Genomic DNA, 102,884 nt, shown 5'->3' with positions numbered 1-102,884 from the left:
CTAGGGTTGCCCCCTTTCCCTCCTTATTCTACCTCCTTTGGGTCCAGAGCAGAGATGTCACTTAGGGGACAGGAGAATGACAACACAAGGCGGGCAAATTGGCTGATGGGGTGGAGAAATGGGCATCTTGGGAAGGGGAAAAAAAGCCTAGCCTGTTCAGAGGGAATGGAGATACTTATAACTAAAACAAATTTACCGGCCTGTGCATTATCAGTACGTTTGTAATGGCCGGCCCTAGCTGGTAAATTCCTGGCTGGGTGGCAACCCTATGTGTACCATAGGGCTAAGGGTAATAATATACCAGGAGATTATAAACTTCCACTTTGGCCATGTACACACAAAATAAAAGTGTTCGCTGCTTTATTCACAGTCTGACATGCCCCATTGATCTTCAATAAGTTTCTATAAACAGAAATTTAGAATGTGATTATATGTTGGTCAACTGATTGTTGACTTAAAGCGCATTGTGCTAGCATTTACAGTGACTCGGAATGCTTTGAGTCACTTACAGTGACTGCACACTGTCACAGTTAAATGGAGGGACTACTGCAGATGCTTAGTGATTTGTTCTTGAGTCTCTCATGACCGTATCTGGGGTTCACAGTCGCAGCATTCCTTTTAAACACCCATGTGAATAATACCCAATATGTATTGCTTTTATTTATCTTTATGCCCTCTATTGTGCAAATTCCATTCTGACAGCTTTGAAAATTTAATCTGCTGATATACCATGTTGACAGATACCAGATCAATATATGGCAGGCTTTTTTTTTTTTATGGCCCAGTTCAAGCCTTTGATTTTCCTTTGCTCGTCAGACCTGAGCTCCCCACTAACTCTTAAATACATCTGAAGAGACCCTATTAATAACCCTGCTTTGATATTTATGTGTGTGATGCAGACCGATTGCTCCTGTTGGTTCTGAACATAAATGTGCTGTTGGACAATATGATCAACGTCACACAGAGTTATGATTGTACCCACGAACTTTATTCACAGACCATATAAACTGTTTTTTTTTTTTTACAATATTCAAACACTGTATGTAGCAGCTAATCCAGAATAAAGATTGTAATTTGCCTGAGATCATGTGACTCAATGATATGGTGTTGCTAGGACTGTAACCACTGCTAGTGTAGCTTTGCCAGTAGAATAGTTTGTGGCCAGAAAAAAATAATGGCAGCAGCAGTGTTTCTATTTTGTATCTATAGGTACATCTTTATCTGGCATTGTGTATAAGCTACTTGTATTTTAATGAAAACCATTGTTAATCAATGTAACGTTTAATTTGTATTAACATCACATGTAGTTATTCCATGTTCTTTATCATTTAAAGGGATACTGTCATGGGAAAACATGTTTTTTTCAAAACGCATCAGTTAATAGTGCTGCTCCAGCAGACTTCTGGACTGAAATCCAATTCTCAAAAGAGTAAACAGATTTTTTTTTATATTCAATTTTGAAATCTGACATGGGGCTAGACATTTTGTCAATTTCCCAGCTGCCCCATGTCATGTGACTTGTGCCTGCACTTTAGGAGATAAATGCTTTCTGGCAGGTTGCTGTTTTTCCTTCTCAATGTAACTGAATGTGTCTCAGTGGGACATGGGTTTTTACTATTGAGTGCTGTTATTAGATCTACCAGGCAGCTGTTATCTTGTGTTAGGGAGCTGTAATCTGGTTACCTTCCCATTGTTCTTTTATTTGGCTGCTGGGGGGAAAAAGGGAGGGGGGTGATATCACTCCAACTTGCAGTACAGCAGTAAAGAGTGATTGAAGTTTATCAGAGCACAAGTCACATGACTTGGGGCAGCTGGGAAATTGACAATATGTCTAGCCACATGTCAGATTTCAAAATTGAATATAAAAAAATCTGTTTGCTCTTTTGAGAAATGGATTCAGTGTAGAATTCTGCTGGAGCAGCACTATTAACTGATTCATTTTGAATTTTTTTTTTTTTCCCATGACAGTATCCCTTTAAGGATCAAGCTCTTCTATTTTTAATTAGAAATACGTGGTTATTTTGAATATTGTTCTGCCACACACACTGACACATCCTACTTCACTAACTACAGTCAGGTCAGTAGAGCCTATACAATTCTGCTAAGGGCTGGCTGACTATTGTTCTTATATATAAACTAGACTCTGTTCATTTGGATGCCTTTTAAAAGATACCTGTAGTTCTGTTTAGTATTTGGCTCAAAATATCTGACTTTTTCAGGCCACTAGCGGGCCACTGAGTCAAGGCTTAAGTGAGTTTATTGTCATTTCATCCAAATACGTTTGTGCAGTACACAGTGGAATGAAACTACGTTCCTCTAGGACCATGGTGCTACACACAACATAGATGTACAACAGACAAAAAGTGCAAGTGCAAACTCCTGCAAGACAGGACAATAGATGTAATATGTTACATAAATAATGCTAAACGTCAGACATGATGGGTGTATCATTGTGATATGATAGTAGTAAGAACTTGGCAAAGAACATGATAAAGTGCAGATGTGTTCATAGAGAACAATTGTATCCAATGGCTATTTATTTATACAATAAGGTCAGAGTGAGTGTGTGAGAGATCTGTCTGGTCCCGGAGTATTCAGGAGCCTTATGGCTTGGGGGAAGAAACTTATACAGTCTGGTAGTGAGGGCCCTAATGCTTCAGTACCTTTTTCCAGATGGCAGGAGTGTGAACAGTGAGTGTGAGGAGTGTGTTTGATCAGCCACAATGCTGGTGGCTTTACGGATGCAGTGGGTGGTGTAAATGTCCGTGATAGAAGGTAGAGAGACACTTATGATCTTCTCTGCTGTCTTTAGGCCCTCTGCTGTCTTTACTATCCTCTGTAGGGTCTTGCGCTCCATGACAGTGCAGTTCCCAGCCCAGACAGTGATACAGCTGCTCAGGATGCTCTGGATAGTCCCTCTGTAGAAGGTTTTGAGTATCGATGGTGGTAGATGGGATTTCCTCAGCTTGTGCAGGAAGTAGAGGCGCTGTTGGGCTTTCTTTCTCTGATTTGTGTGGTGTGTGGTCACAGTCATGTGTCAGAGTGAACAGTGGAGGACTAAGCACACAGCCTTGAGGGGCTCCGGTGCTCAGGGTGGTGGTTCTGGAGATGATGTTTCCAATCCTGACTGACTGAAGTCTGTCGGTCAGGAAGTCCAGAAACCAACTGCAGAGGGAGGTGTTCAGTCCAAGCAGGCTCAGCTTTTCTATCAGATGCTGAGAAATAATAGTGTTGAATGCTGAACTGAAGTCTATGAACCGCATTCGAATGTAGCAAAAATTCAAGAAAGCAGACGGCACTTCTGGAACTGGGGTTTATTGGAGTACCTGCTGGTAACACCTGACGCGTTTCGGGAGTTATCCCTTAATCATAGGTAAGCAATACATTTGTTACAGCTGGGTTATTTATACACAGGGTATTAGTGCCCTCTAATGGGCTTGCATAAAAATTGCATCTTTATTTAGATCATTTAAAATTTAAACAGATGAAGCATAAAGACATTAAAACAACACTTTTTTTGATTACTAAAAAAACATTAATAGTTAGTTAAAAACCAAACAAACCAACTGTCAACTCAGTTATTGAAGCGGAGGTAGTGTTATTGGCCTGCATTTTTGACAAATGGGGGGACTGGAGAGCAATTGTGCTAAAATGTGACCAATTTAAGCCCACATGGTCAGGTGGGCTGTCTTAATTCGGTGGGGACCCCCTTGTTTCGCTCACTAGTACAGATAACTGATATCATGTCTATAGTTTAGGCCATTCGGGATCCTTGTGTCTAGTTTGAGGATCCAGAATGCCTCTCTGAGGTTTAGACGGTGAACAATATCACCACCTCTAATCGGCACCTGCACTTTCTCAATGACCTTTACTTTTAGGTCTTTTTGACCATTGGGTGAGCACATTTTGAAGTGCCGGCCCACTGGGGTATTCTCTTCCCTATTGGTAATACTTCTGTGTTCTCTTACCCTGTCCTTCAGCATACGGGATGTGCGACTCACATATTGCTTATTACAATGGCCACACTCCAGTAGGTATACCACGTTCCTTGTATTATAATTGTAGAACCCACTATTTCTAAAGGATTGCCCTGATACATTAGATTTGAAATCTGGGCCCGTGGAGATCACTTGACATGTTTTGCATACATTGGCCCCGCATTTGTATGTAACCTTCACTTTCAACCAATTATCTGTTGTTTTTAGTGGGACAGATGAAACCAAACTTGGGGCCAAAATACTGCCTAAAGTGGATGCCTTTCTTGAAACGTACTTTACCTCAGTTTCGGCCAATATTTCCGACATCTTTGTATCACTATTAAGTATAGGTAGATACTTTTTGATGATCTTGCAGATGTGGCCATATTCTTCACTGAATTCAGTAACGAAGAACATTTTGTGTTTATTTTTATCTGATCTGGTTTGATCAACATTGCCCTGGGTTGGTCGTCTTGTATCTTTTCTGTCCTCACGCATAACGGAAGCTGTTTTTGCTTTCCCATATGCTTTTTTTATGAGATGGCTGGGATATCCTCTTTCATGCAATCTTTGGCCTAAATGTTGCGATTGAAGATCAAATGTGGCTACCTGGCTACAGTTTCTACGGTATCTCACAAACTGGCTGTAAGGAATACTGTTCAAAGTGTGTTTAGGATGACAACTATTATATTTTAGAATTGTGTTACCCGCCGTGGGTTTCCTAAAAATATTTGTATCTATAAGTTTAGTGATCGTGTTCCCTGTTAAAGTTAAATCTAAGAAGGTGATGGAGTTCTTGTGATGTTCCAGTGATAATTGAAAAGTTTCATCAATACCTTAACAAGAACCAATATAATTTACACCTAAGTGTAAGGGACCATCCCATATGAATAGCAAATCGTCGATATACCTACCGTACCACACCACGTGTTCACGAAAGGGGTTAGCACATCCATAGACGTGGCACTGCTCCCACTGGCCCATGTACAGGTTAGCATAAGAGGGGGCGAAGGAGGCCCCCATAGCAGTGCCCCGTCTCTGGAGGTAGTAACCCCCGTCGAAGTGAAAAAAGTTATGTGTTAATAAAAACTCAAGAACCAGTAAATTGAAATGAATAAAATCTGGTGTATAAGTGTGTGATTCCGTCAAAGTGTCCGAAATAGCTTGTAAACCCCTATCATGAGGGATTATGGAGTATAAGGATTTCACATCCATGGAAATCCAATGATAAGTATCCAACCAAGTAAGGGTGGATAATTTTTCGATAAGATGACCCGTGTCTCTTATATACGAACCCAAAAGAGGGACTAGAGGTTTTAGGTTAGAATCAAGCCAGTCTGAGAGCCCCTCATTTGCTGATCCAATACTCGCAACAATCGGCCTGCCCTCTGGTTCATGAATGGACTTATGTATCTTTGGGAGATGGTGGAAAATAGGAACAATGGCTGTGCTTTTGACCAAATAGTCCTTGTCTCGTGTATCCACCACTCCCAAAGATATGCCATACGAAACCAATTCTTCAATGGCCTTCATAAATTTTTCCTGTGGGTTGAAGGAGAGGGTAGCGTAAGTTTCAGAATCATTTAGTTGACGCTTGGCCTCCGCTATGTAATCAACTGTATTCATAACGACCACACTCCCTCCTTTATCCGCCTGTCTTATGGTAATATTTGTGGCAGATTTGAGGGACATAAGGGCCTTCCGTTCCTCAAGGGAGATGTTCCGTTTGTTTCTATGTGAAACATTGGTATTCAATTTCTTAAGGTCCTGTTCGACCAAATCCTGGAACATGTCCATTGAGGGACACCTGGACTGTAAAGGGTAAAAGTTAGAATTGCTCTTTTTATTAATAAGGGACGTCTTGCCAATTAAGGGTTCATCTGAAACATGTTCCCTGATACTCTCATTCTCTATCGTGCTCAAGTCAGAAAGGCAACAAAGCTCCTTAAATGTGTCGAAGTGGGCTCCCTGTCTGGATGCCCCCTTCTCCCTCAGATCAATGCTGTAATCTCTATGTAGAGGGACTCGATCAACCCCTTCACCACCAGGCCCAAAGTGTCTTCTAAGTGTAAGTTTACGAACGAATCTATTCACATCTAGTAGTGTATTGAACAGACTGAAGTGGTGTGTTGGGGCGAAGGATAACCCTTTGCTAAGTACAGATGTCTGTGCAGAGGATAGGGAAATGGAGGATAAGTTAACAACATTCAATAGGTTCGATCCTTCTTCTTGGGGTTGGTTCTTAATTTGTAAGGTTTTTCTCTGGAACCGTTGCCCCCCTCTTCTTGTCTTCTTCCTGGCTTGTCGTTTTTCCTGTTCCAGTCCATTCTTTCCTGTTTCTTCCGATTGGTGTATTGATCTTGGCCATGGTAGTTTTTTGGCTTCCTAGTGTCCTCTTTTGGTTCCCTTTCATCTAGATCGGCCACTGTAGGTACACGCCTATTTTGGCGTAAAGATGTCAAATCATCGGTGCAGAACGAATGTAGGTGTCTTTTTTTTGTCCAGATGAGAGAGGGCCAGATGGAGGGTGGTGGCTATTGCATCGTCTGTTGGGCGATTTTGATGGTATGTGAACTGTAGGGGGTCCAGTGCTGGTGGCAGCAGGGTTTTGATGTGTTTCTTGATAAGCTTCTCAAAACACTTCACGATGATGGGGGTGAGTGCGACAGGACGGTAGTCGTTGAGGCAGGACACTGATGATTTCTTTGGCACAGGGACAATGGTGGTTGTTTTGAAGCACTTCGGGACAGTGGAGGTGTTCAGGGATTTGTTAAAGATGTCAGTGAAAACATCTGCCAGCTGATCTGCACATTCTCTTAGCACTCTGCCAGGGATATTGTCTGGTCCTGCAGCCTTCCGTGAGTTTACTCTGACTCCACAGTCGGCCACCGTCAGACGCAGTGCCTGGTCACTAGGCAGAGTGATGGTCTTCCTCATTCCTGTGTTGTTCTGTGCTTCAAACCGTGTATAGAAGTTGTTCATTGCATCTGCAATGGAGGCGTCACTGTCACAGGCAGATGGTCTTGACCTGTAGTTTGTGATCACCTAGATGTCCTGCCACATACGCTGTGTGTCGCAATTCCCCTGGAAGAAGCTGTGTATTATCTGAGTGTATGCGTGCTTAGCTACTCTGATGGCACGGAAAGTTTTGCTCTCGCTGTTCTCAGGGCGACATCATCACCTTCCCTGAAAACAGAGTCTCGTGCCCTCAGTAACACACGTATCTCTCCAGTGAACCACAGCTTCTGGTTGAGGCGTGTAGTGATGCACTTGGAGACAGTGACATCATCAATGCACTTTGTGATGTAGCTGATTACAGATGACGTATACTCATCCAAGTTGATGTAGTCGCTGTAGGTTGCAGCTTCCCAAAACATGTTCCAGTCAGTGCACTCAAAGTCCTGAAGAGCAGTCATGGCTCCTGCTAGCCATGTTTTCACCTGCTTCAGAACCGGTTTAGAGTGCCTGACGAGTGGTCTGTATGCTGGAATTAGCATAACAGAGATCTCACGGGGTAAATAAAAGGGTCTGCACTTCACAACAACAAACTCCACCAGCGGTGAGCAGTGGCTGGACACAAGCACAGAGTTCCTGCACCATTTCATGTTGATGTAAACACACAGACCACCACGATTCTTACCGCTCAGAGCAGCGACTCTGTCAGCTCGAACCACGACTAGCCCATCCAGCTGAATGGTGGCATCCGGAACTCTTTTGCTGAGCCACGTCTCCGTAAATACGAACATGCAGCAGTCTCTAAATTCACGCTGGGTAGTTTGCTGGAGTCGAATGTTGTCCATTTTATTTTCTATGGAGCAGACGTTAGATAGTAGTATGGACTGGAGAGCGGGTCGGTTGGGGTTAGTTCTTAGCCTAGCACGGAATCCTATTCGCTGTCCGATTGCTTCTCCTCCCGCCATTGACCCCAGACGTGACCAAGGTCAGAAGACCCGGCTCCCCAAATAGCCCGAGATCCCGTAGTGTGTGCAATAAGCCATCCTTTATCGTAAGATATGCATGATTGCTGTACCAAAGGAGTGTCTGGCGATTATAGACCTGGACCTTAGTTGTTCCGACGTCCATAGCTTCACAAAAAACAAAGTAAAAAAGCACAAAAACCACAAAAAAAAAGAAAGCACCTTGTGATCCGGAGAAGCCACTGCAATCTACTGTCGCGCCGCCATCTTGTCCGCCACTAGGCCCACAGTCTCCCCCGAGGTGCCCCAAGCTGCACCAGGCCAGCAGTCTGCCCTGCAGTTCAGGCCCCAGCTCGGTCCTGGGTACCTCTACTACTCGAGTCCCTGGCTTCTGTCAAGGAGGTAGGCCCCTGTTTTGTTCTCCATTTTGTCTTTGTTCACTGAGGTTATAAAAGCGGTGTACTTGTTGGTCAGGATCCAGTTTGAAGAAGTTTCAGTTATGTCACCTGTTATCCAGAATGCTCTGGGGTTTTCTGGATAATGGATTTTTCTGTATTTTGGGTCTTTATACCTTAAGTCTACTAGAAAATCATGTAAACATAAAACAACTCCAATAGGCTGGTTTTGCTTCCAGTAAGGATTAATTATATTTGGATAAAATGGAGTCTATGGGAGGCCTTTACGTAATTTGGAGGTTTCTGGTTTGGGTTTCTGGATCCCATACCTGTATTATGAAGGTGGCAGTTGTTGGGGCCGGGCCAAGGGGTAGGCAGAGTAGGCACGTGCCTAGGCCGCAAAGCTGGGGGGGCGCCAGGCACGTACCTCCTCTGTTGCCTACCCCCAGTCCGTTCCCATCTCTGCCCGACTCTCGCTGGCCTTTTCTTCTTTCTGCGCATGCACGAATTGGCGCTCGCGTGCGGTCCCCTGTCTGCCAGATCGTTTCTGCCCTCTTCTTCTTTCTGCGCATGCGCGAACACAAGTTTGCACGCATGCGCAGTAGCGCAGAAAAGGTCGGGCAGAGAGGGGACCGCTCGCAAGCGCCAATTCGCGCATGCGCACTTGCACTGAACCGGCGCTGCATCGGCCCGGCTAGCCTTGGGCGCCCATGCGGCATGGCCCGGCCCGGCCCTGGCGGTTGTAGAGATATGTCTTCATCAATACATGTTTGTGTATTGACTGTATACAACTTTCTTACTGGGATTCTCTAATGCCTTGCCCCCACTTTAATCTGCTCTGACACTGAACTTTTGCAGGTGTCCTAACCACTTTTTTTTCCCCCTTTCCATTTCATTACCAGCTAGAAAGTCCAAATCAAATGATAGTTATAAATATACATAGTGGTGTCTTCATGCACTATTTAGACATTAAAGGCTACACACAATGTTTTAGCATATTTCTTTCATCAAGAGAATTCAGTTTGACATTTTTACAGTGTTGGGGAGGGACATTTCATCCAAGCAATTTGCTTTTTTTTTCTTTTTTGCAATGGTTACCAATATCTGGTACCCTAGCAAGTCAGTCCAACCCTGGAATTGTCTTTATTGGGCCAGAAAGGCTAACTGGAGATGGAGAATCAAGACCGAAGGTCAGATAGAATGGGATTTGAGTCTGAGTTTTTAGCTATTTTTGAAACTAAAAGTCGTGCATATTATTACAACCTTATTTTGAGCTAAGGGAGGCCAGGCTAGGCCTATATTTCCGGCATGGGCTTAGGGTGTCATGTTTGTTGGGGTGGAAGGCTATTCAAATTGTGATTGGGGGTTGTTGGTGCAAGCTGATAAAGCACCTGAAAATGCTAGGATGGAATACCCATCATTACTTCATTGGCTTTATGGGAAACTGAGACCAGTAACAGGCTGTCTGCAAGTTTGGATATATGGCTCTGAACCATTAGGACAGAGACACGTGATAAATTGCCTCTTCTTCAGGGTGACTAATCTCCCTGAACTGCCAACGATTTACATTCTAGCCGGCAGGAGGCAGTTTAGGGCAATTTACATTCTAGCCGGAAGGAGGCAGTTCAGGGAGATTAGTCACATGTGCGTCACTCAGAGCGAAGCACTGGTGGGAGGCAGTTTGGGGAGATTAGTCGCCCTGAAGAGGAGATTTGTCGCTGGGTGACTAATCTCCCAGAATATGACATGTGTCTCTGCCCTTAGGCTGTATCTGTGCTATAAAACCAGTGGTTCTGGATGCATAGTTTGCCAAAGGGACACAAAGGAGTGATTTGCATGTCTCAGCCCATGATGTCTTATGGGAGAATTAAAACTCATTTTTGGTTTCTAGGCAGTGCTGTGTATATGGCATGAGACAAGTAAATACCTTCTGATTTCAGAAGGCATCACTTTGCATCCATTAGCTTTAGACAGTCATCCCATTTCCTCCTGGAAAGATATTCACTGTGACACAATGCCCCTTAGTCTAATATCAGTGGGGTGAATGCTGAAAGTGACAGCCCCCTCCATAACGTGTGCTTCCTGCACTTGTTAGGAATTAGTGGGTGACAAGAGCTTAAATTTAGATTAAAGGAGCCAGGGGAAGAATGCGCCTCCTGCCACAATCTGAAGAAAATATATATAAATATAATCTAAAACTGAGACCTCCAGTGATTGAGGGCCCCATTGCTACTGCATTGTGGCCAATTCTGCAGCGAACAAACAGGACACAGCATTTACTAAACATATCTCACAAGGCTGTCTTATTGGTCCTTTGTCCACCAGGTGATGATCTGACTTCTTTATTGGTCCTTTGCCCTGGCTCCGCCTCCCAACTGATTTATTTGACCTCCCTCGTCACATGTGCTATGTAATAAATGACGGAAGGGGAGGCAGCAGCAAGGGCACAACTATTAAACCCACATGAATAATATCTATATCACACGTTCTCTGATAAAAGCGACACCAGCAGCAATGTCCTCTCTGCCCTTTAAGCCGCCCTAAAGTTGCCCCCGCCCGCTTATTTCTACTTGACTTAACAGCGAGCACAGTGACGTCATTGTCTGAGACATTCACCTTCCCTCTTACTTTTGTCGCAGTCATTTTTATTAAAAAGCACATTAGTAGGACTACACGATGATATATAGAACCGAAGCTCCCTCCTGAGTGTGTGCGGCAACGAGTTTAAAAGCAGAGGCTTGGGGAGCGGGTTGGTCAGCCGGGACATCCAATAGGCTCGCCTCATATCTGCTGATAGACTGGCGGCCGCTGGCCCCGCCCATATAACTGAGAGGCGTGTCAGGCGTGAATGTGCTGCCGCCACAGAGGTGTAAGGGCAGAGACAATGTAGTGCCGGGGGAGAAGCAGCAAATTGTTATATAGAGTTTGCTATTATATTCCCCATGTGATTTTATTTAACCGCAGCCAGTTGTTTAATGTTCACGCATAAGGCATTTGTCAGACTTGCTGTATCACGCTGGTACAATACAGGTTTGAGCCAATGCGCCAGGCACTTGTGACATTTTATTAATGATTTCTACACACTTACTGCTGTACTGCCAGTTCTCTGCCTATTCCTTCAGCGGGAGCGGGCATGAACAAGGCCATGAACTACAACTCCCATGCTCCTTTACGAGCTGAAGCGTAAATACAATAACAATCAAAGGTTGCGGCGTCAAGCCCACGTCTACGCGACACTCACTTCCAGCGCGTGTTATTTGTCCCTAGTGGCCCCTCCCATCAAGGCGGGGCGGACTCGGGCTACCCCCGGACTGGGCGCGGCTCAGGGTGGGAAATAGAGTTAGCTCTGCCCCCTCTCCACGGATCCCGGACACAGTGGCTGCCGGAACCGACGGAACCCGAGCTGCTCCCGGTCTACACGTTCCAGAGGCAGCAGTTCCACGTCACTGTGTCCGGGTAGCGGCGTCCCTGTCAGTAATCATGGGCTCCACGTCCGGCTCCTCTTGCCTCCCACAGGCTCGATCACCTCTCTTTGCCCTCATGGGATCGCCCGTGCCAGTCGGGGCTCGATCTCTGGCTGCCGCCGCTCCTGCAGGAGGTTCCAAACTTACTCACCCGGGGAAAGCCATCCTGGCAGGTGAGTGGCACTGACGCAACACTTGTGTGTGTGTGTATATATGTATGTGTATATATATATATGTGTGTGTGTGTCAGAGATGCTGCGCTCAAGTCTGTACCTGGGAGAGTCTGTCCCAGAGCAACAGTTGCACTGCGGACGACACACTCGTACTTCTCTCCTACCTCTTTGTATTGCCATTGTACTTCATTGGCCGCACTCCCACTTTCACCCCTGCTCTGAAAGAACTATACTGATAGTGACCTGTGTCCATTGTTTCCTAGTGAAGGGTTACTGTATAGTCACAGCAGCCTGTAGTTCCCCTCCTGAGACCCCATAGGAACAGTGCAGCTATCCATCCATGAAGTGACTGACCCTGCTGTACAGCTCCAGCTCCGGTGATGCTGTGTGTGTATGACTTCATCCTGCTGTCAGGGAGCTGTCTGCTAATGCAATGTTACTGATCGTGCAACTGGAAAGCACTAACCTCATGGATATGGCCTTTGCTTGCACTAGCAGAGCAAGTATTCTACATTAGCCTTGTTCATGTGTACGTGGGAGCTTAGTGGCTTAGAGGGGTGGTTCAATTTTTAAGGTAACTTTTATTATGTTATAGAACCGCCAATTCTAAGCAACTTTTCATTTGGTTTTCTTTCTTTTTTTTTTTTATAGTTTTATAGTTCTTTGCCTTTTTCTTCTGACTCTTTGCAGCTTTCAAATGGGCGTCACTGACTCCTTTCTAAAAAACAAATGCTCTGTAAGGCTACAAATATATTGTTATTGTTACTTTTTATTAATGATCCTTCTATTCAGGCACCCTTCTAGTTATATTCCAGTCTCTTTTTAAAATCAATGGATGTTTGCTAGGGTAATTTGGACCATAGTTATCAGATTTCTTAAAATTCAACCTGTGGGTAAAAAAACCCGTACCCCCCAGCCCAGGTAGACCCCTCCTCACCCCAGACTTATTCCCCATGCCCCATACTCACCCCTTGGCGCAGATTCTTCCAGCGAAGTTCCACACATCCATCTTCTGCGTCCTATGTAAAGGTGGCCATACACGGAGAGATCCTCTCGTTTGGCAATGTCGACAAACAAGCGGATCTCTCCCCGATATGCCCACCTTGAGCCCTAGGGCCCATGATTGGATCCTAACGATGGCTGATCGGCGGTCGGATCACGGGACCGCATCAACGAACAGATGCGCCCGCGATCCGACGGAATTTTTAGTCCCGTCCGATTGACATCTGGCCGACTTTCAATAACTCGGTCTGTTGGCAGCTTTTATCGGGCCGTGTATGGCCACCTTAAACTGACTGGGAGATCGGCAATTTCCGTGTAATTCCGCACATGTGCAGTTGTCGCAAACCTGCTCCAACTGCGCATGTGCAGAAATACCGATCTTTTTAACTAGATAGATCTGGGCCCACAGCAAATTATTTTTCAGGCCCCAAAATGCTTACAGGTTGACTTGTTTTACCAATATTTATTGAAACTATTTATGAATTAGGGCCTCATGGGGCGCCTATACCTCCTGGGCCCCCCCTGCACCCGCAGGGTCTGCTTCCTCTGTAGTTACGCCCCTGCATGGGAGGCACTGTTTCATTAAAGTCTGTGGGTATGTTAAAGTGGTGGTTCACCTTTGTTATTTTTCATAGTTTTTGAGTTATTTGCCTTCTTCATCTGACTCTTTCCAGCTTTCAAATGGGGGTCAATGACCCCATCTAAAAATCAAATGCTCTGTAAGGCTACAAATGTATTATTATTGCTACTTTTTCATTACTCCTCTTACTATTCAGGCCCATCCTATTCATATTCCAGTTTCTTATTCAAATCGGTGCAGGGTTGCTAGGGTAATTTGGACCCTAGCAACCAGATGGCTGAAATTGCAAACTGGAAAGCTGATAATTAAAAAGCTAAATAACTCAAAAACCACAAATAATAAAAAAGGAAAACCAGTTGCAAATTGTCTCGAATATCACTCTTTACATCATACTATAAATCAACTCAAAGGTGAACAACCCCTTTAAATGTCTGGGGATGAGATTTCCTCTTCACCGCAATCATTCCAGTTTCATACAATGGGTCAGTTTCAATGTGATGAAACTGTCTCCTATCTCAGTTTCCCCATAGTTTTCTATTACAAGTCTTCATAAGAGATGTTTTTCTCATCAAACTGAATCTGGGCCAGTATGTTAGATCTTGGAACATAACAATAAACCCATACATCTGCCAATGTAGCACCCCGCTCAGAAGATAAGGCTACAGATTTATGCTTTACAATACAGATTCGTTGATCAAGGGCTGTTTGCTTCCTTCAAGCTCTGGCACAATAGCCCTGTACATTTGTTTTTGAATTAGGTGTGGAAGTAAGAGCAGCCCCTCTCTTTTAGTATTAGGAATGTATCATATGAAGTTAACCGACCATACAGAATTACAGTATCTCCTTTTAATTCCCCAAACCAAGCACGGGTGTGGGATTCCTTTATAGAAAGACCCTCGTTACGAGTGAATAGAATCCCATAGAATTAATTTTAAGCAAATGATTCTCATTTGTAATTTTTTATTTCCCTTTTGTCTAACTAAATTGCATGAATCCATTTTTTTTAAGATTTGTGTTTTTCTTTTGTTTTTGTTTTTTTTTATTCTAGAAAACCCAAAGGTCTCCTGCATTAATTAATATTAAATCTGTATATTGGACAAGCTCATTAGGTAGAACCCCCAGCAGCACAACCCTGGGTGGTATGTAGTACATTACTAAAGTTAAAAATCAGATTCTGTCCTGTTTTTCTGACACTGTAGCAACCAAGCCTGTTCCTTTGTGAGATATTCATCCCCCTCCTTCCATTACTCACAGTATGATTGGCATATCGGAATAAATTCATCGATCCATTCCCAATCTTTCTAGTGTCTTTGAAAGGAAGGAGGGGATAAATACACAGACACATCAGATGATTTATACAGTTGATTCTAATAACAAATATACAGTATATGCAGTAACCATCCAATGCAGCACAAGGAATCAAATCCATATTTCAGAAAAGCTTTGATTATGGCACCTCATAATTTAAAAGTCGTTTAATATCCCTACCCTATATTTATATGAGCGTAGTAATAATGCTCAGTGCTGCAGGGACTATTTCATCTTGCATCTGTATGTGACCCTCTCCTTGGGAATTCAGGGAGGTCACCATAATGCAACCTTGACCCGGCCTTGCGCTGCATGCTCTTATATTATTAGGAGGAGTGGATTGTATTCCCGGTGCCCCATAGATTTATTTAGTCTGATTATCTTCAAATGGTGTCTCCAGATTTATTGAACTATAAATCCCAGGATCCTGATAAGATAGCATTCATGCATTGTTGTCTTATTTACCTACTTTATCTGCTTTGCAACTTCATTACAAATATTAGGATAGGATAACAATTAGCAGTGATTTCACAAAAGATTTGGCCAAAGACTGACCAAATCCAGACAGTAATTTGCATATTCAAAAGGAGTGTACTTGTTCTACATAGTAAACAATGCAGCTTTAGCATAATCTATATCTTCAGTTGTCTAGGGCAAGTAAGATAACTGCTCAGATAATGACTTCTTAGGGCCTTGGCAAATTTTATGTCACCAAATGGTGTCACTGTCGGGCTGTGGCCCCCTCTCCATTAACAACATTCAATTAATTAATAGAGGCTTTGAAATAACCCCTTTGATTATTGTTTGCTACATTTTCATATGATAAATGTAGGTGTAGGGTATATTCAGTGCTTTTTATTGGCTACAGGAAGCAGCGATTGTAAGTGATTTTTGATTGCTCCACCTTGTAGTAGTGATCTAACTTTTGAAACATTCCCTGCATATACTTTTACTTCTCAACAGGCTAGTTTGCCTTTCTTTTTAAAGGGATGTGTTGCCATATTGTAGTTCATTCCAACAATATGTATACAGGTATGGGATCTGTAGTCCGGAAACCTGTTATCCATAAAGCTCCGAATTACAGAAAGGCCATTCCCATAGACTCCATTTTATCCAAGTAATCCACATTTTAAAAACGATTTCCTTTTTCTCTGTAATAATAAAACTGTAACTTGTACTTGATCCAAACAAAGATATAATTAATCCTTATTGGAAGCAGAACCAGCTTACTGGGTTTATTTAATTTTTACATGATTTTCCAGTAGACTTAAGGTATGAAGATCCAAATTACAAGTATTCTGGATAACAGGTCCCATATCTGTGTGTATGTATGTATATATGTATGTGTATATATATATATATATATATATATATATATATATATATATATATAATATATATATATATATATATATATATATATATATATATATATATACATACATACACACATACACTTCTGGATAACAGGTCCCATATCTGTGTGTGTGTGTGTATGTATGTATGTGTATATATATATATATATATGTATGTATGTATGTATATATATGTATATATATATGTATATATATATATATATATATATATATATATATATATATATATATATATATATATATACACTTCTGCGCCTCTGCTTTCCAGTGAGCAGATTTTCTCAGTGGGACTTTCAACTTTGTCCTCAGAATAAAATGTAAGCGAAAAACGAAAAGAAACAGGAACAACAGGTATAGGGTCAAAGAGCACAGGGCACAAGTGGGGGAAGGTTCACTAATCACATTAAAGTGCTTGGAAGTGAGATAAGTGAGAGAGTCTTAGGATGAAACCATATACTGAGGGAGGCCACACTCCGTTATGAATATATTTATCCTGTATTTAAAGGGGAACTTTGCCCAAAACAACCCACTCAAATTGTTTTTGCATAAGGAAAGAAAATGTAATCTTTCCAATATACATTAATAAAATATTTCAAATGATTTAACTGTTACGTATAAATGCAATTTGTCTCTGCTAAAACAATCAAATCATGTAGTCGACCTCGCACTGCTGTTCGCCAGTGGCGGGTGCAGGTTGAGCTGAAGGAGGGTGGGTTAGGGTCGGGAAAACCCCGACCCGCACATCACTACCTTGCACTGCATTGTGAAGTGCAGGAACATGTGGCCAAAGATGGGGGCAGGGTGCAAAAAAAAAAAAAAAAACATGGTGATATGCGCTTGTACTCTTTGCACCCAACCCTGTCATCAGTAAATGCCCCTCATGTTGTTATTCTCGCATATACGATAAATACAGTACAGTCACCTAGAGGGTCATTAAACCATTTTTTTTCTTACAAGCCAGTTACTATTAAATGTATTCGGACTGCACTTTAAGAATAGTAACCTGAAAATCAATAAAATAGCAAAATACAGTAATATACAGAAGGACTGCAATTTATTTTTAAAGAGCTACTGACATTAGATAATTAATCTTCTTTTGCAACTATCATCAGGCTGGTGCTTTATAATTTCCTTTAAAAGTATTTGCCCAATGCTTGTGCATTACCTATTTGATCTCCCTCCTTCCTCTATGGAGGGGCTGCCATATTTGTGCTACAGTAGTATGTTGTAGGAGATATTCTAAGGGACAGGTTGAGAAGTGATAGTCAGGTTGGCAAAACAGTCAGATATAGGAACTTTGAGTAACAAGATGGCCATACATGAGCAGATAAGAGAAGTTTATCCAGCTGTGTATGTGCTTTGTCAAATTTTAATAGGAAATAGCTACTCAAATCTGTGTCTTTCTGTTCCTTGCTAATCTTCACACATCTGTTTCTGACTACTGAAGTAGTATAGCAGAAGATAAGCCCCTGAAGAAGCATGCAAGGAACAGTAGGACTTGAAGTCTTGGGGGTAAATTTATCAGAGTGAATTTCCGCCACTAGAGTGAAATTCCACAGTTCTCAATTCATTTCTATTTGATTTTGAAAGGCGTATTTATCAATGGGTGAAAGTTCACCCTTTGATAAATACGCCTTTAAAAATCCTATAGAAATGAATGGGGAGTGGCGGCATTTCACTCTAATGGCGGAACTTCACTATTAACTTCACTCTTTGATAAATATACCCCTTGGTAGGAGGCGAGCTAACCTTTGCTACATTGTTTCAATAGTCGGAGCCAACAGTGAGAGCAGAGTATAGGAGCAGCCCAAAAGATCCTACCTGAGGGTGATTGGACATTTGTGTGAAATATGTACCAGAAAGTTGCTTAAAATTATATTTTCTTTCCTTTAGGTTCCTTTAGGTTTACCTCCCCTTTAATAGAAAAATATAATTTGTACAAAATGCTGCTGCGCTTCAGCATTATAGACTGCAGATTGACAGCAGTCACATTTTGACACTAGTTGCAACTCATTTTTTGTAGCTGCTAGCAGAGGAACAATCCAAAGCGGACAGGTAATTATTTTCAGGAGTGGCAGCATTGCTTTAGCAAGAATAATATCCAACATGTATATTGTGCACTTTAAGCACAGTCAACATATCCGTCATGTCCAGAATGCCTAAAATGTTATATTGCTCAGACAAGACTGCCATAAATTATCAAACTGATTTCTGTTTCCATGAGACAGGCACCAATCTTTCATGTCCCTGGAGTCTGACAATTTTCCTTTGACAGTGACAGTTCATCGCAGGAGAAATAATAAGCTGTAAATTTATGCTGGAATTGACTGGACAAAAATCCTCTGTAATGCACACATTCTATTCTTCGTACAGGTGATAAAAATCAGCAGCAGTGGGTATCCGGTATGTTTAGTCCTTTAAATCAGTGTTTGGGCTGTTCACTATTGGTGTCCCTGTACCCCAAAGTTGTAACCAACAACACATCACAGGCTTTTAATCTGTTATCCACCCTGTCCCACCCAACTTGGCAACCAGTTGCATGTGCACTACAAGCTGACCCACTGTCCTGGACAGTACACATGCTTCTGTTTGCCAAATCACTGCTGTGGCATCTGGGAACAGAAGTTACACAGCCAAATATATTATCTGACAACCCTGTTGTGCAGCTTTGTAGTTCAGGTGCAGGTATGAGGGATTAGTTTACTTAGTTTACAGTGGGGGTATGTCACGATCGCCGCCCGGAGCAGGTCCTGGAGCTCCGGGCGGCGCGTCCTCCCCTGCAGGCGTCGCTTCCAAAATGGCGGCGCCCATGGCCGCCACGTGGGTAGCGGCGCCGGCGCAATGACGTCAGCACGCCGACGTCGGCGCAAGGACGCCAATGACGTCACTATGGCGCCAAATTTGAAAATAAAAACGCTACCTAGACGCCAGAATGGCGCCCAAGTATAGGAATCATTTCCTGTGAGTATCCTGGGTTCCCTGTGAGCTTCTATTGCTAATTTTGTTCCTGATTGTTACTCTGACCCCTAGCCTGGACTTTGGACTTTGTTGTTATCTGCCTGCCCGTGAACTCTTGCCTGGATCCTGACTACCCCTTTGATTAACCCTTTGGACACCGCGACCTTGCACCCTCAAGAGGGCTTCCTCCTTGATCCTGACTACCTCCCTGGAGGGAGCTCCCGGCTCCCTGACAGGGTAAAGCCATTGGGGAGGAGGCAGAAAATTGCAGACTGGTGATAACAGTTAAAACTACATGGGGCTTAATTTCCCCTTTAAATCCTCTCTTTTCTCTGCTGGAAAAACACAAACATGACCCTCTACCACCACATGTGCACTAACTTGGATAAATGGCATCTGCCTGTCACTGTAAATATGAATGGATATTTGCCAGAAAATGCTCAAGTGTTTGTTTTCTAGCCAACATTACTGCCCACTGGATGTAACGGCTCTCAAATATCAACAGAGAAAACAGATCATATGCCATTAACCTAATCTAGTGCTGGGATTCATGGCAAGATGTGTGGGCACTTTACCCAATTAAAGGGGCAGACATTTGTCAAGTCATTAGACAGACAGGCACGTGAAACCTTCTACCTTATCTGTTACACTAATCAGCTGCTTTGATTCTATGTAATTTGTGTAACATCTGTATCTGTTAGGGTAATGGCATATATACTAGAAACCCAATATATATATATATATATCTATATCCCCCCTAATCCTGAGGGAAACACAGGTGGGTGCAACTATATGTCACTAAGTGAGGGGGGGCCCCCAACAATCCCGAAATCGCTTTCTCTCCCATTTATTCCCTGCTTGCTATAACTGCAGTAAAGCACTGCGCATCTTGACAGCGCTATATAAATAAATGATGATGATGATGAAGATACAGATACAGGTAGGATTCTATTGTTTCAATCTGTATATCTTGACTATTCAGCTCTAACATGTCTGTACTGAAAACGAACGATCATTGGTTGCAGTAAAGATCATAATTGTAACATCTATGGCCACCTTAAAGGAGAAACAAACCCCTTGTTAAAAAAATACCTACCCCACATAGACCCCCCCCCTCTTCCCCCCCCCCAGCCTAGCTGCTCCCCAGGGCAAATGCCCTTAAATATTTACTTACCCCTCGGTGCAGATTCAGGGATCGGAGTTCACAGCAGCCTTCTTCCGGGTCTTCGGTAATCTGTGAACGAGACTGGCGTGGCGGCGCATGCGCAGTTGGAGCAATTTCCTGGTTTGCGACAACTGCGCTTGCGTCAAAATTGACGGAAATTGCCAAAGCAATGGAAGAAGACACAAAGATCCGGAAGATGGCTGCTGTGAACTCAGATTCCTGATTCTGCACCGAGGGGTAAGGAAAAAGTTACAGGCATTGACCGGAGAAGCAGCTAGGCTGGGGGAGGAGGGAGAGGGGGGTCTATGTGGGGTGGGGGGGGAGATTTTTTTTAATAAGGGGTTTGTTTCTCCTTTAAGGACAACAATAACACATGGCTATCTGTGCCCTGTGATAACACCTTCATTATCTGGTATTTTTCCCCTTCATTTACAATAATTTTTTGGCTGTGGCACCATTTGCATTGAAAATATGCAGTATATGATACATGCTTGCAGCCATTTGTCTTTTTACGTGTGTGCTGCTCATAAAGTGCTTACCTTCTCCCCTAGTTACCTTTCACCTGGTAAGGAGCAGGATTGAATGTGTAGTAATTGCTTTGTGTGCGGGTGCAGAAGAGCTAAAGGTTGTCACTGCTTCTTCAACTACTTTCCTGTATCACCACATGCCCAGTGTTCTTGATTCCCCCCATAAGAACTTATAAATATGTACTGTTGAATTAATTCTCAGTAAAGATAAGGTAAAGGTGGGGCGGCTGGGAGAAAAGTATAAAAATAAATATTTTTTCCATCAGTTGAGTGGTGTATGGTACAAATAGTAATTACTTTTGCACTAATAGAAAAAACACCCAAAGCTATTCCCATGTACTGAGTGCTGCAAACCATTGCAACATATTATACCTGCGTTCAAGAGGAGAATATGGGGCTTTTTTTCATTAGCTAATGTTTTCTGTTGGGAAATTGGCTGTTAAATAAATAAGAATTGTGATATTTCCTTCAAAGCACTTACACAGCAGTATTTAGTAAATGCACTTTGTATGGGGCTTTTCTGAAGGCTGGCCCAGTCAGCCTGAGAGTGTAAAATGCTGTTGAACAATGACTAAATTGGTGTGTTAATACATAGGCCTGCAGTATGAGCCAATTGTTGCCTGGGGATAGAGCATTGGATCAGATGATTAAGCCACATGGGTAGCCAAATGGGGTCAAGATCTTCTTATTTGGTGATGTAGCCTAATAAATGGATCCCCCCAGCCCAGCCCCACTGCCACAGTCCAACCCTGTTTCCATGTAGCCCAGCCTATACATTGTATAATTACTTAGTGTTGATGTACCAGTGGGTTCCCTATATATACCTGTGACACCCTAAGCTGCTATTGCTTGATAAATCTAAGGACAGGGGCACACGGATATTTGTGGCATGTGGTTAAATCTGTGGAGCCAATATTTCCTTGTGCCAGCACCATAACAGTCACAATGATATGAGTCATACTGAGTCTGTCTGATTGTTATTAGTGAAATTGCTGGGATTTCTAATAATAATTTGTAGAAACTATAATATAACAATGACACTGTCCTTTCTCCTGACTAGCCCCTTTGTCTTGCATCTCTGGTTAGGCATGTAAACTTCATTCTGGTTGCTAGTCTCTATAACCCTAGTAACCAAGAATCTTTGAGTGTTTCCTGGCGAGACAGATAAGCATAAGAAGTAATAAAAATGCAATACTAGCAGTGTAATCTGCCGACTTCTGGCAGCACTGGAAGGGATATTGCAGAATAACAGAATGACACTGCAAAAAAGGTCACTGATCATTTCTGTGGAGGAGAAAGCGTGTGTTGTTTCTTTGTGATTCTATGTACATTGTTACATTCTTTACATTTTATTTCAACTTTCTCCTTTCATACCCATACTCTGTTCAACTCCCCCTCCAGCCCCAGGACTTGCTCTGGCCCAGCTGTTCTTTCTGGAATGTGGTCTATTCATGTGCTTGTTCTTTTAGTGTATTTACATGTACAGTCGTGGTCTCTAGTCTGGGCCTCAGGCCCATAAAGCACTTACAGAGAGAGCGACTGGTTTTCTGTCTGTAGGAAATGATTGCGAGAGGCTGAGGTATAACCCAATTATTCGCCCATTCACTAAGGCCCGATAAATCATTTGCATAATTAGCTAATCTGTTCTAAGCAACAACCACTCCTGTTCAATCCTGTTTGCTGCTCTTACCCCAGTGTGGAACTGCTTGTTAATAGCAAAATCATCATTTTCAGTGCAGTATTGCACTTATCCTGTTAGACTTTGCCCCAAGCCTTGTTGTCTTGGTGCCCCAGAATCCCTTGAGAAACCGGATTAGACAGTTACGAATAGATTGGTGATGAAAGTGTAGGGAGAGGGAGGCACTCGCTGGGCTGGTTTGATTTCATGCATATCTTGCAGACATCTGAGAGCATGAACCAATCATTGGCTTTTGAATAGAACACACACACACACACTATCTCGTCCTTGTGGTTACTGAGTAGTTATGGGGGATGTGTCTTGTATGACCAATCAGAGAGAGGCTTCCTGGTGGCACGTTGACTCATGCTTATCATACTGTATAAAGGAAGGCCAGGCACAATTACATGCACACTAATGGGGAGGTAACACCAGCAAATGAAAATGCTTCATAAACCTTTGCACACGTCCACATTTAAAAAAAAAAAAGTTGCATCACTTCTAGAGAACACACAAAAAAATAATGCAATTATTTATTCCTTGTTTTTATGCTTTCTGGCCTGTGTACATATCATCTAAATGTAAGCACTGTGCTCAAGTGCCGTGAGACTAAATGGGTAGGATTATTCTTTACAAATAATAAATGCCTGCAGATGCCAGACCTGAAAGCAGCAGCATTGCAATAAACATCAGGGAAAATGGTTATAAACTCTAGGTACAAATAGCTGGTATGTCCGTTCAGATTCATCTTTTGTTATTGCTGGTGTTTTTTATAGTCCATTGACTGGAAATCTACAGTTCTCCAGATGTTGCTAATCTACAACTCCAAGCACCCCACCAACAACCTTCAGTCATTAAACTGGTAGCTATTTAAGATGATTAGTGGGGGAACATGCTACAGCCTAGGCCTCACTGGGCAAATTCTTACTGTCTGGACCTGGGGTTTTCTGGATAATGGATCTTTCTGTAATTTGTATCTTCATATATTTAAATTATTTTTGAAAATGTTGGATTATTTCGATAAAATCGAGTCTATGGAAAGGCCAAAATTCAGAGCTTTCTGGATAACTAGTTTCCGGATAACAGATCCCATGATTGTATAGCATTTTTGGGCTGAAAAGTACCAGTATCTCCTCTGCTATGTCCCATTCAGATATATAAGAGGTGTAAGCACAGGCCCAATTAGACAATAGACACAAGCACCATCAGTAGAATTGTATGATGGGATTGAACTTCATAAACTTTTCTCTTTTTTTTTTTATAGCATTTATAGCAAAGTTTACTAATTTTAACTCCTAGCAAGCTACATCAATAATTATTAAAATACAGCTCCTTGCATCTTGTGTCAACAGAATTTGTAACAGTTTTAATATAAAAGTATATACAATTATTTTGTAATATTTTCACTCTTGGGTAATAGAGTATATTCAGCGCACTACATAGAAAAGATAGCACAGCAATGTTCTAGACATATTGGACTGCCATATTGTTTATTGCAGTGATCTGTAACCACTCTGGAGAAAATATACTTGTGTAATTAAAAATATATAGATGAGACCATAACTCCTAGTGGTTTTAGTGTTTTTCAGCCACACTGGGATTGGAAACTGATTTTCATATTGTTTTACTGATTTTACTCATTGTCTTTGCTCCAACAGGTGGCCTTGCTGGCGGGATAGAAATCTGCATTACATTCCCTACAGAATATGTCAAGACACAGCTACAGCTTGACGAGAAGGCAAATCCCCCGCGGTATCGAGGCATATGTGAGTAATAGGGGGTGGTAAGCAAATACCATGAGCTAGAAACATTTTGGGGAGTATTATTTTTCTCATAGCTATTTTAGCAGGAGTTGTGAAAGGGCAGGCGGTTTCCTATAAAAAAAAAAAAAAACACAAAAACAGTTCAGTTTATTAAATACAAAAAAATACAGAACTGTACAGATATGTGAAACCTAGTAAACCTAGTTAATCTTAGAAATAACTGTGATACAAATTCACTAATTTAAGCCGGCCGTGCATCTTCAAACCTATTTGTCTAACCAACTCACAAATTAATTACTTTATGGCTGAGGATCTGATCATACATTGATTATAAAAGGAGTCATTTAAAGGAATGTTTGTGGCCCCCAGATTGCCAGTAGCTTTAAATTACATGCCTTTTATTTGATTATAAATTGGACAGCATTTGCTTAACTATGTTGACTGGCCACTTTTGGTTACTGTAGTAGAAGCAAAATTGTACATCTATCTGCTCCAGGGCCTTTAACTAGTTTCCCAGGCCATAAATTCCTTTCTTTTGGGGCATCCCTGTATTTACTCAGGCACTTGTTTGATTTGAAAGTCCAGCTTGGAGGCTGACCTTCTGCCTTCTCACAACCTGTTATCAGTCATGTCTGTGCTGGCCTCTGGCAGATCCTCTGTCATAGCCTTGCCTTCATAAATAAGTATGCAAGCCACAGGACCTGCTCTTCTGCCTTTAAAATGTCACACAGGGGCATTAACAGCCTAGGAAAGAACTGAACTGGGGCCGATAGCAGTGCAACTACTTTAAACTACTATTTAGAGAGCTTCATGCAGGCTTAATGACATATCTTCCAGACAAAATAGATCTATAAGAAGGATGTAGGAACCTATTCATCACACCCATACTCATGCCAAGCTGTAACATTGCTGTTTATATATGATGTATTTTTTTTTAAAAAAAGGAGGGGGGAATGAGTTTGATCGAACAAGACCCATGTCAATTTTTTCTTCCCATTCAAAGCACGTATACTGCTCTCCCTGCTTGAAGATATTTCCATAGAAAGCATTAACATCTGTTGGTGGAAGCTAGCTCCTTATGCATGCATGGGTACACATGTCTGTCACAAAAAGGAACAGGGAAAACAACTCATAGATGAAGACTGAGTACAAACCCGTTTTTCTAAAATTGTATTTTATAGGTCTCAATATATTAATGCTAAAAATATCTTATAAATTCTGGTGCTACGTATGGTGGCCCCTTGAGAATTAAATGAAGTGGAGATCAGAAGTGAGCTACTAGCTTCCATACTTAGTCTTTCTCTCACATGATTCTATCCTTTAGGGGACTGTGTGAAACAAACAGTGGATGGCCATGGAGTCAAAGGGCTATATCGAGGTCTTAGTTCCTTGCTGTATGGATCCATCCCTAAAGCTGCTGTTAGGTAAGAGAACAAACTTTCTCCTATAGTACTGCTGCTAGTACCTTAGCATACATGGTAACTATATAATCTGCTCACGGGTTTCATAACACTTTCTCCTCTTCTGCAATGACAATATGGATTGTGCAAATGCAGGTTCACATTCAGAGAAAGTGAATGTACTCTGTCTTTTCACAAGTAACTCTGCTTTGTGTCTCTCTGTGGTGTATTAGTCTGTTCCCTGTGCTAAATCAGCCCTTATTGTCTGTATTTTTCCTTAGCCCCGCTTACCTGTTTTCTTGTCCCATATTTCCCTTTCTTTACCTCTAGGTTTGGAATGTTTGAGTTTTTAAGCAATCGGATGCGGGATGCTGATGGAAAGCTGGACAGTAAGCGCAGTTTGCTGTGTGGTCTGGGGGCAGGTGTGGCCGAAGCTGTAGTTGTGGTCTGTCCCATGGAGACCATTAAGGTGGGAACCTTTTTTTATACCTGTTTGTGTACACGTGCTTATACATTTTCTGATCAGTACAGCAAAACAAAGGAAATGGATCATCTGACAAGCAGAAATCTATATTCACTGGTACATCCTTGTTCTGGATATTTTTGGCCAAGTATGAGAAGAATGTTTCTCTTCTCTCTATGCTAAATATGGCCCATAGTGTGTTTAGTTACTCGCTGTCCCAGCACCCTGCAGCAGGCAGCTGTGGGGCTATGTTCATAGAATGAATAGCACAGGTTTATGTTCCGGTGGTACATGGATGAACGGCATTTTGAATTGCAAGCTAGAAGATTAGGGAAATTAAAATAACACCAGTTGAAACATTTCTATCAGTAGGACAATCTTAACACAATAAAAGTAAAATGAAGGTGTACCACCCATTCAAGAGGTGAGGGGTATTATTTTGTATCCCTACCACATTGAACTCTACACGGCAGTCATAGCCTCTCTGGCCTAAATCAAAACATCTAGTGACCCTCAGATCTGTATAAGGTAGGAAATGTTATTATCTGTGCTTTAGGTATAAGTAGATATGATGGAAACCTACATTTTTCACAGTAGTTCTAAATACTTGTATTTTTATTAAAATTGTGAAATTATAGGACATATTAACCATGCAATGATGAGCAGAGCAGTACCATTCGGCAGTGCAATGTCATGCAGAACAGCAGGAGGCAGCAGTGTAATAATGTGCACATCAATAAACCAGACCTCTACCACCATTTGGTAAAGAACAAATGGCAGATGTCTGGGTATGTCCATGTGGAATGCATTTGATTAGCAGAGAAGGAAGTCTTGGTAGCCCCTAGGTACTCTGAAATGAGGCAGCAGCTGCATAGGATATCCAGGCCCTGTAACCTACTGGGCCTCTTTCCAGTATCATCCCTGGCACCCTGGTTGTTATGACATAGAAAAAGCAATTGCCAGAGTAAAATGTACCCTGCTCTGTTCAAGGTCAGATACTCCTAGTCTGTATACATAGACTAAACCAATGACGACTAAGCTGCCGTAACCTGTTAGTTGCTGATTAGTACCTCTAGCTACTATCAACACACAGACTAGATTTCAGGCCAGAAACACATTTTCAGGCTGAAATTCCATTTTCTATTTTCCCTAGCATATTATATCCTGGTCCTGCCTCCTCTTGTAGCTACACTGGCTGCTGAAGTGATGTCAAGCAGAATCCAGGGGCTTCGGTACAGTGTGTAGCTATTTTGCTGCATAGTTAGAGGCTGCTTATGTCTGCCCCTGCCCACAACCCTCCTAATTGTGGCATTAATACTGTTCCCCTGTGACTGTGTGGGTGTGGTTTTTTTAAATACATTGACAAAATTGTATTGCTAAATGCTTTGTTCCTATGGGCATCCTGCACCAATTAAATGCAGAGATACTGGTAATTCCAGTTCCTATCTTCACCCCATGGTAACATATACACACCCTATGTCTTTGCTGAGAAAATTATTTGGTCCTAGATTTACTGCTTTGCTTTCCTCCAATATTCCAAGAGCACTGGGCAGGTTAACTGGCTGCTGATAACCGGATGAGAGGTGTCCTAGCTATTCAATCATTGCTGGAATATTTAAAAAATCCATCAATTTGGCCTATCTTATCACAGACCCAAAGAACAAGAGGTCCGAGGTGCTATTCCTGTTGATTTGATCAACATAGATGAATATGAACAAAAGATGTTTTTTCCCTAGGGGATCAGTTTATATTAGCTTGATTCAATTAATCTAATTTGATCTTATTTTTAAATAGTATACTGCATCCCCATACTGGTTTGGTATTGATAGACATTGTCTAAACCATAGCCATCTTAAGTGAATATGGCCCTTGGAGTATGAACTAACCATGCTTGCTGCACGCAGACTGATTCTTATGTCTCTAATTTCTGTCAAGTAAAAATGAATAGCATTGAAGTGTTGTTTCACATCTCCATCTAGTGTTCATTCCTTGTAATTACAGTTTTAGAACATCTATTCGAGCAGATTTGTATTATTTGCATTAACAGCCCTTATAGTACAGGTCATAATATCCCTAATGGCGATATTAAAAGCTGACCATATGCAATTTGCTGTTTGCTTGATTTCTGCAGAAATTCTGTGGAGGTATTATTGGTTCAGTTTTTAAACTCATGTCACATGAGAAATACTAACCAAGGTATAGAGGGGGCCTTTAACTCTAAAAGCAAAAATACAGGTTTCTTTTTCCCCACGACAAAAATGTGAATGGCTAGATTAAAATAAAATAAAAATAGTTTCTAATATTTGTATTCCTTACTTGTTTCTATAGGTGAAATTTATACATGATCAGTGCTCCCCCAACCCAAAATACAGAGGTTTCTTCCATGGTGTACGAGAGATTATAAGAGTCGAAGGTAATTGCCTGTCTGTCTGTTATTTCTTGTCTGTATTTTCATCAATGACTTGGAATGCTTATGTGTAAATCCCATTTTCTTTAATGTAGGTATAAAGGGGACGTATCAGGGTTTGACGGCCACTGTGCTCAAGCAGGGATCCAACCAAGCTATTCGCTTTTTTGTCATGACATCTTTAAGGAATTGGTACAGAGGTTAGTACAGCTTCCACTCTACTTTCAATCACTACTCTCCCATTTGATGCATAGGTAAAAAACGTAATATGGCAGATACAACATAGTATTACAAATGCAAATATAACAGAAGGAATTTTCTATATAATAAGTTCTGTATAATAAGGTCTGTCCTTTTACTTTGTTGTCTTTTTAAGGAATACAATTGGCAACAAACTTTTTCAGACACTCATCACATATATGAAGAGCCTTCAGCTTAGGGGAGCGGATATCCCTGTATTGTTTGTAGAGCAATTTGTATCTAAAAAGTAGATGTTTATTGAAGTGCAAACATAAATTACAGCCTTGCGTGTTTCATGTTCTCACAACACTTAATCATAGGCTACAGTTACAGAATACCTTAATAATAAGGTACATTGTTACTTTACATTAATAATCATACCAGGGGAGGGTTATAATAATTCTATTGCTACATTTTCTCCAGATGTACCTTTTTCTTTTTTTTAGGGGATGACCCTAATAGACCAATGAACCCATTAGTGACTGGTGCCTTTGGAGCCATTGCAGGTGCTGCTAGTGTGTTTGGCAACACTCCATTAGATGTGGTAAAGACCAGGATGCAGGTATGTGTTTCTAGCTAAGTAGATTATTATGGCAGATAAAATGTTAAAACATAACCTTTAGTGAGACGTTAACTAAAAAGAGGAGCGCTCATGAATACATACTCACTGCTGTAACCCATCGGGCCGCAGTGCTGGATCAATGTCCTTAAAAAACAAACAATTAAAAAATAGCATATGGTGGTTATGTTTTAACATTTTGTCACTTTACACATGCATCACACTGAACTGGTTTGCTTGAACGGTGTGTTCTAGGACCAATAGCTACTTGTATCAATTTCACTTGTGGTTAGTAGTTTAATCTACTCAAACTTGCAGTGTGTATGCATGTGTGGCATTCAGTTTAGAGCTCCCCTTTTTTGTTTTTGAGAATGTCTTAGAATATCAATGTCTATATCATACTAAAGGTTAATTTAAAGAGATACTGACACTAGAAATTAAACTCTTTATCTATCATAATATTGCCTTTGAAAGCTATTTATAACTTTTCTATAAAGTATTTGCACAATGCTTTTACATTACCTGCCTGATACCCCATGTTCCTGTATGGGGGGGGGCTGACATATTTATGCAGCAGGAGTCCGTTAGCATTAGAAACTTTAACTGACAGGCTGAGATGGGACAGTCAGGTTGGCAAAACTGTCAGGTTTAGAAACTTTAAGTAACAATTACTTACAAAAACAAACCTCTCTGTAAAAAATTATCAACATGACCTATAGGTAACTTTTAATTTACATTCATATCTAAAAAAAGTAGTTTTTTAATGTCAGTGTCACTTTAAAGGTGACCAACCCCCTTAAGGCATAATTTTTATATCTTTTATGTTGTCTTTTATACAGGGTCTGGAAGCCCACAAATACAAAAGCACTTGGGACTGTGCTTATAAAATCCTTAAATATGAAGGACCCAAAGCGTAAGTTTGAATTTGTGATTCTGCCTTCCTTGCGTTCTGTACATTTATTTTCCCAGGATTTGACTATTTTATGCTATTTTATGACTAAAATTCTTGACAGAAGTATGTTGCTATCTACTGTACAGGCTTCATCCCAGCTCTTACTTACTATACTCCTTTTATTTTATAGGTTCTATAAGGGTACAGTACCCCGCCTTGGACGTGTCTGTCTAGATGTTGCCATAGTCTTCATCATTTATGATGAGGTAGTCAAAGTCCTAAACAAGGTGTGGAAGACAGACTGAGATGTAACATTGCTAAATCTCTAAACAGGCTTGGACAAGTGGGAGCTGCTCCAGGCTCTCTTGGGTGCCAAAGGTTCCAGTTAACCATTGCTATGAACCCCTTATACTTCCGGTACCTAACTGGTTCAGTCCCTCCCAACTCTGAGGAACTGATCTACCATATCCATATTTATTCATATGTTCTCACTGCTTGTCACACAGCCAAGCAAATGCAAAATAGTATGTCATGATTCAGTGTGGGAGATTACTGGTAATCAAACGTCTGGTGCACTGTCCTTGCACCTTGTGCTTTCATTTTAAATTCCCTTTGGTTTTTATGGATTTAAATTTTTTAATTTTTTTAATGTTTATAACTTCAGAGCATTTTAATTTCCCCCATGTAAATAATCTTTAAAATCTTTACTAAGCATCTTTCCAATATATGTTCCTAATACTTGAAATATAAAGAAATTGGGTTACTTGGTGACAAACTGCAATATTGGCTTAGCCAGCCTCTTGTGCTCTTTTTCAGGGTGTGTTTGCAGCTAAAGAAATCCCCCTTCTGGGGGTGCAAAGGTTCTAAGTGTTTCTCGGGTAAATGTGAAAGTAATTGGGTTGGTAATGTTACAATGTCTCAATGAAAGGAACATGCTCTGCTTTCAACTCCTCTATATTGACAATTTTAGACTTTATTTCTGATGTACAACTCCCTGGTGTTTTTTTCCGTGCCAAATATTGCTTCATTGCCGAGAGTCCATATCTGTGCCAAAATATCAGCCCAAAGGCCACCTTTGCTATCAGAGCCTTGTGTACCTCTGAATTTCCTGCATGAGGCACAACTGGGTATCTGTTTATGAAGACCAAAATACCTTCTGCATTGTTCTCTTTAAATTTTACCCTGCTGGTGTTTTTTGGCCCTCAATTCATGTAGACTTTACTGTCACCCCACCAACTGAAATAAAACGCTCTAAGGGCTCTTACAGACGAGAGTTTGAAGCTGCGCTCCCCTGCGTTCTGTTTTTATGCGTTCGGCCGCAAGGAAGCGCAGGAGTAGACGCATTCATTTTTTTTCAATGGGTCTGTACTCACACAGGCGCATGTAGGCACCGAACGCAGGTTGAGATGCAACATACTGCATTTTTCCTGCGTTTGGTGCCTACATGCGCCTGTGTGAGTACAGCCCCATTGAAAAAAACTGAATGCGTCTACTCCTGCGCACCCCTGCGACTGGACACATAAAAACGGAACGCAGTGGAGCGCAGCTTCAAACGCTCGTCTGTAAGAGTCCTAAGTCTTACGTATTCCTTTGCTGATGACCATATCAGTTGGTGACCTGTTTAAGTAGAGAAACCTGTGGCTGCGTCAGACACCATAAAGAATACTTACATTGGTGGAGAAAAAAGCAATTATATCATATGGGTTGGTAATTTAATTTGATATACTGCTTTAACACACACCTAGCATAAAGCGAGTCTTGTCTGCAGCCCTACAGCTGTTGTGGAATTGCAAATAACTCTCTTAGAGCTGCTGTTTCTTTTAAATGGTTCTTTGCATCCTGGACGAATACTGAAAATCATAAAGCATAAAAATGTGTTCCTTCACAAAAGAAAGGCCTGGGGAAAGGAGTTCTACCAAGTAAACTGACTGCACAGCTTTATTATCTGGAGAGCACCTTTCTTGATTATACGGCTATGGCCTTCTGATTTAATAGAGGCAGAAATATGGTATTATAACACATTTACACTGACAAATCACTTCAAACATGTTAATTTCTGACAGGGGATTACGAACATATTGCTATTAACGTGGGGTTGTTAGGGGTTATTACCTCACATAGATACACATCCAATAATGTGGTTGTTTTATTACACAGATTGGGGAAAAAGATGAAGGTTGAAATAGATTATGCTGCTGTCTGTATACCTTGCAAATTTAATCTGAAATACCAGCTGGAAGAACAAGAAGCATGTATATTTGAAATCCTTGTACACTGAACAGTATACAACTGGAATTAGACAATCAAGCTCCAAAATGATGTGATGCAGCATAACTTTCCCTGCCCTTGTTCCCATCTCGTGTTTGATCAAGTTCACCTTTACGGCATGGGGGAATATTACTGGTGTAATATTGTAGTAGTTTGTAGTAGTCTTGTTAGATTATATTGTTTTCTGTAGGGGCAGCAGGTCCCAACTGGATTTGTGGGTTCTTGCAAATGGCAGAGGTGCTGCTGTAAGATGCCATAGACAGTCACTATTTATTGGGGCTGTTTGGGCCTCTATGTACTTGAAATACCACTTTTTAATCCCAGTCTGGTGTGTTTACAATTTACAGTTCATGTAGTTTTGTCCCCTTAGAAAAAAATCAAATCTATTCCAAGTTGTTACGGTCTACATTCATCACCTTTTATTGATGACTGACAGATATGAATTGCTCTGTCCGCACAAGGTCATATTTATATATAAGCACCTGAGGGCCCATACCTATGGCAGCAGCTTTACAGGGGCTGGCCCTTGGATGGCTATATAGTAGAATACATCTTTTGTAAGTAAGATAAAAAAAAATCTCCCCAGCCATTGCGGTGACTTGCTGTATAAATCCGGCAGTGGAGCTGGGGGGGGGGCGGGGGATTAGGCACACTGTATCATGGGTTGGAAGTGATGATACGCACAGTAATATGTCTCTACTGCAGCTGGGGGTGCACTTAGGTCCGGTGCCTAGGGTGGTACTGCACCTAAATACAGCACTGCAGACACAGATACAAATTACAAAAGCCAACCCTTACCTTTAATACAGCTCAGCTAAGAATAAAAATTTCAAGGTTCTAGGTACTACATCTTGTACAATGGATTCTATATATGCTATTGGTGTAAGAAACTGTCATCCTTTTATTAGGATACCCTTTAGCCTTCAGTTAATTGTGTTTTTTCAGATCAGTTTGGCTGATAGGAAAACCGCTAAGGATATTTAGTTGTCATGTTTTACCATTCTCCACTTCATGCCCAGTAGTTCCTGATCTAGTTCATCTACTTCATACCTTAAGGAAAGACTAATACTGAACGGTTAAAAATAGAAATTCAGACTATAGGGCACACATGACCTCAAATGCAGTAGTGTTTGTGCAGATTTCCCTGCAGTCAGTTGCATGTAAAACCCCACTTGTTAAAAGTTTTTGTGTCAAAAAGGTGCTCCTTGCACTTGTGTATAATTGAGTTTGTAGGCATTGCCTGTTGACAATCACGTACTACTGTCACAGAAGTACCCTGGAGCTACCTCTACCTCTGGGCAAGGTGGTAGCTCCAGGGTTCCCTACATACATAAACGCCAATTTGTGCAGCGCATTTGCATCTAAAGAATAGGGTGCATGCGTCACCTATACACCATGCACCAGAAATGACTCTAACCGGACTTTGAAAATATTCTGCTACTTCTGAAGCATCGCAATTGCATCAGCAACTCCCCCTTGCAACTGCAACAACACTGAAATCTGGGAAAACACTGAAATCTGGGAAAACACTGCATTAAAAAAAATCTCAGTTGCACTTTACTTACTACACTTGTGCATGTAAATGAGCCCATACGTACTGAACCACATGGATGAATAGGACCAATTACTACATGCAATGATATGTGGTGATGTAGAAATTCATATACCTCTATATTGTTTTGTGTAAGTATCTATGGTCAAATTACCACTTACCAAGGTGATAACAATATATCTTTATTGTGTGGAATAATTACAAATTATATGCAAAATACAAATAGCCAATCTTACCCTTGACAGCCTAAAGCAAATAATCTGTATGCATAAGACCACCGGCCCGTGGTTTCAGGTAAGTCAATACAATCACTTAGGGGTGCCTAACATTTGGCACTCTCAAATGCACAAAGCCTTTTCTTCTCCTTTAAATGTTGATCGAACGATTAAATCCTTCAAATCGAACGATTCAAAGGATTTTAATCCATCGATCAAACGATTTTTCTACGACCGAAAAAAGCTTAGAAATCTATGGGGACCTTCCCCATAGGCTAACATTGAGGTTCGGTAGGTTTTAGGTGGCGAAGTAGGGAGTCGAAGTTTTTTTTTTTTTAAAGAGACAGTATTTAGTTCGAACCGTTCAATTCGAAGTCATAGTCGAAGTAGCCAAAAAAAACATTCGGAATTCTACGTTTTTTTTTATTCTATTCCTTCACTCGAGCTAAGTAAATGTGCCCCATAGTGAACATAGAGGCTGTAGCTCTCATTGTGAACAGGTGGTGGCAGAATGAATCTGTCAGATATACATGATACCTATTTAACTGAATTACTGTCTAGGGATTACATATGTGTCATGGTCTTTCTTACTTCCTCAATTGTTACTAAGTCTACACACTTCTGTGGTGGCCTGCTCTTAGAAGGCCTTTCTGAATCTTGATATAGGTTACATACTTGAATGTTGAAATATTTACATTTTCAGTACTGTACCGGATATGTATTTGATTTTGTATTTTTCATATATAAGCCTTTGGCACATCAATCGATTCTCAGGTGTTTTGCCTGCCGCATTTTTATCAACCCCTAAAATGTGTAGTTAAAATGCCCCAAATCCCTCTTGCTACCTCATATTGTGTTCAGTAGGAATCACATGAAAGTAGGCAATTGGCATCTGAAAACACTCTAGAGCTCCAGGGATGTAGTGACATGTTCATACCTCTTCCATATTTGCTGATATTTCTGCAAAATTAATTTTGTGTCCCACATCAGTTCCTGTCCCAGTGAGCTTACAACTTAATTTATACACACAGGCACATCCACTCACTAGAATCATATTGTTAACAGCCAGTTTACCCTACCAGTGTGTTTGTAGCAAGCAGGCAGAAATTGGACAATCTGAAAGACCCCGACACAAACACAGGCAGAACATACAAACCCCATGCATATTGTGCTTACTTAAACTCCAAACTGCAGCAAAGCCTCTGCCAGCTTTGTAGTAGGAATAGTTATATGCTTGTCTTACACAAATTGTATGTGCACTATGCATTGAAATGCAGGAAATATGGCTAATGTTCCTGTATCTTAAATCATGAAGACATCACTGAGATTATGTATGTCCTTAGATAAGTGATTAGCGTTGCTCAGTGTGCACTGCTCTTAAGCTGGCCATAGATGCAATGATCCGATCGTACGAATCGTGGATTGGTACGATTTTCTCGACATTCCCGACATTTTTCGTCCGGCGGAGATCGGTCGTTTGGTCGATCAGACAGGTTAGAGAATTTCTGTCGGCTGCCGATAATATCTTTGCGTGTATTGCCGATCGTACGATTTTCAGAGAGAGACTGTCACCAGCTTTGTCAGACATAAGTATTGTACGATTGCTGTCAGAGGTAGAACATCGGCTGATCTGTTCTTTAACTACTTATTTGATCTGAATGGTAAGACTTTGATCTGAATGGTTAGTGGAGGGTCGGGAGATGGGAAAGTCCGATCGTACGTTAATTCGTACGATCGGATCATTGCGTCTATGGCCAGCTTAATTCTTTGTCAGGCAGGGACTGGGTGCTGCAGCTTGGAAGGTGGTTTTTGCTGATGGCATATCACTGTTGTGCTCTTTCTCACAGCCAGCAACCCTACGTATAAGAAAGAGCCCCTCTTTACCTTCCAGGGCCCTGTAGCACAGATTTTCACCTTGTGTGAAGATGGCTTGGCCTGGGTTCAAGGGGTGCTACTGTAAGTGCCATTAGGCACAGTAGCTTTAGTTGCTCTTTAAAAGAAAACCTTAAAGTGTCTACAGGTTTTATGTTTTACTAAACTAAAACTGTAACTTAAGTGCCAAAAGTTAAAGGTAGAAGTCACTTTAATGTCAAAATAGTGTAATTTATTTCCTGTGTGCAATTTATAGCAAAATTGGGTGTGTGCTTGTTACTTAATATGAGCAGACACAGGATTTCCTATTTCTGCCGCAAAAAAGCTATTTATTCCTGGCATGCCATATTGTGCAGTTTTCCAGGGTGCTGTGAACTTCAGAGCCACCATCAGAAATCCACATTCTAACTCAGGTCCTGATAATATGTATTATTTGGGCCACATGCCATAAACAATAGTAAATATTATTTTTCAGGGTCCTTGCAATGGATGCCCTCCTTTAAAGCTGTACTACCATTACCACCTGATGGCTCTACTGGTGGACCCACACACCACGTTCAGCCCTTGAGGCATGCAGACAGGTTGTTAAAGAGAAGCTAGTTTATAAGCACCACTGATGAGCATTCCCTGGACAAAGAACCTGCCCCTAAAGCCTTACAAGTCATATGTAGGAATGAGCAAATAATTTAACAAGTAAAAAAACAAATGCAAAGCTTTCCCCAGCAGTGGTGGATTAAAGATATGTGAGGTCCCAAGGCTACACTTTCCACAGGGTCCCCTTCTAGGCTACTCACACTCCCGTGTGCCCAGGCTGGATTTACATAGCGGGTGCCCCTAGGCCTGCTGCCATTTGCCGCCCCAGTACCCTACCCTTTATTTGTTCACACATGCAAATTTTATCATCAGGTCTGGACCACTGGGGATTGGCACTCAAGAAATATTTAAAAATGATATTTCCCGCTCATAGCCAGTGTTTTTAACCAACGTTGATGTGGTTATGCAGCACGCCCCCCCCTAAAATCCTACTGGCCTTGTCGGACTTTCCACAAATCCTGGCCTGGGTGCGCCTTGATGTGTGCAGATCCAGACATGCGTGCTTTCTACGCTGGGTCAGATTTGCACACTCCAGTAGTGCATCAGTGACACCAACCTAGGGTTGCCACCTTTTCTGAAAAAAATACAGACCTTCCTATATATTTATCGTTTTTCCCTATTAATAACACTGGGATCAACCCTACACCAACCCTGAAGTAGAGAGCTTGAGTGCATGCATGCCTGAATCTGCATGCATCTGGCCACACACATGCACTTTGCCCATCTTTCTCCCAGTCCTGGGAGCACCCCAGACCCAGAACAAATAAAAATAAATAATAAAAGTTTTTGAAGATATTTTTTTTTTAAAAGCTAGATGGGCCCCAATCACACTGGACCCCTAGGTTATAGCCTATCTAAGCCTGTGCATTAATCCGCTCATGTTCCCCAGTCCGATAGGGCAGAGAGTCAGGGCATGTACTGATGGGTTGCCATGCATTTAGCTTGAAAACAGAGCCTAGACAGGTATGGGATCTGTTATCCAGAATGCTTGGGACCTGGGGGTTTCCAGAAAAGGGATCTTTCTTTATGGATCTCCATACTTTAAATCTTTTAAAAAACATTTAAACATTAAAAAAAACAATATGGTTATTTTTGATTAAAATGGAGTGTGAGATGGCCTTCCTGTAATTCGGAGCTTTCTGGATAACGGATCCCATACCTGTACCTATAATGATGAACACAGAATTTCCACAGCATAAATACTGCCTCCAACACAGACACATCTTCCATATGACTGCCACTAGTATTACATGTACAGGCCCTGGTTTGTCTTCTGTGAACATGCTCATGTGCACAAAGCAAACTGCATCTGTATGTGTTGTAAGCCTAACATTGGTGCTGTTTATCTCTTTTCATTCTGTAGTGCCTGATTCTTTCCCGAAGTACATGTCTAGAGGCCCAATTATATCTTAATAATGATTTCATATAAAGAAGCCTACAGAAATTTTAAGCAGACTGTAAAATTCCCTAGGAGAGTCACGCTGCACGTTGGGTCTCCTGTTGCCTTATATTAATTCCTTAACATTGTTTAATAGTGGGGATTCATAATCTGTGACTCCTTATTTTATGTGCAGCCTCCATCATTCCTATCTATCAGCAGGCATTGTAATTAAATAACACATCATCATATCCACAAAAAGATAATATTTTTACAAGTCAGTGTATGAGCTGTATGTGATATAACTGCTATCCTAATGTAGTGTGCATTGGGTATGTATACCAATCAGGACAGTTTAGCTGGTGTAAGCATTATGAATGTTGTCATGTGTTCAGAAATATACTTATTTTAAGCTATTTAATACAAGAAACTGGTTTATTTAAGTGTATTTCTAAAGCAAAGATTAAGCCAGTATTGGCACTTGTATCGTTTGTTATCAAATATGTCTTACAATTTACACCAAATGAAGTTTTGCTATGTACACTCCATCTTTGCATGTGGGGCCTACCATGTTGTTTTCTTCAGCTGTTATAAACTGACAGATGGTTCTGTGGCTAATGATGTCTATGGATTAATACAATTTGCCCAACCACCTGTGAGACCAAATCAAAGCTCTGTCTTATATGCGTATATATGCAAAGGAGTGCTCTGGGTGCATAATGTTGCACTGTAGTGCCTATATTTCTGAAGGAATAGACTGTACACATGTTCACTGTTGGTGTTAATGCTGTTCCTTAGTGTGAAGAGCTTTATTTGATCTAACAGGAGCAATATACAGAGGGTGTACATAGTTACCAAATACCCTTTTGCCCTTTGTTTGTCCATGTTCCATGTCATTTTCTTGTAATCCTGTATTAAAATGGAACTATGTAAAACAGCCTGTTAGTTTTAAGTCTGTTTAAATACGATTATTTGCTAGCAAATGCTCAATGGTGCAAAACAAAGAATACAGACTCAACAATTGACTCAACATGTCTGAAAATGTTGTGTATGTCTCCCCACATTACATTAAAGCCAGTGGGAAGGAAACGAGGGATGTTTGACATCACCCACAACAAGTGTACAGGCAGCGTCTGCTTCCATTCAACGTTTAGTCTACGGAACTACTGCTAATGACACTTGTTATCCTCAATGAGAATGCTTGTAGCAAGCTGACCTGAAAGCAACTAAATGACTAAGGCGGTGATTTAAAAATATTAACGTCCACATTTTTTCCACAAATTGAATTTTATTGTGCTAAACCCCCGGGAATTCAAATTATGCTTTAAATGAACAGTTCAGTGTAAAAATAAAAACTGCATAAATAGACTGTGCAAAATAAAAAATGTTTCTAATATAGTTAGCTAGCCAAAAATGTAATGTATAAAGGCTGGAGTGACTGGATGTTTAACATAATAGCCAGAGCACTACTTCCTGCTTTGCAGCTCTCTAACTCTGAGTTAGTCAGTGACTTGAAGGGGGGCCACATGGGACATACCTGTTCAGTGAGTTTGCAATTGATCCTCAGCATTCAGCTCAGATTCAAAAGCAACAGATATGACCCATGTAGCACCCCACGCAAGTCACTGATTGGTTACTGCTTGGTCACCAGGGTTCCAGTCAGTGGAAACCAAGAGAGCTGAAAAGCAGCAAGTTGTGTTCTTTGTTCAGTCACATCGGCCTTTTTTACATTACATTTTTGCCTAGAAATCTTTTTTTTGCACAGCCTATCTATTTACCCAGTTTTTATTTTTATACTGTACAATTCCTTTAAAAAACTTGTACGCACAATATTAAGTGCACAAAAATTCACAGACCTTGAATGCTACAGTTTGCCATCATAAAGCTATTGATTTTATGTCAACGGGGGCTGTCTGGCAAATTTAAGGTGTTTTTTCAGTAAAGTAAATATTTGAAGTATTTACAATTTTTTTTTCAAATAATTTTTTTGTATTTTGAAAATCGTTTATTTGAATATGAAAAAACTTTACACAAATCCAGATTTTTATAAATAAACCCATAAATGAACATTTTGTATCACCTAAGGTTACAGAGCAAATGCATATTTATGAGTATACTGTCTCAGTCTGTGCCAAAATGTATTAAATAGGTAATTTTTCATAAATTTGCTTAGTATCCACATTTTGGATTCTGTTATGTTCAAAAGTACAGCAGTACCTAACAATTATAGGGTTACAGATACAAGGCAGGATCAGAGTGTTCCCAGATACTCAGTAATATCAGCCTATCCCGGGAGTGATGGTTTCCCTGCTCAAAGCTATCAAAGAGAAACTATTATCCCTGATGAACAATGGTACATTCATTATTAATGCAAAAGGTTATTTTACCATTCCAACAGACATCAGCCCTATGCAACTTAAATTATATGGTGGCGCATCTGCACAATACAGTATCAGTTTCTTCATTTTCCTGTGCCAGACATGCCTGTGACATTATCTGGTGAGTAGAAGTTAAAATTGCTGTATATTCCCTTTTTCAACATGAGTGCAATGAACAGGGCTGGAGCATATTTTTTACCTATTGTATTAATTAAGAAATTTATATGTTTTTTGTTATTTCATGCACTAAACAGATCAAAGGCTGAAACCACTTTCCACTACCTGGTTTTATGAAAGCACCGGAGGAGAATTTAGTAAAAACATTAACAGTTCACAGATTCAGCCTCTCTGTAATGAGCTGCTACCTTATTTCAAAGGCTGCAGCTGAGAGGAGGGGTTTGTTTATACAGAACTCATTTTCTCCGTTGAAATAAATTAACTTGTATACAATGGGGAGAATAGAAAGTAGTTCAGGGAAAAACAATAAAAGTTTCCATTCGCTCATTATACAAATTATTAAATGATGTTTTGTTTTTTTTTAAATTTAAGTACCGTAATAGGCAGAGTACATTTAAAGTACAAGTCCTATTTATCGTGCTTTTGCCAGGCAAAGATATATATATATGTATAGGTATATACTGCCTACTTTGTTTCAGCAAGTTAAGAACTTCGACATCCTGATGCGTTTCGCATCAAAGTCTACGATTGCGTATCTTTGATACGAAACGCGTCAGGATGTTGATGTTTTTAACTTGCTGAAATAAATCTGAGCTGAGTTTTATTCTATGAGTGGTACACGAAGTGCTTGCCAACTTTTGTCGTTGAGTGCATTTCTTTAAAGTTGGGCTACAGTGCAGTTACTGTGTAATTTTTACTGCACCTTAAACTTTTCAAACATTTCCATCAGCTTTTCATGTTGATTTTATCTCTATGGCAGCTTCAGAAGTGTTGGGGTTATGCAGAGATCTGAGGTTGGTATAAAACATGCTTTTAAAGCCATATTGGGAAAATGTAGGTTGATGCTATTTGGAGTTTTTTCTATTTTTGAGTGGCACACTCCCCTCAGGGCAAATCATGGAAGTGATCAAAACACAGAGAATTGTAGCTGATCTTTCGTATTTTTATTCTGGCAGTCGCAAACAACTGGGTTAATGTCCTTCCCAGTATTTTCCCAGCCATTTTCATGACAAATACAATCAACAGCAGCAGACCCAAACTGGCAATCTGTGGGTTCTGGCAAATGCCAGAGGGACTGCTGTAAGGTGACATAGAAAGTCAGTATTTAGTGGGGTGGTGGGGGGGTGGCTGATTGGGCCTCTGTGTTCCTGAAATGCCAGGGCCTATTTTAATTCTCAGTCCGGACCTAAACAGCAGCACAGATGAAAAAGAATGTTTACAACTATAACCTGCTTCTTCTCCTGTAGGTGAAACTTTGATCCACTGGGAATGGTTTATGTATGTGAGACTCTCCTCTGAGATGGAATTGTTGTAGCAGTTGGTGGAGGTGGTGGGGGGACTAGTTAAGGCAAGACTATCAATATTCCACCTATGACAGATAATATTTCTACTTATCGGAGATCTCTTATATCATATCCATACCGAATCAACATGTACATATTGCATGGCTTTTAAAGTCAACTGATGATGAGCAAAAACAGAATCAACCTATTTCTGCTTAGCACAATAAGTGAATGGCACATTGCCTTTATAAATGATGTTCAAACCCAGTGTCCATCATCCTCTGTAGTCCAGAGAGACACCAAATGCTGGGCACCTCTGCAGTCAATTCTGTATTATTTTAATGTAACATACTGTAGAGTTTGATAACATACTTTACAAATAATAAATTGGGTATTGTCAGAAGCATTAATGCAGTACAATGTAATACAATGCAGTACAATGCCAGGGGCCCAGTCAGCAACAGGGTTTGTTCAGTGCATTGTTTGTATCAGTGCCAGACTGGCTTAGCCAGGGCCCATTGTAAAATTACATTTATAAATAACTTTAAAACACTAAAAATGAAGTTTATGAAAACGTTGCTTACAATTAAATCTGCTTTCATTACGTCCTGCCATAAGGCAAGTTGTCTGAGCTTAGACTTAGAGCATCGCTGCTTGGTCCCCAGTGAGTGGGTGAGGGCTCTGCTATAAGGTAGTTACGGTAGCATCTGCCATTTATACCTCAGCAGCAGCCTATTTGCCTCACGGTAACAGCTCTGCTTCCCCAGTGTGTTCGGAACCAGTCAATCCCTTTTTTAATCACAGAGTTCCAAAAAGAAACTTCACCTTATAAAAGGGCAGAGTGGGGACCCACCCTAAACAGCACAGGGACCCAGTACTAGATCAGAATCCCTGACATACCAATAACCGCAACGTAGGTACCCTGGTACAGCATCCTGCCGCCGCCTATAACAAGATGATGAAGGATATCCTCCCCCCCCCGCCGCCTGCCGCGATGGTACCACCCAGGGGAGTAATAGCAGGGCTGTCCCACTCTCACAGGGAGCCAATCTAAGAGGGTTTCTTTTTCGGGGGGCGCAAGTGGCATAGACAGACCCTGCCGGACTGTACAGCTGGTGACGGTGAGCGGTTCCTCGGGCAGTGCTGGGGTTCACGCTCTGTACCTTAACTTTACTTACAGCGCTACTGACACCTGCCTTGCGCACCCGACCCCCTACTGTTCTTTCCACCTGCTCTCCACCCTTCCAGCTCCTGCTCTAGCTACAGTAACTTCGAGCCTCCCCCATATCATTCCGCTATCCCTTCACGCCTGTCAGTCGGAGCCCGGGATGCAGCTGTGCAGCACAAGGACGTGGCTTCTCCTCTGTTCCGTGTGGGCTCTCCATATCCCCGGGGGCAGATCAGCCTGTGCCAGTCGCGCCCACCCCAAGTGTTGCCCGGGAAGGAACAACGCGTGTATTGGCTTCAGTCGCACCGGCACCACCTGCTACTGCGACACCTACTGCAACCGGAGCGCCGACTGCTGCGAGGACTACCGGAGCCAATGCGGGGGCAGCGGTACGTACAGCAAGTCATGTGACTATATACGGTCTCTCTCCATTTACTTTGCTATGAAATGTCCTTATGTGCAACATTGTCTGTATATTGTGTGACTTCCAGACATGCACTATTAAATGATGTGTTTAGAAAAAAACCCCCAAAAAATCAAGCAATTCAAGAAAAAAGTCCAAAATAATCCGATTCGAGTTTTCGCTCGATTTCATCAGGTTTCCTGATCTGATTTATTCAAGTTATTTTATGAATAAATAAGGCAAAATCTGGCATGGGAGTTTGGTCACACTTTTTTTTATTTTAATTAGGAGATCAATTTGGATTTTAGTAAATAAACCCCTTAGTGTAGGTGATATTGTCCAGTTTGACTGCTTAAAGAGAAGCATCCAGATGACTGACATGGCACCAACATACTGACAATTCTTTTACCCCTCGACTTGCAATGATTCTGCAATATACAGATTAATCCTCTTCTGAGCCAACGAGATTGTAAGGATGCTCGTTCGTCATTTGTTCATTTTATTTCTTCATATACCAAAAGCAAATCTGATCACCAATAAGGAAATGAGACACAATGAGCCTTATAAACATGCTTGTGCGCAGTGTCTATATTGTATGTTTACATGTTTATAGTTATTCAGATTAACTTCATGCCTCTTGCGACGTGATAAGATTTGCTAGTGGTATAAGCGGTATAAGTGGTATAATAAGTGGTATAAGTGGTATAATAGTGGTATAATAAGTGGTATAATAGTGGTATAAGTGGTATAAGCGGTATAAGTGGTATAATAAGTGGTATAATAGTGGTATAAGTGGTATAATAGTGGTATAAGTGGTATAAGTGGTATAATAAGTGGTATAATAGTGGTATAAGTGGTATAATAGTGGTATAAGTGGTATAAGTGGTATAATAGTGGTATATTCTAATACATTGAGACGTGGCAGTGACATGGTCATTCTACGTGAGATGATGGAATGGGGGGAAAGCGTGTGAACTACAGAAGAGAAACCTGGGACATGTTTGGGACGGCATAGTTAGCTGCAGAGGCCCCCTGTGCTTTGGCCAGTGTACAAAAGGGGGATTAGCATCTTTGATCCCTGAATAAAAACCTCTACACATGGGTCAGCCTGACTTCATATCATATTCCACCTTCTGACTCCAATGCAAATAAACACGGAGAACCCCTGACGCAAGAGGGTTTTTTTTCCTGCTTTTTTCCTGCAGCCATTCCAGTTGTTCAAGTGGCCTTGTTACCATTGAATGAAAGACTGGAGAATTGGAACAAGTGAAAATGCCCAGGCCATTTACATTGGGTTGTATATTTGTGTAAGCCACCTTACCAGTTCTTGACCTTGAAAGTCCCTGGTGCCACGGATGACAGGTACAGGCAACAACAGAATATACAGGGATGGGGAAACGACAAAGGGAGCTGAAGTAGCTTTACTTAATATTCTCTTTTCACAATCAAGTTCAAAATAATCCTGCAGTTTGCAGTGAGCGTGCTCCTTCCATCATCATTCACCTCCCTCGCAGAAAGAAACTACAGGGAATTTGATGGAAGGCGGCTGTTTATTCATGTCACAAATATATTTAAAAATATATTAATTTTCATTTTAAAGCTACAAAGTTGAGCTACAGATTTAAAATTCCTACCTAGTGACAGCAGGGTGTGTATTAAAGGAGAAGTAAGCCCTAAAAATGAATGTGGCTATAAATGCCATATATTATATACTATATTATTGTGACATTTATATTCTACATGTACTGTATATTTTGAGTCCGTCTCTAAGCTCAGTAAGTGACAGCAGCACAGAGCATGGGCAGTGAATTAGCAGAAAAGAAGATGGGGAGCTACTGGGGCATCATTGCCTTGGGCTGGTACAGAAGCCCAAAACATAATGTACAACATTTCTAGTTACTTCTTTAGCTAAGCTTTAGTTCTCCTTTAAGGACTGTGTTTTCTTGGATTAAAGTACAGCCTTATGGTCATCATTTGTATTTGTACACGAGGTCCCGTGGTTTTACATGTGTTTTGAAGGACACCATACAATTGTTAGAACACAAGGGAGGCTAAAGGAGACTATCATGACCCTCTAGAACAAACTGATTTCTCAAAGGAATATAACGGCACAAGAAACATGCATAGAATGCATCCATCTGCATTAGATAGATTCACCAGCCTCACCCTTCATGCCAGGCAACTTCCCTGTTCGTGACTTCTGAATGGAGACCAGCTTTATTATTAACACATGGCTGATCACATTGACAGGAGGTCAGGGGTTGTGACTAAGTATACACAGGCCATGATGGGAAGCATTGTCTAGACTCCCCCTCTCAGTGCCCCTTACAGCCTACACAGTAGGCAGAATATGTTCTACAGTTTATATTATATTATAAGGCTAAACATCTCCTTGTAAAAGTTACAACAGAACCTTTGTAGCTTTAAAATGGCATCATCTATCAATAGTCCAATTTTATAATGTTTGGGGCATGGGCCAGACTTTTAAATTGAGTGTGGAAAGCGAGTATGGAAATCCAAAAGGATTATGTGTCGTAATGTCTATGTATACATAACAACTTGACATCAAGTCAATAACAAGTCAATAAGTGCCTTATTAAAGTGTAAGAAATGCAAAAAAAATGCAAATAGGTGGAAAAAAGTTAGTCCTTTAGTCCAATTTACTCCTGACGATCCTGCTTCAGTCCCTCAACTGTAGAATGCTTCATATATATATATATATATATATATATATATATATATATATATATATAAAATAGATCAGCGCCTCGCGCAACGGAGACAAACAAACACCAGAAATGAAAGGAAAAGTATATAGTGTAGTATTTACAAAGAGGTAATTAAACACCACGTGTTGGTATGGGGAATCTATTATGTACTATATTATTTCCCCTTTAAATAAATGTTTTCACATATATTAGGAGATCATGCTTGGTTCCCTTTTAAAGTGACTGTTAATTTCTCTCAGCATGCATGTTATTAATACTTCCACCGGAAACTGGTTAAATTGCCTACTTACAAGACAGTAGTCTTTAACTTGCACGTAATAATATCTGCGCTCCTCTCCTCCTCCGTCACTCCATGTGATCCCACATACAAAACAGAGACTTATATCGTGTAATTTGCTTTAATAAAAACTTTTTAAAAATTTAAAATTTCCACTCACATTTTTGTCATTCTTTACAAGCGTTTCATAAATAGGCTATTCTTTGCAGGTTGCCCAGTTGTATCCGGGATAGGAGTAAAAATACGTGCAAGTTAAAGACTACTGTCTTGTAAGTAGGCAATTTAGCCAGTTTCCGGTGGATGCATTATTAAAGTGTTGGCTAAATCATAAACAATGTAGATAGTGTAGGGGGATTGGCGGAAGCCTCATGTACACACTCCAGTTATGGCAGGTGATTCCATTCAAGCATTACCATAACAATTTTGGTTGGTAAGCAATTGGTTAGGCTCCAGTAAGATTCCACCAAAAAGCCCCAGGCACTACTGGGAAACCGAGGATGAGATGGAGAGCCCCCCAGAATTGCCGAGGTGGTGTAGTGAGCAGTTGGATTTCTAACAGAAGTGGGTCCCAGTGCAATGGGAACCCCCAGACTGAAAGACTTCATGGAAAGAGCAGCAGCAGAAGCCAGTGGAGACCTACTAGTGACATGGAGATTTAACCCATTGTATTGAAAATTAGCACTGAGCAGACTGGTGTTCATGTGAAAAGGAATTTCCTACAGATATTACTACAATGGATAGGCGAGGGTTTAAGAAGGATTATACCTGCTACGTTTAGATTTAGTATTGAGTTAGGATTAGTTAGAACACACTCACACTATATTTATCTGATGGTTTCATCTTGATTGTCTGCCTACAGATATGATCAGATCTGGACTGAGAGTCAAAATAGGCCCTGGCATTTCAGGTACACAGAGGCCCAATCAGCCCACACAGAGGCTCAAACAGCCCCCACCAGCCCACTAAATACTGACTTTCTATGGCACCATATAGCAGCCCCTCTGGCATTTGCCAGAACCCACAGATTGCCAGTCCGGGCCTGGATATGATTAGGTAGATAGGTCTTGCGATTGTATAGTGCAAAAGAGAAGTGATAGAACTTAACTACACTTATGATTAGTTTAACCTCTTCAATGTTTTAATATGTTTAATGGTAGCAGAGCATATTTGGGAGGATAAGACATAAGTATTCAGGACAATAATGCTTGGCCAGCTTGCTCGTGTCTTTATCACTTTCATATCTGTCTACACTAACCCTGTTCATATTGTTAGATCTTGAATTACACACTAGACAAAGGTTTTTTTTTATTATGAAAGTCTATACATACTGTATGCTAGTTAGTGGTATAAAAAGTAGAAGATCATTAGATGAAAGACAGGATTCCTATATCACCCTCTCAATGTTGTCATATTTTTTGCTCAAATCTAAATCTGGAAACTTGAACTGATTTTCAGATTCCTGTTTTGTTTGAATACTAAAATATACACATATACATCTTCCAAAATGTTACATTTGGTCCATTCATTCATGTGGGCAAGACAAGGTACATGTTTTCTTTTTGGTATACAATGCCTCTAGATATAAAATCAACATCAGCAGTTGGCAATGTTTTTCTTCCAATCATGATGCTAACCAAGGATTTTTAACCTTTCACATATCTTCCTACCATAGAAAATATTATTTTCCTGTCATAAGATGGAACCTCCTTTCTTCCTATTTTAATGGATGCCCTTGCGTCCGCTGGAAAATCTTTTATTATATGGCCCCTTTATATATTTATACATAGTTATCATATCCTCCCTTAAGTACCTCATCTCCTATGTAAACAACCCAAACTTGCTCAACCGCATAACTGAGATCCTCCATACCCTTTTAGCGGCTTAGTCACACTTCTTTGGAATTTATCTATTCATTAATACTGGAGAACAAAACTGCACTGCATATTGCTCGCGAGACTTTATATGATGACCTTCTTTGAATCTACAACTTATACCCCATTTAATACACAACACTATCCTGCTGGCCCTTTCTGCTGCCGATTGGCATTTCTTGCTACATCTATGTTTATTACTCACAAGTACCCCTAGGTATTTCTCCATCAAGGTTTTTGCTAATATTGTCCCATGAAGGGTATAGGAAGCTTGAATATTTTAAATCCCAAATGGATGGCATTACATTTATCTGCCATTTAGCTGCCCAGATTTGTCAAGATCCTGTTGCAAGGATACCACATGCTGGATAGAATTTATTGGGCTGGATAGTTTTGTGTCATCTGCAAACACTGATACATTACTTACAATAACCTCCCCTAAGTAATTAATGAACAAGTTAAAAAAAATTGGACCCAATATAGAACCCTACCCGACCCCACTAAGAACCCAACTCACAGTAGAGAAAGATCCATTGACAGCCACCCTCTGTACAGACTCCTTTAGCCAGTTTTCTGTCTGTGTACAAACAGCAAGACCAACAGAACATTTATGCAGCACTGCATCAAAGGCTTGCTAAAATCCAGGTAGGTCTACCACTGTCCAAGCTTACACTTCATCATAAAAAGTGATTACATTTTCTTGACACAATCCGTTCTTCATATAGCCCTTAGGGATGTAGCGAACAGTTCGCCTGCGAACTTGTTCGCGCGAACTTCGACCGTTCGCGTCCGCCTAATGTTCGTTTGAGTTCGCGACCATTCGACCGCTAAAATCGAACGATTTCCATTCGTTCGAACGATTTCCATTCGTTCGAACGATTTCCATTCGTTCGAACGATTAAAATCCCTCGACCGTTCGATTCAAATGAAAATCCTTCGATCGAACGATGAAAATCCTTCAAACGTTCGAATCGAACGAAAAATCCTTCGAAAGTTCGAATCGAACGATTTTGCGGGTATTCGAAGCTCGCGAACGGTTCGCGAACCGTTCGCATTTTTTGCCGGTGTTCGCGAACACCAAAACGGCGGTTCGCTACATCCCTAATAGCCCTATAGATTGATGCTTAAAATGTCATTCTCCAGAACATAATCTTCAATGTGATCCCTTAACAAACCTTTAACTATTTTGCCCACCACAGACGTCAAACTTACAGACAAATAATTGCCAGGCTGAGATCCTTAAAAACTGGAATGACATCAGCTTTTCTTTCAGTCTATAGGTACCATAGAGGAACTAAAACTGAACTAAGGTCTCTCAAACAGTCAGATCCTAGACACTTGTTCAGATTACCTTTAAAATGGTATATTGGTTACCTGAATTTAAAAAAAAATGGTATATTGGCACATATGATAATAGCTTTTAGTGGGTGGACAAAACCAAGTGCTGGGTTAATTATGTAGTGCAAAATCATTTTAGGGCACCCTATTCCTTGAACCTAGGGACAAGTGATGTTTTGCACCCAGTAACTCTTGTATCCAATTGTCCCCTCTGGCCACCAGGTGTGCAAAAATCCTTTGTATGCTTTGCACATACCTTCTGTTCTAGGAGAAGGTGCAGTAGGTGGAGGAGATGCAGTAGCGTTTGATGCAGATTAATGAGGGGACAGAGATACTTGCGTTTTCATTACCAAATTGCTGAGGCCATCAAGCCACAGGCTGTTCATTTGAATTGGCCATAACATTCAAGGCATGATCCATGGGGATTCAATGTGCAACTATATATGGATGATCATGCCCTAATTTACCTGGCTGACCAACCACTAGATTACTCAATATATTGGGCCTATTTAAAGATCTCACTGCTCTCAGGGTGAACTAGAATAAATTCTCTTTTTCCCACCTACTGGACCATATGTTTAAGATGTCATGGGACTAGTGCAGTATCCTATAGGAACCCATCATATCTTGCTTTATTTTCAAATGTGTATTAGACTGTGTCTCAATGGTTGCTGTTGGTAACTGCACTCTCCGTCACACTTCTGTACCATTCGACTTACCATTACCACGATTGCTGGCAAGAGCTACACATAGACCAATTTTACTTTCCCTGCACCTTGGATTACCTGTAAAATGTTCTTCCGACATATATTATATCTAGCAGCCCATAGGATCTAGACAATGGGGAAGGGGGGCTTATTAGACTAAAAAGTGCTATGGGTCCCCCTCCATTCTTCTAGTCTAAATAGCTATATTAAAACAAACAAAAAAATCTTTCCCTCTCTCTTTCTTTCTAAATATATATATATATATATATATATATATATATATATACTGAAGGTTGTGTTTAACAGAAGCACTCTTGGAATTTCCCTCGTACTTGGCACTACCATCCCTGTTAGGAGGCTGTTCCATGCATCCAATCATCATTTTCATCTACAAATACTGTCAAGAGATATGTGTGTATTGCAGTGGGAGGCTGATTGAAGGCCAAAGTAAACAACGGTGGGATGCGCTGGAGCATGTAAAAATACACAGACAGGACCCCTGTGAGAAAATGCATTCAGCTGTATCTGATACAGAAACACAGATTGTTAACATAACATCCTGCCTCTTCTAATAGCAATGCAACTGCATGGCGTCTTCTGTGTGTCAAACACTGACATGGACCTCACACCTGGGCCTAGAACTTACCCACAAAGTGACACTGTGTTTGTACAAGTCCTTCTGTAATGTATGTGTTATCTCTACATCCCTTTAAACAAATAGCATGAAGATTTTATCAGTTTCATAGATTTAGCTAGATACCTATGTATTATTTGATTGCATTCTGTATGGAAAGAACCCCCGTATAGGGGTAGATGCAGATTACATTAGTGCGCCACAAGTACAGAAGCACGTGTGACTAATAAACACAAATAATAACGATAATAAATAGCCCCCGTGTAGTGCATTTGGCACCCATTCACATTTTGAACAATGCCTCTAAAACAGGCACACACTTCAACAGCCACCCACTTGGCTAGATCGCCAAATAAACAGATCTCTACCTGATTATATACCTGTTAATAATAAATCATAAATAAATTGGCAGAAACCCTGCTACTAATCTGTTTACACACTAATAGAGCAGAATGTACAAGTAATTGATTGTGTCTGTGCCAGTAAAGAACTTGTGTCTGTAGGGCAGCAGAATATAGAAATTGTTTGCAATGAATGACATTAGAATTGCCTGTTGTCAAGAGCCTCTCAGAAACAATCTTTATACATCAGATAAATAGTAAAAGAAACTGTACAGATTTCCTTCCTTTATTGTTTAACCCCAGCATTGATCAAAATGCATTTTCTCCCCTGCAGTGTCGCATTGTGTGGTTGGGCCTTGGGGGTCTTGGAGTGAGTGCAGTGCACGCTGTGGAATAGGCAGCAGAGAAAGGACAAGGCAAGTTGTAGTGCCCCCAAGGAGTGGAGGAAGCCCCTGTCCGGATCTCAGGCAACGTCGTGGGTGCTATGGAGAGGACCCCGATTGTCATATGTCCACAGGTTATGCTGATCTCTCTCTCTGTTCAGTTTACACAGTGATTGCACCATATTCTACTGCTCCAACCTCATTTGCCTCTAATTTGCCTTCACAGACGTGGCTAAGATTTTACCAGACTCCTTCAAACGGGATTTCAGAGACCCCTGGCGGAGACATCTTACCACAATAAAAGAGAGAGCCCCAAGGTATGACAGAGTCAAGTCATATTCAATAATGGACATGCAAGTTGCTCTTATCTGAAATAACACATTGCAAATTATATATATAATGTGTATTGATTCCAACAGCCTGATCTTATTGGCTGCCATCTCTCATATTTTACAAGGCCAAAGCACAGGTTGTATAAGTTGACACATGTAGACTACTGTACTCAGTGGCGTAACTAGTTGTTACTGGGCCCCATAGCAAATTCAATTTAGGGCCCCAAAATATTTATAAGTTGGCCTATTTTACTAAGATATATTAAAATTGCTAACTAATTAGGGTCTCACTGGGCCCCCTACACTCCTGGGCCCCCCTGCAACCGCAGGGTCTGCTTCCTCTATAGTTACGCCCCTGACTGTAGTATTTTCTTAAGGTTGGGCAGGGAGTGAAGGGTTGGGAACTACTTGACAATCTTTCCCATAGAGGACTTGTGCCTGTATCAGTGGCAGGTGCAAGATAAAAAATCCAGCATAGGCTCACGTGAGCACTATACTTAATGCTTGCCACGATTAAGTGCCTTCATCCCCTAGCACTCCCCAGCTTGCACATTCTGAATGACGCACAAGCTAGTGGCATCCCTGAGGATCAGCGTGTGCTCCCTATCATGTATGCAGCACTGGTGAATGCAGACAGCCTTAAATAAAGAGTGTGGTGCAGACAGAAGCCAACATTGTTTTTCATGTAGTGGCCATTTCACAAATAGGTGTTCAACAATGCAAATTATCTGCATATGTAATATATGTATATATGTAATATATGTAAATTATAAGGATATAATTTCATGACCATATAAGATATTTATTTATTATTTTCATGACCATTACAAGATATTTATTTATTATATAATACACAAAAGCCATAAATATCTTGTAAATGATATCCTTATAAACAGTGAGTTCTGATGTCATCAGTTATAAACGGTGAGTTCTGATGTCATTTCTGTCACATGACTCACTGAAACTTGTGTATTATAATAAAGTACCCCCAGTTGCAAAATATGAGGATATTAGAAGTTACCTCGGAGTTCTATGACCTGTATAAAAACACCCAGCCATCGGCCTTGTTCTTTTATATGGTCATGGAACTCCTTGGCAACTTATCCTTTACAATAGGGGGCACTTCATTCGCTATACATTATATAATGCAGGGTTTAGAAAAGAATGATTGGAGTTTTAGTCCTATAATATTTGCAGTGCTAAAAGTGTTCTACAGACCCCAGTATGATACTAATGGAAGGGAGGGGGGTCCCTAGCTGGTGAAATATCAGTGGCACAGTACAATCAGTGAGGTCAGGCACAGAGTACTTTCTGGACTCGCTCTGCCATCTGCTCTCAGTCTGTGCCAGATTGTGACTCATAGTGTAGGCGTCTTTGTTCTGTTTTGGTTCATTGAAATTTCAAGTGATCCAGTCCATAATCTTAATAGTACGTAATGCAGACACAACATTTTCCATGCTCCATTGCCAGGCCTAGTAGTGGGGTGGGATTCATTGTATCTAAGCAGCATTGCCTCTATATAAGCAGAGTCACGTTAGTAAGATTTTTTTTGCCACAATTAGGGAAATGTTTTGAATGTTTCCACACTCAAATTTTTATTAATTTTATACATTGGCTTTCCAATGTTAAATTTTAAATGACAATCATGTAAATTAGAAGTTACCTGAGAGTTCCCTTCTATATTTAAATATTTTGCATTTTTTACCTACAATCTACCTGCAACATGTTTTCCTTAGGTTAAAGCACTGAAATGGTTGCCTTTTCTATTGCACACTGAAAGGATAACTTATGAATGATATACGGTATAATGGCATGTGTCTATCCTCCTATTCCCACGCCCACTTCATTCAATTTCATTACCTTGCATTAGAGTGCCACGTCAGAGCACTCTCTCTTCCTAGTAGCCTGTCTCTCCCTTTAGCACTCTCTCTCTCTCTCTATACATTTGTGTATTATAAGAAATGACAATACCTCCTATAATGAAATATGAAGCAATTGTGTGAGCATATAAAGAAAAGGTAGTGTGACCTCTATTTGGCCTGGCCCATGACAGTTTGCATTTATATAGTAATAAATATACCTCCAACTGTAAAATATAAGGATATTAGAAGTCACAGAGATGTTCCATGACCATATAAAAGCATATGGCCAAATTGTTTCATAGAGTGTTTTGACTTCTGGAGCAGAAGCAAATCAGAGCCAGTCAAATCAGCTTAATGACTTGAATCACTGTCTATATGAGGAAGGGGACATAGTGTACTTGAAAGGATTCCATATACTGAATATTGTATAATGATATAAATGTAACCCCCCTCCCCTCAAAACTGTGGCAGAACTGATATAGCATAAGAATTCTGCACAACAATTCTCAATATGTATTTTCACTAATGAGGAAATGAGTAAATGAGAATCATACCAGCGAGCACATTACATTTATTGGCGTATTTATTAACACTGGAGACAAACATCATTGACAATGTTGCTCATAGCAACCAATCAGATGTGGCTATAGACATCATCACTGGGGATGTTTGTCTCCAATGTTAATAACTACACCCATAAGTGGTTAAGCAGTGTTAGCTGTACATCTTCATTATCAACATAACTAAGCATTAATCTTAATCCTTGAAGCATAGGACTGGAATGTGGCAGGTCCAGAGAACTCATTCAGAATGAAGCCCCATAACACAATATGATTAAGTGAGCTCATTCTCATTTGGGATGCTCAACTCCTTGTATGTGGGGTTGCTTCACCCTTTGGTTCACTGTGTCTTCTTAGGTGACCATTGAAAAAAAAAAAAAAAAAAACAATCTTCTTTAATTCAGATTTTTTTTTTTTCAAACTCTAGTTACTGTGTCTATTTTCGCCTGAAGCACGTGGGACCGGGCTGTCAGTTACAGGGATGGAGCAGGCAACTAATTCGAGAGCAACTTATTTGTGTTGAGTGCCAGATGGAAGCTGCAGGTAGCAATGGACGATGCCAAGGAGATGGACTTGCTGGAGTTAGGTGAGACGCATTCTATATATACAGCAGAGCTCAGTCTTAATACCAATAATTCTTCTGTTTTGCCTGGGGGTTTTATTAGGAAATCAGTTAAAGCACTGCACAGATATCAACCCAATTATTCTTAAAGCAGAGCTGTGGAAAGTATTATAAAAGGTGTAAATGTATGGCACTCTAATAATGCTCTGTTATTGCCCTGACACATGAATTGATGCTATGCAATGCAATCACAGAAATAATCATAATAATATCACTCGAACTTGCAGTATAGCAGTAAAGAGTGACTGAAGTTTATCAGAGCACAAGTCACATGACTGGGGGCACATGGGAAACAGACAATATGTCTAGCCCCACGTCAGATTTCAAATTAAATATAAGAAAATCTTTTGAAAAACAGATTTCAGTGCAGATGTCTGCCGGAGCAGCACTATTAACTGATGCATTTGGAAAAAAAACATGTTTTACCATGACAATATCCCTTTAAAAAAACAAGTAAATATCTGATTAGTGGGCAACATCACCAGTGATGTTTGTCTCTTATGCTAATAAATTCACCACCTAGTGTAACCCACATGGAAAAAATACAGAGAGAGAGTAACTGAACAGTTTCTTATGTTGCATATTTTGAAACGACCCTCACTGTTCTACACTCTGATACAGATCCGAATGAAATAACCTCTAAATACGTGTGATTCTACATGTTGTACCGCTGTAGAAAGGCGGCTTATATTATATGGCATATGCCTTGCATTTTACTAATTTATATTCCTGCTTACTAAATTTAACTTAAATTTAATAATAATGAGTGTGGCAATACATTTATGGTATCTGAGGAATTGCAGTCTGGTTTCTAACACTGCCTTTTATTTTACAGAACATTCTGGGCTGCTGCTTCTCTCTCAAGCTGCCAAGGATCATGGGTACAGGAAGATCTAAGAGAGCACTGCACATGCAAGCTGGTTTCTTTTCTTTTTGTGTAAAAAATTATAGTCCTTATTATAGTACATATTCCAGCTCTGACCAGTCCAAGGTTTCACACCACTGCTGACATCTCAATGAATAGCCCAATAGCTAGTAAAGCAGACAGCTTCCCTCCAATACCTACCTCTGCCATTCACGAACGGAGGAAGCGTCTCTTGTAGGTTTGTGTTGTTTAGAGTGATTATTGCTCATAATGAAACAGGTCATTTGTTTTGAAGAGGTTATTTGCTTAATCCTTGAATATATGAGAATTGGAAGCAGGCTCCACTTAACTAAGACTTGTACAGTATACATGACACTGACAACTGGATCATTTGCTTAGTTATTGTGCAGTACTGATGATTCCAACGTTTGTATCTACAGATCATATCCCATAATTAGTTATTATGATGACTGTAAAAGAGATCTTCAGGGTTTTTTTCAGCAGGTGAAATGTTTATGATGTGGACAAAGTTTTTACCTTCAATGTAGCCTTGTTTTTTGGAATGAATCTACCTCATCAGACATCACAAAATGAACAGATCACAAATTGTCAGCTGCAAGGCAAGGGAATCATTAGCTTGAATGGTAATTAACAGAACAATTTCTGTTCAAAGACAAATGCTTTATATTCCATTTTAATAGAAAACAATTATATAATTTAAAAAAAAAAGTATTTGTTTATTTTATACTGTAGGTGCTATGATGATCTAACATTGCTAAAGTTCTATGTATTTAGTCTGGACTGACAGTGAGCTTAGCGCTAGGGCGTTTGCACATTACTACCAGAGATCATATACAGTAGGACCCCCATTTTAAAATTTTCAAAGGTCCAGAATAAAATCAGGGAAAATGTAAAATCAGGGAAATGTATTATTCATAATATATAGGTGGGACCACAAAAAAAATGATGTAAAGTGAGGGGAAACTTAAAATCAGGGGATGTAAATTTGAAGTTTCTTCTTTCTCATCTATCAATATTTTGAAAGTGGCAGAGAAAAGCAAAATATATATATATATATATATGTGACATACTAAATACTACTAATTCCTTCTAAATATAACTTGTTCCGCTGAAAACAAATTCAATTACATTATTATAAAATGTATGCAGGGGTTGGGTATCCCCAGCAACACTACCAATTGTATAATTTCAAAATATTGAAAAAAAGTAAAAAAATATTGCTTTTAGTACTTTCACCTGCAATCTTGTTCCCAAGGACCCCTGTGATACTGGGGAACAGAGCAAATAACACACGAAAATGAACGCTTCTTCTCTATCCCACAGCTCACCCTGTTTAGTAACATGTTAAAGGGACTAAAAGATAAATATATATATATTATTCACATATATGCTATGCATTATGCTTGCACAATCAAACACAGAACGTCTCCAGTTAAAACATTCACTGACTTTATTTCATAAACGAGTCCTTGTTCTGGTAACAGTTGCTTTGAATATTTATAAATTCTGAGAGGTCCAAACACTTTTATATTTAGCCTATTTTTCAGCTGCATGTCATTTATTTAGTGGAAAATATAAATGTGGTGCTGATTAAAAGAATCTGTCTTTATGCTAAAACTGAGATTTCATCATGTGTCCTCATATCCACCCACTGCTATTCAACAAAGGCAGCTGTGATCCATGGTAAATAAAGAACATGATTAATGGCCATAAAACAACTCACCCTTTCCATGCTACAACTGCCTGCCCTGCAGAGCTGATTAAACAGAAAAGAACAGAGGAGAAGGAACTGTGGCACAGAATGGGATATAAAATGGCCAGTTACATATCCTGTTAGTGGGATTTCCATGTTGCACTGCAACTACACCGGCCACACCGGAAACCTACAGGGGTATTATTCTGTCGTCTCCATGAGGGGGAGTCCAATTCCATGCAGTGTGAGCTGTGCCTGCAGCTCAGACAGCTCATCTTTTAGACAAGATGGAGAGATGTCAAGGTGTGCGACAAGCACTTCATTCTCGCTTAATGTCTGCAGGGCCTTTAAAACCAGCTTGCCTCGAACCAGCAACCCCAGAACAGCAATATTTACATGTGGGCATCCAGAAGCCTTTAGCCAGAGTTTAGAGAATGGGCCTAGGGGTGTAAATAAAGCATTAGAATGTGAAACAGTATACTGTAGTAGACATAAGAGTACTTTACTTTCAGATTGTAGGAAAACCAATTAGCCAAAGCTCCAATCGAGCAGCAATTAGTACACCAATGCATAGATCAGCCGCTGGTCTAACCCATTGTTGCTGGTCTAGCTACACCTTTTGGCTACTCATCACAATGTCATTTCACCACAGATCAGCTGCTTTGCACCCCCCCCCTAGGAGGAACCAGTGAATGTGAGAGGCAGCAGCTTACCCAGCATCTCTTCTCCAGAGGGGTAGAGATGTAGTTGAACATAACTGGTTAGCCAACAGTGTACAGTAACTTAAACCAGCAGGTTCTTACATTTTTCAAATAATTCCTTATCTATTACAAAGCAGATAAGCATTAGATAATTTGCAGTGGATTTTCTGTCAGTGTGGTTCCGATATGATTATATGGTTACAGATCTATGCACTGCTAATGGCCCAGGGTTTAAACAGAAAGCAGAAGAAGATGACCAGGAGAAAACGGTCAGGATTGCTGTACACAGGTATTGCTCTTAAGTTTGCAGGGAAAAAGGTTTTGTTCACCCTGGAAATGTCTGTGCAATATTTAAAGAAGTTCACCTTTTATATTTACCTTACTTTGTACATCATGCTGCATGTTACCTATGTATGGGCATTTTATTATTTTTTTCCATTATTTGCCTTTCAAGAAATCAGAAAGATAATTCCTGGATAATTTTTAATTAGTTATCTTTCTAATTAGGCATTGTCCAAGGTATCTTCCAGTATATCTTCCAAACCAGCTAAACACCAAACTTTACAGATGTATTACAAAATATTAAACAATATGAAGTGCAGTAGCAAGAAGCACAATGTCTACATCATTCTAAAAGTTAATCTTAAGGTAAATGTCCCTTTCGAAGTGTGTGAGATACCCTGACTTACCCTGTTCTGTGCACCAATGAAGACATCTCTGAATCTGTTGTCTCAGAGGAGCTAAAGTGCTTGTTACCCACTGCAGTACAGCAGAGCTTAATAAGGATGCAGAGTTTATTATAGAAGAGAGTTGTGGGAGTAGTATCGAGGTGAGAAACCTGGAGTCCGCAAACACGTTGGGTTGATCCTCTTCATACAGACTCACTGACCTACAAGGTTTACAGGGATACTGTCAGTAATCTAAGAAGTAGGCTGGGAGAGCTAGAAGAAGCAGATTTTTTACCAGTTTACCTTTCCAAAAGAGAAGAGAGTGCAGCATCAACATCAAATGGAGGTAAGCGCAACATAAGAGAAATAAAGGTTTCTTCACAGTCCACAAAATGTTCCCTCAGCAGATTTAAAAGATGTAGCAGGGCCCGGTCACTCTGCATGGTTCTATTGGCTGGCTGAGCCAACACATACACAGCAAATCTGGCAGCTGCTTCTCTCACGCCTCTGTCCTCATCCTGCAGCAGGTCCACCCCACAAGCTATAGCCCTGAAGGTGCAGAGAAAAGGAGATTTTGTGTTACCGTTAAATCTCTTTCTCTTCAGTCGCTTGAAGACAGGAGACAGTGGGGTATAGCTGGTATAACTAGGAGGCAGGACACAGCAAGAAGAATAACTTGCTCCTCCTCCACTGGCTATACCCCTCTAGTGGGCGGAGCCTAATCAGTTTGTACCAAAGGAGGTTAATATGAACTAATCAACAAGTTTAACCCAAAACTCTTGGCAATTGCCAACATATCTGAAAGAAGAAGCGAGAGCCTCCTCTTAGGGAGGGAAGTCCTGTGTCCCCCAAGCAAAGAGAAAGAGATTTAACGGTGAGTAACGCAAAATCTCCTTTTCTCCATTGTCAGCTTGGGGGACACAGGAGACAGTGGGGACGTACCAAAGCTGTCCCCGATATACGGATGGGAAGATGCCCTATGCAGTAGAAACAACTGCGGCCTGAAGAACCTTCCTGCCGAAGCGTGTCAGGTGTTGCAAAAGTGTCAAAATGGTAAAATTTGATAAACGAGTGGATAGATGTCCACGTCGCTGCTTTACGCAATTGCTCTGCCGAGGCTTGATTCCTGACTGCCCAAGACGTGCTCATCCCCCTAGTAAAGTGGGCCTTGATGTTAGCAGGTGGTGACTGTCCTTGTGCCGAGTCGGCTTTTTGGATAGACTGTTTTATCCACCTTGAAATGGAAGCCTTCGAAGCTGCTGAGCCTTGTCTTGGTCCTGACGGAAGAACGAATAGTGCATCCGATTTGCGGATGTCTTGACTTCTATGCAAATAGAGCTTGAGAGCTCTAACTGGATCCAAGGAATGGACTACAACTTCTTTTAAGTTTGCTGGTGAAGGACAAAATTTTGGGATGGTAATCTCCTGGTTTAGATGGAAGGAAGAAACCACCTTAGGTTGAAAATATGGTACGGTGTGAAGTACTGCTCTATCATGGTGGAAGGTGAGGAAAGGTGATCTGCACGATAAAGCACTGAGTTCTGATACTCATCTAGCTGATGCAATTGCTAATAGAAAGACTGTTTTCCAAGTAACCCACTGCAAAGATATGGACGCCATGGACTCAAATGGTGGTCATTGAAGAGCCTTTAACACTAATGATAAGTCCCAAGTTGCAACTGGTGCTCGGAAGGGAGGAGACACATGAGCCACCCCTTGAATAAATGTTTTAACATCCGGTAAAATTGCTAACCATTTTTGGAAAAGTATTGACAAGGCGGATAGCTGAGATTTGAGTGATCCAAGAGAGAGAGGCCCTTGGACAGGCCATCCTGTAGGAATTCTAATACATTAGGTATTGAAAGAACTCCAAAATTCCTTTCTCGATCCATGCTCCACCGATGGTAGGTAGACCACACTCTGTGATCAGTTTTTTCAAAACCAATTTTCTTGCTGCTTTCATTGTTCTCACCACTGAATCGGAAAAAACGTTCTTTTTTAGTATTTGGGTCTCAAGAGCCACGCAGTCAAGTTGAATCTGGTTGGATTGGGATGACGAATTGGCCGGATGTGCCGGGAGTGTCCACGGATCTACTATTGACAGATTAAGGAGATCTGAAAACCAAGTTTGCCTGGGCCACTTTGGAGCTATCAGAATGAGGGTTGCTTGTTCCCTCTGAAGCTTTTTGATTGTTCTGTGCACCAGGGAGTACGCTAGATGGAAGTTCCAGGGAGATGTTAGTGCATCCGCTGCCTCTGCCAGAGGGTTACAATCGAAGAAGGCCTGCACTTTTCGGTTGTACCTCGTTGCCATGAGGTCTACTTCTAGCATTCCCCACATTTGTGTTATCTGGTCGAATACTTCCTCTACCAGAGACCATTCTCCTGGATCCAATGTTTGCCGACTGAGAAAGTCTGCTTCCCAGTTCTGTAATGCCGGAATGTAGATGGCGGATAGCTGAGTGTGATTTGCTTCCGCCCATTTGAATATTAATTTTACCTCGTTCAGGGCTGATCTGCTTTTTGTGCCACCCTGGTGGTTTATATATGCCACCGCTGTGGAGTTGTCTGATTGAACCTTTACTGCTTGACCCGAATGGTCTCTCTGCCAATGTCGAAGGCCCAATCGGATTGCTTGTATTTCAAGAAGATTTATCTGCAAGAGACTTTCCTCTTGACTCCATCGACCTTGTGCTGTACAACCTTCTATTACTGCTCCCCAACCGAATAGACTGGCATCTGTCGTCACAAGACGCCAACGAGGTTCTCCCAGTCACCACCCTGTTGAGAGATGTTGGGTCTGTAACCACCATAAGAGTGAAGATCTGATTTTGTGTGACAGCCGAATCTTTTGGAATAGGGATTTCCATTTCCAGGCTGTAAGAATGTTCCATTGAAGCGCTCTGAGGTGATGTTGTGCAAATGGCACTGCTTCTATTGCGGACACCATGAGCCCCAGAACTTTCATGAAGAACCTGACTGAATGACTTGTTTTCGTCAGCAAGGCCCTGACCAATGATTGTATGTTCCAAATTTTTTCTTGAGGAAGAGATATTCTCTGAGTCAGTGTATTGAACTGCATCCCTACAAAAATCATGGATTGACTGGGACATAGAGATGACTTCTCCAAATTGATGTACCAACCTAGCTCCTTTATCTGGGACATGGTGATGTTGATCAAATGTTGAGCTTCCGCTAAGGAAGGTGCATTGATAAGCAGATCGTCAAGATACGGGGTTATTGAAACCCCTGTTTTCCTGATCAGTGCTGTGGCTACTGCCATTATCTTAGTAAAAACTCTTGGTGCTGATGTCAGACCGAAGGGAAGTAATGTGAATTGGTAATGCCGGTTTTGGAAGGCAAAATGCAAGAACTTCTGATGAGGAGGGAATATTGGAACGTGCAGGTACGCATCCTTGTTATCGAGTGAGCTCAGGAACTGACCTTGATTCATTGCCGCTATGATGTATCTTAGCGATTACATTTTGAATTTTCTTGGTCAAATTAATCTGTTGATTTCCTTCAAGTCCAGAACTGGATGGACTGACCCGTGCTTTTTGGGAACCACCAAAAAGATTTGAATAATATCCCTTGAAAATTTCTGAGGGAGGAACGGGAGTGATCACCTGCTGCTGAAGGAGAGATGCCACAACTTCCTGAAAAGCCTTGCGTTTTGCCGGTTCTTGAGGAAGCCTTGACATAAAAAAGTGTCTGGGAGGGATTGATGAAATCTTCAGATGATAACCTTGGGTAACCACCTCATGAACCCAGGAGTCTTGTGTGGTTGACAGCCAAACCTCTGCAAAGTGCCGCAGTGATCCTCCTCAGGGCACGAGTTTTGACGGCCTGCATGCCCGGTCATGCTGAAGTCTGGTGAAAGGCTTACGGTTCGGCCAGGAAGACTTGGGCCCCCTTCCTGTGGAAGATTGTCTGGTTGGAGATCTGTTACCTTTGTTCTGTGATGGACGAAAAAAATTTCCCCTGCGAAATGTTGTGCGTGCTTTTGGTTGTGGGAGCAAAGTACTCTTGCCCCCAGTGGCTTGGCTGATAATTTTGTCTAAGTCTGGGCCAAAAAGAAGTTTTACCTTAAACGGTAATGAGGTTAAGGACTTCTTGGAAGAAAAGTCAGCCGACCATAGTTTCATCAGACCAAGATTGTACAGTCCTGCTTACCCATGCTGTGGCTAATATCGGGTGAAGGGCAGTCCCTGATGCCAAAAAAGTGGAGTGAAGGAGTCCCTCCATCTTTTTGTCCATATGATCTTTAAATTAAGAAGCATCTGGAACTGGTAATGCGGTGTTCTTGGAAAGTCGGGAGACTGGAGCCACTACCAACGGTGGTGTTGACCACTTCTCAAAGAGATCAGTAGAGAAAGGATACAGCTTTAAAAATCTGCGAATTGGCTTGAAAACGCGTTTCGGGCTTGTCCCATTCTTGCTGGATTATCTGATCAAGTTGTGAGTTAGAGGGAAACATTGGTGAAGATCTGCTGTTGCACTTAAAAAGGACTTTTGACGTATCAGAGCTTCCTCCAAGCTCTTGTAAATTAAACGTCTCTAATACAGATACAATCAGAGAATCCACTGCTTCTGAAGAGAATTTAGAGTAATTGGGTCACCTTGTGTTACGGCTGTCTCTACCTGTGAAGGCTGAACCACTTGGGGTTGAGCAAGCCCTGGGAATTTTGGAGTTTGTACAGGAGTTTTACATTTTGAGCAAATTGACTCCTTATGGCCAAGTGGTAACTTTTTTTCGACACTTGGAACAGGCTAAATATCTAACTGAAGTGGTCTCCCTAAGGAAAGGACCCTCACTGGTTCCATCAGACATGTTGAATAAACTTGGTTTATTTATTTTTTTAAGACTGAAACCGGCAAGAATAGCGAGGTTATACTGCCCGCTCCCACAATATGGACTGTTCACAGCCTCTTAAACTCTGTAGTAATGCAGAGTTGTTGTGAGGTGATGCGGTGCGCTTTGAAAATGGCCGCCAGAGTATTTTCAGCAGTCTCGCGGAACTTTAGTGAGTCCAAAATGGCACTTGCGAGAGCATGCAGAGCAGCCTTGAGTTACTGCGGGAATGCCGAAATGGAGCTTAAACGGGCTGAAAATCCCCGGTGCGATCCTTCTCACATGCACAGAGAGGATAGAAGTATGTGCCCAACTTTGTATACCTGCTCTGGGGCGCCCGGTGTTAGATTAGCATTAACCCTGGTTGCCTAGCAACGGTGACTGGACTCCAGATGAAATATCTGTGGCCGAAAACTTCCTCAAAGTGTGCAGAGGGAAACAGGCTTTAGGGAGACGCGGCCCATACTCACCCACAGAGAGAGACGTCCAACAGTCTCCTGACCATGGCTGTCTCCTCCTGTCAGAGAGGAGAGACTTTAGGCTGGATGGTCTGTGCTGATAGCACTGCCCATCCAGCACGGACAATTCCCACGTTGGGAGATGTCAAGAGATTATCTACTCAGTGTAGGAATCCTGACTTTCTCCTAAACAAAAAAAGGAAAACATTTTCAAATAGAAGGAAAAATACATCCTACCTCCTGAGGACACAACAAAAAACTGATTAGGCTCCGCCCATTAGAGGGGTATAGCCAGTGGAGGAGGAGCGAGTTATTCTTCTTGTTGTGTCCTGCCTCCTAGTTATACCAGCTATACCCCACTGTCTCCTGTGTCCCCCAAGCCAACAATGGAGAAAAGAAGGCAAAGATTATAAAGAAATGGTTAATGGATAGATAAATAATAGTATTTGATAGAGAGAACAATAGATAGTTTATATATTATTCAATATCAATATTATTCAATAAGTCCTACAGAAAAAGAAATTTTATAGAAGCAATCACGAGGAAACTTCGGGCGACTACGGAAAACAAAGCGATCCGAGAGCCATCCCACCGGCAACTTACATTCTCGGCAGTTCAGGAAGATTAGTTGCCAGAAGAAGAGGCGATTTGTCGCTGGGCAACTAAATCTCATAATGGGAAATAATGATTAAAAGTAGACTACACGTTAGTAAAGTATGGGCACTCCTGCTGTAGGGAGTTGCTGAACATATTGTCTAAGAATATCACTGTATATGACAAGATGTATTACAAATGATTACAGCAAAATGGAGTAGAAAATATTAGAGGAAACCGAATTATGAGAAAGGGGGCAGGAATCAGCTAGTAAAGAAGTTGCCTCACCTTACAGCCAAATTTGTAATCCCTGCTTCTGTTTCTTTCAGTGTGAATCTTACTAGCTGTGTTCCTGCCAGCTCCAGGGCTTGTGCTGCTGCTAGTCGTAGCTTTTCACAGGACAGCTTAGCACAGCAGAAGATAGCCAATAGCCAGGTGGAAACCAGGGAAACGTCTTTCACTGACCTACAAATTAGTCAATATAGTTATATACAGTACCAAGAATAAAACACTGCAGTCACTACATTTGTATTCAGATTTGTAGTAAAACCACCAAAACAATATCACTGTGAGGTTTGTGGTGAGGAGCCGATGCCAGAATGAAACTACACTTCTTTATCGTTTCCTGTTCTGTTAGTTCCTAAACTAAACCAACTTTAAAAAGTGCAACCTTGTCTTATATACAATATAATCAAATCTTGAACTGCACCCTTTACTAAAATGCTGCCACACAAGGTATGCATGTACAAAATATTGCTTTTCCCCCACAGATACCCATACATTACCAGTGTTTTAGCAGCAAGCCAACAGTGCTCAGCGCACAGCTCCTGAGTTGTGGGGTGACTTTGTCCGACTCCAGAAGGGATAACAAGACATGGATGCACTGCATATCAGCAGTTTCAGAAGGAGAGATATCTGCAAGCTGGCTGCACTTGGTGTGGATATAAACAAAGCTCTCTAAATACGTCACAAGAGCAGCACTTGGACCTTCAGAGAGCAACCTAGAGCACAACATTTCCTGACAGAATGATAGGGAAGGACAGTAAACATTAGGCAGTGTATTTACAAAATGTGGTGACAGAAAAGATAAAATAAGCACTGTTTTACAAGAATGCCATTGATAGTAAGTATAGATTTCCAAAATCCAGCCCAGCGTTTTTAAATGATTCCCACTGTGAGGGTTGAGCTCTTTTTGGGAGACCTTGTTATAGAGATCAGGGTGTCACACCAGTGACATACATAAACCATAACAGCAAGACTCCAAAACGTCTGAGCAGAGCAGGCACTCTAGGGTAGGCACATGGGTTATATTGGGTAACGTTTGACCCACTCCTGTACCCCACAGCAGTTAGAATTCTCATCATTTCAATTGTATTTGATATGTAAAAACATAATCTTAAATGACTGCTAGGAGTCACTGGACTGGAGAAAATATAACCCTATGTTGCTATGATGTAGCCATTTACATTTTACAGCTTGTACATATTTTTGGGGAAAGGAGGGGGGTTTCTGCTCTCCCCACTGCTTGCATCTGCAATAAATGAAGAGTAAAAAATGTTCTGGTAAAGTGTAAAAATGTCCCTTGTTAGTACATGTCCATTACCTGTAATGTGTCTCTTACAATGCTGGCTAGATTTAAAGGCAGATCACGCTCCTGGTTTTCATTCACCCATTTCAGAGCAGCTGGCTCATCAGCTCTCAAAGCAGAGCTCACATAGGGGTACAGAGTTGCATCTGAAGAGGAAGCGGCTTCATTGCACAGATAAGCAACACATGCATCATGAAAAACTGCTGAGCCCACCTGTATGAGATAACAGTAAGAGGTAGAAAAAGGTAAGTACAGGGGGTGAAAGAGAGGACCAGAAGAAACAAAGTAATGCAAAGATGTATAAAGATCCCCACTCCCAATGGGGTCGCTTAAAGGAGAAGGAAAGGTTAAAACTAAGTAAGCCTTATCAGAAAGGTCCATCTAAATATACCAGTAAACACCCAAAGTGGTGCTGCTCTGAGTCCCCTGTCAAAAGAAATACAGCATTTCTTTCCTTCTATTGTGTACTCATGGGCTTCTGTATCAGACTTCCTGTTTTCAGCTTAAACCTCATTGCCCTGGGCAAGAGCATGCTCAGTTTGCTCCTCTTCCCCCTCCCCCTCCCTTCTCTACTGTAATCTGAGCCCAGAGCAGGGAGAGACTCAGGCAGGAAATGATGTCACACCATGTTAATACTGCAGCTCCTATCCTAAACAAACAGAGTTTCTAGAGTTTTTTACTCAGATATGGTAAAACATTCTACAGAATAAATATAGCATTCTAGCTTGCACTATTGCAGCTAATCTATTGGCAATAAAATGCCTCCGTAGCTTTCCTTCTCCTTTAAAGGAATTCTGTCATGATTTTTATTTCTAAATTACACTGGTTACACTGCAAACAATTCACTGTAAAATATAAAATTTAATTCCTGAACCAGCAAGTGTATTGTTTTTAAGTTGTAATATTGTGTAGGCAGCCATCTCAGGTCATTTTGCCTGGTCATGTGCTTTCGAGAAGAGCCAGCACTTTAGGATGGAACTGCTTTCTGGAAGGCTGTTGTTTCTCCTACTCAATGTAACTGAATGTGTTGCAGTGGGACCTGGATTTTACTATTGAGTGCTGTCCTTGCTGTTCTTAGATCTACCAGACAGCTTTTTGTTAGGGAACTGCTATCTGGTTACCTTCCCATTGTTCTATTGTTAGGCTGCTGGGGGGGGGAGGGAGGGGGTGATATCACTCCAACTTGCAGTACAGAAGTGATTGAAGTTTATCAGAGCACAAGTCACATGACTGGGGGCAGCTGGGAAACTGACAATAAGTCTAGCTCCATGTCAGATTTCAAAATTAAATATAAAAAAATATGTTTGCTTTTTTCAGAAACGGAATTCAGTGCAGAAGTCTGCTGGAGCAGCACTATTAACTGATGTGTTGTGAATTTCTTTTTTTTCCCCATGACAGTATCCCTTAACATAACAAATATAACAATATAAACTATATATAAATATATAGGCTCGCACCTCTATGCTTTGCATCTTTGCCTTTAGTGTATTCAAAATAGCCTTCCGCACAAGCCTTGCAAATTCCTTTCCGCAACTTGGCACCAACACAGAGAGAATGTCTAGGAAAGCAGCTCGCACCAGCGGGCACTTCTGGGCTGGAGACAGCAACCATAGCACTGCAAGCAGCTTCTGCTGCACCATCTCTAGCACATCCTCTGTCAGGCTGAACAGAAATGACATGGATATTGGCAAGAGAAAATCAAGAGTGCAACAAAAAAGTCAGATACCAGATACCAGAAAACAGATAAGAGAAAAAACAGAAGTTTTGATAGACATCAGTTTAAGCTTCAGGTGCCTATATGAAGGTATAATAGGGCTTGTTCGGCAAACCTCATCTAAAAAAACAGAGTACAGACAGCAAATTGTTTACAGAACACCAAGTTAGTTAGAGGTAATGAAAATATTAAGGTCTGGGCAGGAAAACTCAAGGTAACCTAAGATACACAGAAAGAAGGAAGCAAGGAATGATTTGGTGGAGGCTAATAACATGATTTCACATGGGACATCAAAATCAAACTCATACAAAATAAGACTGTAATAGTAACAACACAGACCTTCCGATTCCCCTTTACTATCCAAATGTTTCTATATTTCCCTTTAAAAAGGAAAGGACACGGCTGAAATTGATTAGCTTACATAAAGTCATGTATTAATTCACTGAAAAGCAGAACACTTTTCTCGAGCACTGTTTAAGCAAGAAAAAAAAAATCAGAACACACACAAAACCCAAAAAGGTATTTAGAGTAAGCACAAAAAGGAACATGCACTGAAGTGAGCAGTTTCTTATATCTATCCTAGTTCCTTTTATTTGACTCCATTCTCACCATCTTTCATTCAGGGCTGGTACAAGCAGAGCATGAATCTGCAGCAAATTCCCATGCAGATAATTGTGGGACACACTTTCATTGTCCTGAGGAAGTTTGCCAATCAGCTGGAGTAACAGGGTATGGTAATTCATCACCTGGACAACGGGCACAAGAGCACGGGCAGCCATGACACGCACTGCATAGATAGGGTTTCCTGCTAGCTTCAACAGGGGTTCCAAAAAACAGCTAATAAGAAAAACATGTACGAGAGTGTGAGTTTTGCAATTCCTTCTCTCCCACGCAGAATAACTGAGCTTTGCAGTACCTGCCATCATTGTCTCCTCCAGCTTGTAACTTGGCTAACAGGGCAAGAGGCGGATGAACACTGGGGTGCAGCATTTTATCTGCATGCTGGGCACTGCACAACTCTTGCAGAAGCACTCCCTGCATTCCTGGAAACTTCCTCAACAAAGTCCCCAAAGATAAAGTACTCTGCACAGAGCTGTTTGCATCACTGCGAGATAGTCCCAGTATTCCATTTGTAAGCACACCTTTAATAAATAAGTTACATGTGGGATGTGGTTTCAATTGAACAAAACATGAGCTTACACAATTATACTGCATATGTTTTGATTATTCTGATTGGTTGAATATTGTCTTTAGGACTTACTGAAAAGTTGCAAGGCTGCGTTACGCATGGCCCAGCAGGGAGAGCGGAGATAGCAGAGTGCAAGGGACATCAAGGGAACAGCATAGACGAGCAGAGATGAACGTAGGCCTGCAGAGCGGATCAGAGTCTGCAGGGCATGTACAGCTGAAACCTGAAGGGAAAGGAAGGATGAAAATGCTGTTGGAACTGCAGCCATTGCTATTTCACAAAAAAAAACAAGAAGACCTATATAACATACCTTGTGCTCTAAAAGGGCCACACAAACACAGCCTAAATAATATTTAAAATACACACAACAAAAACAGAAGAGTTATTCTTTTCTTCTCTCTCATCAAATAATGAGTAATACCTGCGGCAGATCTCGAGTCTGGTCCCAGTGGGAAGGAAGCGGCTCCTGGGCTAGCTCTAGCAAGCTCTCAACACTGTATGTCAGTAAAGGGTGAAGTGTTCCCTCTGCGCACAAAATGCACTGAAGGAGGACTGGGAAACCTGCAGCCCTGCGAGTGACTGAGAGAGAGTTCTGTGACCGACATCGTGCCAGGGCCTGTGAACAAATATTATACGATTATATAATTAAACAGGAATAAAAAAAAAAATGGATCGAGTCTTTGGAGACCACATACCTGTTCTATCATGTCTTTAGGTATAGCCCTTAGCGTTGGATCTTCATGATTAAGCAGAGCAGAACAAAGTCTGATGAATCCTGTACTGCAGCCATCCACTGCTCCCTGAAAGACAGACATAATATCTGCTATAATTCAGACTCACAGAACGTAGTAACTCGGACCATACCAGGCCTACGGAATGCATGTTAGGGCATCATCAGGGGAAATCGTTGTCCTACATGCGCTGTCCTAAGCAAGAGGAATGTGACAGCATTTTTTACTCACCCATCCTCTGAGGCTGATGTCACACCTCGCTGCTCCCTCCTCAGTCATCAGCTCTTGCTACTCACTCCTCCCTCCTCAGCCATCCATTCTGGGTCCTCTATTCTCCCTCCTCAGCTATGCATCCTGGGTCCTCACTCCTCCCTCCTCAGCCATCTGTCCTGGGTCCTAGCTTCTCCTTCCTCAGTCGTCAGCTCTTGCTGCTCACTGCTCAGGGTGCGCAGGTTACTTGTTCTTGCCATCTACTTTAGCCAATAGGCGTTTTAGGTTTTTTTAATTACAGCAGTCAAATTTGAGCTACAGCTGACGGCTGAGGAAGGAGAAGCTAGGACCCAGGACGGATGGCTGAGGAGGGAGGAGTGAGGACCCAGGTCGGATGGCTAAAGAGGGAGGAGCGAGGACCCAGGTCGGATGGCTGAGGAGGGAGGAGGAGTGAGGAGCAGAACCTGACAACTGAGAAGGGAGGAGTAAGGTGTGACGTCTGCTTTGAGGAAGTGCGAGTGGAAAAGCAGGTGACGTTGCATTCCTCTAGCATAGGAGATCGCATACAGGAGATGGATTTCCCCTGACAATGTCCTAATATACGTTGTGTACAGAACCCAGTTACTGATACATCTAATAACTGTAACTTTTTGCTTTTCCTTCCTGCCATGCATTGCCAAAGCTTTGCATTTATTGTATGTGTATAATGACTAGTGACCCCTGCTGGCCACCCACAGCTACACAAAATGATGACAGTCCACTGCCCTTTACATACCCAGTGACGACACCTGAGACATATATCTTGATATGCAGCAACAGACTTCTGCACGGCTGATGTAGAGAGGAGAGCTGTGTGGCCACATACCAACTTTTCTACTAAAGGCCCCAACAAAAGTCCAATCTCCTATAAAATAAATAGTGGAGAGATTAAAACTGTTACATTTTCATTGACAAGAAGTCAACCAGATACCATGGATTGCGGAGTGTACTGGCCATCAGTTTGCTTCTAATAAGCCTATTGCATGTCCATCATAGCTTGAGAATGTTGGTGCTGCAAGTGATTAACACAGATGTTTTTGCTGAACAATCACTTTCAGACAGAGCTTCTTCTTAAACAATCAATGGAAATGTAGAGTCACTAGAACCAAATGACAATGAAGTTGAGAGGGATGGCAAATGCAATGTTACTGGCCACCAGGTGACACCCTTCCAACAACTAGCATTCATCACTATCAAATCTGGGAATTTGCACTTAAATCCATTGGTTTTCCACATATTCATAGCATACCATGGGCAACAGCTAGTTCCCCTACCCACTTCTTTGATGTACTTTAATATGGATTAATAAAGATTATATTTTTTTTATATTGAAGTTTGGTTTCCCTGCACATCGTTTGGTCCAGTGATGTAACCCCCACTATCATGTTTGTTCTTACATGGACAAGCAAAGCCATTCCTGAATTATAAATCCATACTTTATTCCACCCAAACAGGTTTCTTTTAAATGTACTAGCCCGTCAAACTTTGCATGCACTTCTCAAAACACAGCCACCATCACTGATCCTTTGACCTCACTGTATTTCAAAGATTCTTTTCCGTCCCTGGTGAGCCCTGCACGTCACCACCTCTTGGTGTGATTTCCATGATAGTTCCCCTGTAAAGGGTTTTGGGTTTGTATCTTGCATGAATGTCCATGTTCAGCAGATCAATTAAATAATATCCATAAAAATATATAATAAATACTTTTGATGATTCTGCATTGGCTGGGTACTAAAAAGAAAGCAGATTAAATGGGGTTTTCACTTCTGAGTTAACTTTTAGTATGATGTAGAGAGGGATAATATTCTGAGACAATTTGCAATTGGTTTTCTTTTTTTTTTTTTTGAATTTGTGCTTATTATTATTTAGCTTTTTATTCAGCAGCTCTCCAGTTTGCAATTTCAGCAATCTGGTTGCTCGGGTTCAAATTACCTTGTAATGGTTTTCTCACAATTGTACCTATGATTACGTATCGTCGGATACAAAACACATTAGGATGTATAACTTTTAGCATTATGGAATAAACTTCTATTTTACCTCATTAGAATAAGATGGTATATGAATAAGAGAGGGCCTAAATAGAAAGATGGGTAAAAAAAAAAATAGCAATAACAATAAATTTGTAGTCTTACAGAGCATTTGTTTTTACATGGGGTCAGACCCCCATTTGAAAGCTGCAACGAATCAGAAGAAAAAGGCAAATTATTAAAACACTACAAAAAATAAATAATGAAGACCAATTGAAAAGTTGCTTAGAATTGTTAGAAAAGTTAACTTAAATGTGAACCACCCCTTCAATAGAAAAAATGAATGTAGGATCAGCGGAGAAAGCAGGTTTATGCAGCACTTGGGCACTTTTAGATACAGTGCACAGTCGCCCCGACAACAAATCGGCTCTTCTTCGGGGCATCAATCTCCCTAAACTGCCTTCCCCTACCATCCCTTGTGAGGCAACTGCAGACGACTTCGGAAAACGAATCCCGCCGGTAATTTTTCATTATAGACGGCGGGAAGGTAGAGGGAAGGCAGTTCGGGGAGATTGTCGCCCCGAAGAAGAGCTGATTTTTCGCCGGGGTTACTAATCTCCCCGAATCTGCCCGTGTGCCCTTAACCTCAGAGTACAAGGAGATTTTTTTGTTATAGCACATGATGTATTCAGAGCTCCCTCTACATTTCTATTCATCTGAATAGCAGACAGACAGAATCAGGGAAGGCTGCCTATAGTTTGGATGTTTGCGAAGTAAAATCTCACCTTCAGGGAGACCCAGCAACAGGTCATGATAAGGCTGTGCTCCTCCGACAGAAAGACATTCCCATGCACCTCATCAAGGCCTTGGCCCTGGGCAATCAATGCACTCACTGCTTTTCCCATATCTGCAAAAGAAGGAGCTGCCGGCGCTGGGCAGGAATGTATAAAGAAAATGATTATTTTATATTAAAGCAACAGCGTTTTCCCATTATATTTATTTTTATCATTCTTGTTTACTTTTCTAGACAGAGTAATCATATTTGCTGTTGTTTAGGGGCAGTTGGCCCCAAAATATACCTTAATGTAAATTTGCTCACAGTGCTTTTTTTGCAACCCCCCTCCCTCAGATTTCTGGATATTAGCAGATTATTTCACAGGATTCGGTTCGGGATTCAGCCAGGATTTGGGCTTTTTCAGCAGGATTCGGCTGAATCCTTCTGCCCGGCCTAACCGAATCCTAATTTGCAAATGCAAATTAGGGTGGGGAGGGAAAGCGTGACTTTTTGTCACAAAACAAGTAAAAAATGTTTTCCCCTTCCCACCCCTAATTTGCATATGCAAATTAAGATTCGGTTCGGTATTCGGCCGAATCTTTCGCAAAGGATTCGGGGGTTCGGCCAAATGCAAAATAGTGGATTTGTGCATCCCTAGTTACAGTGTTGACAGGTCAGTTAGTGGCCAGATAGAATGGCAAATATGTAAGTAAGTAGCCCCCATTTATGAGCTGGAAAGAGTCAGAAGAAGAAGGCAAATAATTCAAAAACTGCAAAAAAAAGAAATAATGAAGACCGATTGAAAAGTTGCTTAGAATTGGCCATTCTATAATATACCAAAAGTTAACTCAAGGGCGAGCCACCCCTTTAAATGTGACCAACAAAACATGGGCAGAGGCATTTTCAGAGCGACATTGGGTTTTTTCAAACCTTAAAGGACCAGTAACATAAAACATTTTTTTTGAACATTCATTAATATACAACAAAAAAAAAACACCAAACCACCAACACAAATTAAATTTTAAAATAGCAAAGCCTTTATTAAAAAAAAACTTACTGAAAGTCCACTTCCTGTCCTCTTCAGAAACGGCGAAAAGGCGACCATCCATCCTGCAGCAATCGATTTCTCCTCCCTGGCTTTTCAAGTGACAGCATGCGGCTTCTTCTCCTCCTTGATTCGGGGCCCAGCAGATTCTCAATGAAGAAAGAAGACACCCTGGCTTCCGTGGGTTCGCTGTTGTGCAGGAGCAAGGAAGGGTCGCTATTGTATAGGAACAGAGTCTCCCCCGTAAAGGAACATAGTTTAAATTTCTGGGGAGGCTGCGGTGCATTCCAGAGCTGCCTATAGAGCTCGAGCGCATGTCTCTCTACTGGCAGCATTGTGCGCAGCTTCCCCAGCGGCAGCTTCCCCAGCAGCGGCTCCTCGTCAGAGCTGGGGAAGAGGACAGAGGGGAGGGCTGGGGCCGGCTGGGGATTTCCCTTGTGTCTTCAGAGAGTCCGTTCCCGCATATGGCTGCCTCTGAGCAGACAGCCATGCTCCTGCACAACAGCGACCCTTCCTTGCTCCTGCACAACAGCGAACCCACGGAAGCCAGGGTGTCTTCTTTCTTCATCGAGAATCTGCTGGGCCCCGAATCAAAGAGGAGAAGAAGCCGCATGCTGTCACTTGAAAAGCCAGGGAGGAGAAATTGATTGCTGCAGGATGGATGGTCGCCTTTTCTGAAGAGGACAGGAAGTGGACTTTCTGCAAGTTATTTTTTAATAAAGGCTTTGCTATTTTAAAATTTAATTTGTGTTGGTGGTTTTTTTTTTTTGTATATTAACGAATTTTCAAAAAAAAATTTTTTATGTTACTGGTCCTTTAAGACTACCTACTGAATTTGTATTTTTTCCAAAATAAAATCACATTGAAGGCAGTGTCACTTTAAAGAGGTGGTTCACCTTCAAACAACTTTTGACTAGTTTTCAGATAGCTCATCAGAAATAATGACTTTTTTGAATTACTTTCTATTTTCTATCTGTCACAGTTTTTCTAATATTGAAGTGTAAAGTGTAATTTCTGTTCTAACCTGATACATTTAGTTGATACATTTCTTATCTTTGTCCCTGCTGAGCAGAATCTCTGGGTTTCATTACAGGCAGCTGTTAGAATTGATACAATAGTTGCTAATACTGTAGAGATGCTGCTGAGAAATGTATCAACTCAATGTTGCAAAACTGTAACCGTTTAGAGTCTGCGCCTGAATTACTGAGCTGTCAGACCTGCACCTGAGACAGGGACATTCAACTTTAAATTTAGATTTTGGAAAAACAGTAAAAAATTAATAATGGAAAGTAATTGAAAAAAGTCTATTTCTGTGGAACAACCTGAAAACAACTGAACTGAAAAAAGTGTTTGGAAGGTAAACAAACCCTTTAAAACATTTTCAACGCACACTAACACTGTATGATCTTCTCCCTAGTGGGTCTCTCCTGGACTTTGGCTTTCTCCATTTATAGACTCCACATTCAATTTAGTCATTCAGTTACTAATCACTTCCAAAACATTCCACTAGTAATATCAGTGTAGAATAGAACCTTATTATAAATCAGCTGCCAGTATTACCTGTATATAGTAATAGTAAACAGAGAATTTAGATGGTCCTCTCACCTGAACCCTCTTCCCCTTGCGCACCATAAAGCACAGAAAGGATAAAGGATGTTATGTCTTTCAAGGAACTCACAAGGTCTTCAAAAAGGCAGTGCCATCCCTGAGCAAGGTCAGTATTTGAGAGGGACTTATTGACAGAAGGGACATCCAACAAACATAGTCGCAGAGCAGAAAGCACCCCTACAGGGTTAAGATAAAGAAACAGAAAGGGTGAAACCACCTACTGATATTTTAAGGCATATTTCCTTGTGTGCTTTGATGACACTCACCATGAAGGGGCTTACAAGTTGCTGCATGGAGCATGTTTTTTTGTGCCCAGTGATAATGATCCGTCAGTTTCTTTGTAAGGTAAGTTACAAAGCTCATTGTGGTGAAAGGTTCATCTGCAGGAAACGGCAGCCCTCCATCCAGCCTGTACCAAAGAGAGATGTAGTGAAGTCACACAGATTTAATTCTCAATACAGTAAATGAATACACTGAGTTATAGGTCAGTGCGGGGAAGGGTTTAAAATGGCAGCCAGGAGCTTTCCTTCACATCACATATGCAACACCCATGTATTGTATTTGTTTAGACAAAACAAGTCAACATGGAAAAGAGCAGCCATGCCTAAGCTCCAGTCGTTATACTACAAATCCCAGTATCCACTGAGGTTCATGACAAATAACTAAGTAAAGTTTACTACTACTACTCCGCTTTCAGATGCTGTAATGCCAAAAAAATTTGTGCTTAAAAGCCATATAGTTTGCAGGCCAGAAAAAGAACAAACAAGGTACTCCTGCTGAGTAAACCCACAAAAGCCTCAAAATAAAGCAGGTGTGTGGAAATATAAAAAAGTTAACTTTTTAAAATCTCCCATGCCATCACTACGGATATACAAGGTTTATTGTATGTATATTCTCCACTCACTCAGAACAATTTTCTTTAGTGTCACTTTTCCAGTGTTACACCATTGAGATATAACGGACAACTTTCTCCTATAGTTGTGAGACACAAAACTTGTGAAAAACAAAATCAATCCATGGCTGAAGCATGTCCAAGAGCCACTTATTTTGCAAACATCTTGTTAACCAAGCTGTCTGTAAATTTTATAGAGAAATATACAGTATGTATTTATTGAAGTATGTGTTTGGTTTTACTATTTTTATTCCCTATGAAAGCAGAATTTATGTACTAGGTGAATTAAATATATGCAATCTCGGAAGGTACCTGGGAATTGTGACTCTCAAATGTCAAATGTATTTTTATTGAAGATTATGAATTTTAGCGATAAGCTAATAACAGGGAGCTATTTGTATTCATTTCTTTTGCAGCACCCACCTAAAGGATAGTTATGGTAAATTAACCCAGATCAATATTAAATATTGAACATGAAGGGAGCAAATTCTTCCATTACACATAAGTCTGAGATGTAGGATATGAGTTTCCCTCTACATTTGTAATCCTCCATACCGAATCTTATTTATATCAAATATGTCACAAAACTGATTCTCTCAGTTTACAAATTACCTGACCATGGAGACTGTACTGTACACATACCTCTGCATAACAGTCTTTAACAGCAGGGCTCCAGATTCTGCCACAAAAACCCTAGGACTGCAGATAAATTCTTGGCCCAAATCAAACATGGCAAGAGTTAGGGGTTCTGGGGCTGCTGGGAAAAAACGTACTAGCAAATCAGATGCCAGTTCCCGTATCTGCACAAGAAGAGTAAGAAAACACGAAAAAGAGACTACATAAAAGCATCCACAGATAGTATAAAAAAAAAATAATGTAATATATACAGAGATGCACCAAATCTAAGATTCTGTTTTGGATCCAAACCTATTCTTATTGCTGATCTACAGTAAAGTAATCCAAACTCAAAGCATGTAAAGCATAAGTAAAACTTTAAAATATGTAATGTAAAATTGCTCAGGGTCCTTTTCTATGCACTTTTGCTATTTACATTAATTATTTATGTTTTAGAGCAATACAATACACTTTGTAACAGCACCACCTGCTGGTCAGGTCATGTAACTGTACAGTCAAAGATACACCTTTCAGAAGGAAAATAGAGAAGTGCTCCGACGTTGCTCTGCTCAGGAAGATGGGAAATGTAACCTGAGCTTTCAGAGCTCATTCCTGAGCACAGCAACATTGGAACAGTTCTAGGTTTCCTTTTAAAAAAGGTTCTTCTCTAATTATATTAGCAGTTTATTAATGGTTTAATAGCTTTGGAACAAAAGAAAAAAAATACATTATAAAAGTGCTTAGAAGTACACCCCAAGCAATTTTACATATATTTTAAGGTTTAGATATCCTTTAATTCTCAGATTTAAAGATATTAAATCTCATTTGGTGGTAGCATAACACAGATCACCTTAACAAGCTCCAGAGTATGTAGAGCCGTCTCTGGTTGTGCCATGGTGGTCTCTGCTAATTACCGAAGCGTCCTGGTTTGGCAAAGGAGTGCTGTGGAGGTAATGATCTTGTGTTTTTGGTTTGGGAGCCACAAAAAAACGTGTCACTGCAAAAGGAGGAGTGTGCTTAATATTGTGGTAGCAAGGTACTCTTGCCCCCTGTTGCTTGGCTGGTGATCTAATCCAGGTCGGCCCCAAAGAGAAGCTTACCCTTAAAGGGAATGGAAGTTGGTAGTTTTGGAAGAAAGGTCTGCTGACCATAATTTCATCCAGAGTGATCTACGGGCTGCCACTGAGTGCTGATGATCAACTGATGACTTGAGCAGTATCGGGAGAAGCTTCAGACAGATCTCAAATTTTTTGAATCCCTGAAGGAGGAAGCGTCAGGAATGGGAAGAGCCATATTTTTGGAAAGCCGTAATACTGGAAGCGAACCATTTTTATGTGAGCTCCTTAGGGAAGGGGTAGAGCTCTGAAAACATTTGGTTGGTTTGAAAAGGTCTCTCAGGGTTGTCCCACTCCTGTTGGATGACGTGTTCAAGCCGTGAGTGAGAAGGGAATACTGGAGATGTCTTGCTGTGATGCTTAAAAAGACTCTTAGGGTAGGGACACACTGGGCGATTTGGGGAGTTTTAGTCGCCTGGCGACTAATCGCCGCGACTTTTCTCCCCGAATGCCTCCCCTCGCTCTGCGCCTGGCTAAAATGAAAAATCGCCTGCGCTAATCACACGCGGCGATTCGTTTTCCGAAGTCGCCCGAAGTTTCCTCGTGAGGAGCGTTTTTTTTGTGTCCTGAAGCAGCACTAGCAAAGGCCGCCTTGTGAAAATTGTTTCTCAATCTGTGCTATAGCCAGGTCAGCCTGCTGGGGGTATAGCCAGTGGAGGAGGGGCTAGTTTTTTCCTATTGACGTGTCCTGCCCTCCTAGAGGTACCAGCTATACCCACTGTCCGTGTCCCCCCAGGTTCACGTGGAGAAAAAAAGTTATTTTATCCGAATAGGTTTTTGAAACAAAGAAAAACATTGGCATTTAAAAGGCTCTAGCAGTCTTTAACCCGCCCCTTAATGTTCTGTACATTTATGCAAGGCAAATTTACTTTGCATATCTATATTCCAGTCGGTCCAAGTAGTAGATAAGATATAATGTATTTGGAGTAATCACTTTACAGTTTAAAATCTAGAAAGTTTTCTCCACTAACATATTTAAATATTTATTGACAATAATTGCTCAGACTATAATGCTCTTTGTACAGAGGGATCCATATCTTGCCACTCTTTTTACTTGGTTTAAGAACTTAAACATTTGACACTTGCAGAACCAACTAATTGCATAGGAAGGTGTAATAAAAAAAAAACACTATTTGTGGATATTTACCTCATTTGTGCTGTCCTGCATACAACCCAGCAGTGCTTGCATATTATGTGGTGAAAAGAAATCCCAGCATCCTTTCTGTTTTGCATAGTTTAGTAGAACAGGCATATCAGCTGTAAGGAAAGAGACAGGTAGACAAACATGTTAATGTATGACTATAATAATTGCACTGGCCGGCAATTAGTTATAACCCAAGGGTATAGCATTGCCATATACTGTAGATTTTGTTAGAGCCAATAGCAGCTACAGGGGGATCCATAAATGAATAGTGTATTGACTCACATGGAGGCTGTCCTTTCTTCCTTTGTGGAGTCCAGGAGTCAGTGCAGCTCTCAAGCAGAACAGACAAAAGGAGCAACCCACTGCAACGACGCTGATAATTTCCAGCAGGTGACAGCGATGAGATGCTCAATTGAAGCAACCACTCTAAGAAATCTGGGTACAATAGTGTTTTATATATAATAAAATCAGCCTTATCAAATTGCCTACCTCACTTGAATACTTGTTCCTCTAACAATGAAGAAATTACAATACCTTGTTATATTTATAAAAAAAGTTTGCTATGAAGGTGCAATAAAGCCTACCTATTTATTTTTAAAGTTAAGTTTACTAAATCAAATTCCCACCTAACAGGTATGACATCCATGCTCCTGAACTTAACATACTGTTCACCACCTAATATGACAAGCAACATATACAAAACCAGACACATAAATGAAATACGTGTAATCAGATTGTTTTGCCCTATTCCATAAGCAGCAGGGAGATTCATATCTCTACAACTTGTGCTTTATCTTTGCTCCCTTCTGAAGAAAATAAAATATTAAAAATTATTTAAAGATTTTGTACATGAAACGTTGAGCCTTCTTGTGATTGTCCGTCTACAACACCTATACAGTATGTTGTTTAAATTTAATATAATCAAACATTGATTTGTTATATTTAAAAAATGTAATCAATGATTATAAGAGCGAAACACTGAGGGGAAGGTTGTCTCACCAATCACCTGGGAAACCTCATCCGCTTTGGTCCTCTTCTTGCGTAGAGCAGCAAGAGCTGCATCTCGTAATCGATCAGTTGCCTTTTTCAGCACAGCCTGTAGCTGCTGACGGAACCCAGGACTGTCACATCCCAGATTAAAGGGCAGATATTTCTTTAGCATCTTCAGTTCATGTAAGGCTGGAGGCTGACTGCTACGTGGACTGCAGCATAAGAAGTTAAAAGCACACAATCGTACACTATCATCCGCAGACTCTAGACACAGTTGCAACTTCTCATTTATTTCCTCACTGACTCTACCCAAGACAATCTTCTGTGACTGCAAAAGGCTGACCCAACCCCTCATCTCAGCAGGGTCTGAACCTTGAAGCCGATCGGCTAGCAAAGCACATGCCCCTGGGAAAAAACGAAGAGTGCAAGGAAGAAAATAAGTAGAACAGTTAGTCTGAAGAGAACTTTTTCTAGATGTTAGAGCATGATATAATGGAGAAAGCCAATTCATTGCCCAGAGGCTTGCCATTTCTTTCTCATTCTGCCGGCCATTACGGGACCACTCTGCATGCTGCAGGCCAATAAAGATGCGAAAAGTCTCAGATGCTGGCGGGCACAAATAATTTATGCAGAGGCAGTGGAACAAGTCACTTGGTAGATCAGGGTAAAACTCCAGAACCTGGCAGAAACATAAATGGCATAGAATACCTTAGGAAAAGCCCACACTCACTCACTATCATTAGTCCTATGCATGTAATTCAAGTAACCAATACTGTATAAATAATAGTGCCAAATATTTAAAGGGTGGTAGATGAGTGAAACAATGATACTTCACAGCCATACTTACTAAACCTTGCAATTTATACCACAGCATCATTAAGGTATTTCCATACTTTTTTTTTTTTAATGGCAACTATGGTAGCAATGGTAAAAATGGAAATAGTAACTATGGTAGCAATGGTAACTATAGTAACAATAGCAACATTAGTAACTATGGTAACAATGGAAAGTATGGTAATGTAAACAATAGTAACTATGGTAAGAATGTAAACAGTACCTATGGTAGCAATGGTAACGATGGTAACATTGGAAACAACAGTAACTATGGTAACAATTAGGGATGCACCGAATCCAGGATTCGGTTCGGGATTCGGCCTTTTTCAGCAGGATTCGGATGGGCCAAATCCTTCTGCCTGGTCGAACCGAATCCGAATTTGCATATGCAAATTAGGGATGGGGTGGAAAAGTGCGCGACTTTTTGTCACAAAACAAGGAAGTAAAAAATGTTTTCCCCTTCCCACCTCTAATTTGCATACGAAAATTAGGATTCGGTTCGGTATTCGGCCGAATCTTTAGCGAAGGATTCGCGGGTTTGGCCGAATCCAAAATAGTGGATTTGGTGCATCCTTAGTAACAATAGAAACAGTAACAATGGCGGCAATGTTAACTATGGTAACAATGGAAACAATAGTAATTATGGAAACAATTGTAACTATGGTAACAATAGTAACTATGGCAACAATGATAACAATGGAAACAATAATAACTATGGTAGCAATGGTAACAATGAAAACAATAGTAACTGTGGTAACAATGAAAACTATGGTAACAATAGTAACTATGGTAACAATGGAAACAATAGTAACTATGGAAACAATAGTAACTATGGTAACAATGGATACTGTAGTAACAATCGTAAATATATAGTAACTATGGTTACAATAGAAACAATCGTAGCAATGGTAACAATGGAAACAATAGTAACTATGGTTGCCATGGTAACTATGGCAACAATGGAAGCAGCAGTAACTTTAGAAGCAATAGTAACTGATAGGAATGACAGCTAGGGGAGCAGTAGTAAGTAGCAATGGTACCTATGGTTAAAAATAGAGACATTAATAACTATGGTAGCCAAATTCAATCATCAGCTAGACTGTTTTTTGCATTTTGCAGATCTACTTTGCTACAATCACAAATAAGTCATTTTGGGGGAAATAATGCAGAGATGATTAATGAATCACTTAGAGGCATATTAATCAAAATGCGAACTTAGATCTTAATAAATAAGTACTCACCCGCATTCTATTCATTCCAATGGGATTATTTGAATCATATTTGTCAAATGAAGAGTTCTAACTTTCACCCATTTTTCACCCATTGAAAAATACAATTGAAAAAAGGAGATTTTGTGTACTCACCGTTAAATCTTTTTCTCTTCAGTCACTTGGGGGACACAGGGACAATGGGGTATAGCTAGTACCATTAGGAGGCAGGACACAACTACAAAAAAGACAACTGGCTCCTCCCCCACTGGCTATACCCCCAGCAGGCTGGAGAAGAGCTCAGTTTGTACCAAAGTCAACAGGATATGACATAACGAAATAAAAACTTTGCAAAAAAGCCAATAACTGTTAACAAGAAAAAAGGTAACTTGTCTGACGGAAGTGAAAGCCTCAATCCAGGGAGGGAAGCCCTGTGGCCCCCAAGTGACTGAAGAGAAAAAGATTTAACAGTGAGTACACAAAATCTCCTTTTCTCAAAGTCAGCTTGGGGGACACAGGGACAATGGGGATGTACCAAAGCTGTCCCCAAACAACCGGGTGGGAAAAAAGAGGCTTATGTGGTATCAGCCACCGCGGCCTGAAGCACTTTTCTGCCAAAGTGAGTGTCAGATGCCGCAAAGGTGTCAAAATGATAGAATTTTGCAAATGAATGGACAGAGGTCCAAGTCGCTGCTTTGCATAGCTGGTCAGCTGATGCTTGGTTTCTGAAGGCCCAGGACGTACTCACACCCCTGGTCGAATGGGCAGTGACCCTGGACGGAGGGGATCGACCTCGGGCTTTGTATGCGCCTTGTATAGCTTGTTTGATCCAGCGAGAAATGGATTGTTTGGTAGACGATGCGCCTCGACGTGAGCCTGAGGGAAGTACCAGCAGGGAATCGGACTTGCGGAAGTCTTGAACTCTGAAGAGGTAAAACTTTAAGGCCCGCACTGGATCCAGAGTGTGCAGTGCCCTCTCCTTCTGATTTGCTGGAGACGGGCAGAAGGAAGGAACCACGATCTCTTGGTTTATATGAAAGTCCGAGACCACCTTAGGTAGGAAGGATGGTATGGTACGAAGGACCGCTCTGTCTTGATGGAAGACAAGGTAAGGCGACTTGTAGGAAAGGGCCCTGAGCTCAGAAACCCGTCTTGCAGTAGCAATAGCCAGGAGGAAAACTGTTTTCCAGGTCAGGAAATGAATGGGCACCGACCCCAGGGGTTCAAAGGGAGGAAGTTGAAGGGCCCGGAGCACTAACGTGAGGTCCCAGTTAGGTGCGGGAGCCCTGACAGGCGGAGTCACATGAGCCACTCCTTGCATGAAGGTTTTGACATCAGGAAGCAGGGCAAGTCTTTTCTGGAAAAGTACCGATAGGGCCGATATTTGAGATTTGAGGGAACCTAAAGACAGTCCTAGTGATAGGCCATCCTGCAGGAACTCCAGTAAGGTTGGTAGAGAAAACAGCCGGAAACTAACCTTGCGAGTGAAACACCATTGGCGGTAGGTGGACCAGACCCTGTGATAGGCCCTGGCTGAAACTGGCTTCCGAGCCGCACACATAGTGCGCGCCACGGCTCGAGAGAATCCCTTTTGAATCAGAATCCTGGTCTCAAGAGCCATGCCGTCAAGTTGAGGTAGGTCGGGTTTGGATGCAGGATTGGACCCTGAGTGAGAAGGTCTGGGAGAGGAGGTAGCGGCCACGGTTCTGCGACGGAGAGGTTGAGAAGGTCCATGAACCATGCTTGTCGAGGCCACCTCGGTGCTATGAGGATGAGGGTGGACCTTTCCCTTTGGAGCTTTCTGATCGTTCTGGGAATGAGAGGAGTGGGTGGAAAGGCATACGCCAGATGAAATGGCCAGTTGGCTGTCAGAGCGTCCACGTTTAGGGCTAGTGGGTCTCTGTAACGAGCTAGGAAGGTTGGTACCTTTCTGTTGTGCCTGGTCGCCATGAGGTCCACCTCCGGAATGCCCCATCTTAAAGTTATTTCTTGAAATACTTCGTCCTTTAGGGACCACTCGCCTGGGTCCAGGGATTGCCTGCTTAGGAAGTCGGCTTCCCAGTTCAGCAGTCCCGGTATCAAGATGGCGGACAGTTGTACGCTGTGAGCCTCGGCCCACTGGAATATGATTTTTATCTCGCTGAGAGCCGCCCTGCTCCTTGTGCCGCCCTGGTGGTTGATGTAGGCCACCACCGTGGAGTTGTCCGACTGTATTTTCACCACCTGCCCCGTGAGGTCCTGCTGCCAATGGATGAGGCATAGGCGAATGGCGCGGATCTCGAGCAGATTGATCTGCAACTTCTTTTCGGTGAGGTTCCACTGTCCTTGGGCCGACCTGCCTTCGAGCACTGCTCCCCAGCCGAAGAGACTTGCGTCGGTCGTGAGAATGCACCAACTGGGATCCCCGAGGCGTTTTCCCCTTGAGAGGTGAGTGGAGTTGAGCCACCACAGAAGGGACGTCCGAGTTTGAGGAGAGAGGATTATCTCTTGTAGTAAGGACTTCCGTCTCCAGGTGCTGAGGATGTTCCACTGGAGTTCCCGGAGATGAAATTGGGCGAAGGGGACCGCTTCTATCGTGGAACCCATGACACCCAGTACTTTCATGCAGAACCTTACAGGATGCTGTGGCTTCTGCAGCAGTAATTGAACCAACGCTTGGAGATGAACAATCTTCTCCTGAGGGAGAGAGATCCTCTGGGTCAGAGTGTTGAAGTTCATGCCTAGAAAGTTCATGGATTGACTGGGGAGTAGGGAGGATTTGTGTAGGTTGAGAACCCAACCTAATTCCCGCAGTTTCTCCATGGAGACCTGGAGTGATCGCTGGGCCTCCAGGGGGGAAGGCGCTTTGATCAAAAGGTCGTCCAGGTACGGGGTGATGGAGACCCCCTCGTTGCGGATCAGTGCAGTGGCAGCCGCCATGATCTTCGTGAAGACCCGGGGGGCTGACGTGAGGCCGAATGGTAGACTTGTGAATTGGTAGTGGAAACTTTGGAAGGCAAAGCGTAAGAATCTCTGATGAGGAGGGAAAATGGGAACATGAAGGTAAGCGTCTTTTATGTCGAGAGACATCAGGAATTGCCCTGGGGACATCGCTGCGATGACAGACCGGAGGGATTCCATTTTGAATTTTCTCGGACGAATGAGCTTGTTCAGTTCTTTTAAATCTAGGATCGGCCGGACTGAGCCGTCCTTTTTGGGGACTATGAACAGGTTTGAGTAGTAACCTCTGAAGTGTTCGTCCGGGGGGACGGGAGTAATCACTCCTGCTGTGAGAAGCTTGGAGATGGCCTTCTGAAAGGCTGTACGCTTGCCTGATTCTTGAGGAAGTCTTGACATGAAGAATCGGTGAGGTGGGATAGATGAAAACTCTAGATGGTAGCCCCGAGTAACCACCTCGTGAATCCAGGTGTCCTGAACAAGAGATACCCACGTGTTTGCAAAGTGGGACAATCTCCCCCCTATAAAATTCGGGGCGGGGAGTACGGCGTCATGCAGAAGTAGTCTTGTCGGTGGGCTTTGAGGAGTGCTTTCGGTTCTGCCAGGGAGATCGATGTTTGTTTCCGAAACGCCCTTTGTTTGAAAAGGATTGTCTTGGGGGAGAGGATCTCGCGCTCTTGGTCTGAGAGCCACGAAAAAACTTGTTCTTCCGAAAGGAGGGACGTGCTTTGGGTTGGGGGAAAAGAGTGCTTTTACCCCCGGTAGCTTGACTAATGATCTTATCAAGCTCAGGTCCGAAAAGGAGCTTCCCCTTGAACGGGATGGAGGTCAGGGACTTCTTAGAGGAAAGGTCCGCTGACCATAGTTTCATCCATAAGGATCTGCAGGCCGCCACCGAGAGAGCGGAGGCTCTGCTGATAGCTTGAGTGGCGTCAAGTGAGGCTTCACACATGTAGTCATTGGCCTCTTTGATTTGAGATGCCAGCTGCGAGAGTTCGTGACGTGGCGCTCCGTCCGCAATGGCAGTGATGAGTGTGTCAGACCAGGACTGTATGGCTCGGCTAACCCATGCTGTAGCTAGGACCGGCCTCAGCGAGGATCCGGAAGCTGCGAATAATGAGCGTAGTAAACTCTCTAACTTTTTGTCCATAGAGTCTTTGAAAGAGGACGCGTCAGGGACTGGTAAGGCCGTGTTCTTAGAGAGGCGGGATACTGGGGCGTCCACGGATGGAGGAGTAGCCCATTTTTCAGTAAGCTCAGGTGGAAAAGGATACAACCTTAGGAACCGACGGTTTGTTTGAAAACGTCTCTCGGGTGTGTCCCATTCTTGTTGGATAATCTGTTCAAGCTGGTTGTGAGAAGGAAACATAGGTGAAGTCTTGTTGCGTCGCTTAAAAAGAGACTTGGAAGACTCTGCGCGGACCTCCGGTTCCTGGAGATGGAGGGTTTCTAGAACCGAGGAGATAAGGGAGTCCACGGTGTCAGAAGAAATTCTAGAATCATCTTGGTCTGAATCTGAGAAAAGCTCCCCGTCTGAATGATCCTGTTCATCCCCGGAATCAGGGGGTGGAAAAAGCCTAGGAGGAGAATCGCTGTCGTCTTCGGATGGGGAGGGGGCCCTGCGTTTGGAGGGTCTAGGTTTATGACTGTCAAGGCGAGAGAGCAGTTTGTCTAGCGACTGTGCTAGTTTTGGAATGCCTGTGGCCAATTGGGTTGCCCACTCGGGTGCTGCCTGTACTCTATGTGGGGAAGCTTCTGGACTAGATGCTAAGGGATCCCCCTGGGCAGCCTGATTCACCAGAGGTGGAGAAGGTGGTGTGGGCTCAGAAACCTGCTGTGGCGAGCACTGGTTGCATAGGGATGATTTGTGCCCTGTGGGCAAATGTTTGCGGCATTTGGCACAGGACAGAAAAGTGACCAGGGCTGTGGTTGCCCCCCTAGAAAAGAGGCTAGCACTGGGTCCTTCAGACATAGTAAAGTAAAGTGCCTGGGAAGAGTAACCCAGTAGAAAAAAAAAAGCCTGTCACTTAGCTGGGTAGTAGAAGAGAAGCGAGTTGCCAATCCTGCAGTGGTGTCCTGTGCTGCTGCTTCCAGAGAATGTCAGTCTGGGTGCAGCGCGTGTGAAAAGGTTTTCCCCCGTGTGTGATCCAAGATGGCGCCACTGAGTAAGAGAGCGCGCTCAAAGTCGCGCGAGAGGTAAGCAGGGCGCGGGAACATACTTCCGCATTGTAAAGGGCGCCAGTGAAAACTAAAATGGCGTCCGTTGTGATGTGCGCATACGGTGCGCATCCAGTCGCAACTGAGCGGCATAGTAGAAACATGCTCCCTGCGGCTACCAATGAACCGCCCATAGTAAGAAACCCAGCGACTCCCTGCGCATAGACTTAGGAGGAACATGGAGCAGGGAAAAAACCCGTCCCCTCACCTCTCTAAAGAGATTGCTAGGGACTGAGGGGGATCCGATCTGCCCTCCATGGTTAGGGGAGGGAGAGGAAGGGGAAGAGAGAGGCACGTTGGGACTTACCTGCCCTGGCGACCGCTCTCCCAGTTCTGTCTGCCGGCCAGCCTGGTCTCCTCCTGTGAAGGAAGGAGAGGAAATGGCTGGATGGTCTGTGTACAACACCTGCGACCCCAGAGACAGATCCCACGTTGGAAGGTGCCACTGAGATACTTTACGCAGTGTAAAGGTTCAAGCAACCCCCTGGTGTCAGCAAAGACTGACAATACAAATAAAAATAAAAAATTCTTCTGTCCTAACCTCCTGAGGACACAACTAAAACTGAGCTCTTCTCCAGCCTGCTGGGGGTATAGCCAGTGGGGGAGGAGCCAGTTGTCTTTTTTGTAGTTGTGTCCTGCCTCCTAATGGTACTAGCTATACCCCATTGTCCCTGTGTCCCCCAAGCTGACTTTGAGAAAAGCCCATAGGAATGAATAGAACGTAGGTGAGTTTTTATTAAGCTCTAAACTCACATTTTGACAAATCTGTCCTTAAGTAACTGGCCTAACGGTACAAAAATATCTCTTCTTAAATTAAATAAGGTTCAAAAGATAAACCTTTCTGTCAAATAATCTCTCCTTTTTAAAGGACCTTTATTATAACCTTTAGTAATGGATTTGTAAACAATATCTTACATTACCTCCTTGGGTCCAATGAAAGGCAGTAGAGCACAAAGTGGTATGTACCTCGACCGACACTGCCACGGAATCTTTGTGATTTTTTTTAGCATTTTGTGAAACATTGGTCCCACTGGTAATCCCAAGAGTTGACACTCTGTGCCGTAAATGTGGAGAAAGTGCTGAAAGCAGCTGAGAACCAAGTCAGACATGCCATCCACCTGCAGGTAAAGCAGCAATATCAATAACAGCTCAAGCATATAATTATTGTATTTCCATTAAACACTATAAGGTCTTTTTATCACACAGTGTAAAATATCGGAGGCAAACATCACCGGTGATGTTGCCCATTGCAATCAGGTCTTTGGGTTTGTTTTTTAACTTGAAGACTGTTGAAAAATAATTGTGATTGTTTGCTATGGAGAACGTCACTGATGATGTTTTTCTCCAATGCTTTACACAGCATGTACCTGATACCAATGGCATCTATGAAAACAATAGTTACTATGGTAGCAATGGTAACCGATTATGACCCATTGGGTTGCACCAATACGTTAATCGGAGGTTCCCAGCGAACAAAAAAAAAATGATGTGGGTTTAAAACATAACTTTTATTAATGAGTTCTAAAGGTATGCCCAAAATCAACAAAAAGGTTAAAATATAAATTAGGAGGGAAAGCTATATGGACTCTGTGGTCACTATCTTATAGATGGATTATAATGGGTTAAATGCCATTACTAAAAGTCAGTGCATTCACATCCTCTAATCAAAATTGCTCTGCCCAGATGGATATAAAATTGTGGGGATTGCAGATGGTCAAAAAAATCGAGCCCCACCATTGGTGAGTACTCATGTTAATGAGGTAAAATAGGAGCCATTAACAAAGTGCAAGTGCAATCCAGTGTGTCATTCTTTTTGGCTAATCAGTATTTCATGTGACTCTGCACACAATAACTTGTTTTGCATTCCATCTGAAGGAAGGTGCTCCAAATTGCTACTTTTGGTACATTTGTCAATGGTAACAATAGTAACTATGGAAGCAATGGTAAGTATGGTAGCAATAGTAACTGATAGCAAAGGCACCTATGGAAAGAATAGAAACTACAGTAGCAATGGTAAGAACAGTAACTATTGAAACAATAGTAACTATGGTAGCAATGGTAAGTATGGTAGCAATAGTAACTGATCGCAATGGTAACTATAGTAACAACAGTAACAATGGAAACAATATTAACTATGGTAGCAATGGTGACTATGGTAACAATATTAACTATGGTAGCAATGGTAACAATAGTAACTAAGGTAGAAATGGTAACAATGGAAACAATAGTAATTATGATAGCAATGACAACTATGGAAACAATAGTAATTATGGTAGCAATGGTAACTGATATTAATGGCACATATGGAACCAATAGTAACTGTGGTAGCAATGGCAGCAATAGTAACAGTTACCAGAGAGGTGCCAATGCTATAGGTTACTATTGCTACCATAGTTACCATTGCAAACATAGTTACTATTGCTTCCATAGTTACTTTTGTTTCCATTACCATAGTTACTATAGTTTCCACAATTACCATTGCTACCATAGTTACTATTTATTCCATTGCTACCAGTTATTATTGTTTCCATTATTACCATTGCTACCACTGCTACCACAGTTGCTAGTGTTTTCATTGTTACTATTGTTATTGTTTTCATAGGTGAAATTGCTATTAGTTATTATGTCTAACATAGATACCATTGTTTCTATAGGTACCACTATCGGTTACTGTTGCTACCTCAGTAACTACTGTTTCTACAGTTACCATTGCTACCATAGTTACTATAGTTTTCATAGGGGCCATGAGTATCAGTTACTATTGTTTCCATCGTTACCACAGTTACTTTTGTGTCCATAGTTACTATTGTTACCATGATAAATAGGCCTTAATGTGTATAGGGGTAAATTTACGACAGTAGTCCAAAAATTAGACAGTCATTGTTCTGGGATTAAAACACACATATCCTAGGGATTGTGGAGAAATAGGTAAATTATTAGGATAACTAATCACAAACGGGGTACCATCCCCTGATAAAACAGTCAATATGTTTTTAAAAGAGTGGCAGAATGGAAGGAACCTATAACAGTACAGCTGTTTTAAACTACTGAACAGATGTGGCAAATGTTAAGACTGCTCCCCTAATCAGAAAGGTGTAAAGTAAAGAACTAGCTCATATGAAATGACAAAAGAAACTGAACAGTGACACATTTTTCACAACAAATCCCTTAATCACCAGTTGACTGCAGAGGACTGTCTTAGAAAAAAGTCATTACTTGCAACTCTGCTCCACTCCAGAGAAGTCTGGTCACAAGACAAAGGGTCTCTTGCTCAGTTACTAGAGGGCACACTTCCCGGACTTTTAGCATGTGACCAGTTAGCTCACGCAATCGCTGCAACCATAAGGAGAGCACTGCAGGAGAAAAGAAAACATTATTTTTCATCCGGTCACACATCTTGCATATTTCAAATAGCCTAACTTTTCAAAGATAACTTACCTTGGAAACTATAATAATGTTCTTTATTGCCCTCACATGCAGAGGCCACAAAAGGTAGGAGCAGCTCCAACACTATCTTGTTCTAAAAACAAGTATGCACAAAGTAATTAGAGTCTCAGTCCACATACAGTAAAAAGAACCATTGTATACACTGTCAAGAAGGTAGCTGTGAACGACATTTTGAGAGTTTCACATGAGTTATATATCAATGTGTTACATTAGTTTTCTTTTAAACACGTATATTTAAAATGTTAGCATTTTCTGTAACACATTACAATAAACGTATGTATACTTTGAACATACTCATACTTGATAAAGGGCTAGAAGCAGGCCAGAAACATTGTAATTGATGCAGATCATAAAGCCATGTGCCCAATAAAGGCTTTTTAAATTTGAAACCTTTAAGGTGCTGTGTTATAAATTGTTCTTTGAACATACCCATTACATACAAAGCCAATAACGATAACTAGCACAAGAGGTAAAAATGCGGCCCTGTTCAAAATAGCTTACTATTTAAAAGATTGACTAAAAAATATCCCAAATATATTCCAGATCTTCAATACCTGGCTAAAGGCTGGCAGCTCACTAGTGAGAAGGTCTGCACTGGCACAGGTTAATAGTCCACGAACCACCACAATTAAACTTAGTTCATCTGAAAGAGGTCTAGTGATCGAAAACTGCAGCTCCCCAAATCTGATCAGTCCAGAGGATTCTAGAAAAATTTATGGTAAATATGTGTAAACTTAAGTGAAACTGTATTGAAATTAGTTAATGTCAATAACCAACAGAAAGCTGGCCAATAAAGAGAGAAATAGATATTCAAGTAGGGATGCACCGAATCCAGGATTCGGGTCGGGATTCGGCCAGGATTCTGCCTTTTAAAGCAGGATTCGAAATCGGCCGAATCCTTCTGCCAGGCCGAAATGAATCCTAATTTGCATATGCAAATTAGGGGCAGGGAGGGAAATCGCATGACTTTTGTCACAAAACAAGTAAAAAAAGTTTCCCCCTTCCCATCCCTAATTCGCATATGCAAATTAGGGTTCAGATTCGGTTCGGTATTCGGCTGAAAATCTTTCAAGAAGGATTCGGGGGTTCGGCCGAATCCAAAATAGTGGATTCGGCACATCCCTACATTCAAGGTGTTAAATAGCAACTATATCATGAAAAAACAATGTACTTTAGGCCAGTGGCAGATGAATGACATTGTTTAACAATTTTGAAAATGCAAATGGTATAAATAAATGTAAAGGCACAAAATAGAAATTATTCTTTACAACAGACAGATTTCAGAGCTGAATCCCTAGTAAAATTAATTTTGACCTGCCATGACCACTTTTTACATAACTTCTTGAGGCGCAATCTGTTACCAAATAATAGATTACATTCAGTGACTGTGGTCTAATATCCAACACTAGATGAACACACTACTTACCCTCTCTTAACTGCTGCATCAGGGTCAAACAAGCATGGGCCCCTGACCTTGCATCAGGACCTGTGATTGCCAGTGAGGCCACTGCTGTGCCAGCCAAAAGCCTTGTGTCCGGACACATGTTCTGCAATAAATATTATTTTTTTCAGTCTCAACAGAATTCTAACCAAACAGACATAGCCAGATTTCTGCTGATTAAAATAATGTATATGCATTGCAGAAGGTCCAGAATTTAAATGGAAGGCTGGTCATATAGTTTCTATGTACTCTGCCAACTGCATTACCTGATTTGTAACAACTTTTAGCAGAGAAGTCAAAATATTCTGCAACGGGCTGCCACTACAAGCAGGGGTCCAGACCAAAGGAGCAATGTCTTCTCCAAGCACCCTAAAAATCTGAAGGCACACCTTGGACAGAAAAATAAAATTATTTACATCTACTGTCTTTTATTTTTACCATAATAATGCCTACTGCTATGTTGTATGAAAATATATAGCCCTGATCTGTTTGTTTGGTTGGCCATTTTGATCAACCTTGCCTAAACTACAAGACCAGAATTAAAGGAGAAAAATAAGTTAATTTTAATACCCTTGCAGGCCAGTATAACCATATTATGAAATAGAGCTGTAAGTTAATGAATTCTTTTTCACATATTCTATACAAGAACTGTGTTTATTTAAATGAAATGAAGAAAAAAAGCACTCCCAGGTGCATAAAAAAATATATAGCTAATAAAGCTTTGCAGAGTAGAAAATGCAGGGCATTATTATACCTTCACTGCCAGATAACAAGGGTCCTCTCTCTGCTTTGCCTGATTTTGCAGCAATAAGGAAAATGTTGCAAATACTTTGGACAGCAATAGGTGGAGATGCTGCTTGAAGTACTTCCGGCCCACATAGCTCCCCTCAAGGTACATACATACTGAAGGAGGAAGAAAAGATGCGAGAGGTTGGGCATGTCAAAATAGTAACAATCCAAAGTACTATCTATAAGAAAAGTATTATGAGATCCTCTGCCAAAAAGTATTTTTTGCACATTAAAATAAAATATAATTACATTTGTAAATGTAATTGGTATTGAAAGCAGGGCCAATCCAAGGTGAAAACTTTGCCTCAGACTGGAGTTTGTGGAAAGTTACGAGGGGCAGCTAAAAGCTAACTTTAAGAGCTGAATGGTGTTCTCTGCACTAGTAATGAGCCTTCCCAAACACTCTCCAATGTAGAAGAGGTAAGTGAAAGGTGTTTGTTTTGCTCAGACTCTTGAAAAAAAATTAAATGTTTTCCCACTCTAGGCCAATTCAGGATCTATTTAACCTCCAGATCTCCAAAATCCAATAATGTGCCACTGAAGCACTCCATTTAAGAATAAGGTGAAACTCAACAGACTCCTTGGGGCATGTGCACACAAAGCGCTGGCTCTGCCGCTCTTAGCCTTACATTTTTTCTGCAGGCAAAAAGAAGCATCAACTCTAATTTGCATCTCCATGTATTTGCACTGAAAAACACTGCTTCCACCCAAGTGCAGGGACACAGACCAGAACAGAAAGCATCCAGAAAATGTGAAAGCAGGCATTTCCGGTCCATTCCCCAGTCCGAATGGAAGCCGCACTTTTCAGTGCAGATGCACAGAGATGCAGAAAAGAGTGGATTCCCTTCTCTCCACCTGCAGCAAAAAAAAAGCACAAGCTGAGACCAGCAGAGCCAAAGCTCTACATGCCCTCGCCCTTAAAACAATTACACAAGTCAGATTAAAAAAATATAATTAAAAGAACTGAAGAGGCCCAACTCCTATTACACTGTTGATACAGAAAGAGGGAACAGAAAGAGATAAACACTGCTGTTGACTGCAATTACATTTACAAATTTGTTTGAAATCATTGATAATGTTAAACAAATGCAATGCTGTTTAGAATAACATTTTAATTCATTATTAAAAAATCACTTTTTGGATGAAGGACCCTTTTAACAGACATGATTTGCATGTATAAAAGACATGACAAAAAGGGAAAAAGAGAAGTCACACATAACAGGATGAGCAAAAAAAAGACAAGCGTAAGAAGCACATAGTGCATTACCTGTCTGCAAGTCACCAATATGTAACACCTGAGGGCAGAGAATAAATTGGATGAGCAGAACCTTATGAAATATATAACCCCAAACCTAAGTGCATAAATTGCAAAAACAAGACTAACAAATCTCACCTGATACTTCTCATCCCCGGTGTCTTTGCTTTGGAATAATTGGCTCAACAATGATTCCACCTGCTGTGACACCAGGTCTGGCCTGACCTCTGACAGCTTTGCTATCATCTGAAGAAAAAGAGCATTTTAGGACAAGAAAAGGCACAAGTAATTGTGCAGTGGTGTCAATGCCATAATTAGATGTTAATGTAAAAGAGAAGAGAGAAGGAACTGTACATAGGGCATTATTGTCATGTATTTGTAAATTGCCACGAATCTGACCCTAAAATGCAGAGTAGCACAGCGGAGCTCCAGGGCAACATCTTTTGCCGCTATGAACCCTTTCAGACAGATTTGTATTCTCCCTGGTTTAAAAAGCAACAGAAAATGTAGTATGTACGCAGCCTGCTAAGCACTTCACCTTCTCCAGCTTTTGGAATGAGCTGGTGCTGTTGCATGTTCCAGACTGACAGGCGACAACACATTTAATCAGTGGGCAGAGATCGGCGTCTGAGAGAGTGCTCAATACATTCTGTGTAGAACCCAAATGCTGGAAAGCTTCTTCTAGGTGCTTATCCTTACAACGCTTAACTGAAGCTCTGAAAAACAAAAGGGTTAATTCATATTCATCACCTTAAACTCTGTCAAGTCACCTAACATGTAAATGAAAAAAATGTATTAAGTACCTGGACCTTCAAATTGTTTCCATCAAGGCCCCAAAACTAAATTGAACTGCCACCTTCCTAATTCTAATTTCATATTTCTGCTTCCCACCTATAACCTCAGCTATTTGTCAGTTCATCCAGTCAGAGCTGCTATCAGAGCAGGAGCTTTTGGTACACATAGAGGTACCGGTGATAGCTGGGTACCTGAAAATCAGTATTTAATATGGAAGAGAGGTGCCCAAAATATGAAACTTGTTCTGGTCCCCAGAAGAAAAAGCAATGTTCTGATATCAGCCTTGCATTCAGTGAAGCTGAATAAGTTCAGCTGAGCTCGGAAGGATATTCGAAAGGAACTCACTCCGCAGACTTCTGCAATGACAGGACCACGGCACCGAGGCTCTCCAAACACTTATTTTTGTATAAAAGGGCGCAGTCCCCTGTTTCCCCGAGCATATCGTGCACATGGAGCTCACAGGGAGCTGCCATAATATTTTACTTCAAACCCCATCCGTTCCGGACACAAAACGTAAACACAGTGTATTATATGTGACACAGCGCCATCTGGCGACACGGAGGAACGTAGCATGTTGTATGAAAGCTGTATAGTCAGTCAGTCACATATTAGCAGAGCAAAGCACGCTGCTTTCTAAAGTGATAAATTGGATAATGGCAGGTCGAGCCATTGCGCTATCAGAGTTACAGTTTGTTAGTGTGTGCTTCTTAAATAAAGAACTAATGGAACTATTTTAATCTACTACTAGCTTTATCTGTGGAAAGTGGTGGCTAACTCATTCTTACATATTATTCTCCCAATTATTTTGACAATAAGTCATGAGAATTTAATTACATCAAGTGCATTTTTTCAGAGCTTTTGTGCCCAATCAGTTATTTCTACACTAAGTATTTTGCCAGGTTCTGGGCCATAAAGTCAGCGAAGGAAAGCATTATGTTTCCAGGCTTTTGGATTTAATATCTTGTCAGAGCACTTACATACCTCCCAACATTTTGGAAGTAAAAAGAGGGACAAAAATTTTTTTCCCGCACGTAGCGCAGAAATGTTTTTGGCCACACCCCTTTCTGTGGCCACACCCCCTAATTACCATGTTTGTTTTACAAAATTTGGCAGGTTATGAAAGTTTGAAAATATTTCTCCTTATCTAAACTGTGTTTTTGTGTCTCAAAATTGTTACAAAGTATCTTATTTGCACCTGTTAGCTGTTCTGGGCTCTCTGCTAAAAGCCAATCAAGTGAGAAACTTTGTTTCTTTTTCTGGCTGTTCAGTGCAGAGAAAAGAGGGACTTTCCAGTACAAATGAGGGACTGCGGGTTGAGCTGCCAAAAGAGGGACTGTCCCTCCGAAAAAGGGACAGTTGGGAGGTATGCACTTACCCATATTTTTTACGTCACTTTTTAGCATTACAGTGTGTTTTTGCTCCTCCAACTACAATAGTTGCCCTTGCCCCTTGCAGGACTGGATTTACATAGCAGGTGCCCCTAGGCCCGCTGACGTTCGTCGCCCTGTCCCCTCCGTTTTATTTGCACAAATTTTCATAATTGGGACCAGAGCAATGGGGATTGGCGCACAGGAAATTAAAAGAATGATTGTATCACCAGCGCATCCCCAGTGATTTTGAACCAATGTGGGTGTGGTTGGCAGGGGCGATCCTGGCCCCTCCGCCACCTGAGGCAGTAGCAGTTGCTGCTGCCCCCCCTCCCCCGGAAATTCGCTCTTAAAGTACCAGGAGCAGCATTTTTGCTGCCCCTGGTACCTAGTGGGGCGCTGCCGCCTGAGGCGACAGCCTCAACTCGCCTCATTGGCGAAGCACCCCTGGTGGTTGGGCAGCATGCCCCTCCCCTAAAATCCTGCCACCCTAGGCCTGGGCCTTGGTGGCCTCTCCACCAATCCGGACCTGGCCCTGGGTTATAAACATCAGCTTTTTGATCATCACCAGGTTTTAAATACACAATATTACAAAAGTCCCACACAGGACGATAAAGGTCAAAAGACAGCAAAATACCAGCACTACAAGACAAGTTAACTTTTAGTATTTATGGAATGGCCAGTTCTAAGAAACTTATCAATTGGTTTTTATTATTTATTTGTTATAGTTTTTTAATCTTCCAGCTTTCAAATGGGGGTCACTGACCCAATCTATAAAAACAAATGCTCTTTAAGGCTACAAATGTATTGTTATTGCTACTTTTTATTATGCATCTTTCCATTCTGGCCCTCTCCTATTCATATTCCAGTCTCTTATTCAAATCAGTGCATAGTTGCTAGGGTGATTTGGACCATAGCAACCAGATTGCTGAAATTGCAAACTGGAGAGTTGCTGAATAAAAAGTTAAATAACTCAAAAAACACAAATAAAAAAATAAACACCAATTGCAAACTGTCTCAGAATATCACTCTCTACATCATACTATGAGTTAACTAAAAGGTGAACAATGCCTTTAATGCTAGCCACTGTGCAACTGGCTGGTCAAACAAAGTGGGAAAAAAATACACTAGACCCACCATCCCCTATACCAGGTGTGCATAAAAAGGTACAGGAAGATCGGGATCTACCAGTAGACTTTTAGCTGGTGACTAAATCACCCTCCTATTTCATGCTTTTCATTAAGATATTTATTATGTTAAGTTACATAAGAAATAGTTGTAATACAGCAATATACTGTACATTTTCCCATAAAATACTTTTATGGATGTAGATCATAATGGGACACAATCACTGAAAGTAGACCTTGCATTAGTAAATTATGGGCACTCCTGCCCATGTGAGTTAATTGGGCCCACGTGAGTTAAAAGATTTATATTGGCTACTGATAAGATCTCTGCATTAATTTTTCGCAGAGTTTCACAGGAAAAATGACGCCCATAGACTCCATTGGGTGAATCTGACCCGTTATCTGAAATTGGTGATGGGTGAATCTGACCAGTTTGGCAAAATGCATTGAGGTCTATGGGTGGCAATTTTTTTTGACACGCATCACAGGAAAAAAAAATTTGACACCCATAGACCTCAATGCATTTTGGCAAATTTCAGATGTTCCGCAAATTTTTGCAGAGACGAAACGGGTCAGATTTGCCCATCACTACTGCATGTATTGCCTATATATGATGATATCAATGGGAGATTGTCACTACTATTTTTCAGACATAACTTTTGTGCGATTGCTGTCTGTCAATTAATAGCCATAGCACTGTATGATTTGTTCTCTTTACTACTTTATTTTAATCTGGTTAGTTGCAGGTCGGAAGATTGGCATAGATGATCATTCGTCCGACATAGGCCATAATCTGCACGTCTGTGGCCAGTTTAAGTCCCTATCATAAAATTTATTTACACACACTATGGTCACTTTTATCAGGAACCATTTAAGATACCTACCTGTATGGTTTTTGAAGTGTGAGAGTAAACCCAATCAGACGCAAGGAGAACAAGCCAACTCCTTGCAAATAGTGCCCTAGTTGGAATTAAACCTAAAATCCCAGTGCTGCTGTACCAAAAAATGTGCCACCATGCTGTCCATACTGATACATAAAACATATTTGTTAACATGCACAAATAGTCTTATTTTGTATACACATAGGTGCACACACACAAAAACAAATTTGTTAACATCAACACAGATTCTTATTTTGTATGCATTTGCACCCACACAGGATTATGTTTTTTAACATGCAAACAAAGTTTTATTTTTCATGCATTAGATGCATGTACTAAAAAAAAAAATTGTGGTAACATGCACACAAAAGTATAAGTTATATTTGCTCACACATGCACACACACGTACACCTATTCCTACATACCACAATATAATTCTTTTTTCAGAGGAATATTACAGTGATCTTATCAGTGTCAACAGCTCCTCACATAATCCTTCCCCTCCTACTTCCTTTTATTACCTTCAGATAACTCAAATCCTTCTGATAGATCTGCTTCTAAATCCCCTAATTCTTTATACAAAAGGAGAGACATTTATTCCATTTTCTGTTGCTAAAATGCATGAGTGAGAGTGATCCCTGTTCACCTTTTGTATATTGTTTTGTGCTTTAACCCTTATGGAACCTTCTGCTCACAAGAAAGAGGCAATAGGCAGTTGAAAGTATGGATATGCACTATAATATAAAGAGGGGGTTTCTTATTTTTTCATTTATATAGTTTTATTTAACAATCAAACACTATATATCTATATATAAAGTCATTGGGCCCACACTCACCTCCAAACAACGTTGAGGTGCACACAGCGCCGATCCGCGCCTTTATGCCGCCTGAGGCGGCCTTCTCTCCCCTCCTCACGGCACTCACATTTTCTGCGCAATAACTTTTTGTGGCTTCACAGGCAGCGAAACACTTCGCCAGGCGAAAATTCACCCAGACAACGATCATACACTAACATGCAAATTTGCGTCCAGGGCGCCGAACGTTGGCGAAGTTGTGCTAGCGTTAATTCGGCAAGCAGAGCGAAGTTGCGCTAATTAGCGTTGGCTAATTTGCATACGGTGGGAAGTTAAAGTTGAATGGATGTATATATGTTGCAAATACATTACATTACACAAGCCCAGGGAAGCTTAATAAAAGAAAATAGAGTTGTTATAATGACTTACACATGAACCCAGTGTATAGTTTAGGTGCCATATGTTAGGAAATGTAGGGGGAAAGCCGGTCACCCCCAAAAAAAATTACGCTCTTTTGCAGCCTATCACTGATCTTAGTGAATTTGTGCAGTAACGTCCCTTCGCCAGGGACATAACTGGCGATTGAGTGCGAATAAGTGCCAGCTTCAGTCTCTTTAGCTAGCGAAGTTACGCCTGCGCAAATTAGTAAATGGGCGAAGCTCTGAAATTACGCCACGCTGGCGAAAATTTGCCAGCATTAGTCACTTCGCCCTTTAGTAAATTGCCCCTTAGTATGTATGTGTTTGTTTCCCTGGTTCTCTTGTAGCAGCATGCTTGCAGAAAAGAGGCAACAAATTGCTTCATCTGGAAGTATTCACCTCTGTACAGAATATTATAAATATTAAACTGGGTAATTAATAAAATGCACAAGACTGCTTTAAAGGGACATTACCATTTTATTATTTTAGTGATGCAGTATCCTTCATTTAGTATTTAGCTAATACCTGAGTATTTTTTTTGTTTTAAAACTATTTATACACTGACTAAAAGGCTTTAGTTTTATTTGCTTGTGTGATGAGCTTGCTTAAGCAGTAACCCAGCTGTCTGTACACTCGGAAGCTAGATCTCTACTGCATGTATTCTCCTGCCATAGCTTCATCTCTGATTCACACATCAATAGAGGTAAATCTATGCCATAGTTGTGTACTCTGTCTAGAGCCAAGTAAAAAAGAATATAAAAATGGACTGGTTTCAGTGATGCCTGGAGCTTTCACTACAATGCCATTTTCTGAGGATTTTAGCAATACACTTGTTTTCTGATAACATGTTTAAAGTTTTCACTGCATGCTCCATTTAGTGGTAGAATTATGAATCTGACTAGTCTATTTGTATTTGTAAATTAACCTATGTTTATTTGAAAAAAAATAACAAAAGTCATAGTGATAGAATTAGCATTAAAGAGGTAGCTTACCTTTACATAAACTTTAAGTGGCATATTTATCAGCAGTTAAAATAGAGCTCCCTACAGTTCGCCTCGCAGTCTATTTGTATGGGATTTGTATAGGGGTATTTATTAAAGGGTAAAACGTCACTTCTCCAATTAATAAATATGCCCAATCTGTCAAATGTGTGTATATTTAGTCACTTCCATTAGTCTTTTTTCAGTTAGTTGTTTTTTTTAATAATATTCGAATTATATACTGGAGGATCTTGAATAGTACTTATTGCTGTATCGCTGAATCCATTTATTTTAGATAATGCATATATGTTAGAAAAATGTGACATAATAGGATATTAATGAGCTGGAAAAAGAGCAGGGATGGGCAACTAGACTGGTAAAAGGAATAAAGCATTATCGGACTGGGGGAGTCCGGGCCCAATGGAGCTGCCACATCAGGCCCCCCCCAGGCTCCCTACTGCCCAGATGGGGTACTAACTTTCAGTCTCTTTTTGTTTTTAAAAGTTATTTGTAAATGTAGTTGTATATCAATGCTGTGTTACAGTCTAACGCTTGAAACAATATAGCAAAATTCAGTTCTTCAGCAGGTTAATTAGCTGGATCATCCTACATTGTTTCAGGACAGGAGTCAGAAACACAAAAGTAGGAAATGTAAACAGCCAGCCAGATACTATTTTCAATAATATTATATTTACAGCTAACTTTAAAACCACTGCCAATTTTTAATCAATGGATATTGGAAACTGGCTTAGAATTAAATTTTCTTTGATTATGTGGGAGGAGACCCCTTTTAAGTCAACTGAAATTGCCTTTAGAAAGAAAATATTTTCTATTTTATGAAAACCATTGTAACAGCCATCTTGTATCAACAATGCAGTTTCTCATTTGAGCTGAATGGAGTCTAGTTCATATTAATGTGTCTAATATGACAGCCCTGCCTGATTGCACAGGTATTTAAGCACAAACGTGTGAAGGGATAATTGTTCTCAGTAATCCCTTTTTGTTGTATATAAACGATTCTGATATCAGCCCTTTCCCTCCACATACAATGCCCATCACACAATCAGCCTGGCACTCCAGATGCAGGGAACAGATTTTTTTTTACTCAGTCTCTGCTCGGATTAACAAAATCTCAGATTCACAACTCACTGCAAACAAAACCAGCTGAGATTAGAAGGCCAGTTATCGTATTCATGGGGTTTAGCATTTGTGTACGGGGGATTATGGAAGCTCTTTTCTCTCTCTCTGCCATAAAATGGTCTGAGTTTTAAAGCAGCAGCTTTAGTGGAATGAGGAAAAGGTATTTAAAATACAGAAAACTTCCAGAATAAAGAAATGAAAGGAAAATGCTTTAAGCTGAAAGCCTTAAGGTAAAGGGGGTCTCTGTGTGAGCAACACTGATATGCTGTTTTATAAAGCCATCCGTCCATCCAACCAACCAAGAAGGAGCGGTACAGAGAGTGAGGAGATAAACTAGCTTGATCAGCACAATTGCACCAACAGTATGTCATCTAATGGGGACAGCGTTAAAAAGAAGATGAGCCCTTTCTCAATTGAAAGCATTCTTTCTCTCCCATCACAAATGACTAGTGCTCCCCAACAGGAGGCTGGGTTGGCACAAAGGAGGCAGAGTTCAAAGGACCTCTTGGTAGTCACCTCTCCAGATGAAGTTTTGGTAACAGCTTGTAACTGCTGCTGCTGCTCCCATTCCAACCATTACACTCAAGATTC

The 102,884-nt window shown here is 41.2% G+C and overlaps 3 protein-coding genes across 4 annotated transcripts; 2 read left to right on the top strand and 1 right to left on the bottom strand.

Annotated features, from left to right (window-relative positions):
* The first annotated feature begins 11,687 nt into the window (after positions 1-11,687).
* On the top strand, positions 11,688-31,025 carry slc25a1.L (solute carrier family 25 member 1 L homeolog). Its single transcript, NM_001086730.1, is given in 9 exon segments — positions 11,688-11,926; positions 24,179-24,286; positions 25,608-25,707; positions 26,014-26,152; positions 28,475-28,559; positions 28,649-28,753; positions 29,240-29,355; positions 30,192-30,265; positions 30,435-31,025. Coding segments are annotated over 9 exon segments (999 nt in total). The 5' UTR covers positions 11,688-11,769; the 3' UTR covers positions 30,550-31,025.
* An 11,361-nt stretch (positions 31,026-42,386) lies between these two features.
* LOC108716046 (somatomedin-B and thrombospondin type-1 domain-containing protein) lies at positions 42,387-57,691 on the top strand. The gene is made up of 5 exons (XM_018262026.2): positions 42,387-43,518; positions 51,764-51,946; positions 52,039-52,129; positions 54,994-55,152; positions 56,024-57,691. Exons 1-5 carry the CDS (start codon positions 43,290-43,292, stop codon positions 56,127-56,129), a joined length of 768 nt encoding a protein of 255 aa, XP_018117515.1. The 5' UTR covers positions 42,387-43,289; the 3' UTR covers positions 56,130-57,691.
* LOC108716045 (thyroid adenoma-associated protein homolog) lies at positions 57,507-96,102 on the bottom strand. Of its 2 annotated transcripts, none has more exons than XM_018262014.2 (31): positions 95,931-96,102; positions 95,329-95,506; positions 94,929-95,036; positions 94,803-94,830; positions 93,501-93,649; positions 93,013-93,135; positions 92,732-92,852; positions 91,860-92,008; positions 91,297-91,378; positions 91,075-91,211; positions 88,779-88,976; positions 80,672-81,341; positions 79,955-80,107; positions 79,676-79,785; positions 77,441-77,598; positions 76,173-76,315; positions 75,904-76,083; positions 73,264-73,409; positions 71,248-71,376; positions 70,227-70,331; positions 69,953-70,147; positions 69,604-69,754; positions 69,259-69,484; positions 68,952-69,179; positions 68,086-68,290; positions 66,644-66,841; positions 65,826-66,058; positions 65,329-65,505; positions 59,440-59,685; positions 59,158-59,357; positions 57,507-58,207 (listed from the first exon to the last, which is right to left on the bottom strand). In XM_018262014.2, the coding sequence occupies exons 1-31, from the start codon at positions 96,056-96,058 to the stop codon at positions 57,969-57,971; spliced, it is 5,493 nt and encodes a 1,830-aa protein (XP_018117503.1). In that variant the 5' UTR covers positions 96,059-96,102; the 3' UTR covers positions 57,507-57,968. The 2 variants fall into 2 exon arrangements, with proteins under 2 accessions (XP_018117503.1, XP_041422958.1); XM_041567024.1 differs by lacking the exon at positions 95,931-96,102 and adding an exon at positions 95,594-95,924.
* Positions 96,103-102,884: the final 6,782 nt, after the last annotated feature.

The sequence above is a fragment of the Xenopus laevis genome, chromosome 1L, assembly GCF_017654675.1.
Source record: "Xenopus laevis strain J_2021 chromosome 1L, Xenopus_laevis_v10.1, whole genome shotgun sequence".
Taxonomy (NCBI): Eukaryota; Metazoa; Chordata; class Amphibia; order Anura; family Pipidae; genus Xenopus; species Xenopus laevis.
This window is presented reverse-complemented; position numbering and strand designations above follow the sequence as displayed.

Bases quoted from the DNA above. Each gene is read 5' to 3' on its own strand.
- LOC108716046 (XM_018262026.2), top strand. From the start codon at position 43,290: ATGCAGCTGTGCAGCACAAGGACGTGGCTTCTCCTCTGTTCCGTGTGG. The intron at 52,130-54,993 runs GTATGACAGAGT...TTCAAACTCTAG, and splicing joins ATAAAAGAGAGAGCCCCAAG to TTACTGTGTCTATTTTCGCC. The intron at 55,153-56,023 runs GTGAGACGCATT...TTTATTTTACAG, and splicing joins GATGGACTTGCTGGAGTTAG to AACATTCTGGGCTGCTGCTT.
- LOC108716045 (XM_018262014.2), bottom strand. From the start codon at position 96,058: ATGGCAGCTCCCTGTGAGCTCCATGTGCACGATATGCTCGGGGAAACA. The intron at 71,377-73,263 runs GTGAGATTTTAC...TTTATTTTATAG, and splicing joins GTTGCTGGGTCTCCCTGAAG to GAGATTGGACTTTTGTTGGG. The intron at 69,755-69,952 runs GTATTACTCATT...CTTTCCCTTCAG, and splicing joins AGACTCGAGATCTGCCGCAG to GTTTCAGCTGTACATGCCCT.